The sequence below is a fragment of the Megalobrama amblycephala genome, linkage group LG17 (genome assembly GCF_018812025.1).
Source record: "Megalobrama amblycephala isolate DHTTF-2021 linkage group LG17, ASM1881202v1, whole genome shotgun sequence".
NCBI lineage: Eukaryota > Metazoa > Chordata > Actinopteri > Cypriniformes > Xenocyprididae > Megalobrama > Megalobrama amblycephala.
The window spans coordinates 40786442-40908337 of NC_063060.1; the positions used below are offsets into that span (position 1 = coordinate 40786442).

Below are 121896 nucleotides of genomic sequence, written 5' to 3' on the forward strand. Positions count from 1 at the left end.
AAAGACGTTTCGTCTGCTCACCAAGGCTACATTTATTTAATTAAAAATACAGTAAAAAACAGTAATATTGTGAAATATTATTACAATTTAAAATAACTGTGTACTATTTGAATATATTTCACAAAGTAATTTATTCCTGTGATGCAAAGCTGAATTTTCAGCATCATTACTCCAGTCTTCAGTGTCACATGATCCTTCAGAAATCATTCTAATATGCTGATCTGCTGCTCAGTAAACATTTAATGTGTACAATTGTACAAAATGTTTGTGTACAATATTTTTTTTCAGGATTATTTGATGAATAGAAAGTTCAAAAGAACAGTGTTTATCTGAAATCTAATCTTTTGTAACATTATAAATGTCTTTACTGCCACTTTTGATTGATTTAATGCATCCTTGCTGAATAAAAGTATTCATTTCTTTAATTTCTTTTCAAAAAAATAAAAATAAAAATTCTTACTGACCCCAAACTTTTGAACGGTAGTGTATAATGCTACAGAAGCTTTGTATTTCAGATAAATGCTGTTCTTTTGAACTTTCTATTCATCAAGGAATCCTGAAAAAAAAAGTACACAACTGTTTTCAACATTGAAAATAATCATAAATGTTTCTTGAGCAGCAAATCAGCATATTAGAATGATTTCTGAAGGATCATGTGACACTGAAGACTGGAGTAACGATGCTGAAAATTCAGCTTTGCATCACAGGAATAAATTACTTTGTCAAATATATTTAAATAGTACACAGTTATTTTAAATTGTAATAATATTTCACAATATTACTGTTTTTTACTGTATTTTTAATTAAATACATGTAACCTTGGTGAGCAGACGAAACTTCTTTTAAAAACAGTAAAAATCTTAGTGGTTCCAAACTTTTGGACTGTACTGTATATATATCTCAAATGCTGGGTAATTTTATTAGGTTATTTTTAATATTTTTACCCAGGTGCTGGTTTCTGTATCTCAGCTGCTGGGTCATTTTTAATGTCAACCCCCCTAATATACCTACCCAGTGCTGGGTAAATGCAACCCAATGTTGGGTAGTCTGTCCCAAACCAGTTAAAACTGGTACTTAACAATAATTTTGTTAGCTGTTCTGAAAGAAAACTTTCTGAGGGGAAATTCCTGTTTCCTTCCTGAGGGGAAATTAAGGTTTGTATTGCATTGTATTCTTATCAAATTATTACAGTACTAAGAGGAAAACATCTGTAGTCTCACATTTCCCCTTTCTCACAGTCTGCTCGCAAGCCTTCTACAAACGAGAGAAATTTTAGAGTGCATTTTTATTATTTAAAATTAAAAACTAATATCAAATTGACTGACCCAGCACTGATTAAAAAAATAACCCAGCAAATGTGTTAATGTATAAAACCCAGCATGGGTTCTGTCCAATATTTACCCAGCGCTGGGTTGCCAAATAACCTAAACTGGGTTGTTTTTAACCCAGCAGTTTTTAGATAATCAGGCCGATTTGAGGCCCAATTCTCCCCTTCCGACAAGATAAACTCCAGATTATCTTGATGGTTCCACAGACTTTCTTATCAGATTTTTCTGTGTTGTGAGGTGTGTTAAAAGAGATAGTTCACCCAAAAATGATTTACACACCCTCAAGCCATCCTAGGTGTATATGACTATCTTCTTTCAGTCAAACACAATCTGAGATATATTTAAAAATATCCTTAGTCCTCCAAGGTTTATAATGGTTGTGAATGGCATTCTGAAGCCAAAAATAATGCATCCATCCATAAAAAAAGTAATCCATACGGCTCCAGAGGGTTAATAAAGGCCTTCTGAAGTGAAGCGATGCATTTTTGTAAGAAAAATATCCATATTTAAAACTTTATAAATTCAAATAAGGACCGTACACAGAATGCATAAGTTGACTTGCGGCGGAAGAGTATCCTTTGATCAGTGGTGTTCTGAAATGAGGAGGCACATTTTTTATTTATTTATGAATCAATGTAAATTCATGTGCCTTACTCTTAACGCTGACACATCTTCCTTGTTAAATGAACATTACTTTACATTACATCAAAAAAGAAAAAAACAAACCAAATGCAATTCTATTTTGTAATTTTACATTAACAATGCAATGTTCTATTTATCAAAACCAAGTCAATCTCATCAAGTTAATGTTTTAAGCATTTCTACATTCATTCCAAAATAATTACTAAAGGCAATAATAATTTAAACAATATATTTTATTTGTGTATTGATGTTTTTCCTTTTAATTGTCAACTTAGGCTATTTTGGATCATTGTAAACACTGTCTGTCACAGACACGAATTGTATTTTTAATTTCAGCTGATTGCACTAAAAAACCCTGCAGTCATCATGTTTTCAGTCCATTTCAAGTTTGATTTTGACGCGACAAAGCGGTGATATCTAACTGGGTGATCTGTTTACTTACTTTTCAATTAGTCTTACCATTGACGCCATCATTTGTTCATTCAAACTGACGTGAGGAACGCGCACGTCAACAAGAGGCGGGATTTAACGCACAAACCAATCATATCCAATCATAACCAATTACATCCAATCATAGCGCGATGGAGACATTGCCTCCTCTCACATGACCTTCCCCCATTCATTCTCAATTACCCCCCACAAAACCCACCGCACGCCGGGGGTCTAATGGTTTTCTATGGTTTCCTATGAGAGCAAAGGGAGGCATGCCTCCTGCTGTAACTTCACCTGCGGGTGTCGCTGTTGGGCAGTGTTCCTTTAGAAATATGCGTGACTTGCGCTCTTTTTAATGTCATAATTTGTAATATTTGTGTTGTTTTTTATGTAATATGGATTATTATATCATCCTTTCTTTTTTTTTTGAGGAGGCTCTGCCTCCCTGGCCGCCTCGGAGGAAACGCCCATGCCTTTGACCTGACGCACAACATAACGAACACAACATAAAGAAAACAAATAACTGGTCACGGATTATAAGTCTAAAACGATAATTTTTAAGGAGAAATTTCGGAGGATTTCGATATAAGAGAAGAGGAGCTTAAATTTGTTGCACAGCCCTATTTGTTTGAACTGCATGAGGCGTCTAAGCTTACGATACTCCTACATCCTGCGTCATGCATCACGTCAGAGGATTACTCATTTGGCGCAAGTCGACTTGCACATTCTGCGTACGGTCATCTGACAGAAGCTAGTTATTTGAATTTATCAAGTTTTAAATATGGATATTTTTCCTACAAAAACGCATCGCTTCACTTCAGAAGGCCTTTATTAACCCTCTGGAGCCGTATGGAGTACTTTTTTTTTTATGGATGGATGCATTATTTTTGGCTTCAAAACAGGGACCCCCATTCACAACCATTATAAACCTTGGAGGACTAAGGATATTTTTAAATATATCTCCGGTTGTGTTCGTCTGAAAGAAGATACATTCAGACATATACACCTAGGATGGCTTGAGGGTGAGTAAATCATGGGATAATTTTCATTGTTGGGTGAACTATCGCTTTAAAGGATTAGTCCACTTTTAAATAAACTTTTCCTGATAATTTACTCACCCCCATGTCATCCAAGACTTCAGTCGAAAAGAAATTAAAGTTTTTGATGAAAACACTCTAGGATTTTTCTCCATATAGTAGGCTTCAATGGGCACCAAACAGTTGAAGGTCAAAATTAGTTTCAGTGCAGCTTCAAAGCGTTCTACACGATCCCAGACGAGAAATAGTGGTCTTATTAAGAGAAACAATTACTAATTTTCTAAAAAAAAAAATTTTTTTATACATTTTAACCAGAAATGCCCATCTTGAACTAGCTCTCTTCTTCTTCTCTATTTGAATTCCAGCAGTGTAGACACTGCTAAGTGTATTACTACCCTCCACAGGTTAAAGTTTGGACTAATTTTTATATGCAATATGCTAGTTCAATAGTATATAACAGTTAGTTCAAACTTTGGCCTGTGGAGGGCAGTAATACACTTAGCAGTCTTAACTGCTGGAATTCTAATAGAGAAGAAGAAGAAGAGAGCTAGTTCAAGATGAGCATTTAAGGTTAAAACTATATAATTTTCAATTTTTTTCAGAAAATGAGCAATGGTTTCACTAGATAAGACCCTTATTTCTCGTCTGGGATCGTGTAGATCAATTTGAAGCTGCAGTGAAACTAATTTTGACCTTCAACTATTTGGTGCCCATTGAAGTCTACTATATGGAAAAAAATCCTGGAACGTTTTCATCAAAAACTTTAATTTCTTTTCGACTGAAGAAAGAAAGACATGGACATCTTGGATGACATGGGGGTGAGTAAATTATCAGGAAAAGTTTATTTGAAGGTGGACTAATCCTTTAAGAGTGATTGCACTGTGTAGATTGTCATGTGAAACTGAAATCAGAAAGCGAACATCCATTGGACTTCCACAAATTTTCTGTAAAAAGCAGTCCAAACATTATTCGCCACTTCTTTTTGCCCGTCGTCCACCATGTTTGTTTACTGTAAAGTCAGGTTTTGAGCGATTTTGAGAGATTTCCCGTGTTCCCAGTTGGGAATGTTTATTTGGAATGGAATCTGTTAGTGTGTGGAGTGCTGTCTTGGTCTCCATACACTCTATAAGCACAAAGCTCAGGGTTGCCAGGTTTTCACGATAAAACTCACCCAATTGCTCCTCAAAATTAGCCCAAAACTAGCCCAATGGCATTTCAGGAGGATCCCACAGTATTAAAAAAAAAAAAAAAAAAAAAAAAATTCCTATTTTCTAAATATCACGTTATTTTGGGTTGATTTAACCCGCGGACATGAAAAAACTGTTTCGCGGCAATAAAAGTAGCCCAATTCCACGGGAAAACCAAGGACTTGGCAACACTGACTAAGCTCAACTTAGACTTTTTAACAGAATTGGTGTGTGTGCATGTGTGTAACAAAAATGAGCAAATGCTCATTTTACATCCCTCAATTTGTCTTTCTCTTCCAAGACTTAGGCCAGGGGTCACTGTGATTTTGCCAAGTAAGACATTTCCTGGATCAACATATTTTGTTGATCCTGGAACAACATTCCAGTCTGAAAATTTAGTCTTAACCCTATTCCTACCCCTATAATCCTACCCATAACTTATCCCTAAAATCAGAGGGAAATGATAGTTGCATAACACTGTTGTGGAAGCACCTAACCCTGGCTGCAAGCCTAAACTTGACATAAATGTTAAACGTGTCCCTCAAATCTGAAGAGTTGATTGGAATGTTGATCCAGGAACATGACTGTCTTGGCAAAATCACAGTGACCTAGGCCAGGGGTGTCCAATCCTGCTCAAGATCTACTAGGCATACTAAACTTCCAGTCAGGTGTGTTGAGGCAAGTTAAAGCTAAACTTTGCAGGCCAGCCTGTATTACAACTGTGGTATGTTAGCTATTTAAATGTGTAGGTAGCTGTTTTTCATAACAAATGCTTTAGATAAAAAAGAAAGAAAAAAGGACCCCCAATGTTCAAACCAAAACTATGTCATTGCCAGCCTTATGATTTTTGCTTCAAACGAAGAGTTCCTGAACACTAGCATTTTTTTCGATTATGCAAATAAACTAAACCAGTGAAGATAAGCTTACATGGAAAATACACAGGTATGGAATTATAGTTGTAAACTGGAAACCGGTTTATTTGACTTCCTGATACTATTGCCGTTCGTTTAGAAATATTTACACAAGACCGCATCAGAGGCATTTCATCCAATATGAAAATTAGGTCAAAATTCAAATGTGTCTGACTTCTTTCTGCAGAACACAAAATAAGATGTTTAAAGGGTTAGTTCACTGAAAAATGAAAATTCTCATGTCGTTCCACACCCGTGAGACCTTCGTTAATCTTCAGAACACAAATTAAGATATTTTTGTTGAAATATGATGGCTCAGTGAGGCCTGCATATGGAGTCATGTCAAGTCACCTTTATTTATATAGCGCGTTTTACAATGCAGATTGTGTCAAAGCAGCTTTACATTGATAGCTGGTACATAATTTGGCTGCACAGCAGCTCTTAAATAATAGTGTCAATGCAGGCAGATCAGAAGCACTGTTGAATAAATGTCAAGAATACTATATGGAGCAATGACATTTCCTCTGTCAAGATCCATTAATGTACTAAAAACATATTTAAATCAGTTCATGTGAGTACAGTGGTTCAATATTAATATTATAAAGCGACGAGAATATTTTTGGTGCGCCATTTCAAAACACTGCTTCAGGAATCACGAGACTTTGGCGCTCCGAATCTTCCTGAAGCAGTGTTTTGAAATCGGCCATCACTATATAAGTCGTTATTTAGTTTTTTTTGGCGCACCAAAAATATTCTCGTCGCTTTATAATATTAATATTGAACCACTGTACTCACATGAACTGATTTAAATATGTTTTTAGTACCTTTCTGGGCATTGAAAAAGGGAGTGTTCTTGCTGGTGATGCAGATCTCACTGAGCCATCGGATTTCAACAAAAATATCTTAATTTGTGTTCCGAAGATTAACGAAGGTCTTACGGGTGTGGAACGACATGAGGGTGAGTAATTAATGACAGAATTTTCATTTTTGGGTGAACTAACCCTTTAAGTTATAATTTACAGACATGTTACTATTTGCTATAGTGTGTGTGTGTGTGTTGACTAATGTATCTTTAATCATTGTCTCACTGAAATGACAAAATAAAAAAGATTCAGAGAGATATGTTTTTAATTAGTGCAAAAGCATTAGGGATAATGTTGGAAAAAGTTGGATGACTCTTTACAACATGCATTACATTTCCATTGAAGGCTATCTGTATCCTCCTGTGGCACAGCCTTCTTCATGGACAGTATTTGCATATTTGGCATATTTCACTCTGTAACCTACTTGTTTTACAGATTCGTGATGGGAGAAACGATGCTTTTCAATGCTTTGAATCAATTGAACCAATTGATTCGCAAAATGATTCAGTGTTTCGAAACACTACACACTGGTGACCTCTGCTGGTGAAAACAGCATCGGATTTGCACGAATCAGGCCTATTTCAATGTCTAAGGGAGGAGTTTGCAATGTTATAATAGGCTTAATATCATAAGTAAATGAATCGTTAACAGTTTCATCCATCCAGTCTCAGGCTGGCATAATTGTGGGCTAGTCCGATTTATTGATGTGAACACCTCTGAAACCACAAGCCTCTTAGATATATCGATTCCTGTTTTCTCCAAATTTCAGACCTTTTGAAATGATAATTAAGACTTTTACCATTTAAGATATTTAAAGGGGACATATAATGAAAATCTTACTTTTTCCGTGTTTAAGTGCTATAATCAGGTCCCCAGTGCATCTACCAACCCATTAACTTTGTTTTGGCAAGCCTTTCTCTGCAAGCATGTGAAAAAATGATTTCACTCCCCTTGTTACATAGGAAGGGGATCTTATTATAATATTACCGCCCTTTAATATGCACGTTTCCACGCACGGCGCCGCCATTTTGTTTTCGCAATTAAGCAAATATGGCAAAAGTCGAGCAAAGCATGCTAACTGTTCTGTCATTGGCTGCACAGACGAGCACAAACACTATTTAGAGTCTCATTAGCTTGGATAGCCTGCAAGTTGACCCTGGCAAGCTTGATTGCTAAAAAAGGAGCGTTTCTGTCCAAGCAATGTTTTGGAAAAAAATATTAGACCGTTCAAAGCATTTGATAGCAATCATAAACATTAGCCTGGTGTGTATGGCTCTGTTTGACGAACATGTACGCTATGTATAGTGGGAGTCCATACGGTTTTTGCACAAAAGATTAACATGCTAGTGGATGAGTTGAATCAACTCCACAGCAACTACATAAATTTATCCACTAACCGTTCAGAAACGTCCAGTTTCATTCTAAAGTTGTAACTTCTTCCTGAGTCTCTCCATCAGTGTCGACTCCGGTTAGAACAATTAAGGCTGAACACCGTTACTGACAATCCTCATTTTGGCTGCGTGAGATTCTCCAGCTTTGTTGTTGTTGAGCAATCGAAGCGCGAGCCGTTAAAGCTCCGCCCTCTTCTGGAAAGGGGGCGGGGCAGCAGCTCATTTGCATTTAAAGGGACACACACAAAAACGGTGTGTTTGCTCTCAGCCAAATAGGGGCAAATTTGACAAGCTATAGCCTAATAAATTATCTTAAATCAGAAGGCAATATGCACAATATGTTTTTCAGCAGTCATGAACTTGTAGATAATTTGAGGCCTTAGAAGTTCGTGTATCAAATGGGATACAGTAGGATTTATAGGGTTAAAATTTTTAATAAAATTGGACCACACTGACTTTCATTGTATGAGAGAAAAAAAAATCCACAGAAGTAAATCGTACAGTTTTGAAAAAGAGGACATAATTTTAATTACTTTAAGTGAATTAAAGGTAAATTTTAGCTTTAATGCTAACATATTTTAAAGGGTTAGTTCACCCAAAAATGAAAAATGTCATTTATTACTCACCCTCATGTCGTTCCACACCCGTAAGACCTTCGTTAATCTTCAGAACTCAAATTAAGATATTTTTGATGAAATCCGATGGCTCAGTGAGGCCTGCATAGACAGCAATGGTACTTCATCTCTCAAGATCCATAAAGCTACTAAAAACGTATTTAAATCAGTTCATGTGAGTACAGTGGTTCAATAATATTATAAAGCAATAAGAATACTTTTTGTGTGCCAAAAAAAACAAAACGACTTTTCAACAATATCTAGTGATGGCCGATTTCATATCACTGCTTCATGAAGCTTCGGAGCTTTACAAATCGAATCAGTGAATCGGAGCGCCAGAGTCACGTGATTTCAGCAGTTTGGTGGTTTGACATGCGATCCGAATCACTGATTCGACTCAAAAGATTCATAACACTCCGAAGCAGTGTTTTGAAATCGGCCATCACTAGATATTGTTAAAAAGTTGTTTTGTTTTTTTGGCACACAAAAAGTATTCTTATTGCTTTATAATATTATTGAACCACTGTTCTCACATGAACTGTTTTAAATACGTCTTTAGTACCTTTCTGGGCATTGAAAGTGTTAATTATCTTGCTGTCAATGCAGGCCTCACTGAGCCAGCGGATTTCATCAAAAATATCTTAATTTGTGTTCTGAAGATGAACAAAGGTCTTACGGATGTAGAACAACATGAGGGTGAGTAATTAATGACATTATTTTCATTTTTTTGTCTGAACTAAGCCTTTAAGTCCTCTTGTTTTTTCTTAAATTTGTTAAAAATGCTAAATCATGAGTAGATGAGTGCTAAATCATACCAAAGCATATGTGCTTAAAATTCATAAAGTACAATGACACAACCAGTTTGACACTACAGAACTTTACTTGAATTGAATCCAAGTTCATTGTCTATACAAGATATATTTACAATGTCTGAAAGAGGGGAAAGAAACAATAAAATACTAGATTCAACTGAGGTATTAGCTAAAAGCATGTACATGTATTTAACTCGTAAATATCAATCATGATAAACAGTTCGAGATGTGTCATCTGCTTTAGAAAACATCTTATATCACAACATGAGGTAGGAGAGCAATGTCTCATTTTCATGCAAGAGCCAAAAAAAAAAAAAAACCTCTCATCACACTGTAGGATTGGCAACATATTATGCAATGATACACAGAAACACTGCATTTCATATCTCAGAATTACAACTCAAATATCTTTGCTGTTTACAAAAGTCGTAAACAATATCATTTCTATTACAGTGTTGAGTGTGTTCTCCAGCAACAACAAAAAAAGCATCACATCTGTATTTTTTTTTAGTATTCATGTCTCAGTTACACATTAGAAAAGGTGTGATCAAGATAATAGGGACACATGCTGTGCTGGCAGGTAGTCATTTGTATACTACGTGTATTTTTACCAATATAAAAATGTATATATTTGTATTTTCTTTTGTCTCTTTTTGCCATTAATCAGCTCAAGGGAGCCACAGTATTCATTATCCCCTGTAAAATGGGATGTTTTCCTTCAGAATGCAAAATACATGGGAGCTTTGCTGGAAAACTCTAGTATTAGATTGCTTTATGGTACAATTTTGCTAATTATATCATACCAGGCCTATAAACATCATCATATTCAACACCTCCCAAATATGTACATTTTCTGCATTTAATACTGCAAAAGCCAAAAAAAACAGGTTTGTCGTTTCTAGAGTCTAAAGAGTACTGTAATCCTATGCCCAGAATTCAACATGGCATTCTACATAGAAGATATACAGCGCCCCCCTGTGTACAAAATGCAATTTACACGTTTCATAGAATCGTTAAAAATGAAAAGGTACTCTAAAAAGCTTCAGAAATACACTTTAATACCCAAAAACTATCAAAAACAGCATTGAAACTGGCTGCTACAGAGGTAACTGTGGTGAAAATAAAAGAAACCTAATACTGATTGTACAGAAATTGTAGTCGACACACTGTGTGTAATGTATTACAGTGACGAAAACAAATGCTACAATCTCTCAAAAGAACTACACATGATGTCAGAGCTATATATTTGTATATATATATATATTTATTTATATATATATATATATAAAAAAAAGAAATCGCTCCTTTCAGAAAGCATTAAACATTTGCCACTGACACAGTCTCTCATATATCAAAAGTCTCTGGTATCTATATTAGGCACATTTTATGCCCATTTACATAAAGACTACTTTTTTCAGACAATATGGAGGAACGTTTGTTTGAAAGCTTGTATATGTGAGAGAGAATACAAAAGAAAAGAAAAAAAAAAAAAAATCACTGCATTTTAGCAATAATGAATCTTTGTTTTAGCATAACAATATAGTATCTAACAATACATGCATTATTTCACTCCCTTCTTTGTAAGAAATGCTCATATATATATATATATTTGGGGAAGAGGAAAAGCTGATAAGCCAGCCAAAATAACAACAGGTTGTCAGACGCAGTGGGCTCCAGTCAAATGGATGAAATGACCCACTGTAGGGAGACACTGAGGTACCGGTCACTGTTCCCAATCCCCAATGGATGGATGGAGCGCAGGGGTTCTGAGCGTCATGCATCCCACCCCCTACACCACCTCACACACACACACACATCAACAAACACTCTTCAAAAACAATATTAAAGCTTGGGAAGCACCCAGCTTTTGCAAATGTGATCAGAAACCTTGAAAGGTTATTTATAAGAATTTAGTTAATATATTAATGACTACCGTATGTACAAAGTGTATATAAATCTTTATTAGTTAATACATTAAATAATTTCTGAATAAAAGTTCCAAAAAATGGCAAAGCACTCATTTACAATATAGTCTTGTTTTTCGATTCTTCATTGCTGGATATATTCACATAAGTCAGGGCGTTTTCCTCTCTTACGTCGAAGAGGTTTTGCACTGTACACATTATCAGGTTTAGAAAAACGCTGCGTCTTGGCTGATTTTGAAACCGGTGAGTTGCGCACAGTGGAATGTTCTAGATATGTACATCATGAAAGAAGAAGAAGCCTGTATTTCTGTCTAATATTGTTTATAAACTCACTTGGAACTGAAGAATGAATGAACAAACTGTACTACTGCTGCCAAAAACACTAACAGTTGATGTATGGGTGGGCATCGAAGGCAGCTGTCCCATTATACGGAGTGACTGGGAGCTGACGTGACGGCATTAATTCCTTCGTGTCCCTCCCTTGGCCCCCTGTCTGTTTTCCTCGTCTCTGTCAGACCTGTTTGTTCAGTCGTCCAGAATAATGACACAGAGGAATGAAGAGGAGAAATATGAAAAGAAAAGTCTAGGCTAAACACCGATGCACGACGGCCAAATCATTTAACCTGGAATAATCCAGCATTGAAAAACTAGGTATTTTATCAGCATAAAGAAATCAGCTGTGGTTTATGAGAGATTGTGACTCTCTAATTGCACTACTAATGGATCCTTGAGGAACTGACAAATTTAAGGTCAACTGTGTGCTTTGCTTGAAGATACACTCTAAAAACGCTGGGTTAGAAATGACCAACAACTGAGTTAAATGTATTTAACTCAACAATTGTTTAAAAATTACTATATTCCTCACTTGAAATTAACATGTTTCATAAATTAAACATTTATTAATGAGTTTCATAAATAATAAACATTAAATTGCTTATTAATAAATGTACCTTTTGATCATTATTTTTGCCTCTAGTAATTATGTGTCCGATTTTTAATTTCCAGCAATTTTGGGTTCATTTTAAGCCAGCCATGTGGTCATTTTTAAACAATAGTTGGGTTGAATAAAACTACCCAGCATGTTGGACAAACATTTAACCCAACCTCTGGGTCAAAACAACCCAATCATTGGGTTTGTCCATATTTAATCCAGCAATTTTTTTTTTTTTTTTTTTTGAGTGTAGGATGTTGATCTACTCAGTCAATCTAGTTGATCTACTGAGAACTGAGTTTCAAAGTGTTCTCCAGCAGGGGGCGAATGTGAGTCTTTGCTTGCTTACTGCATCACGCAGGAATGAACTGAGTTGTTTGTTATACCATCCTGCAAAGGGTCAGCAGTGCAGACAGGAAACATATAATCAACACCAGACCGAAAAGACAGACGGAGGGAAAGAAAATGGAGGGGAGAAGGAAAGGAAGAGGGATTATGATCTTAAACCAGGGGGGCCTCAGTAAGGGGCGCCTCTCTGAGTGAAATATAATGACTTAAAACATAATATTTTACTGAGATTTTTGTGATATTAACAAAAACTTCTCCCATTTTTTTTTTTTCTGTGAGAAATGATGATACACATATTGAAAATAAAAAAGTAAACATCCACGTGGTTCCTTGCGGCTGCAGGGCATTGGCGTCTTGCTGTTTGGCATCCTGTGTGACAGGTAGTATTTTACTGAGTGTCGGTTTTGTTTCCAGTATCCAAAGAGCTGGGACAGGAAAAGCACTCAAGCACTGTCCCAACGCCACAGGAGGCAAAAAGTCCTGAAAAGAAACGCCTCCTCTGTCCCATCAGCCTCTCAGCACGACTATAAATTAAAACAAACCGAGACACGAAAAGTCTTTTTAAATTAAACACAAACATTGAGGGAACACAAAGGGAAACGTTTATGGGAGAGCTGCTCTTTTCTGCAGAGCTCGTCTTGTGTTTGTCTGTGTCTCTGTAGGGAGTGGGCGAGCGTGTTCCTGGGCTACAGGCGTGGAAGTGTGCGAGAGAGGGGGTGAGCAGTTTATCCGGAGGTTACCTCAGGGGCCGGTGAAATGGGGGAATGCTGGGATTGGGGGCTTGCGGAGGGGGTTGGGGGCTGGGCAGGGCTACTGCTGCGGCTCCCCTTGGTGCCAGACTGGGTCATCTGCAGCTGAAGCTGTGAGATCATGAGCTCCAGCTTCTCTCTGGCCTCCCGTTCTCTGCACAGCTCCTCCTGCAGTTCCTGCCGCTCCGCCTCGGCACGCTCCAGACGCCGGCGCAGCTCGCACAGCTGCACGCAGAACGAGAGGTGTTAGAAATAGGAACGCTCAAAATATTTCATACAACACAAAATTGAACACCAGTGACTTCTGCACAGCGGAGAAAATCTATAGCGCCGCGACAAAAGACCAACTGAATTGAATGTGAGAGTAAAACGTCTGTCTGTTGTCAAATAATACAATCATTGTTGCTCTATTGCATTATCTTCACTGCATCAGTGCGGTTAATGAATTTACCCTGACAGAAAGTCATCAATTTCAGAAAATGTTTTGAGCAATTTCATATCTAATGCAGTGTTATTTTAGTATTATGTGCATGCTATTATAGTATTATTTTTATATTTTCATTTTTCATTTCAAGTTTTAGTCAATTTTTTTATGTGGTTTTTAATTATTTCTAATTTTTTTTGTTTTTCCATGTAAAATTTGTGTTTTATTACATTGTTACCAAAAACAATTTAATAGTTTTGGTTAAAAATAACACTGATCTGATGACACAGACTCCTTTCTTCAGCTCATACTCGTTGATCCTGTTCACTGCCATTATAAAGCTCGGATGCATCAGGATATTCAGTGCTTCCCACACATAGACTTTACTTGGGCGGGCCGCCCACGTATGATAACGGCCGCCCAAGTATATTTAGAGACACATTTTTGCTTTTATTATTTTTATCCTCTTATACTTTTATATCCGCGCAAGATAATGAAACCATCCGCGATCGACTAACTAGTCGTTTCGTACCTGCTCATTATGTGTGCGTCAGAACTGTTTACTCCCGCTAGCATTCCCATGGACGCTGCATGTCGCAAAGTCACAAGGCGGCGCTGTTGCGCGTTCTACAAGCTCACGCGACTTCAAAGTGATTCTCAATCAATGAAAAGCGCAGATTTATGCCAAGCGATTGCTAATGAACTCAAGTTGATGAATTATTACAAAGTCTACTTTATGGCCTTTATATAAAATGTTTTAGACGATTGTAAGAATCTGAAGGATCAGCCTGCAATAGTACAGACATTTCAAAATAAGAGTCCCGGTGTATTTCGGGCTTGTTTATAATTAAAAGTCACACGCTAAGTTTTTTTTTTTTTCTTTTGGGCATTATTGGCATTTTGGTTACACAATAAATTGTATTTAATTTGATTTCCATTTAATTCATAGTAAATTATTGTAGTCTCCCCCATAGAAAGAAAAGACTAAGAACATTATTTGACACATATATTATTCATTTTATAAATTTTACTAGTAAAATCTGTGTCCCATTCACTGAGAGAGACATTATATGACAGCAAGGAGAACACAGGAAAAGGTGAACCATTTAAATGCTGTAATTTTGCATAATTTACAATGCATAATATTAGTATGTAATTAAATATGCTATGTAATTAAAATTAATTTCAATAAATAAAAATACTGTTAAAAATCACACATTATTTGTTTGTCACATGTAGTAGACCATTTTTGTGCCGTGGGTAATAGGAGGATTTTTCGCCCGGCTACCACCGCAAGTATATTTCAAACCTGTGGGAAGCACTGATATTTATTAATATTTCTCCGGTTGTGTTCATCAGAAAGAAGAAAGTCATATTCCCCTAGGATGGCTTGAGGGTGAGGAAAGCTTGGGCTAATTTTCATTTGAAAGTGAACTAATGCTTAAAAGGCAACAGACACATAACATGCACAAACACTAAATCAATGGCTCTCAAAATGTGATTCTGGAAATAAATGATAGTAAACATGAACACATAAACTTCATCTCCAGAGCTGCTTTGAGAGTCACTTCACAAGCTTTTTACAATTTAATTTGAGAAAATCTACCGTCAAATACACACTGAAACTGAAACAATCTTCGCACCAAACCGTCAAAATAAAAGTTCGGTTTAACTTCAAGAAATAGATCACTACTGTAGCCTATACAAAAATGTACTTCTCAAAGTAATAATCGAAATATTGTTTCTAAGGAATAACTTGCAACCAATATATTTTTTCATCCATACAGTTTTGTTGTGCAGCATCTTATTTGACAAAAAATAAAAATGCTATGTTTTGTTTTGTTGCACATTAATTGTTATATTTTCATCTGATTACATTTTGATTAAATTGTTAAAGTTATATTAAATAAAGTTATATACATTTGTATTAAATCATAAAACATTTATAAAGGAAAACACAGAATTTAGGGAAAAATAAAATGGATTTCACGGGGTTAAAAGGTAGCTACTCTGTGGAGTTTAATTGTGAACAAACAAGTTTACATGCTTACATTAAGTCTAACAAATATGTGGAAAGCATTTCCTTCCCCATTAATGGTAGGTAAATGAATATAGTGATAAATATCGATATTGTATGATAATGTGATATTATTTTTGGCCATTTCACGTGGATGGTTTGATTAGATTAGACTGGATATTTGGTCTAAAAAGTTTGAGAACTACTGCCCTAATTAATCGCTGAAATCAGGCCCAGTGTGCAAGTCAGCCAGACATTGGCTCCCATCTCAGTGTGTGTGCGCATCTCTCTCCCCGTTACTGATTCACTCCCACACACAGATGAGCTGTGCTGATACATGCAACATATTGCATTGGGCACAGGAATAATTCACATCACTGCACCAGAGAGTCATCCGAGCACGCTCAGATAGGCCCTGCCCTCTTGCTGCGATCCCTGCATTTACCTGCGCGTTATACTGCGCCTCCTGTTCTTTGGGTTGGCAGGCACAGCTCTGCTGCCTGAGCTGCTCCAGTCGGTGTTCCAGCTGTCTCTGCTCCTGCCGCACCTCCCCCAGTCTCTGAGCATGCTCAGTGTGCACCGCCTCCAGCTCGTTCTGCAGCTCCAGCTGCTCCGCAGACAACTCCCTCAGCCTGGCTGCCTCGCCCCCGCGCACCGCCTCCAGCTCCTACACACACACGCACATCAAGACATGCATCAAACAATGAGTGGCAAAGGTCAGGGGTTTGTAGTGGACGAGTCGAGGGTGATAAAGCTCAACTGGAACATACTCCATTCTGCTCTGGCCTTCACCTTTACACTCACTATAACAAGGTCACTCTCTTTTCACAGGACCACAAAAGAGCTTCTCAGATACACAACTAGTCCATCTCCCTCACTCTGATCAAACCTCTAGTGAGCTGCCTATTTAGAGGAGCATTTTTAGACATCATATGCGTCCAGCCGACATGAAGGCTGCTCCAAACAGAAGGCAGCAAAATCACGCTGCGTTTTAAGAGACCCGTTTAGGCCAAAATCTAGGGCAGAATCGCATGAATCACTTTGCGGATGAAGCAATCCCAGATGCAATACGACAAGCTGAATGACTTTCACGGCAGCAGGAAATGATTATGAACATTGTATATGCACATGTTTATGCATCAGTGTGTATACAATGTTTAGATAAAAATTGCATCTAATAAAAAATTTACTATTTTATTGATTATGTGTGTTTGCTATGTATTATTTGTGCTTATGAAACTTAAAAGGCAGGGGGTTTTAAACTAGGGTATGCAAATGTGCTTGTATTAAAGTATGATAGAATTAATCTAAATAAAATATGTTTTAATAAACTGAATAAAAAACACATTTACTCAATTTGATATTACTACTTTTTCCTTCTTAAGCATTATTGAGTGATTGTATTCTATCGTTAGCCCAAGTTTTTAACAATAAGAAATAACTTTCTATCTTAAGATATAAAAATAAGGTATTGAAATATGTAAAAAATAAGATTCTAATCTTATTTTCTTTAATAGTGAACAGAAAAAAATATACAGTCAACTTAATTATAAAATCATATTTTTTAATATTTTTAAATAAAATCTATATCTATAATATTGAACAGAAAATATATATTTTTATATTTTTCAAATTAAAAAAAATCTATAAAAAATAAGATTATATTTTATTTTTTTTAATAGTGAACAAAATATACAGGCAACTTAATAGAAAATAAATAATCTTTTTTATATTTTTAAATAAAAAAAAAATCTATAAAAAATAAGATTCTATCTATCTTTAATATTGAAAAGAAAATATAATATTTTTAATATTTTTTATTTTATATTATATTTATATTTTATATTTTCTAATATTTTTTAAATTAAAAAAAATCTATAAAAAATAAGATCCTATTTTATTTTCTTTAATAGTGATCAAAAAATATATAGTTTTCTTTTTTTAAATCACGCTTAATATTTTTTTCCCTATAAAATATAAATGTTCATCACACATTAAATATATATATTGTCACCTTTAATTTATAATTAAGCACCTTAGAGTCGTGTGCTGTTAGCACATGTTAACATCAGTCCTTATTGTAATCAACTGTGAGCATTAGTCAAGAGTACGAAGCCAATAAGTTACTTATGCGTTATGACGCATCCTTAAAAGGTCGCTGCCTATGTAGACAGCTCATTAGGGTTTGGAACAGAGCCTGCGTGTGTCAAGTAGGGATGATTTGTCTAATTTGACTGTCTCACCATCTCCAGCTGCAGCTGTTTCTGAAGGGTGGAATTGAGCTTCTCTTGCTGCCGCCGGTACATCTGCACAATCTCCAGCATGATCCTGTCCTTGTCGTCCTCCGTTCCGCTGTCTTTTCCCGCCGTGGGAATGGGGGCGTGCTGCTTGCCGCCCGAGCTAGTCTCCATGGCGACTGGCGGAGGAGGTTGGCGGCGCTCGTGCGCTTCGCCCGCGTGGTGGGATTTGGCCTCCTCTGCGACAGAGGAAGGAGATGCGGGAAGATCTGAAGAAGGGAAGAAAGAGTTAACCACACACACACACACCTTATCTGTCATGTGCTGAAAGTCTGTGTGACTAATTCTCTGTGGGTGTCTCTCTTTGAAGGTCAGCATAGAGGGGAAGGGCTGGAAGTATCACACAGAAATGTGGAGATTTTACTCGATTTAAAACGTTTTTTAGTGCTGCACACGCTCTACATACAAATCACCTGCACCAGGCAAACCGCAGCTGCCTAGCATGTATGTTTAGATGAGCAATACAGGAGTCCAGAGGGACTGAGAGAGAGAGAGAGAGAGATTCAGCTCATTTAAATGTAGGACAGGCAGGCTGCAGGTCTGGCACTGCGGAGCCGAATAACAGCCTCGCTCTGCTGCTAGCCTCTACTGTGACTAAGACCTGTCTGTCACACTCAGAAGAATGAGTCAGAGATGGAGAACGAGAGACGGAAGGGACACGGGGGAGCCAGGATGGAGAACGGGTACATGGAAGAAAGAGAGACAGAGGACGCGTGTATAGTGAAGGATACATGGAAGAAAGTGAGACAGATTGACGAAAAAAGGGAGGAAGGATAGAGAACAGGTGCATATATAAAAGACAGACAGATTGAGGGGAAGAAAAAGAGAAGATGAAGGAAGAGAGGAAGGGGGTGTCTGGATATAGAAGGGATAGATGGAAGAAAGATAGACAAATTGAAGAGAGACAGACAGATGAAGAAGGAAAGACATGGGATAACATGGATAGAGAACAAATACAGGAAAAAAAAAAAGAAATGAAATGAGAGATGAAGGAGGATGGCAAATGAGTGGATATAACAAAACAAATACCGAGAGACGGGGGAAGAAAGAAAAACAGATGAATAAATAGAGACAGGGAGCTTGGATGGGGAACGAATACATGAAAGAAAGAGAGACGGATTGAGAAAAAGACAGGGAAGATAGTGATAGAGATGAAAGAAAAGAGGCAGGGGGCCTAGATGGAGAACGGGTACATGGAAGAATAAGAGACCGACTGAAGACGAGAGATAGACAGATGAAGAGAGATGGGGAGCCCAAATGGAGAACGGGTACATGGGAGAAGGAGAAACAACTGAGGATGAGAGACGGGGGAAGAACGATAGAGTGAGAAGAGAGAGAAAAGGGGAGCCAGGATGGAGAACGGGTACATAGAAGTAGGAGACGAGACGGTAGCTGCGTTTCCATTACCCTTCAAATTACGCAAATTTGAAATACGCCCAATGGAAACACGCCAATTTCGCACGTCAAAACTCCCATATATTGCAAAAAATGAGTTTTTCAGGAAATTCAAAAAAGGAATATTTTGCAAAACTGCAATGGAAACTTTTTTCCCCATTTAGAGGTCATCTGGTGTAAGTTAAAGTCGATCATTCTTATGGCGCGGTATGTTTCGACTGAAGACAAGACAGTGTTCTTTATTAAACTCATAAAAGACAAAACATTACGGGAATACTGGATTCTAAACATCAAAGAAATGCCACAATTTAGCACATAGGCGGGAAAAACACCCAGAAACACCTCATACATGGCCGCTCCCAAGTATAAGGGGCTTTCCTTGCCATTAATGATTGAATAACATGCCTACATCTCCTTCGATTAAAAATAATGGCTAATGCTTATAACTGCTAACATCTGTTGCCATGACTTTTTGGAATGACTTATCGCGAGAGGAAAAGGCCGCATAACATCAGTTAATGAAAACGCCGTCGGATTTTATCAACATAGAAAATATCGCAAAGTTCTGTAATGAAAACCTGGCTAATGATCGGGAGAAGAAAAAAAGAGAGAAAGCAGTAAGCACAGAGAGTAGGGCCAGAGGGGGTTGAAGAGGATCAAAAAGTGCATAAAGGGAAAAGTGAGGCACAGAGAGAAAGGAAGAGAGAGAGACAGGCAGAAGGAGGACAGGAGGAAATATGGTGCGCTGCAGTGGAGACCCCTCCCCCAGCACTAGAGCGATCTGACACTCGCAGGGACAGCGGCCTCTTTTCATTCCCTCTCTTCACTGGCAACTATAAAATCTGAGTTGTGCTAATCATTAGCAAGACACTTTCAGCAGAAAGTTCAATCACATACATGTACATAAACATCTCACCTCATCATTTTTGTACATCTTGTGCTCGTATGTACTAGGGCTGCATGATTAATCGAAATTAAACTACATGCGATTTGGCAAAGGCTGCAATTTTTTATGCGCAGCTTCTCAGTGAAGCACGGCTCTGTGATCAGTAGTAAATGCTGCTCCATCTGAAATCCAGATGGCGCTCTCACGCAGAAACTCCAAATCCCTATTGGCATCATACTATCGCTGTAGCTGAATAAACAGAAGATTCACATGCTTTGATTAAATGTTGCTTTTTCAAATGCATGTTATAAGTGACTCAAACTCAGTGCTTTCAAATTGAGCAGCATTTACTACTGATGATCACAGTGCTTCACTGACAAGGCATTAAAAATAAATCGCACTAAGCCAAATCGGTTTAAGCGCGATTTCATATTAATTGTGATTTATCGTGCAGCCCCAGTATGTACATTCATTTACTGGGATAACTAAATAGTGTGCATGTACTGACCTGTGGTGGGCTGGCTGTCGTGGGCGAGTGCTCTTCTGCTGTAGTGTTGTTTAAGCAGGGCCCCCAGAACCTCATGGCTCACCTCTGCCTCCTTCCGCAGGGACACGTTAGGGGCCACCATCTTATCGTACGTATACAGGTAGTAACTGCAAACATAAACCCTCAGATTAGTGTACATACAACACTGAAACTGAAAACTCCAGCAATAACAGGAGAATTGTTGCTCTCAGAAAGCCATTCACACATACAGCTGAGCAGGTAATGATGCACAACAGAGCTAAATCGCAATAATCAGATCATAAAAAACTAACAGGGTCTAGTTGAAGTGTGGCAATACAATTCAATCGCTTTTTTCTTGTCTACTGACTCTAAAGGCCCTATTTTAACGATCTACGCGCATGGTCTGAAGCTCATGGCGCAGGTGCACTTAGGGCGTGTCCGAAACCTCTTTTGCTAGTTTAACGATGGAAAAAAATGGTCGGCGGGCCAGGTGCATGGTACAAAAGGGTTGTACCTAGTCTCTTAATGAGCAATATGTGTAATAAATCAATCAGTCTCGTCTCCCATTCCCTTCAAAAGCAGTTGCGCTTGCACTGGAATTTGCAAGCGGAAAGACTTCTCCAGAGAGGAATCCATTTATTTTTAATATTTAAAAATGTTTGCGTGCTGCTGTGTGTAACAAGCAGAGTGTACGCGCATTATGCACCCACCTATAGGCGCATATTACTAACGCACCCTTTAAATACCCAAAAAATACTGTGCCGTTGACTTTAGACCAGGTTTTTGTTGGTCAGTGGCGCAGTCGTTTTCAATTGCCTCAAAATAGCAACACGCCAACAATGCACCTGAACACACCTCGTTTTCAGACCAACACGCCCATGGGCGAACAGATGGATGCGAGTGCATTTGCTATTTAAATAAATGTGGCACTACACATGAAAATGATAACTGTGTTGGGCTGAAATTAGCACTTGCGTTGCGTGGCGTCGCATTGCGCCGGGTATATGATAGAGCCCCGAGACTTCAGGTCAAGTGCTCTTATTCTCCTATGATTTTTGCACATATAGGCCCGGTTTCACAGACAGGGCTTAGCCTAAACCAAGATTAGGCCTTAGTTCAATTAGGATATTTAAGTAGCTTTTATAAACGTACCCTAGAAAAAACCATTACTGGTGTGCATCTTGAGACAAAACAATGGCACTGATATATTTTATGATCTGTCAGTACAAGTTACTTTCAGTTAAAACAGCTCAAACATGCATTTTAGTCTGGGACTAGCTTAAGCCTTGTCTGTGAAACCAGGAGATAAAGTTTAAATACATTACTGTCTGAAAAGATGGGTGGTGAAAATGCCATCAAAATGCTAGAGCATTGTGGCTGGTTGCCAGTGCACTGCTATGTGGTTGCTAGATGTGTTTCCTACAAGCCGAAATCAAAATAACCAAGGTTTCCATGATATTCTCATCCCTACATTCGGTGTATGTGACAACTATGGAATTTTGCCATTTTATCATACGCACTTGCTTCTTCCTATTGAAATCCTGGAACAAGGCCTAGGCCAAAAGGGAATGTTGGTGGTAAAAAAAAAAAAACGTACCTCGGGTGGATGATGGGTCCGTGTCCTGGTTCCTCTTTGATATCGGGAAAGAGTCGACTGAAAACTAGTGAAGGCTGCGAGTTGCCCTGTACACATAAAAACAAGTGCATATCAATATTAATGAAGCACTTTAAGGCCGTTTGAATATGAAATGGACTGTTTGATCTACATTAAAATACATGTCTACACATATTTGTGCATGAATAATACAGAAGTTCTTTACGGTCTCATTACACACAGATTATCAAGAGCATTTGCTCAGGAGCAGCAAACAGCAATAATTACACAGAAATGTACAAACACACAGAGGGAAACTTGAGAATGCCTGAAGCAGAGTAAACAAAGAGAGCAGTACAAATATTTTTTGCTGTAATATCATGCGTGTATGAGAGGAGCTCATCCATCAGTGACCACAGAGACAGTTAGAGCATTAATGAGGAGGATAAGAGAATGACAGCGTTTAGTCAAACAGCCCGGGTGGGTTTCTGGCTGTTTGACTTGATGTAAATGCTAGGTGAACTACACTGGGGGAGAGTTAGGCTCTGTTTACACCTCATTTTAAAAATGTATCTCATGTTAAGGGTTTTTGAAAGGACGGCCTCTGATTACGTGACTTGTAAATTAATATTTACACTCCTAGCACAAAGCTGTGTAAAACTTTTGGAATTTTTTTTATTAATGAAAGAAATGTATGCTTTTATTCAGCAAAGATGCATTCAATTGATTAAAAATGACAAGACATTTACCTTGTTCTTCTACAGTTGGTACATCATAATATTAAAGGTTAACATGAATTGATTTGTAGGCTACTTACACAAGAAAGTTTTTATAATAACGTTATAATACATTTTTAATGACATAATTATGTTTCTACTCATGTTTTTATATAAACATGTAAATGGTGGCCATCATAAAACAGATTTATCCATTAATTGAAGAACAGGTAAAAATACAGTGAATATGCAATATAGTACATATGTTTAGCAAAATGCTACTCTCCAAGTCATTTTTCTAGCTGACTAATGACTGTTTGTACATTGAATGGCTTTTCTGGAGGTAAATCTGACATTATTTGACATTGTACACGAGCTGTTTTATCGACATCTTTCCGCAGTTGAAACACTGATTGAGCGATTACTTTGGTAAGTTGTACGTATCTTTCAACATACCTTCTGATGTTCATTCATATTTACTTTGTGTTGTAACTAGTTAAGCGGAAGAGATGATCAGTTCATCGCTTGAAACGGATGCGTTACAGCGATCGGTCACGCCACAAAAGATCATGGCAGCACGAGAGAGACGTCTATAGTCCCACTCCAATCTATGGGAAAATGGCCCAATTTTCAATTCTTGAGAGGTTTATTGTGCTTCCAATGTCACACGAATGACATTTTGATTCAAAATGGCTGGTATGAATAATAAATGTTTGGTTTGCATGAAACAGTTTGGACCCTGTTTACACCTGCCGCCGCCCACTTGTGATTAGAACACCCGAAAACGAAAAGCGGAAAGATGCAGGGTGACACCCAGATGACTGTTGGGACTCTGGTGTGATTAGATATTTCTGAATGAAATGAATGACTGAGTGAGTCAAAGACAGAACGAGAGGAAGGGGTGTGAATGAGGGAGGGTGAGGTTAGTTTTGAAGCCTGTGATCAGTATGAGTATGAGCAAGATAGAGAGAGGCTGTGACTCTATGAAGAAGAGAGTGTGTGTGAATGAATGGAGAGGCCGTTCTGTGTAAACAGAGGCAAGGAGGAGACGGACCACTTGAAGATTGTTGTATGCAAATACAGTCTATTTCAGCTAAAGAAGCTAAATTTATGAAATCTTTTTTGTCAGGTCTTATTAGTGATTTAACTGTTCTTACATACTAAGCAGTGCTGGAGATTTTAAGACAGTCCCAATTCAAGCAGACATGACCTGTATTTGCAGGTCTACTTCTTCGATAGAAAATAGGAAGGAACGTTGGCAAGATGCCTGCCGAGCAGCCTTGGATTAAAGGGTTAGTTCACCCAAAAATTAAAATTCTGTCATTTATTGCTCACCCTCATGTCATTCCAAACCCGTAAGACCTTCGTTCATCTTCAAAACACAAATTAAGATATTTTTGATGAAATCCGAGAGCTCTATGACTCCTCCATAGACAGCAATTTACCACTTTCAAGGCCAAGGAAGGTAGTAAAGACATAGTCCACGTGACTACAGTGGTTCAACCTTAATATTATGAAGCAACGAGAATACTTTGTACACAAAAACAAAAATAATGACTTTATTCAACAATTTCTTCTCTTCCATGCCATTCTCCTACACTGTTCACATAGTAAACACAGTGCAGTGCTTCCGTGTTTATTGGCTGACGTAGAACTGGGATGCTCTGAATGTAAACAGCGTAGGAGAGTGACACAGAAGAGAAGAAAAAGGTTATTTTTGTTTTGGTTTCGCACACAAAAAGTTCTCGTTGCTTCATAAATTTAAGGTTGAACCACTGCAGTCACATGGACTATTTTAACAATGTCTTTAGTACCTTTCTGGGCATTGAAATCGTAATTAAATTGCTGTCTATGGAGGATTCACAGAGCTCTCGGATTTCATCAAAAATATCTTAATTTGTGTTCTGAAAATGAACAAAGGCCTTACGGGTTTGGAACGACATGAGGGTGAGTAATTAATGACTGAATTTTAATTTTGGGTGAACTAACCCTTTAAAGTGACTTCGGTGTAAAGCGATCCAGTACCTTTTTCTCCAGGGCGTTATCAGACAGCTTGCTGTTAGGTGGGCAGGGTGCAGGACTGGTCTTCCTCCCGTGACTGTCATCATCCACCACCTTCTGTGAGAAAACACAAACACATGCTTTATGAGCACAACCTTATTCACAAGAGTGTTTACACTTGGCTGCAAGAGTTCAGATATGTAATACATCTGATATCAGAGAGCTTGTGCACAAATCACCACACTCAATCTGTCCGTCACCTCCTCTGCTCAATGCATTCAAACACGCTGAGAGGCTTGTACATGTGTGTGTGTGTGTGTGCGAGTCACACAGCATGAATCCAGGGCAAGCTCAGTGCTGATGGTTATCAGACACAGACATAGCCTAATATAGCTGACACAGAAGGGAAGAGTCCTTACGCTCATCTGACATTCCAAGATTCATATGTGCTTTTCTAATGTTTATAAACCATAACATCCTTTATTTGGCAAAGCAAACCAGAAAGCGCAACGCACATCCTCGTCCCTCCATCAGAGAGAGACACTAACAGTAGTGGTTGGATGGGTGCCAGAGGAGGAAGAAACATGTTTTATCTGGAGTAAATTACAACTTCCTGCAGACGATGGGATCTCCTGTTTCCTGTAGGCTGAAGAATGAACGGCAATGTCGTCGCACAACATAAAGCAGCTGTACGGTGGTGGGGTGACATGGCAACCCCACACCTTGGCACTAAACGCAAGAAAATGTGCGTGTAGGAGATAGGGCTGTTTTTCTTGAGGGAAGAAGAGGACTGCAGCACGAGGGAGGGGGTGGGCAGCTGCCGAGGGGGGCAGAAACAATGAGCACACTGCAGTGGTGAGCTTGTCTAACCTTGACAAGCACACACACTATGTCTACCGGCCCATCTCTCCACACTTCAAGGCCCAGCCAACACTCCCTCCTCACCCGTGACACACGCAATCACACAGTCTCCCATCCGTCTCTTTCACGTTGTCGGTTTGCGTTGTGAGTTCTCATCTCTCGAGAGCCAAGTATGCAATTCTTATGTTTAAAACTGGTTCAATATGCTATGTTTGCAATAGAGTACTAGCATACTGCACAGTATGAAAATAGTACGTAATATATTTTTTTTTTTTATTGCGACAACATAACAGATATAACATACAACAGGCATTAAAGAAAGTAAAAATATACATTTAAAAAAAAAAAAAAGTACAGTAGTACAGATATAAGAAACAGTTCAGAGAAGCTCCACTGCCTTTCAATATGTGTGAAAATAAAAAAGTACTGTGTGTATTAGGGGTGTAAAGGTACATATATTTGTCTAGTTCATGCGGTTTGAAGACAAATAGTCAGTTCATGGGTAATCCACACTCCAATCCAGAAGGGGGCATGCGCAGTAATACCACCACAACAGGAAAATAGCAGAAGAAGAACAGCGTATACATGAATGACTCCTGAAAAAGTCCACTAGATATTGCGCAAACGCGTCAAATTGTACCGAACTGTGACCCCAAAACCGAGGTATATACCGAACCGTGACTTCTGTGTACCGTTACTATAAAATCTTGTTTTATTGTGTTTATATATAACCTTAGCATGTTTAATTTATCAAGTGAAGTCCATAACTGTATGTTTCTCAGGAAATTAATATAGACATTTTGCATTTGTAATCCACAATTGTGCAAAAATGTCTTGGCAGTCAAACATTAAATAATGAGCCATGATAAAGGTATTAGGATATTACTTTCAGTTAATTCATCATACTGGAAACAGAAGGTCAAATCAAGTATACTGCATTGGGGGATACAGTTGGACACAGCACATTTTTATTAGGTCATGAAGGGATTCTGTGCATACTGAAAATTTGCATATTATGCAGAGTATATGTACTTTGTACACTGCAGAACCAGCAAAACAAGTATGCTATTTTGAACAGCCGTAGAGATACCACACACACTGCTTTATATTAAAGCTTCCCATCCGCTGTACTACATTACATTGGATGCACTGCAGCCTTGACGCAAGACCTTACAGCAAAACAAACACAAAAAACAAGGATTTATCTAGCTGGCCTGCAGCACATGGTATGAGTAGTGACTGTGATAGTTGTGCGAAAGCTGTGGGCGCTGTTTACCGAGAGAGTTATTGCTCTGTTCTCCTCAAGGACATGAGAAAATTACACTGGAACAGGTGTCTCATGCGCTAAGATGCACAAACATGAGATATAAATCCACTATATGTGAAATATAAACAAAGTGGTAAGAAAGCGTCTGCTGAGAAGGCCATCGTAAATGTACACAGTTGATAAATGACAGTTTTCTTGAACGGTTATTTCTCAAGATCCCAAATCCTGCCGATCAGGTTGTTATGAGTTTCTCTTCCAGGGACGCAACACCTCAGCCATCACTAATCTCTTTTTAATTAGTGTGTTAAAGTCCCTCACACACACAATCATATTCTGTAACACTATTTACTTGGGCACCGTTGACTAAAGTAACGAACACAAATCCCTCACGTCTCGACATGCAATCAGAACAACAACACAAACGCCCAGAGGATGCAAAGCCTGTTTGTCACAAGCATGTGATATGAAAACTCAAAAGTGTGTGTGAGAGAGGAAGATGGCCCACAATGGTGGGAGTTAGCATTCCTGCAGCTCACTCATTTGAAACATACCACCGCTGCTCCAAACCCATCAGCGCATGCTTGTCTGCACGCACGCACCCGTTCTTCACTACAAGGGTCTGCATCGTTTCCTTTTTCCCTACATCAGCTCGCTAACCTGAGCACCGAAACAACATCCTAGATCTAACCGAGAACATTTTAAACCCTCGTCAAATTCACATGCATTCCCTTGAAATGGGCATAATGAGGTCACTGACACACAAACACAAATTCCACTTTGGCTCTGACAATGAACACTGAACACTGTTCAAACCTGACCGCATCACTTTATTATCAACTATGGGGATCCCCTGACACAAACAGCAATGAAAAAACAACAACATACAGACAAAGGTTGACGAGAAAAAGTCAAAAACATGCACAAGTTCTTGTGCAGTTCCCGCACGAGTACATTTTATGAGCTATGTCGTAGCTGGGGAATTACAAGCCGCACAGGCTGATGATGAATCGTATCTAGGCCAACCTCACACAGTCATACTACGAGCTGACCTTTTAGAGAGCACGCGCCGTGTACCCTAGGAATGCCATTTTTTATGCCTGCTATTGTCTGTTTTGATGTGGACACGTGTGTTTAAAAGTATTTAATTTGCGAAACTGTGAGTGACACTGAGCGTGTGTGGACTCATGAGTAGCTTTTTCATTATAAGCACCGCACACACACACACAAACGGTTTAGCACAATTCGTGTGAAAGGCGGCACATGAGGGTGATTGTGTGTCCATCTGTTGCAGCTCTGGCAGAGGGCATGTATAAAGCGAAAAAAGCAGCACAAACGTGCAGTTTTCAGTCACAAACACACAGAGCTGCTGGGGCCCCTCACTGTACCCCCTACATAGGTCTCCTATTCACACATCATTAGCACCACAGGAAAAAAAAAAAAAAAGTGGAGGACATGTGTGAGCCGGGAACACGTCGACCAAATATAGGCCATGTTGATTTAGGAAAAGTGCGCAAATCATTTACAATCTGGAAACAATGGCTGTGTTTAGAAAGCTGCATATACTAACAAAGTTAGGGGTAAGAATCACAGGGTACCTCATGATGCGATACATGATACCGATATCATTACGATACAGCAATTCTGCGATAATCAATATAATGCTAGACAATACTATGACGACACATCACGATATCTGTCTAACTATGAAAACAAAAATGGCAGTGACAAGGTTAAAGGATTAGTCCACTTTCAAATAAACTTTTCCTGATAATTTACTCACCCCCATGTCATCCAAGATGTTCATGTTTTTCTTTCGTCAGTCGAAAAGAAATTAAGGTTTTTGATGAAAACATTCCAGGATTTTTCTCCTTATAGTGGACTTCAATGGACACTAGACGGTTGAAGGTCAAAATTACAGCTTCATTGCAGCTCCAAAGAGCTTTAACGATACCAGACGAGGAATAAGGGTCTTATCTAGAGAAACGATCGGTCATTTTCGGAAAAAAATACAACTGTACAGTATATGCTTTATAAACACAAATTATTGCCTTGCACTTGCTTCCGCTTTCTGTATTCTTCAAAAAGCTTACGCTGTATGTCCTACACCTTCCCTATTCAACTTAAGTAACGAACGCAGCGCCAGTTCCGTTTTTTTCCGCAAGTAGAACAGGGAAGGCGTAGGACACTGAAACTGTAATTTTGACCTTCACCTGTTTGGTGCCCATTGAAGTCCACTATAAGGAGAATAATCCTGGAATGTTTTCATCAAAAACCTTAAATTTCTTTTCGACTGAAGAAAGAAAGACATGAACATCTTGGATGACATGACATTATCAGGAAAATTTTATTTAAAAGTGGACTAATCCTTTAAGTGCAGGTTTTCCAGACTTGACAAACGTGACTGGGGCATCTATTATTTTACTCACACGGCTGTCCGCAATCCCGTTAAAAACCTTTTTCTTAGGCTAGTTAACTTGTGTTCACGTTTCCCTCATTCATGTGTTGAGCGCCACCTCGAGGAGCCATGAAGTAGTAACGCTGGGAGCAGGGAAATCTGTTTAGAGTGCCTTATTTTATTAATTAAAATATCGATATTTAGGGCCAGCATATTGATTCTTGTATCACACGGAGAAAGACAATGATATATTGCCCTATCGATATTTTGTCCCACCTCTAATCAAAATCCTTTCAAGGAAAGTCTGTTCACTCAGAGGCTAATTTTGCAACACATCCGGGCAGCTATTTCGGGCATCCCAAATCCTAAATATCTGAATGGAAAAATCTTGAAATCTTAAACTGCTTGCCATACATGCATTTAAATAACAAATTTCAAATCTGCAACAAAATCTGACATGAGGGTGAGTTAATGATGACAGAAGGTTTATTTTGGGTGAGCTATCCCTTTACGTCAGCAAGTGGAGTCCAGCTGTCGTCTCGGAAATAAACCTTAGTTTTACATTTGTAATCCAAATGTGGGTAAAAATGTCACATCAAATAATGAGTCACGAAAATCACTGCGGATATTATTTCCATTTCATTCATCACACTGGAAAAGTCTTGTGCATTGCATTGTGGGACTCAGCTCAGTGTTACACTGATAAGGCATCTTTTCCATGTGGGCTGGACAAATGTAGGCCAACTTGATGCAGGCTATAAGGAGATAAAACAGAGGAAAAGACGGAACTAAAGAGTGATCTAAAACCGTGGCAGATTCTGTTTTTCTTTGACAAGAATGTAAAATATTACATAGCATTATCAATCATCAACAAAACATGGGAATATTACGTAGGGGTGCGCGATATCACGGTTTTTGATCATGGATGATTAAAATGTCTCCACGATCTGCTTTTGAAGAAATATCGTAGCATTGTGCTACAGTGCATTCAATCAGTTGCAGTTCTGGGGCCTCCGTCCCAACATGCTGAACGACATGACGTACATTCACATCACATGTTAACGCATAGGTAGGGTTACACTCACGTGACATTGCAGTTATTCACTGCAATAAACCTTGTCGGTTAAACATTTTATTTGCACGTAAGAACGTACAACCGAACGGCGAGCATACTAAAAGCCTGTCAAACAGCGTGTGAGTACTGAACTAAGTTATCTTTTGTGTCTTATTGCACTTAAACTGACAAATACAAACAAGGTTTACATAAACAGTCGATTATGTCTTAAGTGAACGTAAACAGTTTGGGAGAAAACCGGTGCGTGTCTTTATATTAGATCTGTGCATTTGCTTTTAAAGTGACAGCAGCATAATAAGCATGCTGAGGAACTTGTCATTAAAGTTAATCAAACAACAAAAGTCAGAGAAAATCATGCACTGCTCTTCACTGAATAACTTCAGTAGCTTTAATAAGAATCCATGTTTAGTGAAGTCCAGTATTTTATTTTTACTTTTGTTTATTCAATTTCTTACTTGAATACTACTGTTAAATACACCTGTGAAAAAATAAAGCACTGTTTATTTCATTTGTATATTATATTGTATTTGTAATGTGCATCTTTGTTCTTATTGTTAATAAAAAAGATAATGAAATAAATATTTTCATCTTTGTCCAACCCTACTTTAGCCTAAATTGTCTGTCATTATCATTTTTATTTTTAATTTAATTTAATTTAATTTAATTTAATTTAATTTAATTTAATTTAATTTAATTTAATTTAATTTAATTAGTTTTAATTTTATTTAATTTTATTTTATTTATTTTTTGGACACTTAAATGTGACACAAAACCCATAAATTATCATTCCATGTGCCTGAAACACAATCAGATGAATTTAAACAAATTCATTCATATGTGAATTGTCCTACTGAAATCAATGTAGCAACTTGCGCAAGAATAGACAATTTACACAAATACATTTTTTCTCTCGCTTTTCTTGATTAAGGCCCCATGTCTATATAGAACAGACAGAATCACTCCAGAATAAATACAGTAACATTTTGGCGTCTATCTTGCAGCTGTAAAGTGGCTTATGTGGATTTAAAGTAAATTCAGTGTCACACAAATCTTTTAGGAGTAAATTCGGTAGTGAAAGCTGTAAACGTACATTCCTGACATTACCTATGACGCCTATACACACACTGGAGTACTAAAATCCATATCCTACAAAAACACACTAAAACAACCCAAACATTCATAATCAAACTAAAACACTTGTGCAAAAACCTGAGCAAACAACACGCCTCTAAATATCAATACGCACACGCTCACAGGGATCAAGCACACAGGCTCAGACGTGCTCATTCCTGAGAGGATTTGGCTGGCAGCCTGGGGCAAATTTTTTAAGGGAAGAGGGAGGGAGACGAACATTCCGTCTAGACGTGGTCATCAATAGTGCACCGTCTGCCTGTCTGTCTGCCCTTCCCAACATCCGTCTACACACATCCACTGTCTAATCTACAACATACGCCCTGATAAGAGCCGCACACACGGGCGACCGAGTTATCCACTCGCGTACTAGCGCAAGCAAAACTAACATACTGTGCCGGTGATCACGGATCGGCTCGGAGGGCCATAAACACACAGAGGAACGGTCTCTCCCCTCTCCTGCTCTCAGATTTCACAGAGTCAAACAGAGCTCTGCCTGTTCCCTTTCCTACACATGGGCGGCTTTAAATAGGCCCATGAATGGGAGATCTGTATGCACGCGTGTTAGAGCCGAGTACTCTCAAGTGTGCGCCGGTGAAAAGCAGCAACCGCATAAGCCTCCCATGGCGCGGCTACGCTAGGCTAAAACGCACACACATGTACTCACACATGCACAAAGACATTGGCAGACACAGTCTCGGTGGAGATGAGTCTCTGAGGTGCGTGTTCTTTGGGCTATGGCACCCTACGGCTCATTTCAGAAGCTGCTGTCAGGGCTCAACCAGAGTCATCACACAACGTTGGAAACGGCCCACGCTGCTCTCTGTAGGACGCAAGAGGGGCAGAACGTGACCTTCCTCTCTCAGCAGGACACACACACGGTCAGTGAGAGCTGTGGTCGAAAGAGGACAAAAACATCTGGCTGTTTGCGTGGCAGCTGTGAACCCTCGCCACCGTGGATCCATTTTGTCTTGCTAGCAAGTTTCTGACTTGTTCTGGAGTTTTTGTACTGACACCAATGAAAAATGTACTGAAGTGCGTGATTGATACTACTGGCCAAGATGGTTGACTAGTCAGTCAATAATTTTGTGTCACAGCTTTAAAATTAATTTAGAAACCCAACTTCTTAAAAAAAGGGTAGGCTTTTATAAGTGTTAAACCACTAGCATGAAAACTAAAAACCATTTCAGAGAAATTGTGTGAGTGTCTAAATTGGGGAATCTAAAGGAAACCATGAATTCATAATATACAGTCAAACCAAAATGTATTCAGACACCTTGAACATTTCATTCATTAATACAGCTTATTCACTATAGTTTAAAAAAATGATATTAAAAGATATTAAACTCAGAGTTAAACTGTGTCAGAAAAAATGAATCTTAATTATGTCAGATAACACTTAAGCAAAACATGGTCAGGTCAAAGTGTCTGAATAATGTTTGGTCCCAAATTAGCAATTTTACTGGTAGTCCACTGTATGAAGAATTTTTGGGTATAATAAGTCGCAGTTTACTTTATTTTGCTATCCTTACATAAATGAACTATAGTGTTCTGCACCCACTAGTAAAATTATATATATATATATTTATTTATTTATTTATTCATTCAAAGCATGCAACCTAGACTAACATTATGTTAGGTGTGTGAGAGGTAGAGAGGGAGTCGGTCTCTAAAGGTGCATGTCATTAAACCGTGTGCATGGCACAGGAGAATCACCAACATGGCAGCTTGACATACAAAACTGGCAGTGCATTTCACTTCTGCCATCTTCAACAGCCCTAGGAGAGAGAGAGAAAGACAGACAAGACAGTGAAAGAGAGAGGCAGAGCGAGGGAGAGAGAGAACAACTGCCCACCCACAGAGAGCCGAGTCTCATACGCAGAGTTTAAGCTGCAGACAGCGCACACGCACACACAATTTCACTCTACACAAGGAGGCTCATGCATTTTGCATGGCATAGCCTGTTAGGGGCCACAGTGACTGGCTTTGCATAGAGAAAGGGAGTTTAAAAAAAAAAAAAAAAAAAAAAGGAAGAAGAGAGAGAGCAGTGTCCTATCCATCCCCTACAAGAGGAAGCTGTCAGCACACATCCACACCGTTACCAGAGTACATAAACCCTCACACACTATCACTCATCAATCAAGCTCAATACATAACAGAAGATAAAGGAGAGGAGAACGGGACAACGTCACACGCAGGGTGTCAGACGTCATTTTTAGACAAAAATAAACAAACATACGCCCTTACAGGCTAAATGGCACAGCTGACATCCCCAAAAACTCTTTGCAATGCAAAATATTTCCATCATACATTACCTTTATATGGATAATACGTGGGCTAATAACCACAAAACTACACTACCATTCAAATGTTGAGCCGACAGGATTTTAAAAATGTTTTTGAAGGAATTCTCTTATGCTCACCAAGGTTGCTTTATATGATCAGAAAAACAGTAAAAACAACATTATGGAATATTACAACTCACAAATGTATAGACCATATGCGCCAGAGAAACATGCCTGCAGCCATCTTTAAAATGTTGTCTTTGAACTTCCGTTTTTTGTGGTAGCTCTGTATATTTCAATGGCATCGTTGTCGAAGAATAAATTAGCTGGTGAAGAGGATTTACAAACATTTACATTTACGCATTTGGCAGACGCTTTTATCCAAAGTGACTTGCATTGCATTATACTATACATCTGTATCTAAGCATTGTAATGTTTAAAGCAGATGTCTTAAATGTCAGTAGACTGGGAAGATTTTAAAATGAGCATTTTATTCATAAATGCCTAAAGTTGTTGTGGAAATACAAACTGGAAGTCAAAAGGCAACGAACACTGAAAAGGGGCGGGGCTACATAAGGTTTATAATATAATCTATTTTAAAATGCAATTTATTCCTGTGATGGCAAAGCTGGATTTTCAGCATCATTACTCCAGTCTTCAGTGTCACATGACCCTACAGAAATCATTCTAAGATGCTGATTTGCTGCTCAAGAAACATTATTATTAGTGCTGAAAACAGTTGCACTGCTTAATTTTTTTCCCCCAAAGAACAGCATTTATTTGTAATAGAAAATGTATCACTTTCGATCAATTTAATGCATCCCTGATTAATAAAATTATTTCTCCCAAACTTTTGAACGTTAGTGTATACTTTACTTGGAATTCTACTCTACTCAAGCACTCTAATACAGATTCAAGTGCCAAGCCAAAACGTTCTTGCATTACAAACCTCAGTACTCAAGGGGATGTTCAAATGTACTTCAAATGTCTCTGCCTTTAAAGGAATATTCCAGATTCAATACAGGTTCAAGTTAAGCTCAACTGACAAGCACTTGACACAAAATGGATACTTTCACTAGAGGTAGACCGATTGATCGGTTTTGCCGATTAACTGGCACCATTAACCGATTTTGTTGTTCAGTACTGTTTTTCAATTTTTGTAATAAAGATAAGCACTATTTTAAGCATTATATCTGTTTTCATTCAGTATCCATTTTAAAAACGAATTGGTCGATTAATCGGTTATTGGCCAGCGTGGTCGAACCTAAATATCGATATCTGTAAAAACCGGTCAACTATCACAAAAGAACAAAAAATTTCACCTGTCCTTCCTTACATTGAGGCACTTACAGTGGAACTAAATGGGCTAATCTGTAAATACTTTTTCAAAAAGTATAGCCACAAGATAGCATGCATGTAAATAATATGCATGTAAACATGATTTTAGAGTGATAAATCGCTTACTAACCTTTTCTGTGTAGTTCAGCCCAATTTTACAACTTCTTTGCCATAACACCTAAAACCCTAAAACAACCGTAAAATTGATTTAAACAGCTTTACAGCTCACATAATACACGAGTTTTAGCGGATGAACCAATGTAAGTACATTTAAAAAATGATTAACCTTCATATTTCTTTTTTAAATCCTCCTTCCACTAAGCATTCTCTTCAAACAGACGCTTCACGACAGCAGTCTGAAATAGAAAACGTACAGAATTGCAAAGTGTTTTGAATCAAAAAAAAAAAAATCAAGTCTGTCATCATATTAAAGAGCTGAAACATGCTGAGACAAGACATAAACGGGCACTGATGTATGTCAGACATGTGGTACTGCTTTCTGGGATTGATCAATAGATGTCTTGTATTAGAGATCAATAATTACTGGACAGATGGACTGTCAATCAAAGCAATTATACGACTGTCCTTTGTTTTGCTTGTAACTGAGAGTCAAATGTGTGCTGCTCTCCAGAGAGACATGAACATGCAGGCTGGTGCTGTTGTTCAGGTTGAGGAATCCCCCAGCTTGATGCAAGCTTGGAACAGACTGTCCTCATACAGCCAGGAGAGCAGAGCGAGTCTACATTCAGAGCCTCCGCAGGGAGAGGAGGGAAGAGATGAGAGGGGAGGGGAATGTTCTCCTATGGCAGCCAGACCCTCACTCGCATTTTCTGATGGTTTGGGAAATACAGTCTCAAGTGGGAGGAGAAAGAGAAAGATTTACAGTACAGGTAGCTGTATGTAGCGTACCGTTGCATTAATCACAACCCGACGGCGTTGCGAATGTGTCTTTGGAGCTGTCGGCAGAATGACACATCTTCCTTAGGGATGAGCTTGGCGTTTGGAAACAACAGCATGCAGTAATGGGAGGAAAATATGCAGTCTAATGAGATTGTGGTGAAAAGAGCAGTTTCACACTAAAAAAAAAAAGTGCCTCACAAGCACAGATGAGGATAACTGCAGGAAGCATCTTCATGACCCATTTTTTTCCAACTTAACTGATGAAGCAGGACAACCGTGGCCTCTGCATTGCATTCCATCAGAAGGGTGTCCGACCACAGTGTGAGCGCATAATCGCAGCACTCTTAATGTTTTGCAAGAGGACATTAAGATGAATCATTAGCCAGCACAGTCAGACGGTCCTATCTGGAGCAGAGGGACACTGACTCCGCTTGTGTCCCAGTTAGGACAGACTCGCTCCTATTATGTCCCTGTTACATGAAGACTAACACTGCTGGTTTTGCAGAAAGGGGGGAGAAGTATATCATCAGATCAAGTTATGGTAGATTTATGGAAGTCAGAGAGGAAACAGAAAAGACAGAAAATATTATATTACACATTATAGCTATAAATGTCTTTGGCGGTCAGTAGGAATGAAATGGAACAAATCATTTAAATCAATAGTCTTATAAAGAACATGCTGATGTCAAGAGATGTTAAAAAGACTAGCTTATGAAGGCTACTTCCTTTTCAAGGGGACTATGCAGAACTAGACATACATGTTGAGTGCGTGAACACGACGGCCAATCAGAAGTATTTAAGAATCTGTTCAACGGCCCTCAAAATGCTAGAGGGAAATGCTGGTATCATCACATTTTTAAAATTTCAGTACCGACTTGATAAAACCGAAGCATGATAAAAAAGTATACCTTGAATTCAATGCAAGTCATTTGGGATGAAAATGTCTGCCAAAAGCATATAGTATAATCAACATTATTCTTGCTCCATCAACCATCTTTGATTATTTTTTGCACTGAGCTCATCCCAATGTAAAAATACATGCAATGCTGCCAAAACGAAGTGCTAATATGACACAAAAATCATATTAACAGCACAGCAGGCATTGCTCTTGTCTTTTGCACACATGAGATTTCTTTAACTAATGCTCACCATGGCAGTTGAACCACCTGGCTGAATAATCAAGCATGTCTTGACAAATTTGGGTTAGCCGCAGTCTGCGGTCCGTCCTGGGGCTGTTCTGGCTGCTGGCTCTTCTCCAGGGACTTGGCAAAAGATCGGTACAACAATATTCCCAGCTTGAGCACAAAGAGCAGGGCCCCCAATCTGCCCACAGCGTCCGAATGTTGAGCCAACAGGGAGGAGTATGTTGTCTTAACGGCCAACAGGAACACTGGGCTTTATATAAATAGGACAGATTGCCAAATCACAGAGTGTGTGCTTTTTTGGGGGGCTTTAGGGTTAGTTAGTGATTTGTTTGTGCATGAGGACAAACAGTTGGAAATAAATGAACAGAGCTTGGAGTGTGTGACCGCCTGAGCACATGGACTGTGGCGATACCGAGAGATGAATGCTTCACCGTGAGTGGAGCAAAAGGAAAGAGTAAAAGCTGCTGAATGTCCTGAGCTGAACCTGATCTCGCTCTCCTATTTTTTCACATCCCACACTATTATTCATTCCTTTATCTACCCATCTCTAATCAGGTATATAGCTGCTTGGGGCCAATGGGTGTGCACACATGCTCATCCATTCAAGTAAATATGCATTTGCCAGCAAGTCTCTTCATATTCAGTGTACACTAGAGGTGTGACGTGACGAGACTGAGTTCACATGAGCAGTATCCTCAATGACGAAATGCATATCTAGAAAAACAGTCTGCGTTTGTGCATTTGAAATGTTTTAACTAATCACCTTGTAATGAATATCATTTCAGTTCTACTTTTTCTGAGTATTAATTATCATCTGCAGTAAAATACAACAATACTCAAGCACTGTAAAAGTTGAGTTTGTGGCAAAACCTGACTGGCTTCTCTCCTGTATGATTGAAATCGCGTTTGAACGCACGCTCCGTTTTACTTTCGCTTTCTATTTCGCGATCGCGTGTACTCTGTGAATAGGGAACGGCGGTGCTGAGCGCGCATTCTACAAGATAAAACATTTGTCAGACGCTTAGGCTCTGTTGTGCAACAAATCCTCCGCCATGGTCTTGTCAGTCATCTCACCACATGATCACTGAACTCTGATTCCTGCTGTACTATGTACAACTCTGCAGCTCTTGTTGGATGAGCTAGATGGGAATGAAGTGACTGTTATCCAAATGAATTAAATTGTTTTTATTTCTATAAAAAAAAAATCAAAACGACATTGTCATTTTTCAAGGTGTTTTCATTTTTATTGAATACAGAAAAACAAGACCTGGTTAGGACACTGTGTAAATCAATCTCGCTCTTCTTCAGCTTGTCTCTGTCTCTCTCCTATACACACAGTTACTGTCTACTGAATTCACCCACTTCAGCCAGATCAATAGTTCTCCTCAATCACTCTCTCTCTCACTCCCATAAACACACACTCACTGCCCTCCGCTCCTCTTATGCAAACAGAGACTGATTAGGTCATTCGGCTGCTTATTTTGAAGGGCTGAGTTGCATCCACTGGAGTCTCTGATATTTACACTGGAGCAAACCCTGAGCTCAACAAACTCGATCAAACAGACAAAACCCTGAGCCTCTCACACCTCTGACCTTTCATTACCCTTCAGTCTCTCACCAAACACAGGCTACATGAAGATAAAGTTCCCAAGATACATTGTCATGTTCTGCTGAAAATGCCAGGCAGAAACTAGAAGACAGAACAATCCATGTTGTAGCCCTCCATAACATCAGCTAAAAGTTGCTATCACATTTACAGTTTCTTGGCCTTTCAATAGGAATCTGTGCAATCAGGAGGTTCACATGAGGGTGAAAATTTTCCTCCAAATTTAAAATTTGCAAACAAAGCCAAAGCAGGATCAAACGTTGCGTGTCATCAAGCAACACGCAAGTTGAAAGCCTGAGATACTCGAATAATAAAAGATTCTAAGGCTTTAAAAAAACAAAACAAAAATCCAATCAAATTAGAGGACCGGAACTAACTGTTGAATAATAAATGATAGACACGTGACGAAATGGAAACAGCAAAGCAAAAAAGGACTGCAGCTGTCAGAGAGGAAGAAAAAAAAAAAATATCGAGAGGGGGAAAAAAGAGAGAGAAGTCTGACAGGGAAGATACGTCACAAACGAGGTTTGTGGCCATGGTGAAACATGAGAGAACAAAACATATACAGACAGGAAAATGTCAGCTTTTCTCTCATAGATTTTAAAAGGAAGGAAAGAAAAACAGAAAGTGGAAATAGGAGAGCTTGATGGTGGAGAACTGTCCTCCTTGCCTGCGGTGCATGAAGTTACTGATTTCACGATTACAAAAGGCAGAAAGAAAGGCAGAAAAAGAGAGAGAGAGAGAGAGAGAGAGAGAGAGAGGCAGCTGTCTAATGTCTGCACCGCAGCCGCTGTCTCATCCTCTGTGGGAGATCGACAGGACTCCATCTGTCTGCCAGACACGTCTGCACACCAAACCTTAAACCATCACAGCTGCCTATCACTGACATACAGTCATACAAACAAACAAACAAACACATTACCTATCTGTATGAGAGCCAAGTGGCATGGGAAATGATGGGGAGAAACAGATCAGGTAATGTCACAGGTCTACATGACTCAAAATTGTGTCGCCAACATGTTGGTGACGCATGCATACTAACCATCAGGCCACTAAACTGATATACTCAATTTTGGAGAGAAAATTTAACATCAGTTATGCCCGGTTTCACAGGCAAGGCTTAAGCCTAGTCTCAAACTAAAATGCATGTTTGAACTAAACGCAACTTGTACTGACATATCTTAAAATATGTAAGTGGGATTTTGTCCAGAGAAGCACACCATTTATGTTTTTTTCTAGTGAACGTTTATAAAGGCTACGTAAATGCCCTAGCAGTGCAAGACAAGCATTTGTGTTTAAAAAAATTTATCGTTTTCTTTCTTTCTTTCTTTCTTTCTTACGTTTCACTAGATAAGACCCTTATTCCTCTTCTGGGATCATGTAGAGCCCTTTGAAGCTGCACTGAAACTGTAATTTGGACCTTCAACACGTTGGTGCCCATTGAAGTCCAAAAAATCCTGGAATGTTTTCCTCAAAAACCTTAATTTCTTTTCGACTGAAGAAAGAAAGACATGAACATCTTGGATGACATGGGGGTGAGTAAATTATCAGGAAATTTGAATTCTAAAGTGAACTAATCCTTTCAGGAATCACAGGCATGTTCCGCCAGTGACCGTTTCAAAACCCAGTGAGCTGCCTACCATTAGAAGCACAGTATATGCTTTTTAAACACAGCCAGTGTCTCTATAACCACACAGATGGGGGGGGCACTGTCCTTGATGAAGGGGAAGAGGCCTGGTTCTGAGCAAGCTAAAGTGCCGTGTGCAGAAGTCTGGCGGTGAGGGTCTGACTGTCACCAACATCCACACAGCCACCTGTGGAAACTCTGAGTCACTTGTTCTGGCACTCCAGCATCACAGATGTTTGGAGTGAACATTTCACCCAGTAAACTGATGAGCCTGTCTGCCCTGCTTCCCGTACACACACACACACATACTTAACTGTGATTTCTTGATATGGACACAAGCAGATGAGTGTGCATGTGTTGTTTCTCTTTACCGGCATGACCCATGTAAGCTCAGCGTCTGAGTAATGACCTTTCACGCACGCACATATGTCTGTTTACAGTCCCTTCAAAAGCCGTTTAACACAAAACTGTAAGCACCTGTTTTCTTGACACCATTTTAATTCTGATCAGTGTTGTTAATGTTAACTAAAACTACTAAAATTATTTTCGGTTATAGGAGTAAAGCTGAAATAAAATCATCATCTACTCACCCTCATGTCGTTCCAAACCTGTCAGACTTTCGTTCATCTTTGGAACACAAATTAAGATATTTTTGATGAAATCTGAGAGATTTCTGTCCCTCCATTGACAGTCTATGCATCTACCATTTTGATGCTTCAAAAAGTTCATAAAGAGATTGTGAAACTAATCCATATGAATTGAGCGGTTTAGTCCAAATTTACTGAAGAGACTCTATTGCTTTATATGATGAACAGATTTAATTTAAGCTTTTATTCACAAACATTGATCAACTCACACATCAGCTGTGGTAAACGGAAACTCAAGCATGTTTGCTTGACGTGTGCGAGAGCCAATGAGGTTCATTCTCGTGTTACGCAGCACGTTTGAGCTTCCGAAAGAGGTTTGTTCTCGCGCATCAAGCAGGTTCGGTTGAGCTTCTGTTTCAGTTCGCTGATCAATATTTATATGTGAATAAAAGCCTAAATTATATAATTTCATCATATAAAGCGATCATGTCTCTTCAGAAAACCACTTAACTCATATGGATTAGTTTTACGATCTCTTTATGAACTTTTTGAAGTGTCAAAGTGGTAGTTGCGTAGACAGTCAATGGAGGGACAGAAATCTCTCAGATTTCATCAAAAAGATCTTCACTTGTGTTCTGAAGATGAATGAAAGTCTTACAGATTTGGAATGACATGAGGGTGAGTAATTAATGACAGAATTTTCATTTTTGGGTGAACTAATCCTTTAAAATTAAAATGAAAACTGAAAGCAATATAAAAATAAACGCTGACTCAAAATATTAATAAATATTATATATAATTCTAAAATAACACTGTTACTTATAGATAAACACTTTGAGAGTGGGGGCAAATGAATCAAAAAGTTTTAAAATAGTTTAAAAAATACATTAACCCTTGAAGGATCCTTACAGCTTAAAATAAAACTAATTGAGAAACAGAAAAAAAAAAAAAAAAAGAAAAAAAGAAAATCACAAGAAGAAACAGAAGGATCAGGCAAAGCGTCAGGGCAGGTGCAAGACGCTGTCAGACAGCGACGTGTCGGGAGCTCGGCAGTTAACGGCTCGCCATGAAAAGAGAAGGTGTCACTGACTCACTCGCGTTTCTGGGAGTTTGATTTCTCACCCTCAGAGATGATCCCTGGGGGAGTTTAGCGTGTGCTTGTGAATCAATTTCATTAGTGTGCGTTAAGCATAAGTGAGCTGAGTGTAACTGTGTTTGTGTGTCAGGGTGAGGTCAGTCTGTGTAGCAGATGTGACTGTATGACTGACAGACTCAAGGTTTGTTTCAGTACATGAAGTGTGTGTACGTGTGTGTGTATGCGGGGGGGTGCGGGGGGTGCGGAAGGAGGAATGCGGTTTGGGTGCTAGACGAGACACCAGACGGTATTTCCGGTACACTTGCATAAGCACACAGGAGAGACTGGGGCTGTTCTTCCTCTCTTAGACAGAACAATCATTTGCTCACATCGGCACTAAACTAAAAATAACTGTGTCTACTGGAACATCACCTCACTGTTAAACCATTAACCGCTGCCACTTGCATTTGAAAAAAACATCTGACAGCACTCAGGGGGTCAATCTTTGTCTAACATGAGCGCTAACAACAAAAAAAACTCTGGCTTGCTGCCTTGGTCAAGGGGGTCATGAGACATGGCTGGTCAATGGGAGTGAAACAATCTAGATCTTTTTTTCCCCCCCGCTGACTTTTCTATAGATTCTAGAGCACTAGTACACTTTGTTGAGTTTTGTTTTTAACGGTTGCATCATGAAAGTGGAAGAATCTCTAGTGTTCTGGCTTTAAATTATACAATCATGCAATGTGGGCATTTCCCAATGCAATGACACCACTACGATTTTTCCCCATTAAAAAAGGGAAACTTTTACAGATGTCACAAATAGTTTATCCACCTTAGTTTTCATGTGGAAGTGGGTTGTTTCCCCGTGAATGTGCGAGACTGCTGATTCATTAGCAGAAATTACTAAATAATTAGAAGAAAACAAAGTGCATTAAATGGTAAAACTACTTGACCTACAAAGCAATTGGTTTAAGATTACGATATTAATAAATTCAAGTAATATGATAAATACCAGTTTGCAGTGTCAGTATAATAAACTGTTACACTGTGCAGCTAAAATAACTGGACGCAGCTCACGGTAAAAATGCCTGTGCCCGAAAATAAAATTAAAACTAACTGGGAAAAAAATATTTTGTAAAAAATACAATTTCATTAAACATCACAATACCAATACACAGCAATAATACTAGACTGTACTGAGAAATTTAACACAGTTAAATATTACATGAAACCAGTCATTGCATTACTTTGACAGCACTAAATTACTAAAACTAAACTAGAAGCTAAACTAAACAAATTTTGATGATGGCTTGAGAAAGCCTTAATGTGCAGCCTGAGTCAGAAGAGCCAAAGCACATGTCTGTTCTGTGTTCTGGAGCTGACAAAAAATACATAAATAAATATTCTTGTATTTAGGGCTGTAACAAACAATTACTTTGATGATCGATTAATCTATCAATTATTTTTGGCTCCACTTTATATTGGGTGTCTTTAACTACTATGTACTAATATGTAAATTAATAATTTAATTATTGTGTACATACTTGTTTTTATGCATGTAAAAACGTACTTATTGCACATGTTTTTACATACATAAAACATGTACAATGTAACATTGTACTTATATTTTTAAGTGTATTTACAGCTTTAGTAATTTCTATAATCATAGACACCAAATACATAGTGTGACCATTTTTTTTTTTTTTTAATATCATAGTCTGAAAATCTGAAAAAAACTAACAATGATAGAATATAAATTAAACTAAACTGAAAAAACAAACTTTTGTTAAAAAATTAAATTAGCATTTGTTAATGTTGCATTTAAATCGTGACAGGAAGCCTTGCACATTCAAGGTAAAAATGCCTGAAAATATATATAAATGCAAAATTTAAGGTTGTGCTAACCCCATCCATCCCCCAAAGATGACCCTCTTCTGACCTGGGAGGTAGATAATGTATTTCCCGTTCAGCCAGACCAACTGGAATTCCCTCCCTCCTGCCATACTTCCCCACCTGCCCCGTGCCACCCCATAAAATTGGGTCAACACTAGTTTATCAAAACAACTACAGCCTTGCCCAGACAATAGCAAACAGTCTCCTCTGCAGACTATCACACATTACCATCTGGTCACACACGTGCAAATCCACTTGTGAACATGAAGCAAAACTTGACCTTAGTGAACCAACAAACATGGTGGAAGAAAAGACAAAAGACACTTACTCTGTCCAGTGGCCTCTTTAGCTGGTAGTTAAACTTCTCCTTCATCTCATCCAGGAGCTGTTTGAGTTGGGGCTCCTCCGCCGTGCCCTCGTGCTTGCGGCCCAGCTGTAGGTAGCAAGGCCACTTGGCCGAGTCGAAGCCCCAGTGGCAGGTCCTCTTGTCGGGGGATTTGTGCGAGTGCATTACAAAGTTCTGTGGGGAAAACAGCAGCTGGCATTCCATGCACTGAATGCAAGGAACGTCCGGCTGGACGTAGAACTGGGGCACAAACAGGCCTTGGCACTTGCCCAGACACTGGTGTTCCACCTGGAAACTGGCCTCGCTCTCCTTCAGCAGGCCTTGGCCTGCCAGTTTGCTGTTGGGGTCGGCCGAGAGGGCGGCACCCGGGCGGAGCAGGGCATTGCAGAGCCGTTGGGCATCCGTTAGGGTGATCAGGCCACAGGAAGGCGCATTGAACGGCAGGATGCCCAGCACCTTGAGGATGTGGAGTTGCTCGGCATCGCATCGGGAACAGTAAACGTAAAGTTCGTCACAGACGGCGTTGATCTGCTGCAAAGAGAAGTCTCGCAGCACCGAATTGAGTACCTGGGGCAGACAAAGACGCTTTTCGCCACCTACAACAAAGCAGGAGATGGACTCCCCTTCGAGGAGAGAATGGGTGAGCTCAGTAGAGCTGTCACAGGGAACCAAGAGCGGGCCTCCTCCAAGGACTGGGGGAGACGGCAGGGGAGCCATGCCAGCAGGAGAGGCGCACTCCTGAGCCGATTTTGCTGAGAAGGCAGCAGGACCTCCCAGGGAGCTCTGGCTGCTCAGCGTGAACTGTGCCAGAGTGTGCTTGAGGCCAGCGCTGAGATCTAAAGCCTTGGAAGCCCCGACCATGTGGAATTCTCTTTCCTCGATGTCCATTTCCGAGCTGGCGTGTTCCTCACGCTCCTTCTTGACCTTCGGGGGTTTGGAGACGCTCTCCAGGCTGCGCCGTTTCAAGTGCATCTCTGCCATTACCCGCTTTTTAATGGGAGCATCCTCCAGTCGCTCCCTGTACAGCCGCTTCATGTTGCCTTTGAATGACGTCAGGTCTTTGAATGGGGTTTTCAGACTCGTCTGAGGGCTGGCCATGTCCGTACACAGATTATTGGTCTTGCTTGGGTGGAAAATATTCGGCTGTTCTTCAAACACGACACCTTTGGGTTGCTCCTTCTTTTCTCGCTGGGTTAAAGGTTGCAAATCCTTTTGCGTCCAGCTACATGCATGATTGTGACAGAACTAATGGTTTGATGTGCTTCCTGTGAACGAAACAAAAAGAATTAAGTGAACTGTTAAAAACATGGCACAAACAAAATGTTTGTTGACATTATTATTAGGGCAATAAAAAGCAGTTTTAGTGCTAAACTAGACGACAGAAACATTTTCTCCTCATCAGGATAATCTAATTTGAGACTGATCGATCTAAGGCTGGTTTCTCGGTGTTTTAGAGCCCTGTTTTCCTCTACTGACAACATGTCGAATCCTTCAACGCGTTAAATGAGTCAATGCACTAATAACATCGGTTTAACACTGAGATAACCAACAGCGAGCAGCCATTTAGTCCTGTCCAACCACAGCAGGCTAGAAATAAGATGTAATAACTGTACACCACCACATCTGTGAAAAGATCAAATCACACACGCCATCTCTATATAGGAGGAAAAACTGACTGAATATTTTGATGGAAGAAGCAAAAGCCTGACGGAAACGGAATTTCCGAGCACGAATATGAAGGCAAAATGAGATCAAAACCCCAAATTCATCGCAAGCCAAAGAGGTTTCGGCTACAAGCGGCACGAAAAACGCGTTAAATTCCTTATTCACAACATGCTGCGTCTGTTTCACGAACGTAAAACGCATATCAGCCAAATTTAACAGCCAAAAATACAAGTTCCTCAAAATAAAAAACGTAATTTTCGCCTGGTTGTGCTTTAACAGATCATTGCTCGAATAGACTGGACCGCAGACGTCGTTTCGTTTCCTCGTAAAACAACCATTTTTCAGAAACACTGACAAAATGCTGTCTATTTTTAACCCTGAACGAAAGTGTGACTCCCGCAAGGACACCGCGGCTCTGTCCCCGACTCTATCCGTCTCTCCCCTCTCCTTCTCCGGGCACAGCTGCGCTGAACGCCCGCGGTGTGACATTCACCGGGAGACCCTCAACATGACCACAGAAAAGCTGACCACATATATAAAATCTCCAATATGTCAAAACGGCATCGAAAGCTTGGATTTTAAACACATTATATGACTTTATTCAGCAGTGAATCATTTGCCAAGCCATTCAGACTGACACCTGACCTCCCCGAAAAACGTTAGCTATCGCTACAAATACGTTTTTAATTAATAAACGTATATGTTTTATAATTAATACACATATTATACATAATGTTGATCAGGTTGAGGATTTAAATCGAAGACACGACGACGCGTCTCGTAAATGTGAATATGAGCATTTCAAACACTGAATATATAACGTTAACGTCCCTTTTTGATTAAAAGACATCTCACAAATTCACATGCTACATAATTAAATTATCATCGTTCAATAACAGCAGCTAAACCGGGAAAAAAAATCGCATAGACAGCTTTAGCAGTGCGGCTAGAACATTTAAACCCTTTAGCACACGCTAACAGAGCTAACGCTACAAATCCCGTTTCGAGTCCGAAACAAAACCACTGAAAACCATTAAAAACGATTTAGAAACATGTAGAGAATCTGCTGAACCATATAATAAATTAACACAGTGTATAGGTGAGCCTGTTGTCGTTTTTTAAAGGGACTTGCCTCAGGATGATCGCTCCGGGTCCGCTGTCTCGCGCTCTCCCTCTAGTCTGTCTGACCGTCAACAACACGCGCGCAGACTGAAACCCTTCAGACAGCTCGAGCGTCACAGCGCGAGCGCGCACTAGCAGAGCGGATGTCGCGCGCGGGCGTGTCTGTCTGTCTGCCGCCCTCCCCCCATGTCTTGTGAAGTTCAGACGTGCAAGATTTTAGGTATAAACAGTGCTGGTAACGGATTACATGTAATCTGGATTGTGTAATCAGATTATACAGCTACTCCTAATCAGACTAGTTACTTTTCTATTGATATGATTACGTTACTCTCATAATAGCAGTAAATTATTCATAATTCATTGATTCTACTACTTGTTTGTTATGTTTTCATTTTTTTTTCCTTTCTATAAGAGTCACTAGTCATGTGACTATCATTGAAAACTGAGCTAAACAGCATCTGATCACTGGAGTTACAGAAATAATTTCACTTTTAAAGGATTAGTTCACTTTCAAATTAAAATTTACTGATAATTTACTCACCCCCCATGTCATCCAAGATGTTCATGTCTTTCTTTCTTCAGTCGAAAAGAAATTAAGGTTTTTGGATTATTCTCCTTATAGTGGACTTCAATGGAGCCCAAACGGTTGAAGGTCAAAATTACAGTTTACAGCGATCCCAGACGAGAAATAAGGGTCTTATCTAGAGAAACCATCACTCATTTTCTAAAAAGTAAAAAAAAATTATATATGTTTTAACCATAAATGATCATCTTGAACTAGTTCTCTTCTTCTTCTTCTTCTTCTCTGAATTCCGGCAGTGTAGACACTGCTAAGTGTATTACTGCCCTCCACAGGTTAAAGTTTGAACTAAATTGTCATAGACAATATGCTAGTGCAAGTATATAACAATTAGTTCAAACTTTGACCTGTGGAGGGCAGTAATACACTTAGCAGTGTCTACACTGCCGGAATTCTAATAGAGAAGAAGAAGAGAGCTAGTTCAAGATGAGCATTTATGGTTAAAACGTATATAATTTTATTATCTTTTTTAGAAAATGAGTGATGGTTTCCCCAGATAAGACCCTTATTTCTCGTCTGGGATTGTGTAGAACGCTTTGAAGCTGCACTGAAACTGTAATTTTGACCTTCAACCATTTGGAGTCCATTGAAGTCCACTATGAGGAGAATAATCCTGGAATGACTTCATCAAAAACCTCAATTTCTTTTCTACTGAAGAAAGAAGGACATGGACATCTTGGATGACATGGTGAGTAAATTATCAGGAAATTTAAGTTGAAAGTAAACTAATCCTTTAAGAAGTGTTTTCTGAACTTTGCATATCTAATCATCTCCTGACGGACACATTAATTATTATTTGTTTTATCTCAGTGCGTCATTTAACCTTGTATTACTGTCTGCGGAAGGCTTTTGTTTTTTAAATACATTAAAATGTACAAATTCATATATTCATGTACTGTACATGCAATGCAGGGATTTCCCAAATCTTTTTGTTAGCTGTACCTGTTCGACCTAATATATTTACTTGAAGTTACCTTTGAGATTTTAAGTTAATAAGTTAGGTCAATAATAAAATTAAATAAATAATAATAATAATAATAATAATAAATAATTTATTTTAAGTAAATGTTTTATTTTGATTGTTTTTATTTTAATTTGTATGATGTAATTATTAATAGCTTTTCATTTAGGGCACAAACCCCTGCAGTTCCTTCACAAACCCCAGGAAACGCTGACGTAATGTAATATTTAATGAACTTCATCTTGTTAATAACAAAAAATGAAATATATTTTCTTTTGTCGTTGTATTCTTATATCAATATGGTACAAGATTATCTATTTTAATGTGATACACAAGTTAGGTTAAAAGAAATCTAAAAAGTAATTAGATAAAAGTAATCTAAAAAGTAATCCAATAGAAGTAATCTAAAAAGTAATCAAATAAAAGTAATCTAAAAAGTAATCCAATAGAAGTAATCTAAAAAGTAATCAGAAAGTAGTCCAAATACATTACCTAAAATGAGTAATCTAGATTACATTACTAACTACAATTTTTATCATATAGGCCTAATTTTGAATCAGTAACAGGCTATTAATAAATAGTCTACCCAGCACTGGGTACTGATGTTTGTCATATGGCATCTATGGTCATCTTGTGTTACATGACGAATTAATGGAAGTTTTTTTTTTTTAAAGGTTTCAAAATAAGAGAGTTTTATTGTCAGCATTGGATGTAGGGACATTCTAGCTGTATAATGGGGTAACACACTGAATTTTAATCTCTTTGGTGTCAGAGAGAAAGTGAAAATGTCATTACAGTCACATGATTTAGCAAGATTTATGATGAATAGTGAAGGACATGAGCAGATGTCTGTAAATGTTTCACAAATAATGACTCATCTGAAATGTTCCCTTTGAATGAAATTCCTTCTAACACCCTTTTTTTTGTATACGCCTAAGCAATGAATTGACAAAGATATAAAGAACATGTGGTGTAATAGCTAGTCTGTAGTTATTTAATTATTAGTTAAATATATTATCTCTTTTTTTTAATTTTGAATTAACTCTTCTTTTTGTATTTTCAGTTTTCATTTTTAATTTTAGTTTAATTTATTTTAGTATTTTTATGTGCTTTTGTCATTTTTATTCATCTTTATCATATTTATTTATTTAAATTATGGCTGTCAAACGATTAATCGCGATTAATCACATACAAAATAAAAGTCTGAGTTTGCCTAATATATGTGTGAGTACTGTGTGTAATTATTATTTATATATTTATATTTTTATATAATTTATATTATATATAAATAAAATATTTTGTACATAAGATATTTCTCTAAAATATATACATTAACTTGTGCGTATTTATATATACATAATAATTACACACAGTACTCACACATATATTAGGCAAACTCAGACTTTTATTTTGTATGCGATTAATTGCGATTTAAATAAGCCCTAATTTAAATAAATATTTATTTTATTTATTGTAATATTTTATTAAATTTATGTTTTATTTGTGACCCTGGACCATCAATGGAAAGCTTATTTCATAGATGAAATCTCAAATTCAAAAAATTGACCCTTATGACCGGTTTTGTGGTCCAGGGTCACATTTATTAATTTTGTCTTTAATTATAGTTGAGTTTTATTTCCAGTTAATAATTTTAGTGCTTCAAGTTAAACTTATTTAAGTTATAATTTCCAAGGCAATATTTCAAAATTTTCATCTAATATTAATATTTTTATTTTATTTTATTTTATTTTATTATTATTTTATTTTATTTCAGCTTCATTTCAATTAACAAATCTTTTTAATAGTTTAGTTTTTGGTTTTAGTTTTTGTTAACGATAATAACCCTGATCTGGGGCACTTAAAATGAAAATATATTGTGGAGGGAAGGTTATACCTCACAATATTTTTCATCTTGTGCTGTAAATGTAACAGCTTAAAAAGAACATTATCGGATATGATGTTTGAACTGACCTAATTATAAACCACCCAGACATGTTTATGGACATTAGTTTGAGTAACTGTTATGCTAGTACAAATGTTGTGGAGGCTTTTGCCAAGGACATTAAGTAAAAGCACTAGAACATTCTCCGTGGCTGAGTAATGGCCTGGAGCCAATCCAGCAGTTCGCTTGGTCCACAGGGCTTCCACTATCCAGTAGGCTTCTTTTTTTTCAATGAACCCATGATGGGGGGCTGGGATCACCTTTGCTTCGGTATCCATCTCTGTGTGGGCCATTTGTTAGGTGTCATTTAAATGTTAAATGGGAGAGGCAGAGCTATGAGGGCCTGAATTCAACAGCCCATTCACAAACACCAACTGCATTAACACTTTTAAAGGCTTCTCCACCACACTGACCCGGGTCATGTTCAGGCGAGACGGGTTTGTGAAGATTTGAATAGTTTTGATGTGTTGTGTTTTTGTTTAGACTGAATACTCACACAAAAGAGCAAGGGGTTACATTGACACCTGCACTGGAAAATCTAACACGTGTTTTTTGCATTTGCCAGAATATGCAAAACACCAAAAGTTTGGTAGTATTATTTAGTGTAAGCTTTTATTATAATTAGATTAATTTGGGTAATTGACATGAAATTTAATACCTCATCAAGAACTATAGAACCTTAAAATTATTTTGTAATTATTATATGTATATAATGCTCGGCTCAGACCTTCAGACTGTTCTGACTTGGGTTGTTATATGTTTTCTAACTGATCGGACTTACGGTTTTCCTAAAAATGATGATCTCGGAAACTCTGAAAAATCCCATAGACTTAGGCCCCATTTACACTAGTGCATTTTTATTTCAAAACAGCGTTTTTTAAAATGAAAACAATCCTCGTCAAAGACGCGTCACTCGTATTGTTTTGAATGGGAGAAAGTGGAACGAGCAATATGGCGGAATAAGTCCCGCCTTCTAAAGCCAAGAGCCAATCGCTGACTGGTAAAGTCATCGCGTCACTTCAGCGACCGTTAGAATCACCGGTTTCTATAGAAACAGTCAGACTCGCGCCTCCGAAGAGACGCGCATTTAGGTCTGCAAATGCGCATTAGCTTGATCCAGCCTGCAAAAAATAGTTTTTTTTTGTCATGATTCGACCGTTTAGAAACTAAATTTATGAGCCGGTTGTTGTTAGATTTCATTGGTGATTTCAAATATGAAATTTAATCGTAAGGTTGGCAAACAGTTTTGGAGAATTTGATGTTTCCCCATTCAAAGAGATTGCATGATGCCCAGGATGCCCGAGAGGCGTTTCAAAATGGCCGCCGAGTGAAATACTTGTCTTAAAGGGACTTTGCTTCTAAATAAGAGCCAATCGCCGATTGGTAAAATCATCGCGTCACTGCAGCGGCCCTTAGAAGCTCCGGTTTCTATAGAAACAGTCAGACGCGCGCCTCAGAAATGGAGATATGAGGCACAAGAGACGTGCATTTAGGACTGTGCATGCACATTAGGTTGATCCAGCCTGAAAAATACAGTTTTTTTGTCATGATTCGAGCGTTTAGAAACTAAATTTATGAGACAGTTGTTGTCAGATTTTATTGGTGATTTCAAATATGAATTTTAATCAAAAGCTTGGCAAACAGCTTTGGAGAATTTGATGTTTCCCCATTCAAAGAGATAGGAGCTGCACTTGAATGCCCGAGAGGTGTTTCAAATATGGCCGACTTGTCTTAAAGGGACATTGATGCTAATTCATGTAAAAAAATGCTAAAACATGCTATCAACATGCTAAATCATGCTAGCAACATGCTAAATCATGCTAATTCAAGCTAAATCACGCTACCGACCTGTTAACATGCTAAAACATGCCAGCAAGATGCTAAATCATGCTAGCAACATGTTAAATAATGCTAACAACATGCTAAAACATGTTAGCAAAATGCTAATTCATGCTAGCAAAATGCTAAAACATGCTAACATAAAACATGCTAGTACTTTTTTTTACTTTCTCTGCGTAAAACCTTGAAACTTCAAGCTGTTCAAAGTTATTTTAAACTTTCAGACCTGGCTTTGCCAAGCCAACATTAAAGTTTGCCTTTTACTATCTAGTTAATTACTTAAAATATTTGCTGAAAAGAAAATAGCATGTTACTTGTCAACAACCCACTTCATCACTTACATCAATTGCCGGTCGGGTATAAAATGTCATTTTATGAGATCAGAGTCACCAGCCTGTGTAAGGTTTGATGCTCCAGTGATCAAGGCCCATTTCAGTGGCGTTTTCACTATTCGCTGCAGATAGCAAGGTCAGCAGATGTATTATGAAAGCAGGTGCGCCCACACACACAGTGTGCTGTGCCTGAACTCCAAACACTAGCGCATTGATTTTTTTTCCAGAGGGTAATAACATCATCCCGGTATTGTGAGGAGTAATTTAAACTTAATATGGGTAATTACTCTCCAATAGCTGATAGTTCATTTAAAGCTCGACATAATGCTGTTTGCGTTCAGGAGAATGAAGGATAAAGAATGCCAGGAAAATGGATTAAGCGCTGACGGGCCACACAGTTAGTCAGGCAGCTGTCTTCATTACAGACTATGGGACTAAGCCCTAAGCACCCCCCTGAGGACGTAGCTTCAGAGAAAATCTATATAGAAATGCATCATCAGACAGCAGGACAAACAAACGCTTATCGCCAGCAGTACTGTTACAAGTGAGGCAGACTTGTGCTACCTGCTCTATAAAGGAGTTTCGGCTTGTTATTTAAACAGACGATCTAAAGGAAACACACCTGGTTCCCTCCCTAAAGGCAGATTCAGAATGTCAGATGTTTATTGTGAAAATACAAACAATTTAAAGGAGCAGAGTTTGTGCTTCTAACAAAAATGTAATCACGTATGCAGTACGCAAAACAACACTTAAAAAAATGCTGGGTTAAAAATAACCCAAGTTGGGTTAAAAATGGACAAACCCAGCAATTGGGTTGTTTTAACCCAGCTGTTGGGATAAAAGTTTGACCCAACCTGCTGGGTAGTTTTTATTTAACTCAACTATTGTTTAAAAATGACTATGTTGCCCACTTAAAATTAACCCAAAATAGATTGGAAATTAACATTTACTAATATGTTTAATAAATGAACATTTATTAATATGTTTAATAAATAATAATTAAATAATAAACATTTATTAAATTGCTTATTAATAAATGTTCACTTTTTGATTATTATTGTTGCCTCTAGTAATTATGTGTCTGATTTTTAATTTCCAACCTTTTTTGGGATCATTTCAAACCAGCCATATGGTAATTTTTAAACAATAGTTGGGTTAAATAAAACTGCACAGCAGGTTGGTCAAAACAACCCAAATGCTGGGTTTGTCCATATTTAACCCAGCATTTTTAGAGTGAATGCATATGCAATAAAAGCTAAAATGTCATTATTTTAAAACAAAGCAGAACCCACTGTAAAAAAAAAAAAAATAATAATAATAATAATAATATTTTGAAGTACTAAATAAAATGAAGATGATTGGTGTACGTATTTGCCGGGAGTTTGATTGACAGGCGATATAACCAATCATAACGCTGAGTCCGACATTTTGTCCGTCAAGGCAGGGTAGTTAGAAGATTAATGTCGGTGGACTTGAACTTGAAAGTGGTGTGTACTGACGTCTTTCCGCGGTTGAAACAACAGTCTTCTGATGTCATTCATGTTTATTTGATGATATAAATTAACTAGTAGGAAGAGATGATCGGTTCAGGAGTCACTTGATCTGAGGTGCTACAACGACACATTAAAGAGACACAAAATGATATTTATCGTGCAAATTTCTTTAAAAAATCCAAATTTTGAGACTTAGTTTCATATCAAAAGTAACCTGATCTGTCTTGTCTGTTGACGCATTGTCAGTGTCCTCTTTGTCTTACTTAGCAACAGTAACTAAAGGGGGCGGGTCTTTGTGAATGGTCGATTGGGTCCTATTGTATATTATTGTCTTTATCTACTATGTACTAGCATTTAATTTATTTGATACAATGCACTTATTGTGTATGTACATTTCTTACATTGTACTTATATTTTTAAAAATGCCTGCATGTAATTACACTGTTAACCCACCCTTAAACCTACCCATACCACCAAACCTGTCCCTATCCTTTCCCGTATCCCACCTCATTAGCAGCAAAAGTGTTTTAAACACAATAAATGCATCCAACAATTATTATTTTCTGATGAAAGTGCATAATAGTTAATATAAAGCCTAACTGAATTTTATTTTAAAGGAAATCCTACACCATTTTTTTCAGTGCATCACCTCTAATCAAACAAGGTCACACATCTCTACTTTAGAGGGCAACTCTGCTCTTTCTTCCACAGGGAATCCTGTGCCCGGCTCTCCCGAGAAAGAGGACACCGAGACAATGTCATATAGCACAGTCTGATGCAAAACATTCACATTCATCGCTCCTCATGGATTTACAGTAATGGCCAAAGTCATACAAGGTGAGTGGTTCCTCCGGCACTGTCAAAGACAGGCACGTGAGGTGAGGTCCGCAACCATCTGGCCAACAAGGTGCATGCTATACATATATTCAAATCACAGGAAGGATTTAATTTTTAATTATATTTTAAGTCAGATTATGTATGCATGGAGGCCACCAGTTCACAGTATTAAATTTTTAATATCATGTTTACATATCAGATATCAGTATTATTTGACAGTTCAAGCCCAAAGGATATTACATCAATGAAATTGTTTGATAGATGCAGGAACTTGGCATTTTTTGAGCTTCATTTGTTTAGTACACAAATGCATATTATGCGACTTGTGAGATTGGTGACGTTAGCCATGAAACAAGATATACTGTATGCATAATGAACTAGCTCAAGATGACAAATGTTCACTTTCTTTAATCATTGTGATACACAATGCAGAGGTTAAAAATGCAAAGAAATTTTTTTCTCGTTGATTTTTTTAAACAGATGTTTCACCAGGCATAATGTCTCAAAGAACAATTATTAGTTTTACGCAATCCTTTTGTACAGGAAATTCATTACAAGTAATAAGAGTCAAAGTCAGGTGTGAATTTTGCCCAATCACAACAAAAACAAACTGCTTTCACACTTAAGAGAGAATGAGTTTCCTTAAATACTTTAATGAGGTGTTAACAAAAAGTGTTTATTCCAGTCAGTTGATAGTGTTTTTCAGTGTGCATATTAATACACAAAACATACAAAGAAAAAAACCCCAGGTCCACTTCAGCCCCCTGATGCTTCTTTAAAGCATATTAGCACATAGTTTACGTTTTTCTGGGAATGCATAGAGGGCTTTAAGCAATTCAATCATTCCTAACACCGGGTTGCTAATGAGCTCCTCGCAGCTCGAAACCAGTGTGAACATCTGTGAAAATATAAGCAAGTTGATACATGCATGGCGAGGAATGAGAGAGGGCAATGCTGTGTGTTTAATGTCATCATTTGGTCATTATTGTCAAAGGTCCTCTCAATGTAACACACACACAAACAAAAGTGTGTCCAGACATGATATGTGTTCAAAACGCACCACCCGAAGAGCTCGATGGGGCCGTGAAGGGTAAACACGACCCAGGACCCTTTAGTACATCATGTATCTGACTAGAAATCACCCAAAGCTTCTTAGTGACTGTGCTGAGAAACAATGACCGTGTCCATCGACACTCTATTTGTTCAATATATATAAAAAAATACAAACGGAATATCATAACCAGAAAGGCAAATCACATTTAACACAAAAAAGCAAGAAATAGAAGAAAAAAGGTGAGAAATACTTTATACATGCAGCAGTTGAAGAGTAATAACATGCTTTTACTTCGTCCGTATGGAAACCACTGACTTAACATTAGTTTTAGTGTCTTGTTTTGGTCCTGTGTTGAAGAAAGCTGTTGTATTTCATGTCTAATTTCTCCTTCCTTCCCTCTCTATACAGAAAACTTCTCCATTCACAGTTTGTCAGTATTTACAACAGTGTTCATTAGTGTTCCCTGCTCCGTTCAAACAAGTTTAATACCACTTCAATCAAAAGCGAGGCCACATGCCCAATCGACTTAAAATGCAAAACTCTGATTCAATACATTGTGCACAATCTATATAGATGACAGTATTCTTAAATAATAATAATAATAATAATAAAAATAAAACAATAAAAAGTTTTTTTCCTTACTCTACACTTTTTTTTTTCTGAGGAGAGGCAGAACAGATAATCAGAAAAATGTTTTCAAGAATATCCCATGTGGTATAGAGTTTAAAAATGGCTTACTATATATGCTCAATGGATTCTCTTTAATATATACAAATAAAAGGTGTATCAGACGTCATTAGCATTAGGAGGTTCTGCGTACCATCACAGTCGTTCTTCTCCTTTAGTTTGCAGAGCGTCCAGTAACCTAACTACGTCGGTCAACGCGGCACTGATAAGTTTCATTTCATCAGTGCTGATTTTACAAAAATAATCAAGAAATTTTTTTTTTTTGTCTTAAGGACTAGTGGTTATAAATGGCAGAAAGTGAAAGAGGTTTGGCAAAGTTAATGTTTTCATCTGGTCCCAACAAAGTGAAGTCAGGTTGTTGTTTCCTTTCTTGCCATTGTTTGTGACCATGCAAATAAAGGCAGCGATGATATGCACGTAACAGAAACAGACAGGCCGTTCACACGCACTCCTCCGCCGACATCAGCAGAGGGTTGATGTACTCAAAGCCTTCGAACTCAGACTGGTCGATCTTCTTTACAGCATCACTGGGAGGGAGACAAAGAGATAATCAATCAGTCTTAACTGCTCCAGCATATTTAACTCACTACAGCTTTCAAATAGAGAGCACGCTATAAAATATCTTCCTGGAAAACAGCGGGATGTGCAAATGATTCCTGTTCACAGAACTATAATGTGTCATCGGGCATCGTAAATGTGATATTACTTCCTGATGAAAGCTGCATTGCTGTGGTAAAGATCTGAAGCCGATTAATGGTGCCTGAGGTCTGATTCAGAAAGCTTGAGGCGTGACACAGACAGATACACATGAACAGACACTCACTCATCGTCAGGCGTGAGCTGGATGGGCTCATTGGTGAACTGGGCATCAAAGTTGTCCAGCCCAAACTCGCCAGAGATGTTAGGCTTGAAGGGCGGGACCACTTGCTTCTGCTCCATCTGAAATACAGTTAACATGAGTCAAATAATGTCTGTGACTGTGTCACACTTAAGAATGCAGTACTCATCTTGCTAAACATTTACATATGGCAAAGGGTTTAAATAGGGATGCATGATATATCTGCTACCATATCGGTATCAACCGATATATGTTCATTTTTAATGTTTTTTTGTTATATTGCAGCCATTTGCTAAAATCATTTAAGTTCATTTTTTTTCCTCAATGTACACACAGCACCCCAAATTTGTTTGTAACCTTGGCCAGATCTGTGCCTTGCCACAATTCTGTCTCTGAGCTCTTCAGGCGGTTCCTTTGACCTCATGATTCTCATTTGCTCTGACATGCACTGTGAGCTGTAAGGTCTTATATAGACAGGTGTGTGGCTTTCCTAATCAAGTCCAATCAGTATAATCAAACACAGCTGGACTCAAATGAAGGTGTAGAACCATCTCAAGGATGATCAGAAGAAATGGACAGCACCTGAGTTAAATATATGAGTGTCACAGCAAAGGGTCTGAATACTTAGGACCATGTGATATTTCAGTTTTTCTTTTTTAATAAATCTGCAAAAATATCAACAATTCTGTGTTTTTCTGTCTATATAGGGTGCTGTGTGTACATTAATGAGGAAAAAAATGAACTTAAATGATTTTAGCAAATGGCTGCAATATAACAGGGTGAAAAATTTAAGGGGGTCTGAATACTTTCCGTACCCACTGTATATAGATGATTATTTCCTTCAGCTGAGACGCTTCAGATGCATACTGTTCAGCATGATGGTTTTGAATTGCTTGAAATATTATTGAAAATACAGTTAAGTGCAACATGTGCGGCGCAAAACTGTCATATAGTCTACATAAAATTATAATGAGAACATTATGATTGTGTTCTTGGGACATGGTTTTTAATGGTGAGACTTTTGTTTTTGTAATCAGGCTCTCCAAAATGTTTGATTTAGATTTATCGGCCAATATATCGGTCATCGGCTTTCAAATATAAAGATTATCGCTTATCGGTATCAGCCAAAATTTTCATATCAGTGCATCCCTAGATTTAAAGGCCCACTGAAGTGACTTGAAATGCACAGCATTATTCAATGTGTTGACGCAGTTTCCACTGAAACAGGAAGACAGGGTGTGACATATCAAACAGCTCCTCCCATTTTTTAAAATAGCCAATAGCGTTTTGTTTATATCACAGCTAATCCAGAGCTGTTGAGCTCAGTAAAGGCTTAGTTTCTTCCTAATCTCTATCCGCTTCTCCTCCTAATCTCCTCCATATCGCTGTAAAATACAGAATTCTGTGCAGAATTCATATGGGTCTGATACGTTTTGTGGTTGGCGCCGACTCGCGCATATGATCCGCTCTGTGCTATCGTGTCTCTGGACTGTGCGCCGTGGTTCGCGTGAAACTAACATGAAACTAGACTTCATTAATCTCAACTGAAAGAATTTATTTACACTAGGACTCGTCAACTGGTGGCCCGCGGCACCCCAATCTCCCTCCTCTTTTCCTGGCGGTGCAGCTAAATTTGGTTAGATACGTGGCCGCAGTGGCACCTGCAGCTGTACGGCTATATACGCACTGTGCGTATATATTTGCATAGAAAACGTTTTTCAGGAGCGTGTCCTCCGACTGACCTGGAAACGTTTTCCATGCGAATATTTCAGCAGTTATTACGCGTGTGCCGTATTTCTGTCGAATTTCTTTTCCGTGAATTGGCCATCATTTATTGGTGGAAGTCAGAGACTGTAAGTTTTGAATGCTTATATCTAACAAATGTCAATTTTGTCATTGTTTTGGAGCACACTAGCTTATAGATAAGAATAAGGCTAACATATTCATACTGAAAGCCAAAAAGAGATGGAAGAAAACCTATTCCCATTATTAATGTAACTGATTTGTAAGGCCTCTAAAGAATAGCACACAAACAGCAGAATTTAAAACAAAAGCAACTTAATTTAGTTGATCTTTTTTAATATATAAAGTGTCTTCACTGGTTTTTGGAGAGAAAAAAGAAGTGCCAATTTAATTTTAACATTTTAATATTAATTTTTAAAAATATATAATAATCATCATTATCATAAAATATATACATTTACAGTGCAGTTATATTACAACAGTAATATATTACTTTCTTTTTGTCACTTATTTTTTCTCTGAAACAACAGAAGATCATCAAGGATTTAATAATATATTTAGGTAAACTGATCCTTTCCATGGCTTGTTCAGCACTGCTCTTAGTTTGGCCTTCTCCATGCTATAAACCTAACAGTGGGATCTGCTGCAAGGCCAAGATCTGCTCCCCCTGCAGGTTGCCTCAGGCACTGCAGCCTGTCTGAGAAGAAAGTGTAACCTGATCCCTTAAAACGGTCTGACCGCCACTTCTCTCTCTCTCTCTCTCTCTATGTGTTCACCCAGACCAAACAGGGACAAGAGGTCAGTGTGTTCGTCTGAGTCTCGTCTGCTGGTTTGACATCACTTAAACCTGCCTCACACATGATACAGTTCACTGCCACAACTCTCAGACCAGAAAAATCAATGGCTTGACACCTTATCACCTACATTCCCTCACTGGCCTTACATGCGATGGTTTATGTGATGATACAATATCAAGTGAAAGAAATTACATTCAGTTTATTATGCACTATATAGTAAGCTATACATTTTTTCCTTTTTTTTTTTAAATATGTATACCCCCACCTTCAAGCACTGCAAAGGCATCAGATATCACTGTAGCAGAATAAAATGCAGATACAGATAGAGATGTTTTGACTGATGAAGCATGAAGACTAAACACAAGATTGTGACAATAGATGGTTTATCTGTGTTCTTCTAGACATCTAGGGTATTTTCATGATAATAAAGTATAATGTAATGCTAATCAACCTAGCCGTTATCACTGTATATAATACTATAAAATAATATCATTTCTGCCTCATTTTAAGATATGAAGCCACGTCAGATCACAAAAGGAAGTTATTTCAAACACTCCACGCTGACGTTATGAAGCGAGATTGAAGTAAAAACATCATTAAATGATCTCTTGTGTTGGATGACAGGTATGTAAATGCATCTCATCACAAGTCTGGAAAGATGTTTGGCACATGTTGCTTATATATATATATATATATATATATATATATATATATATATATATATATATATATATATATATATATATATATATATAAAAACAATACCAGTCAAAAGTTTGGAAACATTACTATTTTTAATGTTTTTGAACGAAGTCTCTTATGCTCATTAAGGCTGCATTTATTTCATAATAAATACAGAAAAAAAACACCAATATTGTGAAATATTATTACAATTTAAAATTATGGTTTTCTATTTTAACATACTTTAAAATATAATTTATTCCTGTGATGCAAAGCTGAATTTTCAGCATCATTACTCCAGTCTTCAGTGTCACATGATCCTTCAGAAATTACTGTAATATGCTGATTTGATAATGATTTGAAACAGCTGTGTTGCTTAATATTTTTTTTGATATTATTATTAATATTTTTACCTGTGATACTTTTTTCAGGATTCATTGATGAATAAAAGGTTAAAAAGAACAGCATTTCATTCAAAATATAAATCTTTTCTAACAATATAAATCTTAACTATCACTTTTTATCAATTTAACACATCCGTGCTGAATAAAAGTATTAATTTTTCACACAAAAAAAACATATATACGTGTATATTTGTTACAAAAGATTTCTATTTTAAATAAATGCTGATATTTTTATAACTTTTTATTCATCAAAGAATCCTGAAAAAGTATCACAGGTTATAAAATAATATTAAGCAGCACAACTGTTTCCAACATTGATAATAAATCAGCATATTACAATGATTTCTGAATGATCATGTGACACTGAAGACTGGAGTAATGATGGTGAAAATTCAGCTTTGCATCACAGAAATAAATTATATTTGAAAGTATATTAAAATAGAAAACCATAATTTAAAATTGTAATAATATTTCACAATATTATAGTTTTTTCTGTATTTATTATGAAATAAATGCAGCCTTAATGAGCATAAGAGACTTCGTTCAAAAACATTAAAAATAGTAATGTTTCCAAACTTTTGACTGGTACAGCAGGTGTGGGAAAAAAAAATACAGGTTACCGGCTAATTTTTAGGTGAGCTGTACTTTTAAAGATGACGTTCTTGAAATGCTATTTGAAGTGGTAATAGCGCTCACGTCAAATTACATGAATGAGTAATCAAATGGATAGTTTCTCAAGGTCATAAACAACACTAAATAGTTGTTCAGGCTCCAGTAAGTCCTCTGTTTAGTTTCACTACCGTCAGGCTACGGCAAATGACTCATGCTTCCTCTGCAGTCTCGAGTCAAAACATCCAATAACTCAGATAAAGGAAACAGAGATAGAGGTGACTCACAAGATCCCAGTCTACATTTCGGAAAAAAGGATGGCCCATTATGTCTGCAAAGCCTGTCTGAGGATGACATCCGAGACGTTCCTTTGGCTCCTACAAAAAAACAGATAAAGAAATTAGAGAGATGTAGAGTGAAATAAAAAGGTAAAACGGAGGTGAGGAAATAAAGAAGAGAAACAATGATTAAGACAGCACTGTAACAGGTCCATGTGACATAAAGACATAAACATTGATCTGTCTAGTCTGCTTTACCTTGTTAAGGAATCCCTTTAGGACGCTAGCGGCTTTAACCGATAATGATCTGGGAATTCTGATCTGCTTCTCCAAAATAACTGTGAATGAGGAGCAGAAAAAACATGAGATATACTGAGAGACATATAAAAGATTTTATGAAACACTCAGGCTTCTGTCATGTACCTTGGAAAAGATAATCTTCTGTGTTTTGGTCAGGGTTATCAGAGCTGCCAACTATATCAAAGGGTGACCTCCCAGCCATCATCTCAAACATCAGGACGCCCAGTGCCCACCAGTCCACACTAAAACCTGTAAAGAAAGTTGCACATACATCATCCTGAGGCTTTGAAACGGGCAGCTTAGGACTGACAAAAACTCAAATGGCAGGAAGTCATGAAGTAGACACTAACACTAAGCAGTGTGTGTTAGCGCACCGAAAGTCTTTGTGAAGAGTTGTGTGTGAATTGTGCTTACCGTAGTCTTCTCCTCTCAGAATCTCAGGCGCAATGTAATTGGGGGTTCCACAGAAAGTGCTGGTTGTGTCTCCTGGTCTCAGTCCCTCCTGCGCAAGAGATGAATATTGAAGCCAATGAAACATTCAGGCACACAATACGACTAATGATGGATTTTTTTGCTGACCAAAGCCGAAATCTTAGAGAGGAGTGTGGCCGATGGCCGATATAAAGCCTATGTATGTGTAGATCACAACATTTAAAGATAAAAACTATTTCTGCAATGCAATTAAAGGATTAGTTCACTTCAGAACGAAAAAACGGAACTGGCGCTGCGTTCATTCTGTAAGTATAATAGCAAGGTGTAGGACATACAGCGTAAGCTTTTTGAAGAATACAGAAAGTGGAAGCACTTGCAAGGCGATCATTTGTGTTTATAAAGCATATACAGTTGTTTTTTTTTTTTAAGAAAATGACCGATCGTTTCTCTAGATAAGACCCTTATTCCTCGTCTGGTATCGTTTAAAGCTCTTTGAAGCTGCACTGAAACTGCAATTTTGACCTTCAACCGTTTGGTGCCCATTGAAGTCCACTATAAGGAGAAAAATCCTGGAATGATTTCATCAAAAACCTTAATTTCTTTTTGACTGAAGAAAGAAAGACATGAACATCTTGGATGACATGGAGGTGAGGAAATGATCAGGAAAATTTTATTTGAAAGTGGACTAATCCTTTAATAGTTATTTGACATAAAATGTACTGAAATAATTAGAAATAAATAATTTGTGACCTGATCCAGCAAAATGAGTCACAGATTCGATTGGTTCTATACAACGTGTAACACCATATTTGGAGAACAGAGATAGTGATGTTTCAGGGGATACCGGGAAATGCTCATAAGTGACGAGAGGAGTTCATTTCCAGCGAATTTAGTAAAACCATGTCAAATTTAATAGCCATTTAAATACCTTTACTCAATTATCTGGACTACGAAACTTTGGGAGATTATTTTTGAAAGTCTGTTCTTTGAAATTAGCTTAAAAAAAGGAAAAGATTTTTTCATTGTTTTTCCACATTATCGGCCCATATCTTAAAATAGAACGTTGCGACCTCCGACTCATTTCGCTAGAGCGGGTCACATTTGAAAAAAATATCTACTAATTCATAAATATGGATGGATGGACCAAAATCCCATAAGGAGATCTGACATTTAATCAATAATCTTTTTTATATTTCTGAAGAAAACCTTAGTTTTGCTTGCCATGATGCTAGTGCAGCGGTAGGTACAGTACAGTCCAAAAGTTTGGAACCACTAAGATTTTTAATGTTTTTAAAAGAAGTTTCATCTGCTCACCAAGGCTACATTTATTTAATTAAAAATACAGTAAAAAACAGTAATATTGTCATTACTCCAGTCTTCAGTGTCACATGATCCTTCAGAAATCATTCTAATATGATGATTTGCTGCTCAAGAAACATTTAATGTGTACAATTATACAAAATATTTGTGTACAATATTTTTTTTCAGGATTATTTGATGAATAGAAAGTTCAAAAGAACAGTGTTTATCTGAAATCTAATCTTTTGTAACATTATAAATGTCTTTACTGCCACTTTTGATTGATTTAATGCATCCTTGCTGAATAAAAGTATTCATTTCTTTAATTTCTTTTCAAAAAAATAAAAATAAAAATTCTTACTGACCCCAAACTTTTGAACGGTAGTGTATAATGCTACAGAAGCTTTGTATTTCAGATAAATGCTGTTCTTTTGAACTTTCTATTCATCAAGGAATCCTGAAAAAAAAAGTACACAACTGTTTTCAACATTGAAAATAATCATAAATGTTTATTGAGCAGCAAATCAGCATATTAGAATGATTTCTGAAGGATCATGTGACACTGAAGACTGGAGTAACGATGCTGAAAATTCAGCTTTGCATCACAGGAATAAATTACTTTGTCAAATATATTTAAATAGTACACAGTTATTTTAAATTGTAATAATATTTCACAATATTACTGTTTTTTACTGTATTTTTAATTAAATAAATGTAGCCTTGGTGAGCAGACAAAACTTCTTTTAAAAACATTAAACATCTTAGTGGTTCCAAACTTTTGGACTGTACTGTAATTTTTTGTCTAAAGACCCAGTGACAACTAAAAACAAACAAATATGCTACAAACAAATAAGGTGCAATATGAAATTAATTATGCTGGGCTTTAACTGTGAAGGTGAGTTACCACAGCATAAACCCTCTTCAGGAGTTCTGTGTGTGTGCCATTTACTTCTTTCTCATTCATCCATGTTTCTTTATTAATAACTTCAAACAGTCCCGCCCACTGAAAGCTGCGCATCTTGTCATAAATATGACACACAGGACATAAAAGGTCACTGTGACAAAAGCGAAAGTACCCAGTGAATTTAGAAACTTTTGACATAAGAGAGGGCATTGTACTATAAAAATAACCTGTAAGTTTCAGAACTCAATTTCCCCAGTCCAAAAACAACGTTTATTGAAACCAAGCTGCCAAAACAACTCGTTTTGGATTTTGTCCCATTATGATAGTGTGAAGAAAGACCGCCTCTGCAGAAGAAGATCAACGCCTACTTCTTCATCATTGCCTCTTTAGCCCTGCCCACCCATTAGCCCATGTCATGCAGTAGTAAATAACAGAGATGCAAACACAGGTTTACTCCAGCAACAAAATGATAAGAGATGCATTTAAGGATTACAAGACGTTTTGCAGTGCCAATTTGTGGAAAAACTTTGCATCGCCTTCCTTGTGATCATATCATTAAGAAAGTGTTGGTGTACTTTATTTTAACAAAGTTTCAGATCGCATCAGTAAGACACTGTTTGCTTCATTTTACTTCGGATTCATTTTTAAACAAGACGCCTAAAATAAAAGATGATGCAGTGCCGACTATATTAGATCCGACAGCAATGTCACAACACACTAGTGTGAGTAACAATGTTTTTACCATGTCTGTTTGACTGAGTATTTATACTGCAGTCAAACTGATTGGCTGATAGTTGTGATTTGCTGTTCTCTCCTTTACTTCAGCATTTATGGGGTTAATGCGTTGGATTATCGGATACAGAAGAAAGCACGTAGAGAACGCTTCTTTTGTTGTTTTGATAAAGCTGTAATCCTGAATAAAAGCTTCAGTGAGCGAATCTTGTTTTCTCATCAGTAAGACATTACAACACGTTTCATTTTATTTAAAACACTCCAAATGACATATGTTTTTTTTTACTTTATCAAAAAGAATGAGCGATGAATAGCCTATAAGAGTGATAAACGATAGTGCATATTTATTCATAACTCTGTTTACACAAAACACTGTAAGTTAATTGTCACTTATAACTGTGATAACTCCAAGTACTTAAACTTTATTAGCCACAACCAAGACGTATAAAGCATATGTAATACGCATAAATGTTTTACATTGTTGGCAAATGTTTCAAATATGTAACAAGATATTTTTCAAAATTGGAAGTTTTCAAAACGTGTAATGGTGCGGACGCTGAAAATGATTTTAACATACAAAACTGCTGCCCAATCATAGCAGTAGGCGTTTACTTCCCAGTCTTGAGTGAGACACGCCCATCAAAAGGGTCAAAAACAGGATAGAAAATAGCTTATTACTTCTAAATTAGGATGTTTGTAACATTAACATTATAAGTGGACATCAGAGAACATTATTTTTTTTTTAAATGCAGTTCATGACCCCTTTAACCGCTGTTCTGACATTCGCGAACAGCCCTGAATACACACTTTGGCCGGTACAACTTATATTAATAATAATAATAATAATAATATATTATTATTCTAAACTTTTCATTAACAGCGATAGGCTGTACAACAAAGGAATTCTTATTGGCTGCTTTTTCTGCAGAAAGCTGAACTCTATTGATGCGTCTGATTTTTTATTGACCATTTGTTGGTAAAGGGTGAGAGACCTGGAGAGCCACATGATATTTGTTCAAAGAGTGCTAGTGTGTTGTGGCTGGTTGCCATGGCAATAGCCATGAGGTTTCTAGGTTGTTCAATAGATGGCTATTTACTGGTTCAAGTTTTTTTAAACACCCTCAACTCTCTATGATATTCTCAAAGAACATATTCAGACTTACCTTACACATGCCGTAATCAGTGAGTTTGATGTGTCCCTCTGACTCCAGCAGAACATTGTCCAGTTTCAGGTCCCTGTAAATGATGCCACGCTCATGGAGGTAGTTCAGGGCAAGACTGATCTCTGCCGAGTAAAACCTGCCAGTGGAAAAAACAAAAGAAAAAGTTAGTGATCTCATTTGTGTTTCTGTTCCTGTGGTGTGTCATTCAGACTAACGTCAGTTCCAACCAAGACAGGCCGTTCATTAACGCTGAACTGTATTACACACTACATCCTCATACCTGGCATGCTCTTCCGGAAGTTTTCTCTGTCGCTGCATGTGGAACATGAGATCCCCTCCATTCACATACTCAATTACAAAGAATAGCCTGTGAAAGAAAAGCATTAAATAATCATCAGCCTTCAGCAGACATACAAAACAGTTCATACTAAACTGAAGGGCTAAACAATAAGAATGGCCAGAGGACCAATATAAGAGCGGTTTGGGGCGGAAGTTGATGGAACTTTCACTTTTATTTGTTTCAGGAAAGTTTTTTTCATTTTTCGTGATTCAAAATAAGTCACTTTGGATAAAAGCTACTGCCAAATGGGTCAGCAAGTAAAAAAAAAAAAAAAAAAAGTCTCTTATGCTCACCAAGGCAGCATTTATTTGATCAAAAATACAGTATAAACTAATATTATGAAATATTATTATAAATTAAAATTACACTTTCAAAAATGTATCTTACTGACCCCAAACCATTTAAAAGGCAATATATAGTACAGTCCAAAAGTTTGGAACCACTAAGATTTTTAATGTTTTTAAAAGAAGTTTCGTCTGCTCACCAAGGCTACATTTATTTAATTAAAAATACAGTAAAAAACAGTAATATTGTGAAATATTATTACAATTTAAAATAACTGATCTGCTGCTCAAGAAACATTTATGATTATTTTCAATGTTGAAAACAGTTGTGTACTTTTTTTTTCAGGATTCCTTGATGAATAGAAAGTTCAAAAGAACAGCATTTATCTGAAATACAAAGCTTCTGTAGCATTATACACTACCGTTCAAAAGTTTGGGGTCAGTAAGAATTTTTATTTTTATTTTTTTGAAAAGAAATTAAAGAAATTAATACTTTTATTCAGCAAGGATGCATTAAATCAATCAAAAGTGGCAGTAAAGACATTTATAATGTTACAAAAGATTAGATTTCAGATAAACACTGTTCTTTTGAACTTTCTATTCATCAAATAATCCTGAAAAAAATATTGTACACAAATATTTTGTACAATTGTACACATTAAATGTTTCTTGAGCAGCAGATCAGCATATTAGAATGATTTCTGAAGGATCATGTGACACTGAAGACTGGAGTAACGATGCTGAAAATTCAGCTTTGCATCACAGGAATAAATTACTTTGTGAAATATATTCAAATAGAAAACAGTTATTTTAAATTGTAATAATATTTCACAATATTACTGTTTTTACTGTATTTTTAATTAAATAAATGTAGCCTTGGTGAGCAGACGAAACTTCTTTTAAAAACATTAAAAATCTTAGTGGTTCCAAACTTTTGGACTGTACTGTACTGTATATGATGTCTTGTTTTCCATAAAATGGGTTTATCAATCTATTAAAGGCACAATATGTAATTTTCGCCACTAGAGGTCGCTTATTCAAAACAAAGGCGTAGCTTGATGACGCAGAGATTGAGCGGAATCATGGGAGTTCACGTCTACAGCTGGTGGAAAAGAATCCGACGAGACTCGGGCATAAATCATATTCATGGATGAGCTGATGTATTAAAGCTGTATTAACATTACTGTAATATGAAGCAGGGTGTGGATGAAAGCCGTTTGAGCGGAATGAGGCCGCTGGAGCGATTGCTAATGAGAGAATGAGATGAGCGTGACACACCTGGAGATCAGTGGAGCTTTTATTATACCACATGAGTGTTTCCGCTTCTTCCGGTCATGAGTATGTGAGGTAACGCAGAGCTGTTTATCATATTAGATACATTTGTGTATTGAAAGTTGTTATAATGCTACTGCGCATTCGCTTGGTGGCTACTATGAGACTATTGTTGGACACTGCAGTAAGATGGTACTGGTTAAAATTGCTTATTTCTCTGGATTTAAACGTTCTTGGAAATATTTGGGATAATGTAAGTATACAAAATATATAATATACATTATATTTTAATCCAAAAATCTTACATATTGCACCTTTAACTGTTTATTAGTAATTAGTTATATCAAATAAATGAGAAAAGCAATCTAGAAAAGAAAACCTAGAAAATCAAAGAAATAAAAAAATCCCTTTTAAAGACAAAAATGGTGGTGCCAATGAAAAATCGTTGGGGAAGTGGGGGGAAAATCCCTTACTGTTGAGCTCTAAACTGTTATGAATCCATCTATTGACTGGGAAAACAAATTGCTGCTTAAAATTCATAATACAATATAATAATTTATTCTTGGAGTCCTGATGATCTAAAAGTGCGAGTACAGACAGACCTGCTCTCCGTCTGGAAGCAGGAGTGAAGTCCCACCAAGAAGGGATGGTTGGAAGCCTGCTCAAACACATGCTTTTCTGTCTGAACCCAGTCAATATCCTGAAAAACAAGAAAGAGAAGAACAAACAAAACACACACAAAAATCAATCTCCCATTGAAAAGCAGAGCATTCTTTCTGTCAGTACGGGAAACATTTGGAAGGACATTCAGGACTGTATTGAGTAAAAGCTCCTCACAAGGCTGAAAACAGATGAAGATTTAAAAGACGGGGGCACCAGGTCTTCCCAAGGAGCTGCTCCTGGATGTGAGGAGACTCACAATGGACACATACAGAGTGAAAAGCTAGGACCTTTCATTGACAGCCTGGTAAAAATACCTCTGACCGTGAGACACGCTTAAAGAAGCACCGCGGGGCCAGTAGAGCACAGCTGCCATTATTGACCATTAGCTGCTGCTGTCAATTCATCACACAAGGCTAAAGTGCATCTAATCAACGTTAAATGCCCACTTCATCAACATCTAATCATCTGTATGCATGTACATCAACACATCCTGGAAAGATTAGAGCCAGTCTGGGATGTGGTTTATTTGAACTCGGTATGGTTCACAAGGGTTATGAATGCAATCTGACAATTTATATAATGACATATCAGTGGCATCTTTGTATGAAATGTGAAATGTCACCTCATCATCGTTCACCAGCTCCTTCTTCACCACCTTCATGGCGTAGATGCGTTCTGTCTTTTTGAGACGCACCAGCAGCACCTTGGCGTAGCTGCCCCTGCCGATCACTCGGAGCAGGTCAAAGTCTGTAAGCCCCAAACTGGACACAGCCTTCCCTGATTCCCGACTGCCCACAGCCTGAGGGATGGATGAGATACCATTAATATATATATATATATATTAATGGTAACACTTTAGGGTCCAATTCTTACCATTAAGCAGTTGTTTATTAGCATGCATATTACTAGGATATTGGCTGTTTATTAGTACTTATAAAAGCACATATATATGAAGAGTTCAGATGCAAAAGCCACTAAAAATCACCTCTGTCAAAAATGAAAATGATATTGAGCGAACTCTCTCCGCACATAGTATACGTTCATCAAATACTTTCGCTTCAAATCCACTAAATCCCAGCGTCAGCTCATTCAGAAATACCAGTTCATTGGCAGAAACCACAAAACGCCACTTCCCTTTGTCAGCAAATGCCTCTAAGTCCACAGAAGAACCAATTGAAAGACGCAAATCAAATCATACGATTTCAAGATGAATGACGACATGCGTATGAGCCGGCTTTCAATTGCCGAGCTGCAAGTTATCATCATGTTTTGTCCATTGTTACAGTGGCAATGACAGGATTTCGCGAGTAGCAAGTAAACACAACAGTGTTCCTTTTGCTGCTGTAAAACTGACTGATTTTACTATGTCTTGTTGTCCAGAGTTGGACTCAAGAGGTTTTTGCAAAAAAAAGCGCACATGGACATAGCTGGTTTTACAGCAATAGACAGTCAAATTTGTTAAATACCATTGAATTGACTAAAGCGACATTTTTGAAAATAAGGCATTTCAATAACTGACTAATGACATTTACATTGCCATTAAAGTGAAATGAATGAAGCTAAACATGTGAGCCTGGTAAAAAAAATGCTCATTTAATATACATATACAGTACAGTCCAAAAGTTTGGAACCACTAAGATTTTTAATGTTTTTAAAAGAAGTTTCGTCTGCTCACCAAGGCTACTTTTATTTAATTAAAAATACAGTAAAAAACAGTAATATTGTGAAATATTATTACAATTTAAAATAACTGTGTATTATTTAAATATATTTGACAAAGTAATTTATTCCTGTGATGCAAAGCTGAATTTTCAGCATCGTTACTCCAGTCTTCAGTGTCACATGATCCTTCAGAAATCATTCTAATATGCTGATTTGCTGCTCAAGAAACATTTATGATTATTTTCAATGTTGAAAACAGTAGTGTACTTTTTTTTTCAGGATTCCTTGATGAATAGAAAGTTCAAAAGAACAGCATTTATCTGAAATACAAAGCTTCTGTAGCATTATACACTACCGTTCAAAAGTTTGGGGTCAGTAAGAATTTTTATTTTTATTTTTTTGAAAAGAAATTAAAGAAATGAATACTTTTATTCAGCAAGGATGCATTAAATCAATCAAAAGTGGCAGTAAAGACATTCATAATGTTACAAAAGATTAGATTTCAGATAAACACTGTTCTTTTGAACTTTCTATTCATCAAATAATCCTGAAAAAAAATATTGTACACAAATATTTTGTACAATTGTACACATTAAATGTTTCTTGAGCAGCAGATCAGCATATTAGAATGATTTCTGAAGGATCATGTGACACTGAAGACTGGAGTAATGATGCTGAAAATTCAGCTTTGCATCACAGGAATAAATTACTTTGTGAAATATATTCAAATAGTACACAGTTATTTTAAATTGTAATAATATTTCACAATATTACTGTTTTTTACTGTATTTTTAATTAAATAAATGTAGCCTTGGTGAGCAGACGAAACTTCTTTTAAAAACATTAAAAATCTTAGTGGTTCCAAACTTTTGGACTGTACTGTATGTGATCAGAATGATTGGCACCCTTGGTAAATATAATCAAAGATGACTGTAAAAATAAATCTGCATTGTTTAGCCTTTTGATCTTTAATTGATAAAATTAGCAAAAATCTAATCTTTCATTGAATTCACATCGTGAAATAAATGTTTTTCTCCAAAACGCATTGGCCACAATTATCACACCCTTTTCTTTCTGGTTTACATCTATTAATGCTCTTCTCTGTCCTTTCCCTTTCGTTTGTCCCTCGTGCCGTATGATTTCCCATGACTGCGACAGAGCTACAGAAACACGAGCCCATAATCAGATGCTAATGACCCTGATAGAAGGTTACTTTATTAGCTTCTCTAAAGGAAATCAATACGAATGGACCTTGTGCACACCCCCCATTTTCTTCTCTGAATGACAACTCCAGCCTGATCATTGGTCTGAGAGTGTACTGAAAGCTCCTCTAATCAGACATACACACACACACACACACACAGTTTGTAATGGTCCAATTTACACCTGGTACTTACATTGATTTTGACCAGTTCAATCAACAAGTGGAAAGTGTGATCTGATTGCTCAAATCACATGTAATAACACATTTGTCTACACCGCGTTTGTGGATTAAATGCTTTTCCACAATGGAAGCGTCAGCGAGAACGTCAAACATGTAAGTGACTGGCTAAAGACAAAAAAAGAACCGTCGCCCCATTCAATACGAGTATACAATAATAACAATCATTACAAATTTTGGAAGATGGTTGGCACGTGTTGCGTTTTCAAATGCACGTTATAATCCAAACTCACAGTGTTTGCAGAGATGGAGTTTGTGGGAAGCAGAACTGATTAATTAATACTAGGAGTAAACAAGGCCAAACTGTCTTACCTCATGCTCCTCTCCCTCGTGATTGATACTTTCTGTTGAGTTCTTTTTGTCTAGAACTGGGAAACAACAAAGAGAAACAGGGAAAGTCATCACTCATTTATATTAATATACTTAATACAAATCTGATTCACAAGCCTCTAAACCAAATCAGGCACTTTGATAAATAAAGCTCTTGAAAAAAAACAGAGGGATTGAAATTTATCTGACCAGCACTGTAACTAAAGCCATGAGCCTATTCACGTCATTAATTCCAACAAACAAGCTTAATCTTGTGAGAAGACTCACGCCTGTAGGCTGCTCAATGCATCAATCTGTTTCAGTGCAAGCACATGCCTAATTACTAAAGGGAAAACATCAGCTTAGCCCATCCAGTCATTTAAAACCCCTCAAGATGAAAATCAGTGGCATCAATGAGCCGCTATAGATCTTAGTGAATCAATTTAGTGACTTAATGAATGCAGTAACTCAGATAAACATTGTTTAACACCTCTGAATTACAAGTTAGTTTTTAGTTAGTGATGCTGCTAACAACAAAACACAGGGCTTGAACAAAACACAAGGTTATCTACTTGACTTTTGATTTGTGTAAATGGATCTGTGGGCAGAATGTTTTTTATACGGTTATTTATGACCTTGTTCCAGGTAAAAAATCAGGGAAATTGTATGTTCAGTTTCAGAAAAGTAAAGTATACATTGAATATTTATGTTCTGACAAGAAAAAAAAAAAAAAAAAAAAAAAATATTTGAAAAGTCTGGGCAAGGCACAAGAGGTTGATTATTCTGTGACCAGAGGCACTGTGAGTTGAGTTTCATCGAAATCTCCTTTTTTCTGAAAATTGATTTTATACTCTGCTCTTCAAGTACAAAGGGGTAAGAAAAATGTAGTAAACAGAAATGATGCATGTGTAGTATATGACAAATACAGACGAGAGTCTATTGTACCTTGATCAGCGTGTTCTGATGGAGTGGACCCAGAATCGATTCTTCCAAGCATTGGGTCCTAGAAGAATAATAAGAAGATTAAAGCTAAAGATAGATTGAGATTCATAGTGTTATTAGCAGTAATAGCTAGGCCTGTCGCGATAATTAAATAACTGTCTAATCGCGGTTATTTGATCTAATGTGAACGACAAAATAATATTTACATTGTTAAAGTTCATGAAAGTCCTCCTCTGTGGCTGTCAAATATTCTTAGTTCAGCATTCAAACAACATGTCATGTTCGGTTAAGACAGTTAGCATGGTAAAACTATGTCCAATATGATATATATATGATATATATATATGATATATTCCCATTATAATGCTTGATCTGTAGATAAAGGGCTGTGGATTTGAATAAAATGACTATCTTGCTGGATCAAACGCACAATAACTGGAATTTAAAAGCTACAAAGAAACAAATGATCAATATACTGTTGGATAGAAAGGATTTGGGCACTCAACACATCTCTTTGTGCCGTGTTGCTTTAAGCACATCATTTTGCACCCAGGATGCGCATAAGCGATTTCTGCCTCTCTGTTAAAGCCTTTCATATTATCATGCTTGTTCTGTCATATATCATATCTTATTGCCCCATTAAAAGGCAAGGCAAGGCAATTTTATTTGTATAGCACATTTCATACACAATGGTAATTCAAAGTGCTTTACATAAAGAGGAATAATAAAAATAGAACATAAGGAATAGAAATAACAGTAAAAACAGAGAATTTTGCTATCTGGATGGATGAGCTAGGAAGTCTTAGGGAGTTTTTTGTTGTTGTTGTTGTTGTTGTAAAAAGCTGCACAATACATTTAAAATAAACTTTTTAATTTTATATTATTTGTGTGCGTGTACTGTGCAAAAGTCTTAGGCACGTCAGTATTTTCACCCCCCAAAAAAGGGTTTAAGCCAGTTATTTACATCTTATGCTGTAGTGTGTCAGTAGGAAATATCAGTTTACATTTCTAAACATTCATGTTGCCATTAATTGTAATAATCCAGTGAGATTTTTAAATGCACAATAAGACTGATAACAGCTGGTGCTCCACACGGAGATCTGATCTCACCATCATCAAATCCGTCTGTGATTACAAGAAGAAACAGATGAAACTGAGACAAACTAAATCCAGATGAACTGTGGCCGCGTCTCCAAGACGCTTGAAGAAACCAACCTGCAAAGATACCTGAAAAACAATGCCCAAGTGTACCTGGACAAAAGCTGTTTTAAATGCAAAGAGTGGTCACACCAAATTTTGATTTCATTTAGTTAATATAAGTTAATTGATAAATAAAATCTATTTATAACAGTATTTTTTAAAAACATCCTCACTTTACAGCATTTTTACACAAGTGCCTAAAACTCTTCACAGTACTTTATCTTTGCAGGAAGGTTTCTTCAAGCATCTTAGAGACAAGGCCACAGTTCTTCTGGATTTAGTTTGTCTCAGTTTCATCTGTTTCTTCATGTAATCAGATTTTGATCAGATTTCAATATGGAGCATACAAGCTGTTGTCAGACTCCTTGTGCATTCAAAAATCTCACTGGATTATTACAATTAATGGCAAAATGAATGTTTGGAAATCTAAACTGATATTTCCTACTGACACACTACAGAAAAAGATATAAATAACTGGCTTAAAACCCGTTTTGGGGTTTACTGACGTGCCTAAGACTTTTGCACAGTAGTGCACATATATGAATGATATGTATGAAAAAATGCATGACAAAGCCCTAAACAGACAATTAATCAGCATAATCGCAATTATTTTTCAGTCAGTTAATCATTAGACAAATTTCATAATCGTGACAGCCCTAGTAATAGCATGTCTAATATATAGATCTACACAGAATCTGAAATTTGAACTACCTTATTTTAGCTACCAATAAGAATGTAGTACTCTCAGATCCATTTTATATTAAATTTATTCCACAGAAAATATGAAAGAAAGATGCAGATTACTCACCTGTATTACCTGTCTACCACACTCCACTGTGACCAATTTATGGCATTTCTTGTGAACCAGCAGTTTACAGTTTATGCACTTGTATCCCTGCCTGCCTAGGCCCCAGATACGATCTGTGCAGATGGCACAATGAGCACGCTGTAAAGAACAGAAGGAACAGGTACAATAAACCATACTGAACACAAAAAGTCACATGCATACAGTATAATTGAGACAAATTGTGTAACGCAACAGGTGCCAGAAACAACAAAAAGAGCAGTTTTGTACCCTATTAAAGCGCTTAGCCTGAAACGCATGTCCGTTGGCATAGTAAAGTTTCCTCCAGCGTCGAGCTCCACGACGGTAAATGGACTCTGAGTGCAATTAAGAGTCAATAATTAAATCTACTATTCATCAGTTAATACTCAATCGTTATAACTCAAAATGCACTATAAAGTGCAAAAATCCCAAACATTATGACCTAAATGACCATAATAAATAAATCACAAGAAAGATGCACATACTGTCTTCTCCAGGACAGGGCATGCCAGGCTTCTCAGGGACGCACGGAAACACTGTGGAGAGATGGACAGAGAGACTGTGAAAAAAGCTCTGACAAACAGCTCCAGTGACCTCTCTGTGACCTCTTCTCATCTGACAGCGGATAAGGACTTTGGGGTCAAAAAACAGAGTCTGTCCAGGCCTGTGTGAAGAGTGAGTATTGACGGACAGTTGGTTGGGGTCTTTTTCTGAAAGCCCTTGTGGCCAGACGTCTCCTCCTCAGCATGACTAATTCACTCACCCAGCAGGCAGTACAATGTATCTCTGTCAATCACTCCCTGAATCCTTTCTTTCCTGTCCACTAATGATCTAGTGACCTGTATGATGCCGCAGGGTGTGTTATAAATAAATAAATGTATGTACCCGAGTCAGAACATCAAAATGTGGAGCTTCGTCTGAGCTCATTAGCTCATGGGCTTAAAAGGATATGGGTGGTATGGTGTTATGACTGACTGTGTCTGATAAGACAAGTTTCCAGTGACAAGCTGAACACAAAAACCGCTGTGCAATGTGACAGACGCAGACAATTAGAAGATACTTCATGTTTAAAGGATTAGTTCACTTTCAAATTAAAATTACCCCAAGCTTTACTCACCCTCAAGCCATCCTAGGTGTATATGACTTTCTTCTTTCTGATGAACACAATCTGAGATATATTAATAAAATCCTGACACATCTGAGCTTTATAACGGCAGTGAACGAGGATCAAAAAGTATGAGCTGAGGAAAGTGCTTCCATCCATCATAAACGTACTCTACACGGCTCCGGGGGTTAATAAATGCCTTCTGATGCGAAGCGTTTTTGTAAAAAAAAATATCCATATTTGACAAGTCATGAAGTAAAAAATCTAGCTTCCACCAGACCGCATTCTGTATTCATTGAACTGGCGTTGCATCAGTTAAGCTTTTTCTGTAAGTTAGGGAATAGGGAAGGCGAAGGACATAGCGAAAGTGTTTTTACACTTTCTTTGTATGTAGAATACTGCGGTCTGGTGGAAGATAGATATTTTACTTCATATCTTGTTAAATATGGATATTGGACGTTGATCCTGCTCACTGCCATTATAAAGCTCGGATGCGTCAGGATATTTATTAATATTTCTCCGATTGTGTTCATCAGAAAGTCATATACACCTAGGATGGCTTGAGGGTGAGTAAAGCTTGGGCTAATTTTCATTTGAAAGTGAACTAATCCTTTAAATGTACACAATTTTTAATTAATGTACAAGATTTCACAGCAGCCGGGGCTTCCCAGCACAACACTGCAGAAACAGAAACCACACGGCTGACAAAATGTAATTTTAACAGTAGTCACGGATTACACCTCATTAAAGATGATCCAAATATTTTTATTTGAACAGGGGGGGTATTCCAGAAAGCAGGTTATGTGACATACCTGGGTATGTTTAAGAGTAAGTAAGCGGATAACCTCAACTTTCGGTTCCAAAAACGGAGGTAACTTTTAGGGTATGTAAGTAGCCATAGCAACTTGCTCTCTGAACATAACCTGCTCCGGAGCAGGTTATGTTCAAGGGTTAGTTAGCTTAAGAGGAATTTAGATGTGTGTTATATTATCAATATGGTTATATTAATGTATCTAAATTTGTTATATAGTTACAGTTATATACACAATGTTATATTATACAATATATAAATGTTTATTCAATTCTAATATATGAATTTTATTGTCATAGCACACATGGATCTACTTCTTAATCTTTATAACAGGACATTTTCTATGCTATAATTTCTATAATAAAATACATATCATATATGTGATATTTTATTAAATAATTAGCATCAAACAAACAATATTAAGATTAAAAATTATTGCACAACCACCCAATAGGTGGTGATGTGCACCAAGTAGGTTATGTAAATCGCCATTAAACAAAAGAAGAAGAATGAAGTAGAATGGCGCGCTTTTTCTTAGCGTCTGTTTCCATGGTGAATCATCAATTCGTCGCTCTGTTGAGAATGTCTTGTGTGTTAACCGGGAACATACTCTGGGTTGGCTGAACTTATTCCCGGATGCATTTTTGGAACCAGCATACCTCGAGTAAGCAAGGTTTGGGTTAATCAACCGAGAGTTCAGGGTATATGTGACAGTAAGTTAACCCTGCTTTCTGGAATACACCCCAGATCTGAACAATGGTAGGTTCCTAGAGACAATTCATAGGCGTATGGGAGGTTTCTCACTGCTGTACGATCTTAACAGCAACTTTTCTGTTCAGATCCCAATTCAGGATTGTGGGTAGTTCTTCACCGGTGCTTAGGCATATAAATTACTTTTTATTTTAACAGTGTAGAAACCACAATGGCAGATTTTAGGACATCAGCTTCAGTTTGGATCTCCTGATCTGTTCTCCTCTTTGGATTCTCCTCTTAAGAAGATCTCAGATGACTAACACCTATGAAGAGACGGCACCAATTCCTGCGAGGACTTCAGAAGACGAAATCATCTGGATCAACATGCACATTGCCCAATTTCTATATCCTAATTACTGTTAATGAAATTCATTTTTCCAGGAGCTCATTGCTTCTACCTTCAGTTAAACTGCTAACAGTGATTGTAAATTAATTGCCAAAATTATTTGCTAACTGCATTCTCTAAATTGTAATGTTGACATGCATTCTCTGTAAAGCTGCTTTGAAATGATATGTATTGTGAAAAGCGCTATACAAATAAATGTGAATTGAATTGAATTTTACACAAGCATATAAAATCATTAAAAAAAAAAGACCCTACCTCACCCACCCTCGATCCTAAAACCAGATGTGGACATTATTGAAAAAAGAAAATACTATTAATAATTCTCTGTGGAAAAATTTAAGTTTAAATTTTACTTCCAGTTCTAGAATACTGTTGTTGCCAAAACTCTATATAAACTGAATCGATATTAAATTAGTTGGTAAGCATAAATCCTTTGGTTTAAACATTCTCATGTGAATAGACTTTTTAATAGATTTGTTGTGTTTGTTTTATGTTTGAGAATAGACATTCTTTTCCTCACTGGAATTTCTTCCTCAACATTCTATTCTATGATTCAACATTCTAAGATTCTATGTGTGTCATGTGTACTTAAAACCTGTCAATCAACATTAGAGCACCACCCTCAGGCTGAATAACGCCTCTGCCAAAGGTTTTCTGCGTGTGTTCAGAGATTATAAAGCTTACAAAATGTTTATCATAGACTAGCACCAAGACCCAGAATCTGCCCTACCTAAATTTACAGTCAAGAATATTTTAGTCTACATATTTTAGATTCATAGTCTGTCAACTATGTGTTATCAAACCATTTTAAAAATCTGCTTGTTGGCAGTTGTCATGACAACATCTGGGTGGTGGGTTTGGACTGCCTGTCACAGTATGAATGGCAGATAATTTTGTGAAGTGTGTTGATAGCTTAATGAACTATTAATTTTACTAGCTCTGCTAGTACCACTTTTACCAGTTCAACTTTGGCAGAAATTGCAGCTTTGAAAAGGCTTAGGCTGTTTCAGAATTTGTATTGCTGTTATCTGTAAGTCTGTGCATGTCCGTGGACTACATGCATTCTTTTAGCATGGTGGATTTTTTGAACACATTTTGTTTAGATACAATGTGGTTACTTGGGAATGTCGTTGTTGTATGGCCAGATAGAGTTACGTCATACCCTAGGTTTTTGTGAAACACTGCCACTGCTGCAGTCGCAGCACAGCGCAGCAGGAGTCAATATTTCACTTATCATGACGAGAGTAAGGAGAGATGACTGACAAGATGATGGCAGTGATGCACAACAGATCATGACTGCATTGACAAATATCTTATCTTGTAAAATGTGTGATAAGTACCGCTGCTCCCTATACACAGATGAGCATGATTGCGAATTACAAAGTGATAAGTGAGCAAGCGTTCAAAAGAGATTTCAATACCCACGTATTGATACACGTGATTGTGAATTCGAAAGATTAATTTAAACACTAAACCTCCATTATGAATCAAAAAATGCAGAAAAATTAAAACGGACAACACATAATAAATAAATCGTCAAGCGAACATGCTTGAGCTTCTGTTTACCGCAACTGATGTGTGAGTTGATGAATATTTACATGTGAATAAAAGCCTAAATTTGATCTGTTTATCGTTGATTGAATCTCAGAAAATTTGGACTAAACCACTCAATTCATATGGATTAGTTTTACGATCTCTTTATGAATTTTTTGAAGTGTCAAAGTTTCAGTTGCATAGATGTCTATGGAGGGACAAAAATCTCTCAGATTTCATCAAAAATATCTTGATTTGTGTCTTACGGGTTTGGAGCGACATGAAGGTGAGTAATTAATGACAGAATTTTCATTTTTGGGTGAACTAACCCTTTAAAACATGGTGTAAGACTTCATCTGTCATAATTCTTTCAAGAATCTGGACAACTACACAAAGCACAAAAGCATATGCACTACAGCCCACCCACATCAAAAGCCAAATCCCAGCATACCGTGAATAATGAGCTCTGAGTCTTTGTTGAGTTCATAGAGACGTAAGGCCTCCTCCAGCTCCAGCTGAGAAGAAACGGTGCACGGATCCCCTGCAATGACAAACACGGTGAACACTCACTAGAAAACTCTTTACCAAAGACATCAGCATACCTGACAGCACAGAGAAACAGAGAGAGTGGGTGAAAAATAAAACAGGACTGAGAAAGAGACAAGAAACGAGTCCCTTCTTCACATGCTATGATTATAATGATGTTTGCAGAGCATAAAGCAAAAATCTATTGGTTTTTCACCATGAACTAGTAACATGTGGCATTGTCCAAAGTTGACATCAATCCTGTTTGTCATCTAAAGAGCAGCCTGTGGCACCGACTGTCTCGGCTTGCGTAGACACACAGCCCTCAATCAGACATCACAGCAGAGGCAACGAGTGACATCGGGCATCGGTGCCAAAGCTTGTGCAGACAGAAGGGATTAACTCTTCGCCATGACGGCCCTCTCAGATCAGCTATGCTAATGAGCAGCGTGACTCTGAGCTCAGCATGGAATGGTGAAGATTTTGGTATTTAAATGAATGTTCTTCCATCTCCATTTTCCATCTCGCATGACTAATGCAGCAGTTAATCATCGCACCCAGTCAATCTTTCCAGCATAAAACCTGCTCCCTGCTGTGCACTGCATTCAGATTCACTTTATTCCTCATGTAAAATCCATCCATTTCATTCCTGCCAGTGGAGTCCAGGGTAATTCTGAGACTCTAATGCAATCTGCCAAAAGTGGGTTCATTTGTAATATATAGCGTTGGTGCAAATGAGGTAGGCTTTTCAGCAGAAAGGCAAGGGGGAAGCTTGTTGCTACGGTGACAGTTAGAGGAACAGAATGAGATTTACTCCTGGTATTAACATCTGTCTCAGGGGATTTGATCACAAGCGGACATCACTAAACACAGGTTTAGTCCCAATCACCAAACTACATATGGAGGTAGTCAGACACGAAAGTGACCACACTTCATTTATAGTGTAAATACTGATGCGTCCAGGACAACAAAAAGTTGCATATAATATACAATACAGTCCAAATGTTTGGAACCACTAAGATTTTTAATGTTTTTAAAAGAAGTTTCGTCTGCTCACCAAGGCTACTTTTATTTAATTAAAAATACAGTAAAAAACAGCAATATTGTGAAATATTATTACAATTTAAAATAACTGTGTACTATTTAAATATATTTGACAAAGTAATTTATTCCTGTGATGCAAAGCTGAATTTTCAGCATCGTTACTCCAGTCTTCAGTGTCACATGATCCTTCAGAAATCATTCTAATATGCTGATTTGCTGCTCAATAAACATTTATGATTATTTTCAATGTTGAAAACAGTTGTGTATTTTTTTTTTTTCAGGGTTCCTTGATGAATAGAAAGTTCAAAAGAACAGCATTTATCTGAAATACAAAGCTTCTGTAGCATTATACACTACCGTTCAAAAGTTTGGGGTCAGTAAGAATTTTTATTTTTATTTTTTTGAAAAGAAATGAAAGAAATGAATACTTTTATTCAGCAAGGATGCATTAAATCAATCAAAAGTGGCAGTAAAGACATTTATAATGTTACAAAAGATTAGATTTCAGATAAACACTGTTCTTTAGAACTTTCTATTCATCAAATAATCCTGAAAAAAAATATTGTTCACAAATATTTTGTACAATTGTACACATTAAATGTTTCTTGAGCAGCAGATCAGCATATTAGAATGATTTCTGAAGGATCATGTGACACTGAAGACTGGAGTAATGATGCTGAAAATTCAGCTTTGCATCACAGGAATAAATTACTTTGTGAAATATATTTAAATAGAAAACAGTTATTTTAAATTGTAATAATATTTCACAATATTACTGTTTTTACTGTATTTTTAATTAAATAAAAGTAGCCTTGGTGAGCAGACAAAACTTCTTTTAAAAACATTAAAAATCTTAGTGGTTCCAAACTTTTGGACTGTACTGTATATAATCACATATAAGTTAAATTAATGTATATTATGTTATTATAATTATATTAATTTATAATATATTTACAAACAAGTCTCATCAAAGCTGCATTAATTTAAAATGAATACAGTAAAAATGTGATATTGAATATTACAATTTAAAAAAATTTTTTCTACTTAATATATTTTAAAACCTTACTCATCAATCCATTTCATGCTCAAGAGCTGGTCATTGTCCATGGAGTCAATGCAATAACAACAACTCAAGAAAAAAACTAATTTAACATTGAGTGAAATAAAGGTAATGGGCAGAAATTAAATGAATTAAAAATTATTGAATTAAAACTGCTTGTAAACGCACTGACTGGTTTGGCAAGTCTTGTGTTTAGTTATGAAATCAGACAGCCTCTGCTCAATGAAGTCTGATCACAAGAGGTCACAGGAGACTCATGTTAATACCTGGTGTAAATGGCAATCAGTCTCGGCTGACTGCTTGTGATCGCATCACCTTGGACAGATGTTGATACCAGCTGTAAATAAGGCCAGAGAGACAAACACAAATGAAATGACAAACCTTCTTCATCAATCCATTTCATGGTGAAGAGCTGGTCATTGTCCATGGAGCACATGTCCCGCACCTCACTGCACAACCCCTCGTAGGAGATGGAGGGCTCGAAATGTGTGATCATGATGTCCCTAGAAGAGAAAAAGGTGACATTCAGTACTGGTTTATTTATTAACAGTTAATTCAAAGAATATTATCTATTTTATTAAAGGTGAGCTATTGTGCCCCTTATACATAATGTAATAGAGCTGCACGATTGAGAATCAAGTGTTTAATATAGAGATGACGATTCTCTTAGGATTCCGAATAGACAACTAAACAAAGTAACGTAATTTAGCACAGGTTCTGACAAAATGTTAATTGCTGCAGTCTATTTAAAAATATTTAATTAATTAGAATTATTTATTTATTTTTAAAAACTGGTTTGAATGAATGATTCAATGACTCACTCATAAAGACTTCACTTGTTTTATTACTGGATGAATTATCGTTTTGAACGAATCTCTTGAGTGAACGATTCAATGACTTGCTGACTTGATTAATCGTGCAGCTCTACAATGTAAAATAATTCTCAGGTGTCCCCAGAATGTGTTCTCAGTTCAGCTCAAAATACATAGTTCACCCCACAGATCATTTATTATACCATGCTATAAATAAAAGCAAAAACAAGCCTATAATCTAAGTTTCGGTTCATTTTTGTGACGCACTCCAGTTCACAGAGATCGAGACGGCAGAAAGCACATCCTGTGTGTTTTCTTCGTTTTACAAAGACACAAGATTTTCTTGCATTGTGAGGTTAAATAAAGTAGACCCTACAGTTTTGAATTATGTATTACTCTTATCTGTATGACCAAAAATGACAGAGTATTTTAAGTTGTTTCCGCTATTATCAGGAAAAAATGCAAGTGATCATGCCAGCTCCTCCATGTCACGCAGTAAGAGTGTTATACTTTAGCTTCCACACTTGGCACAAACACTTGGATATGTGCCTAATAACAGCGCACTTTATCTAGGTTAACGATAGAGCGAGCAGCCATGTAAAGTTGTTACTACTTATGTTTCAAATGATAAGACATATTTTGATGGTCGAACGTTTGGATTTCCTGCCCGACACACTGTAATTATTACAAGGACCTGACCCTCACGTGACTTCACCAAAGTTTTTTTTTTCTGCGACTAACTAACTAATAAAATTTTAGTCGACTATTGAGGGCAGCCCTTGCTGAATACATGAACAATTAATTTGTAGACACTCTTTCTGATCTATAGGGGGGAAAAAAGGGGAAAAGAGGGGGAAAAAAAGGAAGTGGGTGGATTCTGGTTGTGCGCACACACACAGCGGACACAAAATATGTTCAAAAATCATAGGTGCCCTTAAAAGCTGATCATAAATTTGTGAAGCCATTCTGTATCCTTGAGCTTGGTAATTATGGAAATGCATTTAAAATGCCATCAGCCTTCACCAAAAGTATGAATACCATGCAGCAGGACTATCATACATTGAGTTTCTGGGAAGCAGTGTGTTGTTTTACTAGCACATTCCCATAGTAGGAGGAACCCAGCAGCTTCTTTCCCTTTGTTTTCTACTGTGTTCACACTGTTTTGGTTAATTATTGACAGCAGGGGAGTACTTCCTGTCTGCGAGCCAGCGCACTGACCCACACATGCCACTGAAACTAGTGGGAATGTACACACACACACACACACACACCTTATGACAAAGAAAAATCACAAGGCTGATTTTATCTGATCCAGGGTCATTATGATGAAGCTACTGTATGTTAGTTAAAGGGCAGCTCTGTTCTTCCTGTGATGCATATCTCTGACATAATGAACGCTCTGCATCAGTGAACTGTGCTTTAGGTAATATTTACAGATGGATAAACTTCCTCTTACTGTTGCCTCTTGCAAATGATATAACATTATTCTGGCACATAATTGACAATGCAAGGAAGATGGATCTGTACCCCTCTCTTAGTGAACAGATGCACCCCGCAGGAGCTCAGCATCATTGAAAGGAAGCGGTGAAGCCACATTCCTCCATAGGGCATACATGGATCAGCTCACACTCCCTTTACAACAGCATACTGAACACATACTCATTCCTGCTCTTAAATATACAAATACATAAAGGTGTAAACAAGCTAACATATACTAAAAGTCAAGGGGAACGGTCATCATTTACTGTCGTTTCAAACCTGTATGACTACCTTTTGTCTGTGTAAGAAAAAAAAGGGGGAAAAAAAAAAAGATATAAAAGAAAATATTTTCCCTGTTTGCGTGCATGTGTTTTTTAATGGTCACAAAAAAAATTTTGGTTACCAACATTTCAAAATTTACAAGTCTATAACAAGAAATTAAGAGAATTGTTGGGGGATTTCGATATAAGAGAAGATGACCATGACAAATAGGCAGAGCTAAGCAGGACTCTTATATGATGCCCAAATGCACAAACGTGACATCACTTCTGTATTCAACATGCATAAAAAAAAATTTTCAGATTAGAGTTGCAATATAGGTCAGGGCTGTTCAAAGATAATCATGTTTATCATGTACAAAATAAGAGTGTGTTTAAGTAATATGTGTGTGTTTGTTCTGTGTATAAGTATTATATGTAAATACACACACATACATGTATATATTTAAGAAATATATTAGGGATGCACCGATACCGATATCGGGCCGATACCAAGCTCATGTACTTGTATTCATACTCGTAAAAATACCCCCGATACCTCACGTGACGTAACTGACAGAATTTTCCGTGCACAGAGACTCCGGCGGCAGCAGCAGAAACAATGTCAGCCTCAGAGGTGTGGGAATACTTCAAAATGATGACAACACACACATTGCGAACTGCATGCTTTCATTCACAATTCGTTATCAATTCGTGAAGGCGGGATAGGCGGAATCGCGCTGAATGACACAGACCAGAAGCACGCTCTCTCGCACACACTCTCTCTTTCTTGCGCGCGATCCCAGTTCTCTCAGACAGCGCACGATCAGTTCTCCTTCCGCCTGAATGGTCAAATGCACACGTAGTTGTCATCGTGTGGAGTAACATAAATACAGTCGGTTATGGCTTAAGTAGACGTAAACATTTGGGTGAAAACAGGATGTGTGTCAGTATCCATGGATTCTGTCTTAAAGGGACCGTAGCCTATATTTGTCAGAATTTGTCAAAATACGTTAAATAAATGTATACATGCTAAATAAAACTACTGTATCTGAAAAACTAGTTTATTTAAAGGGTTAGTTCATAGCCTGACATGGTCATACTCAATTCTAGTTCGAATATGAGTCTGATACTGCTCCATTGGGCTTTGATTATGGGGGCGTATTTCAACCGATCCAGGAAAGACCTCAATTGGATAGACCTACAACCAATCAGAGCTACAGAGTAAATGACGTATGTTGAGCGACGCATAGTTGTCAACAGAACTCTTCTTAGCGACCATCGGGGCCAGCTGATAAATCAAACTTTTGCCGAATCCCGTAGGAAGGACGGCAAAGACATCTTTCCCATCGACAAATGCCTTGATCGCGGTCCTCTGTTCCTTTTTTAAAATTAATGCGCTGTCGATATCTTATAACGGACGCGATGGCGGAATCTACACATCTCAGTTCTTCAACAGCCATCATTGTTGTAAACTAATTGACCTTTCGCAAAGACTCGCCCCCCTTAGTTAAGCCGTGGCGCTGTCACGCCACACAGAGTGGAAAATACATCGCGGAGCAAGAGGAAACTGACAACACATCGACAGACGAGACAGAGCAGGTTACTTATGATATTAAACAAAGTCCCAGCTTTCAAACTGTGTAGTTATTAAAAAAATTCAAACAATAAAAACTGTTTTGTGGCTCTTTAATGGGTTGTGACCATGATCGTGACAGATTGCTGTAGCGCCTCAGCTCAAGAGGCTCGTGAACCGATCATCTCTTCCTACTAGTCCATTTATAGCATCAAATAAACATGAATGAACATGAGAATGAATGTTGTTTCAAACGCGGAAAGACGTCAATATGCACAATTTTTCAAGTTTAACTCCACCGAGGTTAATCTTCTAACTCCTGACTGCTTTGTCGGACAAAATAGCGGATGCGGCGTTCTGATTGGTTAGATCGCTTGTCAATCAAACTCCCCAAGCGCTCTTTGATGACGTGGCTGATTACGTTTCTGGTGATAATCTGTCAATCATCGCCCTGACAATGTGATTGGTCCGAACAGTTTCTGTTCGGGCATAATTACTCCTCTACGGATCGAGTCCAGACCGAACTCCCCGACCTCAAAATGTTGTGGGCGGGGCTAAGTTCGGCTGGCATCCAGGCTAGTTAGTTCACCCAAAAATGAAAATTCTATCATTAATTAGTTACCCTCATGCCGTTCCACACCCGTAAGACCTTCGTTAATCTTCGGAATACAAATTAAAATATTTTAATTGAAATCTGATGGCTCCGTGAGGCCTCCATAGGGAGCAATGACATCTCCTCTCTCAAGATCTATAAAGGTACTAAAAACATATTTAAATCAGTTCATGTGAGTACAGTGGTTCAATATTAATATTATAAAGCGACGAGAATATTTTTGGAGCGCCAAAAAAAACAAAATAACGACTTATTTAGTGATGGCCGATTTCAAAACACTGCTTCATGATGCAACTAAGCATAAATGAATCAGTGTGTCGAATCATGATTCGGATCGCATGTCAAACTGCCAACTGCTGAAATCACGTGACTTTGGCGCTCCGAACAGCTGATTCGACACACTGATTCATCTGTGCTCCAATGCTTCCTGAAGAAGTGTTTTGAAATCGGCCATCACTAAATAAGTTGTTATTTTGTTTTTTTTGGCGCTCCAAAAATATTCTCGTCGCTTTATAATATTAATATTATAATTAATATTAGTACCTTTATGGATCTTGAGAGAGGAAATGTCATTGCTCCCTATGGAGGCCTCACGGAGCCATCGGATTTCAACTAAAATATCTTAATTTGTGTTCCGAAGATTAATGAAGGTCTTACGGGTGTGGAACGGCATGAGGGTGAGTAATAAATGACAGAATTTTCATTTTTGGGCGAACTAACCCTTTAATTTGTATCTCTATAGTATTTGTTGTATTGTTTGTAATTTGTTTGTAAATTTCTTTTTATATAACAACAATTATATATATGGGTAATTATGCCTTTTGAAGGTTATTGGACACTGTGAAATTTTTGTTCTTTAAGTTTGTGACAAGCACATAAAAATTATTACTCTTTTCATCAGAGTAATAATAAAGAAGCTGTCCTTTATTCATTAGTGTCACTGTGTTGTGCTTGGAAAACTGCAACATCACCAAATAGGCATCGGTATCGGCGAGTACTAAAAGAAAAGTATCGGTACTCGTACTCGGTCCTTAAAAAAATGGTATCGGTGCATCCCTAAAATATATGCATGTATGTTTAATTATATATTTATATTTTTATAGATTTATATTATATATAAATATAAATATTTTTATAGAAATAAGATATTTTTCTTAAATATATACATGAATGTGTGTTTATATATACATAATAATTATAAACAGAACAAACACACATATTTCGTAAACACAGACTCTTATTTTGTACACGATAATCACGATTATCGTTGAACAGCCCTAGGTCAGATCCTCTAAAAGAATTATTACAGTCATACAATACATGACAGAATAAAAAATGGATGGGTGCCAGAAAGAGAGCAATAAGTGGATCAAAGAGAGCAGAGAGAGCAGTGAAAGAGGAGAAGGAGGATAAAGACTGTGAATTTTATCTTCACCAGGCTTCAGGAGGTTTCATACAGAACATAAAAGGTGCAGAGAGTAACATGTCCTTCACTCTATTCAAGACTGAGCTGCATTCAGGCAGAAACCTGCCATTAAGGCCTCCACACACCAAAAGAAACAACCTCTGATTGGGTCCATCACAGCCACAATAGAAGTTTATATAGAATAAGGGGGTTGAAACTGGTTCAAAGATTGGCTAAAATGACCTGCTGAAAAACAACAGAAACCTCAGGGAGCACACATACAGGGACAAATGGTGGGTTTCACACCCAGGAATTCTGTGCTACTATTTTTATACAGTACAGGCCATCAATTCATGCTCTCTCAATTAGAGCTTTTCTTAAAAAACAAAATAAAATCAGAAACTGAGCTTTCAAAAACAAAGGATCGTACTGTGGGATAGCGTTGGGAGATATGCTCCTTAAGCCTTGTTTATACTTTCGCCAGGCTCCACACTGTGAGCATCCGCGCTTCTCACTAAACAGACGAGTCGTTTATACTTGATGTGCTCACTGCTGTTCAATTCTTTGAAATGACAGGGGGCGATTCAAACCACGTTTCCACCGAAATTACCCAGAACAATTTGTCCCAGGAACTTTTTTTCCCCCAGACCTGTTGCTGTCTGTGTTTCCATCGTGGTCTAAAGTCCCGTAAAGATTAGGCAAATTAGTCCAGTGACGTAGGACTGCACGCGACTTTCCAGTTCCCGCTGGATTTCATCCTCCGCATATAAGCGTAATTCACACTTTATTGTTGATTTGAATAGCAACTATTACTGTAGGCACAGCAAAAGACTTTTAAAAATGGTGGCTGAAATAAAATGCTGCGTGGAGTCACCAATCAAAATGCTGCATTAACTCAACCAATCAGGATGTTCAGCTTCCAAGTCCCACCCCCGAAAGTTCCTGAACTTTGAAAAAGTACTACCTCGTGAGCAGGGACTTTCTGAGGGGGAAAATTTAACCTGGAACTTCATTTAGACCCTGGTTCCCACGGTCGAAACACACAGAGTACCACCCCAAAGTCCCTAGTTCCTGGGGAAAGTTCCTGTGGTGGAAACCCGGCTTAATTGTCCTTTAAACGATAAGGAAGCAACGGTGAGAAGTAAGATACACACGTGATTATGTTTGTTTGTATTACACTTCACCAAATCCACACTACAAAACAATGTAAACCCAGTAAATCTTGAGATTATTACTTATGACATTAGATCAAAATATGCTTATGAGAACATTTGTATAAAACTAAATTAATCTACTACTATCTATTTTCTAATTTCACCAAACATTTTCATTTAATTTCATGAACATTTTTATTAAACATGGACCTTTATTTTCATTAAAAATGCTTATTTCCGCAATCGTAGGCTCGTTTGTATGCCAGTACAGATGTACCTGCTCGGCCAGAATTGCCTCGAAGTCACGCATCTTCGGAAGTGTAGTCGCACTCAAAGTTACAAAAAATGCCGTGCACACCCAAAATGGGGTCTCACGCACTCAACGCGCACAACTGCCCACACACGATGACGTCATTTTTGACACGTGCACCTTCGCGCTCGTGCAAACGTGGCGAGTATATACCAGGCTTTAGTCACAATAGTCAGTATTATTGCGTGTTGGGGTGTGAGAGTTTACTTATTTGATCATTTATTTATTCACTTGATAAAATAAATGAAATTTTTATTATCATTGGAAATGAGAATGTTGTTCTATCATTTTGGAAGCAAAGATGGAGTTGAAGAAAAATGTCATGTCACTAACCTTTTAAACAACAACTGTAAAAGAATGATGCATCTCTTTTAAACAAGCATTCTTGACAATTTGTAAATCTTGATCACCCTGCGATTCAATTTTGATGTGGGATGAAGTTGTGATGTTGTAATGAAGTGTGTCGCTTTGAATTTGATCATACTAACCTGATAATAATAATAATAATAAAGACATTTATCATCTTAATATCATCAAAGGCATCAGTGATACACAATACTATCATCTATCGCCACAACCCTACTGTGGGATGATAGGTTTCTTTGAAGATTTTTGCATCACTGAGGCCAATTCATAGAGACTAATGACGGAGGACCTGTCAGTCCCCTACAACGATGAAGATAATAATAACTATTATCAACAAATTCAGCTGGAACAGAAACTGATTGAATCATCCTGACAGCTGCACACACACAATAGCTCTCTTGGGGAGTGTAAGTAGGAATCAGTCTCCAACAGGTCTGGCAAAAGATACTTGCTGTACGAGTTTTTCAAGTGCATGACAAGCGTAAAGCGTCATCATGAATGGAACAGAGCTCTGATTGAAACCACTGTGACATCACTGTGCTTATTTATTCACATTAAAAGTAATATATAGCAACCCAAGAATTGTTTCCCTAAACAGTAAGAGGAATAAACACATTTACAGGTTGTTTAACTTCCCATTTTGCTAACAATTCACTAATGTTCTCATTTAGAAAGATTCACACCTCCACGCATACTGTTTCTTGATAAAAAAGTGTCTTGCAAAATTTAAATTAATATAGTGTTTTATATGAACGAGTAGGCAGGATAATTTTTACATACTTTTGAAGCAAAAAATCTAGTTTACAACCTCCAATACACAGAAGTCTTGTGAACACATATATAACATTAGTTTTGTGGCCTTATTTCTGTGAATTAAGTTTTTTGTTTTTCCAATAACCACGCATAAACGTTATTCCTTCAAAAATACAAACATGTACACACATGTTCCTCACATATTATGGTAGCCTAGTTCATGCTGAATACAGTGTAATGGCACTTTTGTCATTAATATGTTTATAAACAATAAAAATGTCAGGGCATGTCAAACTTATCCAGGACCCTAAAAATCCTCAGACCACAGAGGGTTAAATAAATAACATCATGATCTACATTTTGTGTTCATGACAAATGAATACACTGTTTGAATATCATTTAATTTTATTACAGGTATCTGTGACTTGCTTTCCCTTATATCCTACCATCATATAAAACCACCTATATGTGACACATCTCAAATGTTTTAATAGATATACCCAGCTCCATGACAGACACAGCTCTCAGATGAAAACAACACATCACAAGCCATTAACTGACAAACAACACACAAACATATAATCACTTTGTTTTTGTATACTATTATGTGAACGACTACAACAGCTGTAGATAAAGAAATGACTAAACAGCTGTTTTATTGCAGTTGGTGTCACTTGACAACTTCATCAAGAGTTTTGTTTGGGCTTAGCTAATACTGCCAGTTAGCAGGCTAATTATTTAGTTGTGTATATCCCGAAACTGTTCTATTAAGAGGTCAAAATAAGAGTATAAGTGTATCGAAGCATCTAAAAATACAGCTCAGAGTCTCACAGACTACTTACCCTCTGTAGTAAGCTTTTACCCGGACCTGGTGCGGGTTTTCTCCGGGGTGGGACATGGTGCTGTCCCGCAGCGTAGGCATTATGAACTCTCCGGCTAGCGAGCTAACTTAGCTAACGAGGCTAGCCCGCTGTCGACTGGCGAGAAAAACAACAACAACCTGAGTTAGAAAACTGGACTTATTACTTGGACTAAATTAGTGTTGACCCCAGTGGTCCAATCGGCCTGTCTGAAATATAACTAACGTTAGTAAAGTTCTGACCAAAATAATCTGACTACTAGAACTTCTGTGTCTGACGGGAAACACTCCCTTCTCTCGCGCAGGCCTCGAGACGGAATGATCCAAACAGCGGAATGTGGAGGGGGAGATGAGGGGGATTTCCAACACACACATTACACATTATTAGCAACTGTTAGTATCAGAAAAGTGTTTGTCTTGATTGTTTAGAGAAGGTGCAAATATTGAATATCTGCGATATGATTAATGTTGGAGTATTGTGGAAATATGTTCTAATGGGATCTTATTGGTTGGATGGGAGCGTCCGGTAGCATTCCGATTATACCACACACAATTCGAAGAGGGTGGAGATTGAGAAGATTCGATTCGTGAAGATTCTGATTCCTTTTAAAGATAGAAATATTTGGCAAATAGGAAATGCGATTTTTATTTAAAATTTCAATAAAATGGATATAACAAATCAGAAAATTATTTAAAATGACTACATACTTTTTAGATGCGGGATAAATTAAGTCCTTATATATAGTATTTGCACATTATTAACATTAGACCTAACAGTTATTGGTTCATTTCAAGTCAGAAGAAAGTAATGTCAGAAATCAGAATAATTCACCAATGCCCAGGCTTAAAGGATTAGTTCACTTTCAAATTAAAATTTCCTGATAATTTGCTCACCCCCATGTCATCCAAGATGTTCATGTCTTTCTTTCTTCAGTGGAAAATAAATTAAGGTTTTTGATGAAAACATTCCAGGATTATTCTCCTTATAGTGGACTTCAATGGAGCCCAAATGGTCAAAATTACAGTTTACAGCGATCCCAGACGAGGAATAAGGGTCTTATCTAGAGAAACCATCGCTCATTTTCTTAAAAAAAAAAAAATAAAAAAAAAAAAAATATATATATATATATATATATATATATATATATATATATATATATATATATATATACACAGTACAGTCCAAAAGTTTGGAACCACTAAGATTTTTAATGTTTTTAAAAGAAGTTTTGTCTGCTCACCAAGGTTACATTTATTTAATTAAAAATACAGTAAAAAACAGTAATATTGTGAAATATTATTACAATTTAAAATAACTGTGTACTATTTAAATATATTTGACAAAGTAATTTATTCCTGTGATGCAAAGCTGAATTTTCAGCATTGTTACTCCAGTCTTCAGTGTCACATGATCCTTCAGAAATCATTCTAATATGCTGATTTGCTGCTCAGTAAACATTTATGATTATTTTCAATGTTGAAAACATTGTGTACTTTTTTTTTCAGGATTCCTTGATGAATAGAAAGTTCAAAAGAACAGCATTTATCTGAAATACAAAGCTTCTGTAGCATTATACACTACCGTTCAAAAGTTTGGGGTCGGTAAGAATTTTTATTTTTATTTTTTTGAAAAGAAATTAAAGAAATGAATACTTTTATTCAGCAAGGATGCATTAAATCAATCAAAAGTGGCAGTAAAGACATTTATAATGTTACAAAAGATTAGATTTCAGATAAACACTGTTCTTTTGAACTTTCTATTCATCAAATAATCCTGAAAAAAAATATTGTACACAAATATTTTGTACAATTGTACACATTAAATGTTTCTTGAGCAGCAGATCAGCATATTAGAATGATTTCTGAAGGATCATGTGACACTGAAGACTGGAGTAATGATGCTGAAAATTCAGCTTTGCATCACAGGAATAAATTACTTTGTGAAATATATTCAAATAGAAAACAGTTATTTTAAATTGTAATAATATTTCACAATATTACTATTTTTTACTGTATTTTTAATTAAATAAATGTAGCCTTGGTGAGCAGACGAAACTTCTTTTAAAAACATTAAAAATCTTAGTGATTCCAAACTTTTGGACTGTACTGTATATATATATATATATATATATATATATATATATATATACGTTTTAACCATAAATGCTCATCTTGAACTAGCTCTCTTCTTCTTCTTCTCTATTTGAATTCCAGCAGTGTAGACACTGCTAAGTGTATTACTGCCCTAGTTCAAGCTAGTTCAAGATGAGCATTTATGGTTAAAACGTATATAATTTTAAAAACATTTTTAGAAAATGAGCGATGGTTTCTCTAGATAAGAACGTTATTCCTCGTCTGGGATCGTTTAAAGCCCTTTGAAGCTGCACTGAAACTGTAATTTTGACCTTCAACCGTTTGGATGCCATTGAAGTCCACTATAAGGAGAAAAATCCTGGAATGTTTTTATCAAAAAACTTCATTTCTTTTCGACTGAAGAAAGAAAGACATGAACATCTTGGATGACATGGGGGTGAGTAAATTATCAGGAAATTTTAATTTGAAAGTGAACTAATCCTTTAAAGCCCTGGGTATACTTCATTTTTTTACGCGTACGCTAGTATACGCGCGCAGCCTTGGAAAGTATACTTCATTTGACTCACATACACAGGCGTTCGACACGGCAGTTTTGAGCAATCTCTCGCCAACCCATGTAAACATCTTTGTATTCTTTCATGCTAGAGTTGTACAAATGGGGGTACTTTCTAACCTCTTCACACAATCTCGCGTCTATGTAGGCCTCCATTGTCGCTGTAGCTTGCATGTGTTCCGGTCTGTTCTGTTTATGCAATCTTTCTTTGACTACCTTGTGAATTGACACCCCCAGGGCACATTTGCCACCTTGTGGATAAACTAATTATTGCAAAAAAATCAAATGCGCATATGCGACCAGTGTTGCCATGTCTGTGGTTTTCCCGAAGAATTGGGCTACTTTTACACTGTTGCCGTGGGTTGTTTTTCATGTCCGCGGGTTGAATGGACCCAAAATAACGTGATATTTATTCCCTGGAATGCGAATTTTACTAGGGGAGCCCCGCCAAAAATGTGAATTTAACACCCGGGACATGATTATTAACGTGGGACCCCCCTGAAATGCAATTGGGCGGGTTTTGTTGTGAAAACCTGGCAACCCTGCGTGCGACCTGCACGTAAAAAGTATAGTTATAGTAGCCTAATAATATATATTTACATAGTAAATGTATAGCATACACATATGCAATTTCAGACATAGCATGCAAACAATGACAGACACCTTGGTCCACGCATCATTTTTCTTATTTATGCCGGAGCTTGCCGCCGACTCACACTCACGACGTGAATTTTGTCATCAGAAGAGTACGCGCATACTGTACACACACCACCAGATTTTCGCACATGCGCATTTATTTATTTTTTGCAGTAGTTACTTTATCCACAAGGTGGCAACCGTGCCTGGGGGCGTCAATTCACAAAGTAGTCAAAGAAAAACTGCATTTAACAGAACAGAATGCATGCTGCAAGCTACAGGGACAATGGAAACTCTAACAAACTCTAGCATGAAAGAATACAAAGATGTTTACATGTGTTGTAACTCGTGGCGAGAGATTGCTCAAAACTGCGCATGCGTCGAACGCCTGTGTACACATACGAGTCAAATGAACTATACTTTGCAAGGCTGTGCATTCGCCAGTGAGCTTACACTAGCGTACACGTAAAAAAAAAAAATATATATTGTCTCAAGATACACACCAGTAATGTTTTTTTCCTAAGGTATATTATAAAAGCTACTTAAATATCCTAATTGAACTAAGGCCTACTCCTGGCTTAATCTAAGAATTTCAAGAATTTCAGAACTTCAACTCCGACTGATTCACTAAAAGAACCTGCTGACAGTGTCATTTGTTCAGAATTTCAGATTACACCGCCTGTCGCGTGGTATGTTTTTGATTCACTATAGGCACCAGCTCATAAGAGTCATTCATTCGGGAATAGATTCTTGTGTGCTTATACTTCATGGTGTAGCCTAATACGCCTTCTAGTGGCAAAACCATTTCCATTACAGTGCCAAAAGGCTTCATACCCTGTACTGGTGTCGATTACCGGAGATTCCCTCTAGATGCAGGAGTTTGTTTGCTGTAAATAGTCTATTCACTGAAATATGTCATTATAATCTGAGAGCTTTTAAAAAACATTTAAATACGACTGTTTATGCCTTTTCATAATTTTTGAAATATTATGCAGATTGGAACTGACGTGCAGATGAAACGAATGCACCTCCCAATGAACTTTACTGTGCCGTTTCACTAATTAAACAAAGTTTAAAACATGTAAACTCACCATTAAACAAATATGCATGATGCAATCAGAGTTATTTGGGTATGAAAACCATAGATTTTTTTCCCTTTAATCTCTTAAAAGGTGAGGAGGCTGAATCCAGCTTCTTATTCGCAGCTTCTTATTGACGCTATCCGGTCCACCTTAAAAAACGCGACGCTTCCGCGTTTGTAGCTTCTTATTCACGCTCAGTTTAGGGACAGTGCGGTTTTTCTGTTTTCTGCTTTTTGTGTCTATTTTCAGAATTAAAGGAAAATAAACTATTTTGAAATGCAAATAGCACTGATATATCAGCGAAAATATGCTGCAAAAATATAAAGGCACTTAAAATATAATTATAGTATTCTTTGTTTATTGAACGTGTCATCAGCTCAACTTGAAGGACCGTGTGGTTTTTCTCTTATTTACGCTTTTTATGCTATATTGTCTATTTTTAGAAAAAAATAATAAACTATTCTGAAATGTAAATAACACCGAAATATCTGTGAAAATTACTGTACAATTACAAAGGTATATAAAAACAATTACATCATTCTTTTTGCACGTCATCATTTGAATGCATTAATGAATCAATTGAATAAAAAATTTATTCATGCAAATATTACAGATTTCAATATCACAGGTAACAGAGACTATCAGCTCCAGCTCCAGCTCCAGTTGGATCCAGCCTTTTAAAGACTTCAGATGAAGGACTCCAGAACATCAAACATGATGATTTACAAAATGACATGTTATCATGTTTGATGCAATACTTTTGCTTAAAAGAAGTAATTAATATCTTAATAAAAGAAGAATATCTTAATATCTTGTACGTTCTGATATCATCTCATAAAAGAAGACTATTGTGTAATTAAATTACCTTTCAGTGTGCGTTAAAACTTGCACTGGGGCATTATTCCCAATGTACTTGAATGTCACCATGCACATTTTCAGACATTTTTATGTAGCATTATTAAGTTATGGACCCATGAATTTGATAAATGTGACAATACAGTAACAGGAGAAATTGCACTTTTGGCCCAATTGGAGGCGCTATATCTCAGCTGCCTTTAAGGGTGCGTTCAAAGTTGCACTTGGGCCTTATTCCAAGCCTTATTCCAAGTACACTTGACTGTCTCCATGCACATTTTCAGACATTTTTACTGTAGCATTTTTAAGTTATGGACATGAATTTGACAAATGTGACAATACAGTAACAGGAGAAATTGCACTTTTGGCCCAATTGGAGGCGCTATATCTCAGCTGCCTTTAAGGGTGCGTTCAAAAGTTGCACTGGGGCCTTATTCGAAGTGCACTTGACTGTCACCATGCACATTTTCAGACATTTTTACTGTAGCATTTTAAAGTTATGGACCCATGAATTTGACAAATGTGACAAATACATTTACAGGAGAAATTGCACTTTTGGCCCAATTGGAGGCGCTATATCTCAGCTGTCTTTAAGGGTGCGTTAAAAGTTGCTCTGGGGCCTTATTCCAAGTGCACTTGACTGTCTCCATGCACATTTTCAGACATTTTTACTGTAGCATTTTAAAGTTATGAACCCATGAATTTGACAAATGTGACAAAAGTTTCATGAGAAATTGCACTTTTGGCCCAATTGGAGGCGCTATATCTCAGCTGCTTTAAGGGTGAGTTCAAAGTTGCACTGGGGCCTTATTCCAAGTACACTTGACTGTCATCATGCACATTTTCAGACATTTTTACTGTAGCATTATTAAGTTATGAACCCATGAATTTGACAAATGTGACAATACATTTACAGGAGAAATTGCACTTTTGGCCCAGTTGGAGGCGCTATATCTCAGCTGTCTTTAAGGGTGCGTTCAAAGTTGCACTGGGGCCTTATTCCAAGTACACTTGACTGTCTCCATGCACATTTTCAGACATTTTTACTGTAGCATTTTTAAGTTATGGACCCATGAATTTGACAAATGTGACAATACAGTAACAGGAGAAATTGCACTTTTGGCCCAATTGGAGGCGCTATATCTCAGCTGTCTTTAAGGGTGCGTTAAAAGTTGCTCTGGGGCCTTATTCCAAGTACACTTGACTGTCACCATGCACATTTTCAGACATTTTTACTGTAGCATTTTAAAGTTATGGACCCATGAATTTGACAAATGTGACAAAAGTTTCATGAGAAATTGCACTTTTGGCTCAATTGGAGGCGCTATATCTCAGTTGTCTTTATGGGTGCGTTCAAAGTTGCACTGGGGCCTTATTCCAAGTGCACTTGACTGTCACCATGCAAATTGTCAGACGTTTTTACTGTAGCATTATTAAGTTATGGACCCATGAATTTGACAAATGTGACAATAGTAACAGGAGAAATTGCACTATTAGCCCAATTGGAGAAGCTATATCTCAGCTGCCTTTCAGGGTGTGTTCAAATTTGAACTGGAACCCTATTCCCAAATAACTTGTCTGTCAAGTCAAGTCACCTTTATTTATATAGCGCTTTTTACCATGCAGATTGTGTCAAAGCAGCTTTACATTGATAACTGGTACATAATTTCGCTGCACAGCAGCTCTTAAAGAATAGTGTCAATGCAGGCAGATCAGAAGCACTGTTGAATAAATGTCAGGAATAATATTGAATATCAAATGTCAAGTGTCCCCAACTAAGCAAGCCAAAGGCGACAGCGGCAAGGAACCCAAACTCCATCAGGTGACATCAGGTTGAAAACGAGTGGCAAATAGGTGTTAAAATGGAGAAAAAAAACCTTGGGAGAAACCAGGCTTAGTCGGGGGGCCAGTTCTCCTCTGGTGAACAGTGCTTTGTTACAATTCAGGTTGCTATCATAAGTCTGATAGGATCACAACAATCAAAGTATTTATTTAAGTTCCATCCAGTTGAGGATCGTATTCATCATGCCAGTATGGACGGTCTGTTGAGGAACTGTGCTACTGGCTGTCCTGTCGATGAGGCCTTCACAATGGATGATCTAGTCGACTCGATCTCTGCTGATACTTCAGGGCTGCGTTGTGGTCGTGTCATGGCACCGGTCCTTGGTCTCAGCTGGATACGGCCCGGATCCGGTTGACTACGGTAAACCTCTGGATAAACAGAAAGACTAATATTAGCGTAGATGCCATTCTTTTTCAGATGTAACGGGTACATCTGGTGTTATAGGAAGTGTTCCCGGTCCTGGCTGACCTAAATTATGCAGCCTAATAATCCTTTAACGGATTTGAAAATATAAATTGATAATGTGTTGTTTCTCATGAAACTTTTGTCACATTTGTCAAATACATGAGTTCATAACTTAATAATGCTACAGTAAAAATGTCTGAAAATGTGCATGGAGACAGTCAAGTGTACTTGGAATAAGGCCCCAGTGCAACTTTTAACGCACCAATAAAGACAGCTGAGATATAGCGCCTCCAACTGGGCCAAAAGTGCAATTTGTCCTGTTACTGTATTGTCACATTTGTCAAATTCATGGGTCCATAACTTTAAAATGCTACAGTAAAAATGTCTGAAAATGTGCATGGAGACAGTCAAGTGTACTTGGAATAAGGCCCCAGTGCAACTTTGAACGCACCCTTAAAGGCAGCTGAGATATAGGGCCTCCAATTGGGCCAAAAGTGCAATTTCTCCTGTAAATGTATTGTCACATTTGTCAAATTCATGGGTCCATAACTTTAAAATGCTATAGTAAAAATGTCTGAAAATGTGCATAGTGACAGTCAAGTGTACTTGGAATAAGGCCCAAGTGCAACTTTGAACGCACCCTTAAAGGCAGCTGAGATATAGCGCCTCCAACTGGGCCAAAAGTGCAATTTCTCCTGTAAATGTATTGTCACATTTATCAAATTCATGGGTCCATAACTTTGAAATGCTACAGTAAAAATGTCTGAAAATTTGCATGGTGACAGTCAAGTGTACTTGGAATAAGGCCCAAGTGCAACTTTGAACGCACCCTTAAAGGCAGCTGAGATATAGCGGCCTCCAACTGGGCCAAAAGTGCAATTTCTCCTATAAATGTATTGTCACATTTATCAAATTCATGGGTCCATAACTTAATAATGCTACAGTAAAAATGTCTGAAAATGTGCATGGTGACAGTCAAGTGTACTTGGAATAAGGCCCAAGTGCAACTTTGAACGCACCCTTAAAGGCAGCTGAGATATAGCGCCTCCAACTGGGCCAAAAGTGCAATTTCTCCTATAAATGTATTGTCACATTTATCAAATTCATGGGTCCATAACTTTAATAATGCTACAGTAAAAATGTCTGAAAATGTGCATGGTGACAGTCAAGTGTACTTGGAATAAGGCCCAAGTGCAACTTTGAACGCACCCTTAAAGGCAGCTGAGATATAGCGCCTCCAACTGGGCCAAAAGTGCAATTTCTCATGAAACTTTTGTCACATTTGTCAAATTCATGGGTCCATAACTTTAAAATGCTACAGTAAAAATGTCTGAAAATGTGCATGGTGACAGTCAAGTGTACTTGGAATAAGGCCCAAGTGCAACTTTGAACGCACCCTTAAAGGCAGCTGAGATATAGCGCCTCCAACTGGGCCAAAAGTGCAATTTCTCCTATAAATGTATTGTCACATTTATCAAATTCATGGGTCCATAACTTAATAATGCTACAGTAAAAATGTCTGAAAATGTGCATGGTGACAGTCAAGTGTACTTGGAATAAGGCCCAAGTGCAACTTTGAACGCACCCTTAAAGGCAGCTGAGATATAGCGCCTCCAACTGGGCCAAAAGTGCAATTTCTCCTATAAATGTATTGTCACATTTATCAAATTCATGGGTCCATAACTTAATAATGCTACAGTAAAAATGTCTGAAAATGTGCATGGTGACATTCAAGTACATTGGGAATAATGCCCCAGTGCAAGTTTTAACGCACCCTGAAAGGTAATTTAATTACACAATAGTCTTCTTTTATGAGATGATATCAGAACGTACAAGATATTAAGATATTACTTCTTTTATTAAGATATTAAGATATTACTTCTTTTAAGCAAAAGTAGTGTGCATGCAAAGCAATGATAACATGATCATTTTGTATAATCATCCATGTTTGATGTTCTGGAGTCCTTCATCTGAAGTCTTCATAAAAGGCTGGATCCAAGCTGGAGCTGGAGCTGGAGCTGATAGTCTCTAGTTACCTTGTGATATTGAAATCTGTAATATTTGCATGAATAAATTTTTTATTCAATTGATTCATTAATGCATTCAAATGATGACGTGCAAAAAGAATGATGTAATTGTTTTTATATACCTTTGTAATTGTACAGTAATTTTCACAGATATTTCGGTGTTATTTACATTTCAGAATAGTTTATTATTTTTTTCTAAAAATAGACAATATAGCATAAAAAGCGTGAACAAGAGAAAAACCACACGGTCCTTCAAGTTGAGCTGATGACACGTTCAATAAACAAAGAATACTATAATTATATTTGAAGTGCCTTTACATTTTTGCAGCATATTTTCGCTGACATATCAGTGCTATTTGCATTTCATAATAGTTTATTTTCCTTTAATTCTGAAAATAGACACAAAAAGCAGAAAACAGAAAAACCGCACTGTCCCTAAATTGAGCGTGAATAAGAAGCTACAAACGCGGAAGCGTCGCGTCTTTTAAGGTGCACCGGATAGCGTCAATAAGAAGCTGCGAATAAGAAGCTGGATTCAGCCTCGTTAAAAAGTGTATGTTATAAAAACTAAAAAAGCATTTTCAAGCTATACAGCACCAGTGGCTCATTTATAATACTGTAACTGGTGAAATGAAAGTAAAAATGGCGTACAGAAATGTTTACAAAGGCAAACTTGGTAGAATTGACATAAAAGAGCATCATGAATAACTTTTCATTAAAAAAATCTAACCAAAATATATGCAGTGCATGACTCTCAAAATAACAATTATAGGTTAAAACGCCGCATTACTATTTTCACTAGGCCTACATGCAAAAGTAGCATGTTTCAGAATTTAAAAAAATCTATTAAAATAATATTTTAACATTATTATTTAACATCAACTAACAATACAAATACCTGTACAGCAATGTTAGCTAATAAGTTCAACATTACTAATACATTTTTAAGATCAAAAGTTATATCTGTTAACATTAGTTAATGAACATTTAAAAAAAAAAAGAAAAAAAAAAAAAGGTTAGCCTAATAAATACTATAAGAATATTGCTCATTGTTAGTTCATGATATGTAATCAATTAAATAATGTTAACAAATGAGACCTTATTGTAAAGTGTTACCAAAATGGTAATACAAATGTAATAGCCTGTAATGACAATATTTATAGGCTCTGTGAGAAAGTCATGGTGAGAGCAGCGCTGCACGAAGTCCTCCTACACAGCAAGTGGTGCTGCTGGCTCAGGAACATCTCAGCGTCTGGAGCGTTTTGTTTTTATCTCCATCTTAGAGCGCGTTGCCTGTCGCATCAGAACATGACTGAGGCCGTGACAGAGCACAGCAGCGCGCGCTCACGTCTCACTCCCATCTCAGGCAGGTAACACTCCTCGACTGATGCGCCTTCAACACTGCATGGGTGAACCGCGTCATGATCGCATGATTCCCCAAAGATGGAGACGTAAAGACTTAATAAAAAACATGATTCCCGTCAAAACGTTTGTTTAAGCAAATCTCAGTGTCCCACAAGATGAATGTCATGGGCTCGACTGGAAAGGTGGGCGTTTCTCCATGTCACTAGAGCAGTTATGACTGGATGCATGGAGCCAAAAACATTCGGCCTGTCGAAATATTCGACAACGCATGAACGCATTTCGTAAGCGACACCAGACTGTGATAAACAGGTGATTCCCTAAAGTTAAAATGCCGTAACAATCTTTTAATATATTTAATAGCGCATAACACGCGAGTTGTTTAAGTGACACAAGAATAAAACTAGCAAAAAAAAAAAAAATGTTTTGTTATTTTACTGCAAAAACGCCTTATTAATTATTCCGACGCTTCTCCTTATTAAATTAATTCACTTCTGTTATGCGCGTCTTATATTTCATGATAGGCCATTAAGATAATAAAACTTTGCATTTAACAGATTATATTACATTTATAATTGATTTGTGAAATAATAAGTTCGCGACACTGAGATAATTCTTGGTTTTTAAGTTTTTAGGCTAATGCTAACAGATTGTTTATATTTTAGTTAGCTATTTAAAATTAGCCGTTAATCTACACTGTGTAAAATGCTTGTAAATATTTTTTTATTATTGATTATTATTATCCAGAAGGAGATTTAAACACTTCATTGACTGGACCTTTAGGGATTAAAAAAGTTTATAATTTCGGTATTATTTATAGTCGACGTCATGAGTCATATTCTGAGTGTATCTGGATATAAAATACAGGGTGGAATAAACTGTTAATATTAAACACTAGACAAAAATTCACTTGAAATGATCGAATGTCGTTTTTACAGCAAAAAGAGAGAGAGCGCGTGCGCAAAACTAATTCACGTTTATTTAATTTAATATTTTTTCCAGAAAAATATTGTAACAGTCTGACAGAGGCTGTACTGTACAGATACTGTAATCTGACAGAGACAAGAAAATTAAACTGTTTTAATTTTAAAAACTCTAAAAGTGTTGATCCAGAAAAGAAGCGACATTTGCGCGTCGACCAATCAACATGTTGCATTTGTAAACGTCAGATTTTAAGCAAAATAGTACGTTCATATTTTGTTTAATTAAAATAGTATTTTATTCAGTTTATTGTTGATAAACATTCATTCATTACTCTCACATTTTGTTAAATGCAGATGTAAACCTGTAAATAATTCATTACTACTTTTCATCAGTGATGTAAATGTGTCAAATATTAGCCTAAATAAAATTAAAAAAAGTTTCCAATAATACTATTAAAATAAAAATGAATGTATGAAGTTGTATAAATTATTATTACAGCTAAATTGTACATTTTAATAAATTGTTTATTTTAATTATAGCTATTTTAATGACATTTTATGAATTTGGTAAACTTGTAAATTTAAAGGTGTTTTATAATGTGTAATAAATGTGAAGTGTGCAATAATTCTGAAAGGTCATATTTGTGCAAGCTTGTTGTTGGTAAATATGTGCTTATCACTTTAATTTCATGCTCATTGGTTTATTGGTTTATGTTTGTTTGGATTGGGAACTCTTTGAATCTATAATGTAACATTGGTGAATTTATTTATTTATTTTTTTAAAAGAATAACTTGTTTGTCTCATGATTATGATCTGATCTCTATGGGATGTACCTAATTAAAGAAAACATAACACCAACCAGAATTCACATAATGATTCATACATTCAGCATTGATGACATTATTATCTTGAAAAATTGTAACAGCTTTTGTTGTTGTGTTTTTGGAAAATTGGCTCTATAACCATTGGTCTGTCTTGGTGTTTAGGTCATTTTTGTCTAGCTTTAGAAGCCAAAAAATGTTGCCTACATAAAGTGAGTTATTTGTTTGAATACATAGGATATATATATATATATATATATATATATATATATATATATATATATATATATATATATATATACACAGTACAGTCCAAAAGTTTGGAACCACTAAGATTTTTAATGTTTTTAAAAGAAGTTTTGTCTGCTCACCAAGGCTACATTTATTTAATTAAAAATACAGTAAAAAACAGTAATATTGTGAAATATTATTACAATTTAAAATAACTGTGTACTATTTAAATATATTTGACAAAGTAATTTATTCCTGTGATGCAAAGCTGAATTTTCAGCATCGTTACTCCAGTCTTCAGTGTCACATGATCCTTCAGAAATCATTCTAATATGCTGATCTTGCTGCTCAATAAACATTTATGATTATTTTTAATGTTGAAAACAGTTGTGTACTTTTTTTTCAGGATTCCTTGATGAATAGAAAGTTCAAAAGAACAGCATTTATCTGAAATACAAAGCTTCTGTAGCATTATACACTACCGTTCAAAAGTTTGGGGTCAGTAAGAATTTTTATTTTTATTTTTTTGAAAAGAAATGAAAGAAATGAATACTTTTATTCAGCAAGGATGCATTAAATCAATCAAAAGTGGCAGTAAAGACATTTATAATGTTACAAAAGATTAGATTTCAGATAAACACTGTTCTTTTGAACTTTCTATTCATCAAATAATCCTGAAAAAAAATATTGTACACAAATATTTTGTACAATTGTACACATTAAATGTTTCTTGAGCAGCAGATCAGCATATTAGAATGATTTCTGAAGGATCATGTGACACTGAGGACTGGAGTAATGATGCTGAAAATTCAGCTTTGCATCACAGGAATAAATTACTTTGTGAAATATATTCAAATAGAAAACAGTTATTTTAAATTGTAATAATATTTCACAATATTACTGTTTTTACTGTATTTTTAATTAAATAAATGTAGCCTTGGTGAGCAGACGAAACTTCTTTTAAAAACATTAAAAATCTTAGTGGTTCCAAACTTTTGGACTGTACTGTGTATATATATATATATATACATGTCATATTTTATACTGGGCTTTATGACTGATAAGCTATTGTCTATATAACCTTTAATGCTTTAATGTGAGCTTTAATGTGAATTCTACCTTTATTAAAAATACTAATTACTATTATGTAATTACTTTTTTTTACCCTAGTATATGACGTTTTTTTTTTTATTATTTCTAATTTGTAATAATATGATTTAGTCTTAGATTTTTTACACTTTCTATGCCCAAAGTAAATAAAATATATACATGAAAAAAGCAGTTTAAGGGAATTTTTTTTTTTTTTTTTTTTTTAAGTATAAATGCTAAAGCCGCTTTCTTTTTGGTAACTGTCCTTTGCTAAATGAGACTTAATTTCTGCAACGTTTGTTTTACTTTAGCAATATACTGAAAAAACATGACATAGGATAAATTGTTTCATTTTTCTCAATTTTGCCAATGCAATTTGTAAATAATTAAATACCAAAATTGTAATTATTTTTTTTTCTTATGAAATCAAATTCAATCAATTAGATCAGCCAACAAACCATGCAGTTAAGTACAGAAGTGGATTACAAAATACAGGATATTCTCTCAATTTTTTTCAATCTTTCTGGATTTAAAAAAAATGATAGTGGCTGATTTTATGTTTCTGTGATTTTTCAGTTGGCTAACAAACCACTCTGATGGGTGACACAAATAAACAGAGTCAGGAAGAGATGGAGGGGGACGGCAGCAGTGCCGCTCCAGTGAGCTCTACACCCAGATCCAGCTCTCCCACGGGCTCCCAGCCCAACTCCATTCCCCTGGGAAACGTCTCTTCAGACAGGCAGGCGGTCCAGGTAGCATACTGAACAAATGATATCACACAATACTATTGTAAAAGAATATCAACAGCCTTTAAATGTAGTCAAATTCTGAACATTGTTTTGAGGCTGACCTAATCTTCAGACCTAACCACGTCTCTTTGTTGTGGTCGTGAGTCAAAAACATTGGCAATACACAATTCCCTCCAGTGCCGTGTGAAGCTTATGATGTGGTGTTTTGCTAGGTAATCCAGCAGACGTTACACAGACCACAGAGCATGACAGCTCAGTACCTGCAACAGATGTATGCTGCCCAACAACAACACATCCTGCTGCAGACAGCTGCACTACAACAGCAGCATCAACAAAGCCTCACCGCTGCACAAATCCTGACCACTACAGAGCAGGTATGAGAGTATAAATATGACAACATGTGCAATATAATATAACATAATAATTTGTTCCTGCTATCAGGCCGCACAGACTAATGGCAGGCAGCTCAACTCCTCCCCTCCATCATCCAATGGGAATGTAACTCAGCTTGCTAGTGTGTCTCAAACATCAGTAAGTGCTTTTGTTCTTTAGTATATAAACTTTATTGTAGCTTCTTCACAAAGCCACTTTTGTTTTATATAGATCAGTGTTTCCCGACCACTGTGTGTCAGGTTGTCAGGTGTGCCGTGCATTTTATCGTAAATCCTGCAAAGTTTTATATATATATATATATATATATATTTTTTTTTTTTTTTTTTTTTTTTTTTTAATGTATGTACATTTATAACACTATACTTAGTATTATATTAGCGCTGTATCAAATTACAAAAACTATTTAACACTGCTGCTGGAGTGACAGTAAAAATGACATCTTTCTCTCTTCTGACTGCCGTTATCAATCGCTCTCTATTTTATTTCCTCTTTTTGAAAGTTGTGAAAACACTATTGTGGAGTTTTTCTTTTGCTATTTGTGCAAATGGTAACACAAAAAATATATTTAAAGGTACAATATGTAATAATTTTGTCCGCTAGAGGTCGCTAGAAGCCTATTCATAACAAAGGCGTAGCTTGATGACACCAAGTTTTAGTCTCCATCTCAACGGACGATGCAAAATAATAGGGATTGGAGTTGGGAACAAATCATGTTTATGGATGCGATTATTAATGTTACTGTAGTATTAAGCAGAGCAGGAGCGAGTGTTACAAAAATATTACATATTGCACCTTTAACGAAGTCTCTCATTCACCGCTATAAAAGTTTACCCAACTATGACGACTTCCACTTCTGAGAAACCCGGAAATGTGAAAAGGGTCCAAAAAATAAGTAAAAATAAATGCTATATAAGGATATTTCATCGCTGTCTTGCTCTATATCTCTATATTTCATCATTTTTGTTTAATAAAATTAATGCTATTGGTGATCCTTTATGTGGGTTTTTACCATAGACTGTAAAAAAAAATATTTGTACAAATATTTAACCAATAAAAAGAGGTTGCGATTAAACCTCGTAATTCCATTGGCTCCTCAAACTGTCAGTCAAACCTCATAATAACTCCACCCACCTCGATATTGCTTCTTTGCAGTGAAAGAGAAAATAAAGAATTGATGTTTGAGTAACGTAAGTACAACATTTTCTTTACTCAAGAAACACTACGTTAGACATAAAGACTAACGTTTTTGTATTTGAGGAGCGAAAAATATTCTTGCCGCGCGCCTATATTTGAAATAACGAACTTGCGCGCGCAAAATGCCGTTAGTCTGGTATTTGCCGTCTAGTTGAAGCAAATATACTATTTTAAATATCTTGTGCATAGCGCTTCATCTTTTGGATCATGAGATTTTGATCATGAGATTTCAACAAGAAAAACCGAGCGCCCATATAACTTAGCTATAATAAACTTTATATCCTGTAAGTTGATGAAAACGTAATGCTCCTCCTGACTGCCTCAGATGCGGCTGTTCCAGTGACGGACAAAATATCGTTCATTCGCTGGTCAAAACTCCATTTGAGCTTTATTTTCATAAAATGTTAATATAATAATAACACATGCAAGTGTCTGACCATGTAAAGCCACAATACCAACTTCAATGACAGTGTTTAATTTTTTTAAAAATACGACGTTTCCGCCCAACAGGGACGATATGTAAATTAGTTGTTTTATCGTCATCACCAACAACATCATATAGCCATCTATATGACCTTATTGTGTTCGTACCTGACTTAGAGGGTTAGTTCACCCAAAAATGAAAATAATGTCATTAATTACTCACCCTTATGTCATTCCACATCCGTAAGTCCTTCGTTAATCTTCAGGACACAAATTAAGATATTTTTGATGAAATCCGATGGCTCAGTGAGGCCTCCATAGCCAGCAAGATAATTTACACTTTCAGTGCCCAGAAAGCTACTAAAACATATTTAAATCAGTTCATGTGACGGCAGTGGTTCTACCTTAATATTATAAAGTGACGAGAACACTTTTTGTGCGCCAAAAAAACAAAATAATGACTTTTCAACAATATCTAGTGATGGGCGATTTCAAAACACTGCTTCATGAAGCTTTGAATCTTCTGTTTCGAATCAGTGATTTGGATCGTGTGTCAAACTGCTGAAGTCACGTGACTTTGGCGCTCTGAATCACTGATTCGAAACAAAAGATTCGAATCAGTGTTTTGAAATCGCCCATCACTAGATATTGTTGAATAAAGTCATTATTTTGTTATTTCTGGCGCACAAAAAGTATTATCGTTACTTTATAATATTAAGGTTGAACCACTGTAGTCACATGAACTGATTTAAATCCGTCTTTAGTAGGTTCCTGGGCACTGAAAGTGTTAATTGTCTTGCTGTCAATGGAGGCCTCACTGCGCCATCGGATTTCATCAAAAATATCTTAATTTGTGTTCTGAAGATGAACGAAGATCTTATGGGTGTGGAACGACATGAGGGTGAGTCATTAATGACTGAATTTTCATTTTTGGGTGAACTAACCCTTTAAGCTCAAGTTTCACATTAAATGTGAGTACTACTTTAAAATATCTAGTTTTAATATGCCATTTGAAGCAATGTTTATGCAATTTTATTATATTTTTATGTAGTGGATTTTTTTTCTTATCAAAACTGGTTTCTTCACAAAACCTTTTTTGCAAAAAAAGGTTGGGAAACACTGTTATAGATGGACCATGTGCTCTCATTTAGACACACAAAAGTGCTCCATTAAAAGTGTGCCGTAATTTGATTTAGAGAAACTATATCTTTAAGCTTTTGATCAAAGATGAATTATACAGGAAAACACCTCTCTCCCTCTAGATCACCATGCCAACCTCTCCTGTAACTCAGCCAATAGGTCGCCTCCAGGTCACTAACTCCAATAGCACAGGGGGGGCCATATCCCAGCAGGCCATGCTTCTAGGAAACAGCTCTCCCACAGGTAGCCAGGCCCAAATGTATCTGCGCACTCAGATGGTAAGCATCTATTATGTTCTTCGAGAAAAGAGTTCACTGGTGTTCTCAGGTTTCCACTGACTGTTTCTTCTTCTTTCTTCCCATTGCTCATTGTCTCTTAACCTGTAGCTTGATTCTTGCTCCTGCTGCCACTGTGGCTGCTGTTCAACCTGATCTGACTGTTGTGAGTTCAATGTCCTCTCATTCAGCATCATCACAGGTGAGACAGAGTATTTTTTATATCAGGGATCAAATGCTGGTCTGTATATGGGACATTCTCATGAATTAGTGCCATTTGTGGTATTTATACATTTAATTGTTTAATTGATAAGGTTAGTGATGTATAATGAAAGGATTAAATAATATATTTTACCCACTTCAGTGTTCTTTTAAATAAATTATTGTTGCAGATTAAAATAATTAATAATCATATATATATATATATATATATATATATATATATATATTACGCATTTTATAAATAAAATGTTATTTAATATTTTGTATATGTCATGTAAAGATGATGAATGGGGGCATGCAAATTTGCAGATTTTTTAAAATTAAATAATTTAACTGAACACAGTTAAACCTATCAAATAAATTTGGTATCCTGTATTCTGTGTATTATATCAGTATTAAGTCATGGACACACTATTATCAGTGATGCTCCATATTGTCTTCTGCAAGGTTCAAAGCTTGGCTCTCCGCACGCATCTCCCTGGAGCTCTTGCTACTGCCCAGAACATCCAGATCAAGCCTCCTCTTCAAGGCCAGACGCTGGTGTCCCCCCTTCCCAAGATGTCCATTTGCCCACTGAAGTCCACACAGCTGTCCCAGAACCTGGTAGAAACTTCTAGAAGTGAGTCCCAGTTGACCGATGTCACTCAGCCACCATCAGCCCAACCTCACATTCCTCCTTGTAAGTCACATTTCCATCTCCATTATTTAGATTTTTTTCATTCAGAATAATTTAAATGTAGCAAATATTGGCTTTTGAAGAAAGCTGAATCATTTATTTGCAAAAGATCCATGTTGTTTAAGCTTTATGCCATAACACAGTGGTCAGCCTGTGGGCTGGGACCCACTAGAGGGCGCAAGATAGTTTAAAATTATTTAAATTAAGATGAAACAAGCTTTAAAATATTATTTTTAAAAAAATTCTGTTTTTATTTATAAAACATGGGTCCCACAGTCTTGAAAAAGCTAGATATTTCTAGACCTGGAAAATTAATAAAAACTTTATGAAATAAAAAATTAATTATAATCTATATTTTATCGGTTGGAAATAATTAAAAACCATGGACAGCTGGGAAAGTCATATAAATTCATTGGTCATAAAGAGTGTGAACCCCTAAAGAGCATTCCATTTTTTAAACTTCTTATATTTATATTTATTTTATTTAATTAGTTTAACATTGCCACTTCAAGATTCTGTAAATAAAAAATGGTCAAAAATCTTGAGATCCACTGCTATAACCAGGGGTACACATACGTTTTTCAGTCTGGCACTCAGGAGAGCACCTGGAGATTCAGTTTTGTTCCATTAAATATAACTAAAAAATAAAATAATCAATAATAGCATTATTGCACTTTATTTATTTTTTAATAAAATAAACAAAAAAATAAATAAAGTGTGATTATACTATTATATTTAAAAAAGAAAAAGAGTATGAAATAAAAACACACATATTTTATAGTACACTTAAAAAATACAATTACATTTTCATTTTTTATTTGTATATGAATTTTCAACATTTTCATACCTAAAATCAGCAAGCTTTTATTTTGGCGGGTTGCCAAGAAGTAAGTATATGCATTCCTGATGTGGTGAGAAATCGAGTCCTCTCAGGAATCTGGGCTGCGTTCAGCCCCGACAAAATGTTGCAAAACGTTTTTTAAACAGAAACGGTGGTATATTATATTAGGTATGTTTTTTGCTTCCAATATTTTGTTTGTTTTACTATGCAATACATTGGCATTCATTTTATATTTCAGGCCTGTTGTTTGTGCACTTAATGTGATAAACATCATACAATAGTGAAATAGGTTATAATTAGTAAAGACATCACAATAACAATTTTTGATCAGGCATTACCGCCTGGGTCCTAAGGGAGACCCGATTCCTGGGAGGGGGACTCGAGTGCAGAGTGAAGCACATCAGTGAATGTCACAGCTTTGCGTTTTGCTTTGAAATCTGCAGATTTATTATGCATTCAGTTCAAATGGAAATCTTATGCAGTATTACAGTTAGTCGATCTAAACGGTGATTGTGCATTAACAGCTGTTAACCATGTTGGTATGCAAATTAGAGGTCTGAACTTGTTTACCCAGTGCATTTTTTATTTTGGTCGCACATGTGCCATGCGCACCACTTATGTGCACCCCTGGCTATAACACACCTATTTTTCTTATCAAACATCTTAGAACTTTTCATACTGAATACTTTGTGTTTGCTTCCCAATCTCTACTGCAGCAACGTTCACACCAGTCCAGTCTCATACGCTGGTCAGACACCAGTTGCACTGCCCTTCTGGTCAGAGGGTGACGCCCCACCAGCTCATCATCCAGCAGAGCGCCGCCGCTCACAGACAAGTCCAGCCCATCGCTCTGCGTGTCACACCGCAGGACAGCTCTCCTTTACCCCTTGCCCTGCAGACCCGCACCACTCCCACTACAGCCACCGTCCAATCACAGCACACAGAGTTCCTCTCAGTGCCCTCGTCTGCAAATCAAACGGCCAATCAGTCGGCAGTTGTGTCTATGTCCACAGTTCCTCCTGCAGCGCTCCCTGACCCTCCACCACTTCATCTGGGCCCAGTGCTAGAGCCGGTCTCCCAGTATTCACCTCTGGCCTGCCCCCCTCCTCTCACCATGGGTCTGCCCAGGCTGGTCCAGCCGCAGAGACTCTCTCTACGCTCAGTTCAGACTGTAGCTGTCCAGTCTGACCACATGCTGGTGTCTGAAGAGGAGCACCCGGTCGATGAAGCAGTAGTTCAATTGCCTTTTCAGAATCTACCGCCACCACAGACAGTGGCAGTGGACTTAAAGATGCAACCTGCTACACAAACAGAAGCTCCCTCGGTTAGTCTTGTTTTATTCATACTAGCATAGTTCACCCAGAAATGAAAATTCAGTCGTCATTTACTTATAATCATTTTATTTGACACCATGGTCACACTTAAGATTAGTATTAACTACGACTTTTGCCTCAGTAAACTCCTAATTACTCCTTATTAATAATTAGTAAGGTACAGCTGTTGTATTGATTAGGATTAAGGGATGTAGAATATGATCATGCAGAATAAGGCATTAATATGTGCTCTATAAGTACTAATAAACGGCCTATATCCTAGTAATATGCATGCTAACAAGCAACTAGTTAATAGTGAGAAAACTAAAGTGTTAACGAAACTTTTTCTTTTTACTGTGGAACAGAAAGGAGATATTTATCTAAGGATTGTTCAGGCTGCTCTTTTCCATTAAACAAAAGCTGAATGTGACCAGTGACTTAAACTCTTACCCAAATTACAAACAATAGGTCTGTTCCTCACAAAAAGCTATTGTATGGTTACAGAAGACTCAGAGAATATACCATATGGCATGTATATGGACTACATTTATGATGTTTATGGTGCTTTTTTGGGTTTTCTTTGAAGCTACACTACCGTTCAAAAGTTTGGGGTCAGTAAGATTTTGCTTTTAAAGAAATTAATACTTTTATTCTGCAAGGATGTATTAAATTGATCAAAAGTGACAGCAAAAAAAAAATAAAATAAAATCTATTTCAAATAAATGCTTTTCTTATGAACTTGGTGAGCAGAAGAGACTTCTTTCGAAAACATTAAAAAATCTTACCAACCTCAAACTTTTGAACGGTTGTGTATTGTTAAATGGAAAAAAGCAACTTCTTATTCTTCAGAACCAGTTTTTACACAGTTTGTTGTAGTCGTGGGTTTGGTCTTTTAATAAGAATGTCTTTTAAATTCTATAAATATATTTTATCATGTCATACTAATTTTACTTTAATAGTTTTTGACTTTTGATGAAAATATCCTTTGAATTTAGTCAATATTTTGTTGCGTCATATTTATTCATTTTAGACTAAAATGGCATCTAATTTTAGTTGACGAAAATATCATTCAAACAATTTAGATCAATTTAAACATGTATTAACCTTTAACAAAAACAACATGTGAAAACATGTTTCCATTTTGTATTCTTTATGATCATGATCCACATTTCACCCCATCTTCACTATTGTTGATAGAAAAAATTGCTGATGTGATTAACACTGTTCCTGTTGTGTTCCATGGAAGAAAGAAAATCACATGGTTTTGGAAAAACACTGAGGATAAGTAAATGATGACAATGTTTTGGGGCAAACTATTCATATAAATATATATAATATAATTGCAATCCTTATGCTTATTATGAAATCTGGCAGGCGACGGCGTTGTTGAAGGAGAGTGAAAGCATGAATTTGTTGAAGGATGTAGAACACGTGTGTCCTCAGTACATCAGTGCGCCCACCCCGCCACCACAGTCCCCACCAGACGAGTCACAGAGAACCTCTGATGATGTAACAGCTCAACCAGAAAACCGTACAGGTACTTTGAACCTCTATCAAAGATGGGCGGTTCTCCCACCCTTCTGCAGAACTCTAACCTGACCCCTCCTCCTCTATCCATAGCTGATCCGGAGCAACCGTGCATTCAATCGAGCAGATCTGTGATCCGGTCACCGGAGGACCCCACACATGCCAACAGTTCCCCCCCTCCCCTCCTCTCCTCTGCGGTAAGAAGCACCAGCAGGCTTCCCCCAGCCAGCCTCCCAGGGAACCCTGAGGGTCGGCCCTCACAGGCCATCGTTAGACCTCACATCCTCACACACCTCATTGAGGGCTTCGTCATCCGAGAGGGCCTGGAGCCGTTCCCGGTATGTCCACTGGTTGACAAAGTAGCAATTCTCAGCTTCCATGAGGCCCTAATGATAGGCCCTAATGGTTCTCTAATGGAGCCGTGAAGCTCAAAGATCTCTCGCTCACTCTGGTGAGGGTCTGCGGCCAAACGTACAGATCAACCAGTTATTAAAGTCCCCTTTGGGAAGCTTGGCAAAGTGCTCCACACTTTCAGAAGTCGAAACCACAAAAGGCATCTCAAAAAATGTGAGTTATGTCCAGTATTGATGTGCTGGTCTTTTTCATCAGGTGAGACATGCTTCCTTAGAGATGAACCTACAGGCCACGCTGCCAGAAGATAGAGAGGATGGAGAATCACCCCGGGATGACTGCCTTATGGATGCGGAGCATCCGGAAAACTCCACTGATTCCGACATTGACAACCCTCCCGCTGAGGATGGTGGGCGCATTAGCACATTTCCTATTTATACATTGAGTCAATGTGAGCGTTTCTGGCAGGATCTCTTCTGCTTTCAGAACAGACAGATGAAAACCTGCCTGACGTACTGGAATGCGAGTTTTGTGGGAAGAGAGGCTTCGCTCGTACCTTCCTCAGATCCAAACGCTTCTGCTCCATGACATGTGTCAGAAGGTGAAGAGCCTTATGGATAGCCACTTTTTGTGTTTCTTTCATTTTAACTTTGTAGGGTCAGTGGAATTATTATTATTTTTGGGATTATTATTGCTCATACTTTAGGTTCGAGGATCGTTCTAAACCAGGTTTGCCCAATCCTGTTCCTGATAGTGCTGTCAAAATTATTGCAATTAATAATTGCGATTTTTTTTTTTTTTTTTTTATTTTAACACAACCGTTTTTTTCCATCATCTTTTAGCTAGCGTTACATTGTATGATCATTCAGATGGTATTAAATCATTCAAGTGTGATAAATTGGTTTTCTTTCATGCTTGAATGGACAAAAACACACAAAATTATGCAAAAGTGCCTGCGAGTAAAATAATGTCTGTAAAGAGTTGTGAGGACATCGGATGTGTGTCCGATCTGCATCATGTGTGTCAGGTCTTAAGGTGACAGCAGCCTAATAAATCATCATTAATGTTATTGTAATGCTTTTTTTCTCATTTGGTCAGAACAAAAGTGGCAGACATTTTACTTGTTCAGATGACATTTTCCGGTCCATACTTCAAGACTACAATCTGTGATTCTGAAGTACAGTATCCACACCGATGTGGTGACTGACAGCAAACATTAAATTGATCCGCGCTGAGGAGCCGTACAGATATACAACCCACGTAAAGATAATAATTCTGCAAATTGCAGGTTTCAAACAGAGATGGCGCCAAAGAGGCGAAACTTACGGACTGCAGCTTTAACATTGAAAAGTTGTGCTGCTCTATAGTTTGTGAAAACTGTGATACATTTCTTTTCAGGATTCTTTGATGAATAGAAAGTTCATTTATTTGAATTTTTTTATAAATGTAAAATCTTTACTGTTACTTTTGATAAATTTAATGCATCCTTGCTGAATAAAATTTAATTTCTTTGAACAGTAATGTATACAATGCTTGGATTGTTTTTGCATACATATTTTATAAACTATTATGAAAACACATTTACAATATTTGCCTTTTATAAAGAGAAATTCAGTAAAGTTCATGTGTTCATAAAACAGTATACTGCAGTACAAGCAGCCTTGTTCATATTACAGATTCAACGTAAGCTGTAAAAAACGCCTAAACCTGTTCAGGCCAGAAAAAGTTGGCCGCTGGCCCCACAGACCCATGGGCAGGCGGGGGAGACCACCTAGTCGTGTAAACGGTGGATCTAGGGAACACTACCTCAGGCAGGTCAGTGAAAACTAACAAATGACCATTTAACCAAACTAGCAACCCAGTGCTAAACCATAATGAATAATTGGGACTGACCTACTGCAACAAATTATTTCCTCAGCAGCTGCAAGATTCCCATCGTTCCAACGACAACCAGAGGGTGTCCGATTCAGTGTGGATCGAGAGAGAGGAGGAGGAGGATCCACCAGGCCCGATGACGACAAGGCTGCGTTTGCAGGCCGAAAGAGAGAAGGAGCAAGACAGAGAAAGAGAACAGAGCCGACTGGAGAGCTGCAGCAGCTCTGACTGTGTTCTTGACTCAAGTCCCTCACAGTGGAGTGTGGAGCAAGTGTGCTCCTTCATCAGCTCTTTACCAGGTAGAAACGCGATACACCTTCTGTTCCACTAGGTGGTGTTTAATGGATAAAGCTAAAAACCTTCTATATAGTATGAATGCAATCTGGACCTACTACATTTGCCATGTTGCCTCTCCCGTGGCCTCATGGGATAGTACAGTGTCCATCGTATGCACATTTCAGAATCTCACTGGAAGTATTAGGTACTTTTTGCCTACTCTTTTATGAGTACTGTGAATTCAGACATACTTTTTTGTCACATACTGTTTTCACCTACTATATAGAAGGGCAGTATGCGATTTTGGATGCAGCCATGTTTTCCATTCTAGCTTCTTCTGCTGTTTCCATTCAAGCTTTGACTGGCTACTACAGCCTATACTGACCCCTGCTGGTGGATGTAATAATGACACTATCTGGTTCCAAATCAAAATTAGCTGTCTTCTGACAAAATAAATGTGTTTGAAATATATATATATATATAAATATATATATAGAGAGAGAGAGAGCTAATATTTCCAATATAATGATTAGTATATTTTATATAATATATAAGTTTTTAAAGAAACAAATACTTTCATTTAGCATGGATGCATTATATTGATAACAGTAAAGGCTTTTACATTTACAAAAAAAAATCTATTTCAAATAAATTAACTTTCTATTTATCAAAGAATCCCTAAAAGAAATATATCAGATTTCACAAAATATAAAGCAGCACAACTTTCACAATATTACTGTTTTTACTGTATTTTTGATCAAATAAATGCAACCTCTATGAGCATAAAAAGACTTCTTTACATTAAAGAAACATAAAAAAATCTAATTTTTAAATGGTAGTGTATATTCTTTATATGTATTTCATTCATGCCTTGGTGTTTCCATATCACAAAATTCATATAAAAATAAGAGAATGGAAACCCGGCTTATGATATTCTGGTCACAAGAAATGTTTATTGAGCAGCAAATCATCATCTTAGATTTCTGAAGGATCATGTGACACTGAAGACGAGTAATGATGCTGAAAATTCAGCTTTGCAACAGAGGAATAAATTACATTTTAAAATATATTCAAATAGAAAACACATTTTAATATTTTTAATAATAAATGCAATATACAGTACAGTCCAAAAGTTTGGAACCACTAAGATTTTTAATGTTTTTAAAAGAAGTTTCGTCTGCTCACCAAGGCTACATTTATTTAATTAAAAATACAGTAAAAACAGTAATATTGTGAAATATTATTACAATTTAAAATAACTGTGTACTATTTAAATATATTTGACAAAGTAATTTATTCCTGTGATGCAAAGCTGAATTTTCAGCATCATTACCCCAAACTTCAGTGTCACATGATCCTTCAGAAATCATTCTAATATGCTGATCTGCTGCTCAAGAAACATTTAATGTGTACAATTGTACAAAATATTTGTGTACAATATTTTTTTTCAGGATTATTTGATGAATAGAAAGTTCAAAAGAACAGTGTTTATCTGAAATCTAATCTTTTGTAACATTATAAATGTCTTTACTGCCATAAAAATAAAAAATAAAAATTCTTACTGACCCCAAACTTTTGAACGGTAGTGTATAATGCTACAGAAGCTTTGTATTTCAGATAAATGCTGTTCTTTTGAACTTTCTATTCATCAAGGAATCCTGAAAAAAAAAAGTACACAACTGTTTTCAACATTGAAAATAATCATAAATGTTTATTGAGCAGCAAATCAGCATATTAGAATGATTTCTGAAGGATCATGTGACACTGAAGACTGGAGTAACGATGCTGAAAATTCAGCTTTGCATCACAGGAATAAATTACTTTGTCAAATATATTTAAATAGTACACAGTTATTTTAAATTGTAATAATATTTCACAATATTACTGTTTTTTACTGTATGTTTAATTAAATAAATGTAGCCTTGGTGAGCAGACAAAACTTCTTTTAAAAACATTAAAAATCTTAGTGGTTCCAAACTTTTGGACTGTACTGTATATATATATATATATACACATATATATTTATATATATAAACTTACTAATGAAGGTTTTGAAAGAAAATAGAGAATATTTGAAAAAAACGATACACTTCACTTTTAAACTGTGAGTTACTTATAATGTCAATATCATATGATTTCCGCTACAGCGAGCATCTAATGTAACAGATTTTTATATTATCTTTAGAATCATATATTCATTTTTGCGTCTCCTCCACTTGTTCTAAGGGTGCCATGATATCGCTGCAGAGTTCCAGTCACAGGAGATCGACGGACAGGCCCTGTTGTTGCTTACAGAGGACCACCTCATGAACGCTATGAACATGAAACTGGGCCCTGCGCTCAAAATCTGTGCACAGATCAACGCTCTCAAAGAACCTTAGGCTCATCTTTCCACAGCTGTCACACAATATCTGAGAGTCAGCTTCCTCCAAAGTGCCATGATTTCAGTGTGTGGCCATTCTACAGATACTGTAGACACTCATGGGGACCTTCTTCTTATACCTCAAAGTTTCATGGTGGACTTGATATCTTGGATTTCATTCCATTCAATCTGATTGTAAGGTAAAGTTTTGAATAATATCTAGAACTAAATTCTGATCTTGTATATTGGATTTATAATAAATAGACCTACAGGAAATGCAGAATATGAAGAATGAGGAATGATGTTGCTGTTTTTACATTAAAGGATTAGTCCACCTTTAAATAAACTTTTCCTGATAATTTACTCACCCCCATGTCATCCAAGATGTTCATGTCTTTCTTTCTTCAGTCGAAAAGAAATGAAGGTTTTTGATGAAAACATTCCAGGATTTTTCTCCTTATAGTGGACTTCAATGGGCACCAAATAGTTGAAGGTCAAAATTAGTTTCACTGCAGCTTCAAATTGATCTACACGATCCCAGACGAGAAATAATGGTCTTATCTAGTGAAACCATCACTCATTTTCTGAAAAAAATTGAAAATTATATAGTTTTAACCATAAATGCTCATCTTATGCTCATCTCAAACTTTGACCTGTGGAGGGCAGTAATACACTTAGCAGTGTCTACACTGCTGGAATTCAAATAGAGAAGAAGAAGAGAGCTAGTTCAAGATGAGCATTTCTGGTTAAAATGTATAAAATTTAATTTTTTTTTTTTAGAAAATTAGTAATTGTTTCTCTTGATAAGACCCTTATTTCTCATCTGGGATCATGTAGAACAATTTGAAGCTGCACTGAAACTAATTTTGACCTTAAACTGTTTGGTGCCCATTGAAGTCCACTATATGGAAAAAAATCCTAGAGTGTTTTCATCAAAAACCTTCATTTCTTTTCGACTGATGAAAGAAAGACATGAACATCTTGGATGACATGGGGGTGAGTAAATTATCAGGAAAAGTTTATTTAAAAGTGGACTAATCCTTTAAGTTGGCACATAATGTACAAAGTATTTTAAAAAAAAATAACACTAAATATAAAGAAACTCTTTAAATGACAAATGTTTACAAAAATAGAGTATATAATGAGTGTTGAAAAATAAAGATTTATTGATAAACATCAATCAAATCCTGTATAAAATCTTTATTACTTTAGACTCATTTGCAGTAAAATGCAACTTCTTTGGCATCTTTTTGCATGAACATGTAGAAAGAGTCTCTATACACTGCACAATTCTTGTGAATTCAATGTCAGATGGCTAAAAGGCAACATTTTAGAGACATCGGTTGTGTTGACTGTAAATGCAGCTTGACATTGTTTAGTTATAAATAGTTCCAAACGTCCCTTACACACAGCATTTTCAAAATAA

At 37.0% G+C, this 121896-nt stretch overlaps 3 protein-coding genes across 4 annotated transcripts; 1 reads left to right on the forward strand and 2 right to left on the reverse strand.

Moving 5' to 3' along the window:
- Nucleotides 1–12627: 12627 nt before the first annotated feature.
- skila (SKI-like proto-oncogene a) lies at nt 12628–45804 on the reverse strand. The gene is made up of 7 exons (XM_048162503.1): nt 44522–45804; nt 25033–25125; nt 22295–22380; nt 20698–20843; nt 17855–18117; nt 16057–16278; nt 12628–13395 (listed from the first exon to the last, which is right to left on the reverse strand). The coding sequence occupies exons 1-7, from the start codon at nt 45635–45637 to the stop codon at nt 13147–13149; spliced, it is 2175 nt and encodes a 724-aa protein (XP_048018460.1). The 5' UTR covers nt 45638–45804; the 3' UTR covers nt 12628–13146.
- A 10139-nt stretch (nt 45805–55943) lies between these two features.
- prkci (protein kinase C, iota) lies at nt 55944–93380 on the reverse strand. 2 transcript variants are annotated; one of them, XM_048162649.1, is made up of 19 exons: nt 93175–93380; nt 92915–93049; nt 83729–83850; nt 81170–81259; nt 76656–76706; nt 76420–76505; nt 76153–76290; nt 74148–74205; nt 73206–73261; nt 70413–70589; nt 69730–69827; nt 67512–67598; nt 67232–67367; nt 63116–63203; nt 62825–62950; nt 62660–62739; nt 62411–62500; nt 57875–57990; nt 55944–57578 (listed from the first exon to the last, which is right to left on the reverse strand). In XM_048162649.1, the coding sequence occupies exons 2-19, from the start codon at nt 92992–92994 to the stop codon at nt 57491–57493; spliced, it is 1767 nt and encodes a 588-aa protein (XP_048018606.1). In that variant the 5' UTR covers nt 92995–93049; nt 93175–93380; the 3' UTR covers nt 55944–57490. The 2 variants fall into 2 exon arrangements, with proteins under 2 accessions (XP_048018606.1, XP_048018605.1); XM_048162648.1 differs by having other exon boundaries at nt 92915–93241.
- A 10260-nt stretch (nt 93381–103640) lies between these two features.
- On the forward strand, nt 103641–120840 carry phc3 (polyhomeotic homolog 3 (Drosophila)). The gene is made up of 15 exons (XM_048164242.1): nt 103641–103796; nt 107430–107605; nt 107815–107976; nt 108044–108133; nt 110875–111030; nt 111140–111229; nt 111697–111928; nt 113483–114090; nt 115454–115616; nt 115700–115944; nt 116216–116366; nt 116444–116558; nt 117634–117772; nt 117876–118131; nt 120335–120840. The coding sequence occupies exons 2-15, from the start codon at nt 107450–107452 to the stop codon at nt 120487–120489; spliced, it is 2718 nt and encodes a 905-aa protein (XP_048020199.1). The 5' UTR covers nt 103641–103796; nt 107430–107449; the 3' UTR covers nt 120490–120840.
- The last annotated feature ends 1056 nt before the right edge of the window (nt 120841–121896 follow it).

Bases quoted from the DNA above. Each gene is read 5' to 3' on its own strand.
- skila (XM_048162503.1), bottom strand. From the start codon at position 45,637: ATGGCCAGCCCTCAGACGAGTCTGAAAACCCCATTCAAAGACCTGACG. The intron at 25,126-44,521 runs GTAAGTGTCTTT...GTTTTCTCACAG, and splicing joins TAAAGAGGCCACTGGACAGA to AAGGTGGTGGATGATGACAG. The intron at 22,381-25,032 runs GTACTGGATCGC...TTATGTGTACAG, and splicing joins ATAACGCCCTGGAGAAAAAG to GGCAACTCGCAGCCTTCACT.
- prkci (XM_048162649.1), bottom strand. From the start codon at position 92,994: ATGCCTACGCTGCGGGACAGCACCATGTCCCACCCCGGAGAAAACCCG. The intron at 73,262-74,147 runs GTACAATAGACT...GTTGTTTCCCAG, and splicing joins ATCAGAACACGCTGATCAAG to TTCTAGACAAAAAGAACTCA. The intron at 62,501-62,659 runs GTAAAGCAGACT...GTTTTTTTGTAG, and splicing joins TAAAGGGATTCCTTAACAAG to GAGCCAAAGGAACGTCTCGG.
- phc3 (XM_048164242.1), top strand. From the start codon at position 107,450: ATGGGTGACACAAATAAACAGAGTCAGGAAGAGATGGAGGGGGACGGC. The intron at 107,606-107,814 runs GTAGCATACTGA...GTGTTTTGCTAG, and splicing joins CAGACAGGCAGGCGGTCCAG to GTAATCCAGCAGACGTTACA. The intron at 118,132-120,334 runs GTAGAAACGCGA...ACTTGTTCTAAG, and splicing joins CTTCATCAGCTCTTTACCAG to GGTGCCATGATATCGCTGCA.